The sequence below is a fragment of the Mustela nigripes genome, chromosome 3 (assembly GCF_022355385.1).
Source record: "Mustela nigripes isolate SB6536 chromosome 3, MUSNIG.SB6536, whole genome shotgun sequence".
Lineage (NCBI taxonomy): Eukaryota > Metazoa > Chordata > Mammalia > Carnivora > Mustelidae > Mustela > Mustela nigripes.
Window position 1 is genome coordinate 28,227,187 of NC_081559.1, and position 140,289 is coordinate 28,367,475.

Consider the following 140,289-nt stretch of genomic DNA (forward strand, 5'->3'; position numbering starts at 1 on the left):
AGGTTATGTATAAATAAGTGGCAGACTGGATTTGACCTGTGGGTGGTAGTCAAGCCCTGATTTAGAGTTAGATAATACAGTTTTATCTGTCTGGAATTGAATGACATTGTTTTGTGTCTGTTGTTTTATATCTTTGGAAGTACATGTGTGCGTGTATAAGGTGAAGGGCTGGAGAAGTGAGGGAGCAGATAGGAATGGCACTGGGGAGATGCCTCGGTGGCTCAATCAGTTAAGCACCTGCCTTTGGCTTGGGTCATGATCCTAGGGTCCTCGGATCGATTCCGGCATCAGGCTCCCTGCTCCATGGGGAGTCTGCTTTTCCCTCTGCCACTCCCCCCTGCTTGTTCTCTCTATGATAAGTAAAATAAATTAAAAAAAAAGAATGGCACTGGATCCCACAGAGATGGAGGGGAGGTCCCCTTTCCCTTGGTCGCTTCCCCTTTTTCTCTGTTCTCTTTCTCTGGGTTTTAGACCCAAAGAAAGGAGTGGGAACATCTGGTCTGCTTTGGCCTCTCCTTGGGGACACTGGTATCTGTGACTCTCCTTTTCCCTTTGATAATATCGATTCCTATGTGTTTCCCTGCTGTCACCCAGATCCTGAAGGACGTGCTGGAGGGTGCATCCCAGATCCTCCCAGTGCTCCGGGTCCTGAGCAGTCTTCTGTCTAGCTGCTGTGACTCGGTTCCCTTGTACTCCTTCTGCCGTGAGGCGGGGCTCCCCGGCCTCCTGTTCAGCCTGCTCAGACACAGCCAGGAGAGCAGCAGTATCCAGCAGGTAAGCCCTATGCCAGGAGCCTCAGAAGACTTCAAGGAGTTTTTTCACCTGGGATTTCTCTCCTGCAGATGTCCTCTTCTTCAGTTTCTCCATCTTGGATTTCTCTCCGGCCTACTGCCTTTTCTTTTCTTTCCTCCTGTCTATTTAGTAGAGATCTATCTGAGGCCAGACAGATCCTGTCACGCAGAGAAGTAGAGTCTGCGTGACCGTATAAGCAGTGGGGAATATGGTAAATTAGAGAGCCTGTGCCCAGTCTGAATGGGACATCCCCTCGGCTCCGGCTCACTGTTGCCACGTGAGAACATGGGCGCAGTGTTACCAGATCTTCCAGTTTTCTAAGAGAAGCTGAAAATCCAGGGGATTGCCTGGGTGGCTCAGTCAGAAAGCATCTGCTTTCAGAGCAGATTTTTTTATTTTTATTTTTTATTTTTTTAGCTGCGTGATAAAGCTTCTGGGATTGAGCCCGATGTCGGGCCCAGCGGAGAGCCTGCTTCTCCCTCTCCCTCTGCTGCTCCCCCTGCTTGAATGCTCACTCTCTCTCTCACTCTGTGTCAAATAAAGTCTTTTAAAAAGAAAGAAAGAAAAAAAAGGAGCTAGAAATCTGGATTTATATGCATAGTTTCCCACTCTGTAGAGCACTGTGTTTTGGAATGTTAAATCCTAGGCTTTCATTGCCCTGATTTTATAGAATCGATACTGAAATTCAGAGATTCACCAACTTATATGCAGGCACTAACTTATAAATGGTCACAGGGACGATGAGAGGAGGAGCTAGGACCGAGGCTCAGTGTGTCTGAGGTGGAATCCCTCCCTCCCCATGCTGTGTGCTGCTGTGGCCGGGCTGAGAGGAGAGAATATGGAAACGTTTAACAGGGCCTTGGCTCAGGCAGCTGAAAGTGGCCTTCTGTTCATGAGTACTAACCTCAAGCGTTTTTAAGGAATTTAGAGAACAATTTGAGCTATTTTGAAAAACAGAGCTTCCTAGACTCCTGAGTGCTATTCAGGCCAAACCAGACACATTTTCAGGCTTTTTACCGGCCACTGGCCGCCACTTTGTTACCTCTAGATTTCCCTTCTCTGTCCGGTGGCTCTCTTCCCTCTGCCCCTTCCTGTTTGGTCAGCCTGACTGGATATCGGACACCTTTTTTTTCTTTCTTTCTTTCTTTTCTTCTTCTTCTTCTTTTTTTTTACTGCTTTTTCTCTTTTTCGTCTTCCTCCTCTACATTGCCCTTACTCTCTGTCCTCTTCCCTGGCAGCAATGTTGGTATGGGACCTTCTTACGGGACCTGATGGCTGTGATTCAGGCCTACTTTGGCTGCACCTTCAATCTGGAGAGGAGCCAGACAGGTGACAGGTGGGACGAGAGCCAGCTCTACTCCATTGGCCACTTTGGCTTCGAGTTCTACCCCCGTTTCTTACCCCCTCTGTTAGGAGGAGGCTGAGTAAGGAGAAGCCAAAGGGTTAGGGATCGGCTGTCTGACTGGGAGTCAGCTGGGAGTCTAGCTAATCCCCCTAAGGACCCCGACACCCCTCTAAGTTCACCCCAAGACTTGCAGGCTCTAAGGGCCCCCCATACACTAAAGGGAAGGGTCACAATATGAATGACCTAGAGGAAATGGTAAAGAAGGAATGAAGAGGGTGTGTATAGCAGACCACATGTGTGTTCAGCAGGGGAAAGAGGAGGGAGTGTTTTGAGATGTTCCTTTGCAGGGACTCTCCTGTCTGCCCAGAACTGACCCATTTACCACATGCGGGCTTTTAGGGAGACGGGCTATTTTTTCCCAGCCTACAGGTGTTTCAGGAGGCCGCCAACCTCTTTCTGGACCTGTTGGGGAAACTACTGGCCCAACCGGATGACTCTGAGCAGACCTTGCGGAGGGATAGCCTTATGGTAACTCCTCCCTTGTCCAGATTCCTGCCTTGATGCTTCTCCCTTCCCCTTTCTTATAACTACATAGGGTTAGGTTAAGTTAATACAACAAACATTTCCCAACTGTGTGCCATATGGGTAAGAGAAATCCCCATTTTCAAAGGACTGGAAATAGTCTAGTAGAGGAGATGAAAAATGATCAAGGACAACAGTGTGAGAAGTACATTAGAACTTGTATAAAACTTGTATGAAGTACAGAAGCACCACTGAAGAAGGTATGATTAATCCTACTTGGGGAGTCCTAGAAGACGTCTTGAAAGAAATTATCTTTGCTAGGATTTGAAGAACTCATAAAAGTTTGTTGGGTGTGTGACGCAGGAAGTAGGGAGAACATTCCAGGCAGAAGGCGCAGCATATATAAAGATCTAGAGGCATTAAGCACTGTGGCCTTTTTCAGGGAACCACAAGTTGAAGTATTCCTTCTCGAAGAGCCTTGCAGATGGGCTAGTATTTCCCAAATTTATTTGTCCTGTGGACCAGTAAACTAATGGGTTCTCATCCCTGGATGGAGGTGAGGGACAGGAGAGTGGAGAATGGAGCAAGAAGATATCTGGGTTCTGACGGATCTCAGAGGAGTTAGAGAGGAACATCAGTGAGGAAGTAAGCAATTGCCTAGTCATTGTTCAAACAGGCCGGCCCCATGGGGTACACAGATCTGGGCTGCATTTCGGCCTCCAGCTAGCAGTCCAGTCCACCTCTTCTAGTCTGAAAGCCTAGTTTAACATCCCTTAACTCTTTTGAGTTAGGAAGCTATTTCAATGTCTAACCTAAATTTGGGGCATCAGCAACTCACGTTATCGGCTAGCATTTATCCTATAGGTCACGGTGCTGCGAGTGCATGGAGAGTTTGGAATAAATACCCTACCACCCAAAATTCTGAACCAGTAGCACTGGGTTGGGAGGTACCCAGGAATCCCCAGGAATTCATTTGCTCATGGTCCATAGCTAACACTTCAAGAGGTATCATCTGGGAGGCAGCTGATCAGAGAATAGAAGGCTTGCCATCTAAAATTGCCATCCTCGAAATGTGAAGGCAGTTATAATGTGAGGAATACTTCATCACTGCTGGTCCCTCTGGGTTTTCTCTTTTTTTCTCAGGTTCTCAGGGGGTTCTTGCTCCTTACCCTCAGCCCCATCACTTTTCTGCTGCCCTCATGTTGACCCCACCCTTGTCTCCCCTTAGTGCTTTACTGTTCTGTGTGAAGCCATGGATGGGAACAGCTGGACTGTCTCCAAAGCCTTTTACTCCAGCCTGCTGACGACTCAGCGGGCGGTGCTGAACGGGCTGCTCCACGGCTTGACGGTTCCTCAGCTGCCTTTCCACAGTCCCCCAGGTAACCGGAGTAGAGCACTGAGGTTCTGGTTACTCTGGGGCAGCTCTGGCTCTGCGTCCCTCTCCCTCCCCCCAACTGCCATTGCCTTGATTAGCACCTGGCATCTGGCAAGTGCTCAGTAACTAGCTGCGCACTGGAAGAATGAATGGAGAGCTGAGAGAAACAACCAGACCCAACCCTGCGTTCTTTGCCTTTCTCCTTAGGAGCCCCCCAAGTGAGCCAGCCGCTGCGGGAGCAGAGTGAGGATCTGCCGGGAGCCATGTCCTCTGCGTTGGCTGCCATCTGTACTGCTCCGGTGGGGCTGCCCAGCTGCTGGGAAGCCAAGGAGCAGGTCTGAGCTGCAGTGTCTGCTTCCTCTAATCCGGTTGCTAGAGATGAGGGAGCTGGCCTCAGCTCCTCAGAAAGGCAGAAAAACAAGCATTCATGCTTTCCCTTATTCTGTACTTCCAGAAACAGATGCTCCCACCCTGGGTCTGGGCCCCTTATAGAACACGATGTCCCCGGAATCCCAAAGCCCTTGGCCAGCCGGTTAGAGAGCTTGGTGATAAACTGCCCGTTTGGCAGGGTGGCTGATCCGAAGATGCCTGTGATGCTCCTTGAAGGGATCAGGGTTTAGATTTCCTGCCCCCTTTCAGCCAGCAGTGCTTTCCTCTGCACCTGCCTGCACTTGGGCTAAACTAGGCCATGACCTTTGGTTCTCCATCGGCCATGGGGACTGGGGGTGGGATGAGGTCTGAGGTTGCTGGTGAACCTGAGGGAGAGTGGCTAGCAAGGGGTTGAGAAACCTGACTCGTTGAAGATAGGAGAGGAATAGGATGGGAATCTTGGGAACGGGATGGGAATGGAGGCCTCAGGTGTGTCCCTACAGATCTCTCGGCATTTGGCGAATCAGCTAACTGAAGACAGCAGCCAGCTGAGGCCATCCTTGATCTCTGGTTTGCAGCATCCCATCCTGTGCCTCCACCTCCTCAAGGTATGCCTGTCCTCCAGATCTCTGTTCATTCATTCTTTTTTAGGGGGGCAAGGGACAGAGGGAGACGGAGAATCTTAAGCAGGTTCCATGCTGTGTATGGGATGTGGGGCTCGATCTCATGACCCTGAGATCATGACCTGAGCCAAAATCAAGAGGTGGACTCTTAACTGACTGAGCCACCCAGGTGCCCCAGATTTCTTTTCGGTCCCCAGGACTGAGAGAAAGAGACAGAGAAGGTCCCTTGCTGCTTTTAAATCTATTCCACTGAGATGGCCCCAGTGTTAGCCAGTGCTCACCAGAACAGAGAAGTAGCCCGATCTTGGTGTTTTGTGACAAGAGATAGAAGTGGCCTGGACTTCTCTACGATCCCCGGGGTGGACACAGGATCTGTTGAGAGGCTAACCTGCTTGTAAGCCCAGGGGCCGCTCAGCCTCACTGACCAACTGCTTCCTACTCCCTCAGGTTCTCTACTCCTGCTGCCACGTCAGTGAGCACCTGTGCCACCTTCTAGGGCAAGAGCCCCTGGCCTTGGAGTCACTGTTGTTGTTGGTCCAGGGCAAGGTACGTCGGCAACATAGGCGGGTGCATCCTGGTGGCCCCACTGTCTCAGTGGGAAGCTGCTCTGCTATCTGAGGCTTCCCTTGTAGGTAAAGGTCGTGGATTGGGAAGAGGCTACCGAAGTGGCACTCTATCTCCTGTCCCTTCTTGTCCTCCGGCTGCAAGATCTGCCTTCTGGGTAAGCCATGAAGTGGGGTCTTTCCGCTGGGACCTTCCATCCCCACAGCTCACCTTGACTTCAGATTGGGGGAATGGCACCCTGCAGCCTGTGCTGAGGAGGGATTGGCATGGAGAGAGTGAAGTCTTCTCTACAAACAACAGACATAGCGTCCCACCAACTTTGTGCTTTGGCGACAGTTGGACAGCCCCTGGGAGAGTGCCATCCAGCGGGGAGGGAGGTCCCTCACCAGTCTCCTTTCCCTCGGCAGCACCCTTTGACGTATCCCCTTTTTTCAGAATGGAGAAGCTAGGCAACGAGATTGCTACTCTGTTTACCCACTCACACATCGTCTCTCTCGTGGTGAGTTCTCAGCTTTCCTCTTCCTCTCCTTTCCCCCCTGCTATCCAGCCCTTCAGGGGGAGCATGGGCATCACTGTCTCAGCAGCAGCTGGTTCGGAGGCATTCCCTGGGGACTGGCGGAGACTGCATGTCCTTCCTGCTGTGCAGACTCAGACTTTCCTTCTCCTCTGACTTCTCCCAGACTGCAGCAGCCTGTCTGTTGGGACAACTTGGTCAGCAAGGGGTGACCTTTGACCTCCAGCCTGTGGAGTGGATTGCGGCAGCGTCCCATGCTCTGTCTGCCCCTGCGGAGGTGAGGTGGGCCAGGGAGGACATGACGCAGACCCAGGACTCCACTCTGGGAAGAGACTGAAGTGCCAGCCTGCCTGGGGCAAACCAAGGAGTGGGAAAGGAGCCAAAGAGTCTTTCTTTTCCTCTCTGCCGGCCCCCAGATTACAGCCCCCTCTGAGCCCAGATTGGCAGGCCAAGAAGGGGAGAGGGAGGGGGACCTGAATTACCAGAGGATGAGATTTCCTGCCTACTTTAGTTCTCTCCTCCAGCAGCTCCTGCAATCTTTTCAAAAGCTTAATCTGTTCTCTGCCTGCAGTTTGCACTCCTATCCCCTCTCCTTCTCTTTAACTGAGATAGGAAAGATGGCTAGGGTCCTGAGAATTCATCAGGAATTCGGTCCACCATGTAGCCTCCTTGTCGCTTTCTCCTTTTCAAGGCCTTCCCCGCCCTCGTTTTTAGATACCTGGGAGTCCGTATTTCTGTCATTTTGTAGAAGGAAGGATAGACTTCGTATTCAGATGATTGTCATCCCCATAGACACAGAATTCCTTATAACTTAGAAAGCACTTTGCATGTCTTCCCACAACGTGCTTGAAAGAGAGACACATGAAATGTAATGACACTCACCTGCTTTTTCTAGATGAAGTTGAACTTCAGAGAGGGAGTAGGGATGGCATTCCTATTCATCCAGGAGCCCCAGTCAGAGACCTGGGAGTCCTCATAGACTGTGCCCTCTGCTCCGTTATTCCCCCATCTAGATGGTTCCCCTAGGTCCCATGTGCTCTGCCTTCCTGTCATCACTCAGATCTTCTGCTGCCCACCACCGTCACTGCCCTGCCTTAGAATGTGTGCACAGCATTGATCTTAGACTGTGGCACTTGCCTGCCGAAGGATCTCTTTTCTAGACTCTCTCCTCCCCGGTCCACACTCTTCACTGCCACCAGGGTGAGCTTTCTTAAAAGTCTAATCATTTCTTCACCCAATAAGTATCCAGTACAGAAATATGTCTTGAGGACCAGACACTATTCTTGGCTCTGAGGATACAGCAGTAAATACAAGAGACGAAAATCTTGCCCATGTAGACTTTGCATAAGTCCTCAGTGGCTTCCCTTGTTTCTGGGATAAAGTTCAAACTCCTTTACCTTCTTCTCAAAGCTCACCTGTTTCCTCTGGGCTTTATAATCTTGCTGTGCCCAGATTTACCCCTTTCAAAATTCACCATCATCCCTCATGAGCTGCTTTACTTATGCTATGAGTTCTACTTGGAATGCTGTCCCTTCCTACCACCTCCTTCTCTTGACTGCCTTTGAAATTTTCACTTCACCAGTGTGCTACCTCTAGAAGGCAGAGTTAGGCCCTCTCCACTGCGTCTCCATCCCCACACCACCCTGGCTGCTTGTCCAGCAAGTATCTTCCTATCCTAACAGCTTATGTGTCTCTGGAGTAGAGGTAGTCATTGAATGAACAGTTGGGAACCCAAACTCCTGAATCCAGAAGGGCTATCCACACTGCCCCAGGCTGGGGAAGAGCTCTTTCTGCCTGACCAGGAGTTGCATGTGTGGGACCTGCATTCTTCCTGCCTCTCTCCAACAGGTCCGGCTGACCCCACCAGCTGGCTGTGGATTCTATGATGGCCTCCTCATCCTCCTGCTTCACCTCCTCACCCAGGTGCAGGTGCCTCCTAGGTTGATGAACCGCTAGACAATGAATGAAAGCAACCCACATTCATCTTTTCTGTCTAACTAGAATGCCACCTATGATAGCCCTCAGCACAGACCCTTTCTGGGGAATCACAGCTGCCCCCTCAGTGGGGGAGGAGAGCCATAATTCCCTGGTTTCCAGCAGTCACACACATGATTAAAATGTGGGAAGAAAGGGAACTCAGACAACAGGGAGATCCTTGGTCATTGGGAAAAACAGAGGAGTTATTTCTGGATGCTCTCCTTGTAGGTCAGGGATAAGAGTGGGGGGAAAAAAAAGGCACATTTGAGGTTTGACTTCGACCTCCCTAACCACCCTCCAATTTCTTCTCCAGCCAGGGAAGGGCAGCCTGATAAGGGATGTGGCTAGCTCAGAAATGTGGACCGTTCTATGGCACCGCTTCTCCATGGCCCTAAGGCTCCCCGAGGAGGTGTCTGCCCAGGAAGAGGAGCCGTCCCTGTCCAGGCCACAGAGCCCGGAGCCAGACTGGACGCTGATCTCCCCCCAAGGTATCTTTCCATCAGTGTGACTTCCATTGAGGGGCCAAAGTACTGAGGCTTCTTTTCAAGAGGAGGCCGCCCAGCCCTGGGTCAGTCCACAGAGATGACTATGACTTGTCGCTTGGGGAGAGGATGGCGCAGGCTATGCTTGGTGGGAAAGGAACTAAGAGTGGGGAGCCCTCGAGAAGCAGGAGCACCTGGGCCTCTTGCCTGCTCCACTGAATCTCCATTCTGGGTGTTTCCAGGCGTGGCCGCCCTGTTGAGCCTGGCCGTGGCCATCTTCACCCAGGAGCCCCAGTTATGCCTGAGCCACCTGTCGCAGCGTGGAAGTACCCTCATGTCCACCTTGAAGCATCTGCTGTCCCCCAGCTTCCTGCATCCTCTGGGCCAGGCGTGAGTCGGAGCTGGAGGAGGGAGACCGGGCAGGCTGGAGGGTCTGCGGGGCGGGGGAGCGGGTGGGGGGGCTGTAACTGACAGCTTGAGCTATGAGACGAGCAGTGGGATTGGTGAGATGGGGGAAGGGGAGCCGGGCTTGGGGATTTGAGCAGGGGGCAGAGAATGGTAAAGGGTGGGTGAGGAAGACCCAGCCAATCCTTCTGCACTGCCCTCCTTAGGCCTCACGGGTCTGAGTTTCTGCCCTTCGTGGTGCTCTCTGTCTGCCAGCTCCTCTGTTTTCCCTTCGCCCTGGACGTGGATGACGACCTCCTCGGAGGTGTATTGGCTGACTTTGTGGACTCAGAAATCGCAGCCCACCTGCTGCAGGTGCATGGGAAGCTCCTCAGGCACAAAAGTCGGGGGGGCGGTCGGGGAGGGGGAAAGATGGCCAGCCTCTTGTACTCGAATTATTCAGTTGTCGGCAGCTCCAGGGCTCTCCCATGCCCCTGGAAGAGTGGAGGCCCCGCTCCAGCTAAGGGCTGGGAGTGGAGAAAGCACTCAGGCCTGAGCAGAGGCACTGCTTGGAGCTGGGTTGGCCCCTCCTCTCTCCACCAGTCCCTCTTCTGGATCTGTCAGAGCTCCATGGGGCGGACATCCCAGTCTAGGCACTGGAGACCCAGCTCCTCAGCCAGGATTCACCTCTCTGGCGATTGCTGGCACTAAGCAGTGGGCCTCTGAAGGCAGAGCGAGCACATCCTTACAGAGCAAAGAATGCTCGTACACCCGTGCCCCTGGGCTCCACACTGCATCTCGTGTGGAGGGCTTGGCTCAGGTCTTCCCATTCCCTGTGGTATTTCTCAGCCTAGCTTGGCTGTTCTCTCCACCAGAGCTGGGGCTCCTTCGAGCTGGCTCGCTGCAGTGAGTGCTCCCTCTCCCTGACACCCTTCTGCCGGCTGCCCCTGCCCTTCTTTCCCCAGGTCTGCTGTCACCACCTTCCGTTGCCTCAAGCCGAGTTGCCTGTCAGTCTCCTCACACGCCTGGCCCTCACGGATCCCACCTCGCTCAACCAGTTCGTGAACGCGGTGGCTGCCTCCCCTCGAACTGTCATCTCTTTCCTCTCAGTTGCCCTCCTGGGTGACCAGCCAGTGCTCACCTCCGACCTTCTCTCGCTGCTGGCCCACACAGCCCGAGTGCTGTCTCCCAGCCACTTGTCCTTTATCCAGGAACTCCTGGCCGGCTCTGATGAATCCTATCGGCCACTGCGAAGTCTCCTGGGCCACCCAGAGAACTCCGTGCGGGCCCGCACTTATGGGCTCCTGGGACACTTGCTGCAGCACAGCATGGCCCTGCGGGGGGCGCTGCAGAGCCAGGCTGGGCTGCTCAACCTCCTGCTGCTGGGGCTTGGAGACAAGGACCCTGCCGTGCGGCGCAGTGCCAGCTTCGCTGTGGGCAACGCAGCCTACCAGGCGGGTCCCCTGGGCCCAGCCTTGGCCGCCGCGGTACCCGGTATGACCCAGCTCCTCGGAGATCCTCAGGCCGGCATCCGGCGCAACGCCGCGTCGGCTCTGGGCAACTTGGGGCCTGAGGGCCTGGGGGCAGAGCTGATACAGTGCCAAGTACCGCAGCGACTCCTGGAGATGGCTTGTGGGGACCCACAGCTGAATGTGAAGGAGGCTGCCCTCATTGCACTCCGGAGCCTCCGGCAGGAGCCCTGCATCCATCAGGTACACCCCTGGGGGACTCGTGGACCCCAATGGTGGGCTTATACTTCACGACATTTTTCCGAGGGAGTCTTTAAGGAATTGCGATACCCCCTGACCCCCTGTCCGGAAGTGGGAAATGAAGCACTCCTCTCCCACCTCCCACCCTGGAGAAGGGCAGGAGTGCAGGAGAGGGCTCTGAGGAGTGGGAAGTTCTGCGATCTCAAAGACCAGGGTTTCCGTCTTGAGGCTGGGTGGGTTGGAGGTGAAGACACACTAGGCCATCTTGAGGCATAGAGGCGTTTCATCCTAGGGGACATGAAGCAGGTAGCCAATCTTTTTTCAGCACTCACCACGTGACAAGCAGCATGCTAATCATTTTCCCTTTATCTTCTGGTGTAAGCTATTATAGTCCCCATTTTGCAGGTGAGGACCTTAAGGCACTAAGAATTTGAGAACTTGTCCCAAGTTACAAAGCTATTTGGGGGGACTGGACTTCTGAGCTCAAGAGTCGGAGTCCTGAGCCCCATACTGTAACCACAGCTTTATTCTGCTTTTTCCACCCTGTCTATAAAGTAGCCTAAAGGAAACCAAACATCTACCTATGGTAAAGCTAAATGTCCAAGTTATTACAGTGCAGTGAGGTAACCTTGGGTGGAACAGACATTTTGACGGGATGGTGCTGATATAAATGATAGGATTTTCTGGCAATCCCTGTAGGGAAATAATGAAAGGGATTCTCGGTAGCAACAAGGTTAAGGCCCACTGGTCAGGATCCATGGCTGGGAAGTGCACTTTTGACCCAATTGTCACCACGACATGTGTTACCCTTCCTGGGGACGAGCGCGTGGATCCCTCGGTGCCTCGCTTTCATGGTATGTAACCAGAGCAAACGGGAATAGATCTCTGGTCTTGGTAAGCCCCGTCTCATCAAGATGAGTCCCCAAGAGCCCATTTTCTTTTTCTTTTTCTTTCTTTTCTAGAGTGGGAATTGCTGGGCCATGTCATGTTCTGTCATCTCTTCTCTGTCCCACAGGTGCTGGTGTCCCTGGGGGCCAGTGAGCGGTTAGCCATGCTCTCTCTGGGGAACCAGTTACTGGCGCCCAGCAGCCCCCGGCCCGCCTCTGCCAGACACTGCAGGAAACTCATTCACCTCTTGAGGCCAACCCACAGCACGTGATCTCAGACTCCTGCGGTCTGTCCTCCAGCCTTTTTGGCCCCTTATTGCCAACCTCTCCTTTTTCTACTGTATGAGACACCAACTCAGCCAAGAGCTAAAGAGACTTAAAAAAAAAAAAAAAAAAAAAGATCGAGAGAGATAAGCTACAAGTGAACTGATTGAGAACGAGAAACTAGAAGAGATTTATGTATAAAGCGCCCTCCTTTCCCCAGATACTGATTTCAACCAGTAAACTTCATTGATGTTGGTGCCACAGAAGATTGCTTCCTTTTCTACATCGAAGGCTCTTTCTCTGATCATGTGCCTTTAATCCCAAGAACATGCCTCCCGGATGTCAGGGACGTATCTTCTATCTGGGAGCTCTCTTGCTTTCTGGAACTCCTACAATCCTTCCAGCAGGTTTTTACCTTAGCACACTGGCCCCAGGACAGTGATAAGGACAGAGCCTGTCTCACTGCTGTGGATGGTTCTCGGACCCATAGCCCACATTCCTGTCTGTGGGTTAGGGTGGAGGGGTCGTTCTTTTCTTTATTTATTTTTTCCTTTCCCTTCCTGCCTGCCTGTCTTCCTCTCTCTCTTTCTTTTTCTTTCTTGCCTTCTTGCCTTCCTGCCTTCCTTCTGCTTATCTTTCCTCTGTTTGTAAATTCTTGTCATAGAATGTATATCTTACCTTGCTTGGAGCTGCCAGGGTCAGAGGTCATGGGGCTCAGCACCTCTCTCAGCTGCTGTGGGGTGCCAGAAGCAATTGTGTCCTATTCACACGGGATCCTGGCTTCCATTCTGGTCGGAAAGACGATGAACTTACTAAAATCAGTGAATTCTGTATAGCACATAGAGAGGTGAGAAAAGCTCTGGAGAAGAATGAAGCACAGGAAGAGGATGAGTGCTGAGTTGGATGGCCCGGCTAGGCGTCACTGAGATGACCTTTGAGCAAAGACTTGAAGATGAGGGAATGAGTGCAGCTATCTGAGGGAAAATTTGAGGCAGAGACAATAATCATGCTTGAGGTGCTGTGAGGAAGGCCAGTTTGGATGGAATATATTTTGAACATAGAGAAAATACGATTTTTTTTTAACTGGCCGGATGTGGGGGTGTGAACAAAGGAAAGTAGGTAAGGATGACTCTCAGATTTTTGTCCTAAGTAATTGGGAGAATGGAATTGCCATTAACTAAAATGAGGAAAGCTATTAGTGGAGTGGTAATGGGTGGGAAAATTCAAGTTCAGTTTTGAATATGTGAAGTCTATTAGTTGGAAATTTTTAAACACCCAGAAGTGGAGACGTGGAACTCTGTGAACTCCATTATAGTTCCAACAGCTGCCATAGCTATTCTTCTTCTAGTCAAGAATTTTATTTATTTATTTATTTTTAAGTATTCTAAAACAAATCTTGGGAAACATGTGATGTTACCTAAGTACTTTAGTGTATCTCTTTAACAGACCAGAACTCCTGTTTTTTTATTTTATTTTATTTTATTTTATTTATTTATTTGACAGAGATCACAAGCAGGCAGAGAGGCAGGCAGAGGGAGAGGAGGAAGCAGGCTCCCCGCTGAGCAGAGAGCCTGATGCGGGACTCGATCCCAGGACTCTGAGATCATGACCTGAGCCGAAGGCAGCGGTTTAACCCACTGAGCCACCCAGGCGCCCCTCCTGTTTTTGTTTTTAGCAAAACCACAGTACTTCAATAAGTCTTGTCTGGATTCAGGCAAATACAGTATTGTATTTTTTAAAAGATTTTATTTATTTATTTGACACAGACAGAAATCACAAGTAGGCAGAGAGGCAGGCAGAGAGAGAGGGAGAAGCAGGCTCCCCGCCAAGCAGAGAGCCCGATGTGGGGCTCGGTCCTAGGACCCTGAGACTATGACCCGAGCCGAAGGCAGAGGCTTAACCCACTGAGCCACCCAGGTGCCCCGGTATTGTATTTTTAAATCTAGATTATTTTTTTCCCCCATAAAAAATGAACTAGAAAGAATTACTTTAGCAAAGAATTCTTTTTCCCCAAATAATTCATGAAATACTAGCTAGAAATACCATGCTTGTCTGGTACATAAAAAATTTGATGTAGAAAAATTAAATATACCAACTTTTTAGGTTTTCGCATAAAAAAAGAGTTAATCATATCATGAGGGAACATAATAAGGAAACAGGTTTCCATTCTTGGGAGCATAGAATCTAAGGGATTTGAAATATGTAAACAATGTCTCTTCCTTTTCTATCATTGCACAAAGTGTCGAGAGATATGATGTGAATGGTCTGAGTAGTGCCTAGAATTCAGAGAATGTCTGGAAGGTTCGAGGATTTGTGCCTGTGTTTGGTTTTGCATGTGTATGAGAGTATATTTGTTTTAACTCTTCTAGTGTGAGAGGCAGGTTCATGTTTTCAAACCTTAAAAGTGGAGAATGGCGTCATGAGCTCCCAAGCCCTGATCCCACAGATTTGGCCATTAAAAACATTTTGTCATTCTGGTTCTACCTATTCCTTCTTTTTTTTTTTTAAGATTTTATTTATTCATTTGACAGAGATCACAAGCAGGCAGAGAGAGAGAGAGAGAGAGGAAAGCAGGCTCCCCGCTGAGCAGAGAGCCTGATGTGGGACTTGATCCCAGGACCCTGAGATCATGACCTGAGCTGAAGACAGAGGCTTAACCCACTGAGCCACCCAGGCACCCCCTACCTATTCCTTCTTAAATTTTTTCATTGCTGTAGTTTAAAAAGCACTCTGTTTTGGAGTAATTTAAAATTTAAAGAAGAGTTGAAAGAACAGTTACAAAGAACTTGCATATACCTTTCACCCCATTTCACTGATTAACATTTTGCCACAATTGCTTTTACCAGATTTTTCTGAACCATTTATTAGTAAGTTGTAAATATCATGTCCTTTAACCTTTACATACTTGAGAATTTCTTTCTTTTCTTTTTTTTCTTTTTTAAGATTTTATGTGTTTATTCATCAGAGAGAGAGAGAGAGAGAAGCAGAGGGAGAAGCAGGCTCCCTGCTCCCCTGATATAGGATTCAATCCCAGGACCCTGGGTTCATGACCTGAGCTAAAGGCAGATGCTTTACCATCGGAGCCACCCACGTGCCCCATGTGGGAATTTCTTACGATCAAGGACGTTCACTTATATAATCACAACATGATTAACAAAATCAGGAAATTTAACACTGATGTAATTCTATTAACTCGTCTGCTGCCCATATTCAAATACTGAATACTGTCAATTGTTGTAATAATTTTTTTTCAAAATGGTTCTCTTTTTTTTTTTTTTCAAATTTTTATTTAAATTCTAGTTAACCTGTAGTGTAATATTTGTTTCAGGAGTAGAATTTAGTGATCCGTCACTTACATATAGCACCCAATACTCATCGTAACAAGTGCCCTTCTTAATACACATTACCCATTTAGCCTAACTCCTGCTCACCTCCTTCTGGTAATGTTCTTTATACCAATTTTTTTTCCTGGTCCAGGATCCAACCAAAGATCATGCTTTGTGTTAGTTGTGTTGTCTCTAATCTAGAACCATCCCTCATCTTTTCCTTTGCCTTTTTGGACATTGATGGACATTTTGAAGAATACAGGCCAATTTGGGTGTATCTGATGATTTCTGTGTCATTTGATTCAGTTTATACATTTTTATTATTTTTTTCAAGGTTTTCTTTATTTGAGAGAGAGTAAGAAAGAGAGATATCATGAGCAGTGTGGAGGAGCAGAGGGAGAAGCAGAGTCCTCACTGAGCAAGGAGCCCGACTTGGGACTCCATCCAGGACCCGGGATCAGGACCTGAGCCAAAGGCAGATGCTTAACCAATGAGCCACCTAGTGCCCCACAGGTTATACATCTTTAGCAGAAACACTACATAAGTAGTGATATGTCTTCTACTGTATCATATATCACATCTCAAGCTAATGATGTCACCTTTTCCCATTACTGGTGAAGTTCCCTTTGATCACATGGTTAAGGTGGTCTGGGCACATTTCTTTTGATGTAGGCTTTTTTAAAAAAATTTATATCTTAGAACAGTTTTAGATTTACAGAAAAGTTGAGCAGATAGTAGAGAGAATTCATATGCTATACCTCTCCTCTACACAGTTTTCCCTTATTATTAACATCTTACATTATTATGATATATTTGTTGTAATCAGTGAACGGATACTGATATCCTATTAACCAAAGCCTGTAATTTATTCAGATTTCCTTGTTTTTTTGTTTGTTTTGTTTTTTGTTTTTGTTTTTACGTGATTTCCTTTTCTGTGCCATGATCTCAGTACACGTTACATTTAGTTGTCTCCTTAGGCTCCCCTGACTACAATAATTTCTCAGAAGTTTCTTGTTTTGATGAATTTGTCAATTTTGAGAAGCATTGGTCAGGTATTTTGTAGGATGCCCTCTATTGGAATTTATTTGATGTTTCTCATGGCTAGACTGGATTATGGGTTTTGGGGAGGAAGATCACAAAAGTAAAGTGCCATTTTCATATCCTGTCCAAGCCGTGTGTTATGTATCTGATTTCTGACTGTTGATGTTGACCTTGATCACCTGGCTGAAGTAGTGTTTGTCAGATTTTTCTCTTATTAACTACTTTTGCCCTACTCTACCCTTTCTGCCTTTCCTTACTGTGCTCTTGGAAAGAAGTCACTTTTCACAGCCCCTACTTAAGGAATGGAGAGTTATGCTTCCCCTTCTTGAGGGCTGAGTATCTCTATACTTTATTTGGATTTATTCTGCACAGGAAATTTGTGTCTCTGCTACATCAATGACATATTGAACCATTTATTTATACTAGGGACTCATGGATATTTGTTTTATACTTTTGGTTATAAACCACTACTACTTTATTCAATTTTCTTGCTCAAATTTTTCCAGCTTTGGTCATTGGGAGTTCTTTCAGTTAGCTCCTGTGACACTCCCACTAATGTGATTTTTCTTTCTGGCACCACAAAATGCTTCAGACTCATCTTGTATATTTCTTACCCCCATCCTGGAATCAGCCATTTCTTCAAGGAGCCTCTGTACTTTTTAACGGAGAATGGTATTAGAAAGTAGGACCTGGGTGCTAGATGTGCTCATTGCCTCTATAGTGCTATCCGTATTTTAAAGCAAAAGCAAACCCCTCGCGTCATGTCTAATCGCTAAAAAATGTATGTGAAAAATAGTATTTTCTTTTTTAAAGAGATTTCATTTATTTGACAGAGAGAGCACAAGCACAGGGATCAACAGAGGAAGAGGGAGAAGCAGGCTCCCCACTGAGCAGGAAGCCCAATGTGGGTCCTGGGATCATGACATGAGCCAAAGGCAGAGGCTTAACCCACTGAGCCACCCAGGTGTCCCAATAAGGGTATTTTAAAAAAATAAGCAAAATGTCAAAGTATCCTGTAGCTGCCACAATAAATTACCTCAAATTTAATGGCTTAAAATAAGAGACATTTTTTCTTTCACAGTTCTGGAGGCCAAAAGTTTGAAATCAGGCTGTCTTAAGGACCTCCATTCCCTCAGAAGGCTCTACGGAAGAATCCACTTCTCACTTCTTCCACCTTCTGGTGGCTCCAGGCATTCCTTGGCTTGTGTCCACATCAGTCCAATCTCTGCCTCCTTGGTCACATTGCTGCCTCCTCTTTTCTTTTTTCTTTTCTTTTTTAAAAAGATTTTTATTTGAGAGAGAGGGAGAGAGCACAAACAGGGGGAATAGGAGGCAGGGGGAGAGGGAGAAGCAGGCTCCCTTTTGAGAAAGGAGCCTAATGTGGGGCTCCATCCCAGGACCCTGGGACCGTGACCTGAGCTGAAGGCAGGCACATAACTGACTGAGCCACCCCAGTGCCCCCTCCTCCTCTTTTCTGTGTCTTCTCTCTGTCACATCTCCCTTGGCCTCAGGAAGGATTCCTGCTTTGGGATTTAGGGCCCACTCAGAAAATCCAGGAAAATTCTCTAATCCTCTCAAAATCCTTTCACCATATAATATTTACAGGTTACTGGAATTAGGATATAGCTATATCTTGGGGGGGCACCATTCAGTCAAATGCATAACAAAATAAATAATGGTTTCTTAACATCTGTCTTTGTTCTTAATGTCCCCAGTCCACATTCAGATTTCTCCATTGTTTCAAAAAATATCTTTTACAGTTGCTTTGTTTGAATCAGGATCCAAACAAGGCCCACTCACTGAATTTGATAGTCTCTGGAGTCTCTCACAATCTAGAACACCTCACTTAAAAAAAAAACTCAAATTATTGAAGAAATGAGGTCATTCATCTGTACGTTGGCCCACATTCTGGATTCGTCAGTTGCTTCCTTGCAGTGTCATTATTTCTCTTTATTTTCTATAAACTGGAAGTTGGAGCCAAAGCTTGATTAGATTTATATTCAACTTTTTTTTTTTTAAGATTTTATTTATTTATTTGACAGAGAGATCAGAAGTAGGCAGAGAGGCAGGCAGAGAGAGAGGGGGAAGCAGGCTCCCTTCTGAGCAGAGAGCCCCATGTGGGGCTTGATCCCAGGACCCTGAGATCATGACCTGAGCGGAAGGCAGAGGCTTAACCCACTGTGCCACCAGGTGCCCCTGGATTCAACTATTTTTGACAAAAATACACTACTTCCTATTGTATAGTTCAAATTGCATCACATTAGGAAACATAATTTGTAGCTGTCCTGCATTTCATGATCTAAGATTGGTTAAAATCTAAAGGTGATCTTTCCAGTGTAAAATTCCCCCAATCGGTCCTTCAACGGTTTTAGCATCTGCCAATACTGTTGCGGGAATCAATTACTTATTAAGTAAGGTTCCTTGCTTTGGTCTAGATTGTTTTTACTAGGTTAGTTCCACCTTTTACTGTGCCCTTTATTTCTGTAGCCTACTGTTTAGAAAAGACCTTTTTACCCTTCAGCTCTCTTTCGATTTTCTTTTTCTCTTTTTTAAAGGTTATTTATTTGTGAGAGAGAGCAAGCGTGCGCGCACGTGATCAGGGGCGGGGCAGAGGGAGAAGTTCGAAGCAGTCTCCCTGCTCACCAGGGAGCCCGATTGTGAGTGGGGCTGGATTCAGGACCCCAATATCATGACCCCAGCCGAAGGCAGACGCTTAACTGACTAAGCCACCCAGACACCCCTCTCCTTTGATTTTCAAATCCATTTGAACATCGGGGGCACGGTCTACCTTGCCTAAGGAGAGGATGAATTGAGTTAGTGTTTCCTAAGTACATACCTGAAGCCCATTACTTCAGGTGGTTGTAATAGTACTCTATTGCATAGATTGGAGTTAGGGGAAAGTTTGTTGGAGGGAAATAGCGGATCTGGCGGTGTCTTCTTTTCTGGGGTCAAATTCGAAAGACTTCTGCTGAAAAGGACTACTAAGAAACTTCTTAAAGTCTGAACTCTTTGATTTTAGAGGAGCAAATTGAGACATGGCCAAAGAAAGAGTCCATTCAGGTGAGGTGGTATCAAGGCCCGGAGAAGGCGAGAATCCTGGAATCCCAGATTGTAGTCTTTTATGGTGGTGGTGGGGTGGGGGTGGGGGTGGGGATGAGTGGATGGGTGGATGGATGGGTGGCGGGGGTGCGTCTGGCTTTCTGTCTCGGGACTACATCTCCCAGAATTCCGCGCTCAAGGCTCACGCGCACTAAAGCGACTGCGCATGCGCGAGCGGGTGACGGCCTGCCTTCCCAGGCCCCACAACCCCCGAGATTACGCGCGCCTGCCTCCCGCGCGTTCGCCGCGATCGCCCCTTTCAGGCCCTCGGTCTGTCCGCTGGGGGCGCGCGCAGTGCCTGGCAGGCGGCCTCGGCGCCGGCGGCTGGGAGCGCGGGTCGCGTGGCGGTGCGTGGTTGCTAGGGGCGTCTGAGGCCGCCGGCTTGCCCAGCAGGCCGAGGGAGGAAGCAGCGCGGAGCCGGCGCCGAGCCGGAGCGAAGCTGGGTCCTCTAGGTGAGTGCGACGGCGAAGCCCTGGCAACGACCGTCCGCCCGCCGACTCTCCCGCCTCTCCCTCTTGCCCCGGTCCTTTCGCGCGGGTCCCCAGCCTTCCGGCGGCTCCCGCCTCAGCCCCGCTTCCTGCCCGCCACCTCTCCACATCCAGGGAGGCGAGGGGGCTGCGGCCTTCCACCGGGTCAGGTCCTCACGCGTCCCCGGGACCCCTCTCCCCTCTCCGCCACGCCCCGTGAATTTAGTCAGCCCTGCCTCTGGGTGCCCGAACCCTTGCAGCATCCCCTCACCCTGGGCCTCCGTGCCTCCTCTTTCCCGCCGCGCTGCGGTTTAAATTCTCGCCGGAGTGGGAGCCCAAGCTCCTCTCAATTCGTAGCTGAATCGGAACATGAATGCCCACTTTTTTCTTTCCCCATCTTTAGAAGCTATAGAGAAATACTTTCCTAAACTGTAGAGTTTCGAACAGAATTTGAGATCTTGTAAATTTAACCCCTCATTTATCCATCCCTTTATGTAAGCACTCACTCAACAATTTTTTACAAACATCGAGAAATATTTAGTGAACCAAGGCACTGTGGAAGGCGCTGGGGGTGGCAACAGTGAACAAGGCAGGCATGTCTTCACGGAGCTTATAGTCTAGGGGGGATTTTTAATCAAGTAAACATTTGCCATACTTTGTGGTGTGTGCTCTGAAAAAACATTAGAAACATTGTTAACCCAGACTTGCTTGGAAAAATACACAATCCCTATTCCTTGGTCTTCACATTCTTACTCTGGATCCAGAAAATGTTTTGATCTTTTATGGAGTCATCCTTGCTCCCTCAGATACTCTAGATCACATCTTTCTCAACTTCATCACCTGTTGATTTAGCCAATCATCAAGTAGCTGGGGGACTTTTTAAGACAGTATTCTGTCCACCCTTCATTTCTTGCAGTAAAAATATGAGACACTGTATGAGACCCACCGGCTTGATGCTGAGAAAGTTACCAACAGCTTATTGGTTGGCTAAATGGAACCTTGAAAAATTATCAAGTGTCTTCTGGGAATAAAGAAGTTGAGAGCACATTCCAGATACAAAGTAGCTTTAGAAAATATACAGCAAGGCCTTAAAAGAGAATTGAAACAATTTGACAGACCTGAGCTGGGTTTGGGGGTAGCCATCCAATGACAAATAGGAAGAGGAAAATTTATAGGGGTTAGATCACAAAGGGCTAAAGATGCTTTGTTGAAGAGAATGGTATCCTCAGGTTTTTCAGGCAGGGTGATTGGGGCCCAGGACTGCCAAGGAATATATCTGCACATACAGCTTTAGAAGAATCAGTGTCCAAATCCTCAGCTTCCAAATGAATGCTTCTGAAACTGACCTGGCAAGAAGAGGTGGGGCCGGAGGGATTGAATATCCCTCCCACCTCCCAAATTATAATGTTTTGTCCCAAGTGTAAAAATTTCAGGTGGGTGGCTCAGTTAAGCATCTGCCTTCAGCTCAGGTCATGATCTCAGGTCTGGCTCCCTGCTCAGTGGGGAGCCTGCTTCTCCCTCTCCCTCTGCCTGCTGTTCCCCCTGCTTGTGCTTGCTCACTCGCTTGCTCTCTCTGTGTCAAATAAATAAAATCTTAAAAAAAAAAAAAAGCAGTTTGCCAAGTGGAGTCTTAGGAAATACTGATTTCAGGAAGTCCTTCTTTGATGATTAAATTACTTTGGAAAACTCAGAAGGCTTCCTGTCTTCCACTTATACACATTGCTATTAGGGTGAGTCTTGATTGGTATTGTGGTATTCTGAATTCAGACGAACTCAGCAGTTAAATGTGGCTAGAATGTTTTTTGGGACCATGGGTTTTTCAAGCTATAGGATAAAACTTGCATAAAAAACTTTTAAAGAGGTTTCTTTTAATTTAGGTGTGTGTTTTTCAGTAAGGTAGCTAAAAATGATTTTACCAAATCATGAAATGCTTATTCAAATTATAGTTAATCCTTAACTTAGCTCTTTTTATAGAATGCTTAGTAGATTCGACCTCTTTTTAACAAAAGAATAAGCTTGTTTAAACTTGTGACGAGAAACTTTAGAATTAAACTTAAATGTGCAAGGAATACATGATTTAAATTCCTTTGGGGATACATGAATAAAACCATTTGAAGAGTATGTTGCAGGAAAACCATGGAAAAGATAATTAGCAGGAAGATGACATTAGATTTGTAATTTGGGGTTTTTGTAGCATCAGTGTGTGGGGTTGAATAGGAAGGATTTTAGACTGGAGGCAGGGAGCCAGTTAGAAAACTGAGACAAGTCTAGTGATGATGAGGGCTCTATGTTGGCTGCAGTGGGCATGGAGATGTTAAAGATGGTGGAATAGACAAGGCCTGGTGGCAAAATAGATATACAGAGAGTGGGACAAGAGCAGTTTGGAATGATCCTAAGTTCAGACTTTAGTGACGGGGTGGGTGGTGATGTAGGAGAAACTATTAGGAGGAAGGGCAGATTTGAGGAGAAAGATAAAGGGGCTCACTTTGGACATGACAAATTGAGGTCCCTGCAGCACATCTAGGTAGAGAGGCCCAGGAGGTTGTTCTGTAGGTCTGGAGCTCTCCTGACAGAAGTCTGGGGATGATAAAAAATTGAGAATGGAGGAGGTGGTTGCAGTCATGGGATGGAAGAGACTGCTCTAGGAGAGTTTATTGAATACTGACCGTGTGCCGGGCAGAGTGAGAAGACTGAACTCTTAGGAACACCAACACTGAGAGAGTAGGTGCAGGGAAAGGTATGCAAGTGAATTTATTACCAAATACAAAAATGAGCGTATAAGTGAAAGGTCACTTGCTAAGCAGCTATATCTGGATGAAGCCTTAACTTTAGGATCTGACACTCACACTCTGGAGTTGAGTTTACATTCCTTTGTGAACTTGAACTGTCTGATTATAGGCTTCCTGGATTCCAGCATGGGATCAGATGCTTTGGTTGGTCAGTGAAATGCAGAGAAAATTTTTCTTAAGTGCCCTGAACTTCTTACCCTCTCCTCTGGCAGAACTGGGAAACCAAACTGGGCATTTGGGAATAAATATGGAGAGTGCTCATTTCTCTTAGGCCCTGAAATAAGGAGAAATTTGTCCTTAGGTGCCCTCAGGGATATTCTGGACAGGCAATGGAGTTTTAAACCAGAGGTGCTCAGACTTATTGCTTTTAGGACTCCTTTATGCACTTCAGAACCTCTCCGGGACCATCAATATATTTTTTAATGTGGGATATATAATCTTGATGTTTATACCATATTAGAAATTTTGAAATAATTATTAGTTTTTTCACTTATCACTTATTAAAAATACTTCTTTTTCCATTTTTTAAAATTATGTTCAGTTAGCCCTCATATAGTACATCCTTCGTTTTTGATGTAGTGTTCAGTGATTCATTAGTTGCGTATAATAGCCAGTGCTCATCACAACACGTGCCCTCCTTAATACCCATCACCCTGTTACCCTACCCCCACCCTATTAATTCATTTAGAAGTACTAAATGCATTACAAGTTGACATAGGTAGAATTTTTATTTTATTTTTATTTTTTAAAAGATTTTATTTATTTATTTATTTACTTGAGCTAGAGCTCGGGAGCAGCGGGGAGGAACAGATAGAGAGGGACAAGCCCGATGAGTCCGGAGCCTAACATGGGGCTCGATCTCATGACCCGGATATATGACCCGAGCCAAAATCATGAGTCAGACCCCTGACCAACTGAGCCACCCAGGTACCCCCATAAGCAGAATTTTTAAAATGAAAAATGATATTGTTTCAAAAAGATTAGTGAGAAGAGTAGCACTGTCTTTGCAAATCTCTTTAACATCTGGCTGTATAGAAGATAGGTGGATTTTCATATCTCTTTCTGTGCTCTGTCAGTTGTGATGTGTTGCTTTGGTTGAATTACTAAGAAAACCCAGCCTCACAGCCATTCAGTTGGTAATTGTGAGTGTTCTTTGGTATTACACAAAAGTTAACAAGGGATGGTTTTATGGAGGTTATTACAGTGTGGAATGTGAAAATAACTTTTCATACTTCGTTACATTAAAATCCACTGGTCTGTCTGTCTGTCTCTCTCTCTCTCTCTTTTTTTTTTTTTTTTTTAAGATTTTATTTATTTATTTGACAGAGAGAGACAGCCAGAGAGGGAACACAAGCAGGGGGAGTGGGAGCTGGAGAAGCAGGCTCCCCGCTGAGCAGGGAGCCTGATGCAGGACTTGATTCTAGGACCCCGGGATCATGACCCAAGCCGAAGGCAGACACCCAATGACTGAGCCATTTTGACTGGGTCTTTTTTTCTTTTTTCTTCCTGTTTGTTTTTGCCGGGGGCCTTTTACCCAGACGTGATTCTGTAACATTGAGATAGGTATCTGGAAAAGGCTGTTTTCATTGAGTTACACAGCTCTTCCAAATGTTGCCACATTTTATTAACAGTATTCCCCCCCCCCAAAAAAAATCATTCTTATTATCACCACACTTTCATCAGAAAAATGCTTAACTTTTGGGAAGCTGTCAAACTGTCAAACCAAATTCTAATTTTTCTCTTGAAAACTGAAATTTTATCACTGGCAACAAATACTATCAGTTGTCTTTCTTGAATTGGTTGTCTCACTTTGTTTTGCTTTCTAGAAAACGTTTGCCAAATCCCAAAGTCTGAATAACCCATCACTTTCGTGTCATTTATTCTATGAAGTGAACATCGTGTCCCACAGAAAAATTTTGCAATTCGAACACACAGTGCTTGCCTTAGAGGCGGCCATCACCTTCTGTACGCCAAGGAAGTGTTTTACACATGCTCCTTGTGTTGTCACACAGAGCATTAAAAAGATGCACTCCCAGATTGAGATTTAAGATAATCTGTACTGTGTCATCAAGGACATCTTTGGGTAAAGCTGGCATTCCTCTACTGTGTGGTGAGGAAGCCTATGGAGGGTAAGGATCCGGCCCGGTGTGCCGCTGTGTCCAACCTTGCTGAGGCACCGACAGTCTGACCCATCACTGCTTTTGTACCATCATGGAAAGACCGGCACAATTAAAAAGGCAAATCACATCTTAGTTTTGTTGGGAAACTAGTTTCCCTAGCAGACCCTGTGGACAGTACCCTGAGGACCACACTCCACCCTTAGGAGGAGGATGGAGGTTCCTTTCTGAAGGTGGTAATAAGCCAAGGCTCTAGGAGAGCTCGTCACCTAATTATGTTAAGCCTTCAACAGTTTTCACTTTTCAGCAATTTGTAGATTGGCCCTCCTCTGCTCTAGGTGCTGAAAGCTCTGTTTCTCTCCGCTTCGCCACCTCCTTCTGCATTGCCGAACCGTGTTCTGCAAAAGCCATATGTCTTAACCTGTGGTCCTGACCCTCCCTTCTCAAAGGGCTGGGGTTTTGACCTTCCTTGCTCAGTAGGCCTTCGAGAAGTTCATTGCCCCTCCAACTTTGTTTAGGGAGATACAGCTAGGGATTTATCTCCTAAGAGAAAACGAGGATGATTCCTATAATCCTCCCCATTCTTCTTGGTTCCAGGTAAGTCAGTTCTGTCTTCTAAAAGAACTACTGAGCAGTTAAAGCAGTCTCATTGAAGATGTTTCAGGTGGTAGACACTGAACCATTTCTGATGTCCTGAGTTCCCCTGGTGACCGAGGGAAGCTCCTAGGCGGAGGAGAGTGAGGAAACTACAGGTCCCAAGAGCCACACACACACACTCCTGTAATACAGGAGAGCGATTTTAATCAGCAGGTAATGAATAATTGCTTTCTGTAGAAATAGATACCTCGTCCCAGCTGGTCTGGGCCCGGCCTCTAGAGACTTGGTGTCTTGAAACAACAGCCGTAGATTTTCCTGGCATAGGCTGTTCTTCGTTCACTCTTGACTAAAGAGCAAACTTGAGGCAAAACTACATCTCACAGAGTGGAAGGCACAATGAGATAGGCAGATTCCGAGTGCTGTATAAAGATGACGAAGCAGGTTGGTGTGATTCCTGAGGCTGGCCGCTGAGACTGCAGCCGGGGACGGCAGTCGGGATTCTACTGCAAGACACCTGTACTTGGTCAGCTGGGTGCTGGGAGGGGTGGGGATTGGGTTGAGTCTGGCCTGTAAATAGAAAGGGGTGTTTGAGGCCATTTTCTCTTTAGAATGCTCTGCGGTTCTTCATCCTCCTTTCTTACTCTTTAGTCGATATTTTTGGTTTGTTTTATTTTTAACAGCTTTGTGGTGGTGTAACTGATAAGGAGTGGGTCCATCACACCAAGTCAATTGTTTTTGAAACTTTGTTCCGGGGGCCAAGTGCCCTACTTGGTCCATAAGTTGTTTGGGGAGGAGACCTGGCCGGCATTGCTGAGAAGCAGGCCAAGCTGGGGCAGTGATCTTCCCCGCTCCTACCAGATGTGCTTTGTTCCTGTCTGTTATAGGTACCCAGGGATTCCCTAAAGAAGCCATCCGTGTGGGTTATGAGGCATCTCCATGTGAAAAGAGAAGAGTGGGGAGAGTAGCCTTTGGGTAAAGTATCAAGTTAGAGGGCTCGAGATGCAGGACATACTCATGGAGGGGGTGGGGCTTGAGCTGTGCCTGGAAAAGGTAAAGAAAATGTACTGATTCAGAAGGGAGAGGCTGAGTGGAGCAAAGGCCTGCAGACAAGTTTGAAAGGTTTATTCTAGGAGTTTAGTGTTTAAGACGAGCACAGTTCATAGGGCAGAGTTTACCGTGGAAGGAGGTGGAAACTCCTTCCAACCCAAACTAAGAAATCTAGATTATATTTGCTGATTCAGGTGAGAATCATTTGGAATGCAGACTCCCAGCCCTACTCCAGACTCACACTGAATCTACTCTGAAGATGGGACTTGGGAATCTGCAGCCCATGTTTGTTCTGTTTTGTTTTTTATTTTTATTTATTATTTATTTTTATTTTAAGTAGGCTCCCCGCCCGGCATGGGGCTTGAACTCACGACCGACCATGAGATCAAGAGTCACACACTATACTGACTGAGCCAGCCAGGTGTCCTGTACCCAATTTTGTTGCAGGTGATTGGTGGGTGGCTATGATATTTAGTGAGGACTCCTAGGAAATTTTTGAAAGGGGAGTAACCTGATCAAGTAAAATCAATTAGAGTTAATCTGGAGGTTGCCTATAGGGTGAACTTGGGAAGGGCGGACCCTGGAAACAGACCTCAGTCTGGGTGTTAACTGCAGTGGTCCGGCTCTGGGGAGGGGTGGGGGGATAAGTGGAAGAAGCATGCTAGGGAGAAAGAATCTCTCTCAAGTTTTATAACTAGCTTGGCTCTGGAGAATTAGGGAAAGGAAGAAGTCAGAAGTGGCTTAAGTGTTCCTCTTAGGCGACTGAGAGAAGCTTCCACTGAAAGAAATGGAAGGTCAAGTGTGCAAAGCTGGTGTGACAGGCTTGAAGAGGTCGGATATGCATGTGGAAAAGGTGGCGGAGACAGTTGGTGACGAGGACATGAAGCTTGAGAGAGGTCGGGTCTCAAGAGTGGAGTTTTTGCGGATAATGGTTGAAATAGCGAGAGCAGATTGGTTGGACCTGGGAGGGAAGATAAAACGGGAGCCATGGAGGACTCTGGAGGGGGCACCATGGGGAAGAAAAGGTCACCCTGAAGGAGCTGGTGTGGTTGTGGCTGAGTTCCTGCACTGAGGAGAGAAGTAGCAGCAAGGAGACGGTGGTGGGAAAAGAGAAGCTAATTCATCCGCAGGGGGCCCGCAGTGGCCGTGCTGGGTTTTACCTCTATAGATGCATGTGTGTATTCGGCAAATATTTCATGAGCCCTGATTACATTTCCAGGGCTGGGCATAGACTGTGTAAATAAGGTCCCAGTTCTCAAAGAGCTTTCATGCTGGAAGAGAAGATAAACACACAACAAAGGAATGCAGAAATAGGTGAAATTTCTACTTTGAAAATAATGAACAGGGTTTTTGACTCAGTGATTCATTTATATAGCCAGAAAATAAAATGATCAAAAAGGTATACACGCGGGCGCCTGGGTGGCTCAGTGGGTTAAGCCGCTGCCTTCGGCTCAGGTCATGATCTCAGAGTCCTGGGATCGAGTCCCGCATCGGGCTCTCTGCTCAGCAGAGAGCCTGCTTCCCTCTCTCTCTCTGCCTGCCTCTCCATCTACTTGTGATTTCTCTCTGTCAAATAAATAAATAAAAAATCTTTAAAAAAAAAAAAAAAGGTATACACGCTTAGCTCGCATACCCCATTGGTATCCTTTATTTAAAAAAAAAAAATCAGTTCCCATTTATTCTTCCACCATTTCTTTAGCAGTTATAAGGAAATATTAACAATGAGTAATTTCAACTAGTAGAAGAGTGAAACAGATTGAAATAAGGTAATGTGATAGGGACTGATCCGGGGGTGGGGCAGTATTGGTGTTGACAGGCTCTTTGGGCTGGTGGTGGTTGCCCATAGCTGAGTGAGGGAACTGAATGTTTCAGAGGGAACAACAAGGCCCCTGGAGCACAGGTGGGAACAGGCCTGCTGAGGAGGAAGAGTGACTTGCATAAGGTCGGGGAGAGAGAGAAAAGGAGTCAGATCACGTGGGCCGTGGAGCCATCGGATAGCTTTAAGTACATTCTAAGAAGAGCACCTCAACCACAGTCTGGAGAATTGATTATAAAGAAGGCGTTAGGAGTTAGAAGCAGGGGAAACCAGCAGGTGAGAGATGCGGACTAAGGGAATAATGGTGGAAGGGCAGTAGATGGCTCCAGGCACATATACTTGAGGCCGGAAAGACTTGTGGATGGAGTGGGTGAGTAGGAGTGAAGATCGGAGGTCGGGGTGAAATCATTACCCAGGGCATGTTGGGAGTTTGGGTGTTGTATCAGTGCCTGTTCCAGGGACTCAGACCCTTCTGCCTGCAAATGTTTTTTTTTTTTTAACTGAAGTCTTTTTGTGCAGTTGCAGCTTATTTACTGTCCCTGACTCTGTAAGGTTAATTGGCTTTAAAAGTGAGTCAATTAAGTGAGGGATGTGATTGATGCCTTCTTATCTCAGCCCTGCTCCCATTGTCCTTAGCATGACTTTATTAAAATCTGACATTCTCATCTAATTTCAAGGAGATTAAGAGGAAACATGTTATCTTCTTGAATCATAGAAAACCTTGAGTTTCCCATTTTGTCCCTGTGATCCCCTGAGTCTAGCCAGCCCCTTGTCTCAGCCTCTCGGTTTCTGTTTCCCAGATGATGGCAGCAGTAACTGCTTTCTAGGTTAAAGGCAAGACAAAGACTTGTGTTTTGTTGAGCAGTGAGATTTTTCACATAGAATCAGGTTTAAACAGCATGTCTCTCCTAAAAAACCAGATGTCCCTGACACTGTGCGTTGATGGGCCCCAGGGAAGTGCTGTTGAACATCAGCTGCCAGGCTCTGGTGTTTGCCTTCTCCCTCGAACTCCCCTTAAGCCAGGGTTTGTCAGTTCAGGGGCCGATTAGAGCAGAGTGTGCTGGGTCGCTGGCTCATAAGTAAGGTGACTACACTGGGAAGACTGATGTCCTGGGGATACCCTTCATAAGGCAGGTGGCCTTAGTTCTTGAACCTTAGTGATGGCAGGTGGATCCCTACTAAGCCGGCTTCAGGTTATGGAGCAGAGGAATGAGTCCTGCTTCATTGGCGGGAATCACTCCCTCATAAAATCCATTTCTGCCAGTCTTCTTTCAAAGAATTAAAGGTGATTGTGGACTGCCTGCCTCCTAGTCTGAGGAAAACCAAACTTCCCTTTAAAAGTTGTAATAAACTTTTTTTTTCCTTAACTTTTTAAATTTTGAAATGATTTCAGACTTGAAAAAAGCTGCAAAAATAGTACGAAGAATTCCTTTTTTTAAAAAAAAAATTTATTTATTTATTTATTTAACAGACAGAGAGAGAGGGAATACAAGCAGGGAAAGTAGGGGTGGAAGAAGCAGATTCCCTGCCGAGTAGGGCACCCAGTGCAGGACTCAATGCCAGGACCCCAGGACCATGACCTGAGCTGAAGGCAGACACTCAACGACTTAGTCACCCAGGTGCCCCCAATTTACTGTTTACCCAAGTTGATCAAATGCTACTATTTTATCACACTTGCTTTAGTGTTCATAAGTGAGCTACGAATTGTTTTTTAGCAGCACACACTGTGTTTGGTTGTCTTGTCTTTTTTGCCTCCTGTAAGTGGAATAGTTCCTCAGCCTTTGTCTTTCATGAGCTTGACACTGTTGGAGAGTACAGACTAGTTATTCTGTAGAATCACCTTCAACTTGGTCTTGTCTGATATTTCCCTTTGTATTCAGGTGATGCATTTAGGTCAGGAAATCACAGATGTGATGACGAGTCCTTCAGTGAGTCCCGTCATGAAGGGCCTTGTGCCAATTTGTGCTCTTCCTGATGATGGGAACTTTGATCACTTGATTATGGTTATGTCTGCCTGGTTTCTCCACTGTAAAGTTATGGGTTTGGGGTTTTTTTTTCAAGATGTATTTATTTATTTATGTGAGAGAGGGGGGTACACATGGCTGGGAGCGGGGAGAGGGAGAGAGAAACAAAGCAGACTTCATGCTGAATGTGGAGCTGCCGTGGAGCTTGATCTCATGACTCTGAGATCACCATCTGAAATGAAACCAACAGCCCAAGGCTCAACAGACTGGACCACCCACGCACCCCAAGTTGTTTCTTTTTTCCCTTTTGTAATTAATAAATATCTGTGGAGAGGTATTTTGAGACAATAGAATGATCCCATTTCCCAGTAATCTTTCACCCACCAATTTTAGGATCCATTGATGAGTTTTGCCTGAAGCAGTTATTTTCATGGAGGTTGTCAGTGGTGATTTTCTGTTCTTATCCATTGGAATTCTTTTGTGAGGGAGCGTTGTTCCTTCTCCCCCATTCATTCATTCATTCTTTTATTTATTTATATCACTGTGGATTCATGGATTCTTGCTTTACGTAGTCTGGTACTCATTTATTTTGCTGCTCGGGTTGTCCCAGATTTGGTTAGAGGGAGCCTCTTTAGGCCCTTTAAGTCCTTTTTTTCCTCTTCCACCTTTATTGACTTCATTGAGGTATAATTTACATACCATGCAATTGATTCCTTCACTGTAAAAGTAGAGCTCAATCACTTTTAGTAAGTTTGTACATTTGTGCAATCATCACCATCATCTGGTTTCAATTTTTTATTTTATTTATTTATTTATTTATTTATTTTTAAGATTTTACTTATTTATTTGAGAGAGAGAGATTGAGCAAGAGCACGCAGAGAGAGTGACAAGGAGAGGGAGATTACCCACTGAGTGGAGAGCCTGATGCGGGGCTTGATCCCAAGACCCTGAGATCATGACCTGAGCCAAAGGCAGACACTTAACCATCTGAGCCACCCAGGTGCCCCCACCATCTGCTTCTAGAACACTTTCATCACCCCATAAAATTCCCTCATTCCCAAATATAGTCATTCCTTGTTCCTACCCTCAGCCTCAGGCAACCACTGATCTACTTTCTATCTCTATAATTTTGTCTTTTTTAGAAATTTTATAAAAGTGGAATCCTACAATATATAGTCTTTTGTGTCTGGCTTTTTCTTAGCAGAATGTTTTTGAGGTTAATCTAGGTTGTTGTCTTTTATTGCTGAGTAACATTCCATTAAATAAATATATCATATTTTGTTTATTTACCAGTTGATGGACATCTGGATTATTTCTAGTCTTTGCCTATTAAGAAAAATGCTGCTATGCATATTAGTATTTAAGTGTTTGGACATAATGCTTTAATTTTTCTTTGGTAGATACTTGGGAGTGGAATCGCTGGGTCATTATGTATTAGTTTTTTACAAAACTCATGTTTTTTTTTTTTTAAGATTTTATTTATTTAACAGAGAGAGAGACAGATCACAAGCAGGCAGAGAGAGAGGGGGAAGCAGGCTCCCTGCTGAGCAGAGAGCCTGATGCGGGGCTCGATCCCAGGACCCTGAAATCATGACCTGAGCTGAAGGCAGAGGCTTAACCCACTGAGCCACCCAGGCACCCAAAGCTCATAATGGTTTTCAAAGTGGCTGTATCATTGTATCATTGTATGTTCCCATCAGCAATGTAGGAAGATTCCAATTTCTTCAGATTCTGGTCAACACTGTTATCAGTCCATGTTGGTTATAGCCAACATGGGTGATATATAGCCAACATGGGTTATATATATATATATATATATATATATATATATATATATAGTGGGTATCTTATTGTGGTTTTAATTGTCATTTTCCTAATGACTGAAGATATTGATCATCTTTTCTTATGCTTATTAGTCACCTATGTATTTATTTAGTGAAATATTTATTCAGATGTTTTGGCTATCTTCAAAATTGCCTACTTATATATTTTTTTAATTGGGTTGGTTTTCATCTTCTTGAGTTGTGAGAGTTCATAGCATATTTTGGATATAAGTCCATTATAATTGCAAATATTTTCTCCCAGTTTGTTGATTTTTCTTTTCATTCTCTCACTGGTGTTCTTCTAAATTCTTCATTGATATAATCCACTTAATAGCTGGACTTTTTATTTTAAGATTTTATTTATTTGACAGAGACAGCAAGAGAGGGAACACAAGCAGGGGGAGTGGGAGAGGGAGAAGCACGCTCCCTGCTCTAGTCCTGATGCGGGAATAGGTCCCAGGACCCTGGGATCATGACCTGAGCTGAAGGCAGATGCTACCCAGGCACCCCAGCAGCTGGACTGTTAGCATATTTTCTCTTAAAAATTTTCAGTTGCCCAAAGTCAGTAACTTTTCCTCCTATGTTTTCTGCCTGAAGTTTTATAGTTTTAGTTCTTATATTTAGCTCTCTGATCCAGTTTCAGTTAATTTATGGTATAAGGTAAGAGTCTGAGTTTGTTTTTTTATACGCAAATAGCCACTTATTCCAACATCATTTGTTAAAGGTTATCGTTTTCCTCATTAAGTTGCATAAGCAACCTTATTGTGAATTAATTCACCATAAATGGAAGGGTCTATTTCTAGACTCTGTTTGGTTCTGTTGATATATATGTCTATTCTTATGCAAATACCACATTATCTTGATTACTATAGCTTTATACTAAATTTTGAAATCAGGTAGTGTAAGTTCAATTTTATTTTATTTTATTTTATTTTTTTCAAAATTGTTTTGGCTGTTCTAGGTCTTTTCCATTTCCGTATAAATTTTAGGATTATCAGTTTCTCCAGAAAAGCCTGCTGGGATTTTGATAGGAATTGTGTTTACTCCATAGGTCAGTTTGGGAAGTATTTGCCATCTTAACAATATTGAGTCTTCTAATTCATGAACATGTTATATCTCTCCATTTATTTAACTTTTTAATTTCTCTTGGGAGTATTTTGTAGTTTTCAGTGTACTTTTTAAATTTCAGTTTTTACTTGTTAGTGTATGGAAATAAATCAGTTTTTGTATCTTGATCTTTTATCTATAATCTTGCTAAACTTGCTTATTTTGTAGGTTTTTTGTAGATTTCTTGGGATTTTCTGTGTACAAGGTGATGTCTCTGGCAAGTAAATATAGTTTCACTTCTTCCTTTATAATCTACATGCATTTAATTTCTTTTTCTTGCCGTGTTGCATTGGCTAGAATTGCCAGTGCAATGTTGAATAGAAATGAGAAGAGTAGGCATCCTTGCCTTGTTCTTAGTCTTAGAGGGAAAACATCCAGTGTTTTACTGTTAACTGTTACGTGAGCTATTTCTATGATCTTATGATATGTCTCTATCAAAATTTGAGAATTTCCTCAGTTTTTGCAACATAAGAGACAGTCAGGCTCATCTGATACTTTTCCTGCTCCAGCTGTTCTCCAAGGAGCTCTAGTTACTTGGTTTCTTGACAGATAGTATATTGGGATCAGGGTCCAGGCAGTAGGTGAGTAACAATCGCTTTTAAACTCTTCTCCCAGTGTTTTTGGAAATCCCAGCCATCTAGTTATATAAAAACTGTAAGAGCCAGAAGCAAGTGTTTTCTTTGAGGATATCCCAAAGCACTTTTCAGTTTTTTTTTTAGTGCCAAGTCAGACCTGCCACTGAAGAACCCAATTACTGATAATATAATAAATTTCACAGAAGTTTCCAGATGACACACTACTGTGTCTTTTGATTAAAAGAACACTATTTGTACTAGCTGAAATTTTGCAATGGAATACTTGTTGCCTTCTCCAGGTGCATCCTCCTCCCCACCCTTCTTCATGGTAGCTTGAGAAGAGGGCTAAGGGGAGAAAGATCATTTGATGCCAGTCGTAACGAGCATGATCACTGCCATCCCTTGACTGTTTAGTGTGGACCATGCGCTGTGCTTTATGTGAATTCTCTCATTTGATTTCACCACTACCCAGCAGAGGTTATACTACTTCCTTTTTTTTTTTTTTTTAAAGATTTTATTTATTTATTTGACAGAGAGAGATCACAAGTAGGCAGAGAGGCCGGCAGAGAGAGAGAGGAGGAAGCAGGCTCCCCGCTGAGCAGAGAGCCCGAAGCGGGACTCGATCCCAGGACCCTGAGATCATGACCTGAGCCGAAGGCAGAAGGCAGCAGCTTAACCCACTGAGCCACCCAGGCTCCCCATGCTTCTTCCTTTCTTGTCTCTTCCCAAACATTCCAGCTGTGTGGTTTTAGCACTGAATGAATTCACTGTTCATCAGAGCTCAGACTTGAGTTATGAAAGGGTGGTGACTGCTGGTCCCCAGCAGGGCCGAAAGGAGCAGTAGTGCCCTGGAGACTCTCGGACTACTGCACACAAGTGTCACGTGGTTGTTTGTTGTCCGTTTTGAAAGACGAAACAAGCAAACTAGAGAACTGTTCCCCCACCCCTGCCCCATCCTCATCTCACCTGTCTCCCCAAGGTCTCTGCCGTAATAGTTTGATGTAAATTCTTCCAGATCTTTGGTATTTTTAAAAATTATTCTGATTTTTTAATTAATTATTTATTTAAATTATTAATTATTTTAATTTTTAAAATTATTTTAGTTTGGGCTCCCAGCATGGAGCCCAACACAGAGTTTAAACTCATGACCCCAAGATCAAGACCTGAGCTGAAATCAAGAGTCAGATGCTTAACTGACAGAGTCACCCAGGCACCCCAAGATTTTGTTTTGGCATAAACATATTTGAATGTTCTGAGAGCTGTTTCAGAGAGACTCTCCTTTCCAAGAACCTGCTCCTCAGCTGCTCTGCCCTAAACTAACCTTTCTTCTCAGCTGGGCATTTTCCTGTTTGGACTTTGATTAAGGAACTTAACCAGAAACAGACTTCTTTTTTTTTTTTTTTTTTTTTTTAGATTTTATTTGTTTATTTGTCAGAGAGAGAGTGCACAAGCAGGGGGAGCAGCAGGCTTCCCGCCGAGCAGGGAGCCCGATGTGGAGCTTGATCCCAGGACCCTGGGATCATGACCCAAGCTGAGCTGAAGGCAGACACTTAACCGACTGAGCCACGCAGGCGCCCCCAGAAACAGGCTTCTAAACTCGCACTCTGTGGACAACAGAATAGTGTTTGTATCCCCTCTTCAGCCCTTAATTTCTCTTATTCCCCAGAGATAATGTGTAGGAGCAAGAAAGATAGAAGATTAATAGCTCTGTGAAATGTGTTAGATTGTTCAAAATCCTTTTTTCCAGATAAGGTCAGTGTGTTGACTCCTCAAATAAGTCCCTCACAAGCTGTCAATTGGAGGGTCGACTGATGGTCGACTGATCCTTTAGGTTTAGTCAGAGAATAAGTATGAGTGCCTTTGGTTATTTTTAAGTAGGGGATATATGTGGTTTAGAAGTGTATGAAAATTAAAAGAAAATAATGGGATCTATAAATCCTTTAATTTATATAATCACCAATTATTCTAAGTTTAGGTTTGCCTCAGTTGGGTATTTTTAAAACAAGGCTTCCATTAGTAGCCTGTGTGTGAGGCTTCCTATGTATATAAATGCCTTTCCTTCTTGTTTCTTGTCTTTGATGTCTCATCCTGAAATGTTTTCTGTGAGATGGGCAGGCCATCTGTGTCTGTGTAGGCACACACACAGACACATCAAGTGTGTGTCATCACAGTGCACTTAGAAACTTGAGGGAGATGAAGAGAAGGATCTCCCAGGCATTGTGTCAGGAGCCCAGGGTATGGCACAGAGGACAGGCTTTGTGGCCTCCAGGAAGAACAGCCTTCTGAGTGTATGCTCTCTGTGGGGACTGGCTGCCAGACAGTGTTTGCCCATCTAGACTCTGACTTTATGGTAGAAACCACAGTTCTCAAGGTGTTGTATTTTGCAACTATTTCTCACTTCTTCTACTTCTTATATCTTAGACCACCTAGGACTTTTCCAAGTTTGTCACTCCTCATTCCTATAGGAAGATGGGGTCCTTCCTTGGCACCTGAGTGGCAATGCTATTAAAGGCCATGTCTTGGAAAAGGTGGCCTGTGGCAGCAGTAAGAGAGTCCTGCCTGAATTTTCTGGCCAGGTCTGTGCTTCCCTTACACATGGGGTTTTGATTTCATCAAGAATCTCTGTAAAGAGAAGGAAGAAGGCTGCTTTTAGCAACCATTTCCTCATCTAAACCAGACAGTACTTCTGAGGCAGGAACTGTGATACCAGGTCAGAACATTTATTTGTATGTGGTACTGTTAGGAGTGATACTGTTTACCTCATGTTCTCGAATCTAGTCTGTGCAGATTATCTGACGTGACAGACTTGTTTTGCTTGGCAGTTCCTGACAGTCATCTTAGCCAACCCTGGCCATCGTTTCCTTTCAGTGGAGCCCTTTCCCGGAAAGAGACTTCTACAGAACCATCTTCTCATCTGCTTGGCCCCTGTGTCCAGATAATGCTTCTTTAGGAAGACAGGTGGCTCTTTTCTAAGCTGCCATCCTACACATCATGGGGACTGTGAGAGGAAACAAGGTGTGGACAGCAGCCACTGCAAAGACATAAGAGATCTGGAATTGCACTAGAGAGAGGAGAGTCCCCTGACTCTCTCTGGCGCTTGCCCAGCTGGCCAGCTTTGCACTCTGCCTGGGAGCGGGCCACTTGCAGCCTCTGAAGAGGGTGGGAGCATATTCTTGGCTTCCCTCTTCCTCATTTGGATTAGCAGTCAAGTTAGCCAGATGCCAGGCCACTCGCATTCAGTATTCCTGGCCCTAGAGATTCGTGTGCTATATAACGCAGAGAGGCAGATGCCGCCTGGTGTGTGCAGAAGGGAGGAGTGGAGGGTTCTGTTCACCCGGCCCTGGGGTGGTGTGCAGTGCTCACAGCAGGGGGTGGGGTGGGAGAACGCATGCTCTTCCAGGCTTCACCCCCCAGGGCCTCAGTATGAACTGGGAGAGTGGTTCCAACCTGAGCTTTGTCTTGTCCCTGAAACCGAAGGGTGATTTGAGGGGACAGGGACTGAGCGTGTGTTTCCTTCCTGTTTAAGAGGTGTGTGGAGTCAGACAAACTCGAGTTTTAGTCTTGGCAGCACTCATTATTGGTTGTTTAATTATAGAAGAGTTATTTGGCTTTTCTGATTCTCGGATTCATCGTCAGTAAATCGAGTGTAAGGTTTTTGTGAGGATTACATAAGAGAACAGAGGTAAAGTGCCTAGCACAGCACCCGGCATTTATTAGGTGCCCAGATCGGTGTTGATCACTGCCAGTTTGTGTCCCCTTCATTTACTGAACTTTTGCAGTTTATTCATTCAACAGAGTACTGAGCGCGTACTGTGTTCCAGACACTGCGGGGGACACGAGCTAGTGGAAAATGCACGTGTGGCTCCTGGTCAGACAAGTGGTGCATTATTCAAGTGCAGGGTAGTAGAAGCAGCGACAGTGGCCTGCATGCAGCTGAGGCACCCTCTTCAAAGTGGAGAGTCTGGGAAGTCTCCCTGGAGAAGGGGGTATTCAAGCTGAGTACTTTTTAAGTCTGGTCAAAGAGAAGGAAAGGACTCTAGGGAGGAGCACTTGTAAAGGCCTGAGGTCTGAGGTAGCGGGAAGCACATGAGGAACCACAAAGTGGGTATTTTTCAAGCCGACCAGTGCAGTTCCATTTCCTTGGCCCTTCTCTCCCGTCACTTTGGTGTGTCTGTTGGCCTGCACGGGGAGGGCAAGGCATGGATTCCTGAAAGAGGATGACGTGAGTTGGGACTGAATCTGTTGAGTATACACAGCACACAGACGCGCGGTCTGGTAAAGTCCCTGGCAGACTTTGACTCTTCCCTTGTGTCTGCTTCGCTGTCATAAATGCACGGAGTGTAATTAGCCCCTGCACCGTACTTCGTGGTTTAGACTCGGTGGAGGTCCATTTTCTGTCTCCTTAATTTGAGGTTACTGGCATCAACATCTAGTTTTAGAACTTGGGCTGTTTTTAGCCCACTGTGATATTGAATGTTGGCAGTCATGAGTCGTGGTTCTTCTCTCTCCTTGAGAAAGAATCCACATAAGTCAGCCTTTGCCCGATAAGAGAGTGACATCATGTGGCTTCTGTAGGCTTTGTGTTTGTAGACAGCACCAATGGTTCCTACAGGTGGAGGCAGGAGTCATGGATCTTCCTTGGCCGTTAGTCTCTTACCAGAATATGAGGTCCTCTCCCCGTTGAAGTTTGTATTTTAAAGTAACTTGAACAAAAAAATTCTCTGCTAATTCTTTCTCTCTAGCCACTGCAAAAACACTTCCTTGGAAAGGATGCCAGGATTCCATTCAGAATTATCCCAGATGAGTGACTTCTTATAGAAGAGTCTTGTTTTTCCCCCTCTGGATGCTGTCATTTGTGAAAACTGGAGATTATTTTGTGACTTTTATTTAGAAAGTAAGTGACCATGCCTAACGACTGTTTGGAACTCAGAATTAACTGGCTGGGTTTGCCGTAGAGGAAACATCAAATGACGGCCTGAGACAGGCCCTCCCTCCATGCTCTCTGCTGCCTACCCCCCTTCCCTCCCCTGCCCCGCCCCGCCCCCCACCAGCATCAGCCCAGCTGACCCCTGGGGCTTGGGATAAAGCAAGCTCTCCTCCTCCTTCCCCTGTTTTCTACCCCCTAAACTCCTGTCCAACCATGGCTGCTGTAAATAAGGTCACTTTAAGAAAAAATAATGTTGGTGTCCAGTTCCATTTTGTTTCTTCTTTTTCCCAACGACACATGGGATGGGCTCTAAGTCTGTATAGCTGGCGAGACGATTAAAGAGGTGAAGTCACTGTCTCAGCTTCCGAGTGAACTCCGGAGGTCAGCAGGGGGAATTATCTGCTTGTAGCTCATGTTGTCACACCTAGCTGTGAAAAGCAGACCACACTAGAGAGTTGGTCAGGGATGAGTAGATGTAAAATAGGTTTCTCAAGTGACCCCTGAGCTTTCAGAATTGGTTGGGGAGGAGGAAGATATTGGCTGGTTTCTCTGCCACCCCAGACTTGCCCTATTCCAAGCCCCGCCAGGCTTAGGAGAGGAAGGAAGCCACTCAGAGAAGTCACGGATGGTGAGACAGAGAGATGTAGTTTTCTCTGGAGAGAGAGCAGAGGGCTCTGAGGTAGTGGGAACACGTGAACAGACTGCTTGGTGGAGCTGTAAAGTCCCAGTCCTTGACAAAGCTGGCCCTGATTGCTCAAGGGCAGCCGGAAGACCCCTGCAGGCCCCGTAGGAGTCCAGTGTCCTTCTCTCCGGGTACTAAATGACAGCTACGGCTGGTTGCCCCAGGGAAACGGAGGTGGGGCTCTGTTGCTTCACCAAGGACCCCTGTAGCCCACACTCTGTCCTCACGGGACAATAACATCCCCAATGGATTCTCCTCCCTCCAGGTGGACAGATAGTGAGGATGCAGCTGCGACTACTGGAGGTGCGTGGCACCTGTTCTGAGTCTGGCCACGAGGCCGTGTGGCCATGATGGGTGCCCCTCATGGCCTCAGCAGGAACCGAGCACTACAGTATTGGCCTCCGCCGGGGAAACAGCTTCAAGCAGAGTGGCCCCTCGGGCTCCGTGCCTGCCCGGCCACCAGAGAGACCCTCTGAGGGCAGAAGCTGGGCGCAGGCCCATCAGCAGGTGAAGCCAATCTGGAAGCTGGAGAGGAAGCACGTGGGGACACTGTCAGCGGGCTTGGGCCCTGGCGTCTTGGGTGTTCCACCGCGGCCAGCCTATTTCTTCTGCCCCAGTGCTTTATGTAGCTCGGGGCGCTCACCCATCCTTGCGGGCCCCAGCAGCTCCTGTTACCTGCCCTCCCTCCCGGACGTGTTCAGCGGGACCCTGCTGTACCGCCGCGCCAGCTACCGGCACAAACCCTACCAGCAGCTGGAGTCCTTCTGCCTGCGCTCAGGCCTGCCGGAAAGAAGACCTCTCTCTCTCCCTCAGAAGAGCCTCCCCATCAGACTCACTGCCAATAAGGCCCCTTCTTTCACGTTCTCCCCCATGGCCAAGCCCATGGCATCCTCATCCACAGATCCATACCTCTCACTGGGAGCGGCCGGGGAAAACCCTTCGGGGAAGAGCCTGGCCTCTGCCATCTCAGGGAAGATCCCATCTCCGCTCGCCGCCCCCTCTGCCTACAAGCCCACACTGAATAACAACTCCTTCATGCGGCCAAATAGCACTAAAGTGCCTTTATCGAAGGCCCCAGAGGGCCTGAAGCCAGTATCCTCCCCCATGATCCATCTTGTCCCCTGGCATCATTCGGGAGGCACCGGGGACTGTGTCCTCCAGCCTGTGGAACATAAGGTGCCCAAGAGCGATGGCACTGTCCTTGGTGAGGCCCCCGCCTCTGGCACCCTGTCTGCCCCTAGCTCCTTAGACACTTTGACCACCAGCGTGGCCTCTGCCCCGTACACCCGGAGTCACTTAGTCACCAGAACAGAGCTGCCCCCTTGTGGCCTGGACGGCGGCTTTGTTTCTCAGGCTCTGGCTAAGGAAGTTCGGTTCACTGAGGCTGTGAGGAAGTTGACTGCAAGAGGCTTTGAGAAGACGCCAAGGCCAGGCGGCCAGTTTGAACAGGCTTGTTTCATGAGCCCCAGCTTGCAGTGTGATCTCCTCACCAGGAACCGGCAGTGGAAGTCTCCCGTGGTCGGCCAGCAGTTCCCTCAGGAGGATGCTGGAGCGAACAAGTGGGCCCTCCCTAGCACCTCGGAGACCTTGGAGTTGGACAGTACCGTCTTCTGCACCAAACGCATCAGCATTCACCTCCTTGCCTCACATGCCAGTACGGTCAGCCACAGCCCTGCCTGTGGATCTGCGATTGACTCCCCAGCACTTGGAGAAGACAAAACTCCCATCCTGCCTTCTCCCCCTCAGCCCGTTGGTGTAGCCGACGTGGCCACCCGCCTCTCTTCCATCCATCTGGGCCAGCTTGGGAAGGAGGGGCCCAAGGAAGCCAGGGGGCCAGACTCCCCTACTAGGGATAGCAGGTAAGTTAGAGAAAGTTTTCGATGCCTTTAGAGCAGTGGACTATGTACACCTTAATTTGGTGGCCCTAACCCTGCGTCTCTGAAGGTGGTTTTATTTTTTGGCTGCCCTGGCATTTTGGTTTCCAATTTAGGGCAGAGGTTGGCAAACTAGACCAGCATGTGGGCCAAATCTTACCTACTGCGGGCTTTTATAAATAAAGTTTTATTGAAATGCAGCCTCACCCATTCGTTTACTGCCGTCTGTGGCTGCTTTCATGTCCCAGTGGTAGGATTGAGTAGTTGGAGCAAACTGAATGGCCCACAAAACTGAAAAGATTGACTATCTAGTCCTTTAGAGAAAGAGTTTGGCAGCCCTGCTTCAGGTTATAATCAGGAAGAGATAATGCCAAATATTGGGGCCTGCGACTTTTCTACTTAATTCCATACCAAAGCAGACTCTCTGTCATTCCTTGTTTGATAGCCATTTCAGAGTTAGGGCATACACAAACTTGGCTCCTTCTCTTGTGCCTTGTTACTTCTCTGGAATCTTGGTCCACCAAGGCCTTGTGCAGAATTCCGAGGTCTAGGGGCCTTTGAAGTCAATTACCAGACACTCACTGATGGTGTTTTATATGCAGAATTTTGCACTGATGTGCTATGAGGGAGAAGATGGGAGATGGAGTGCCTCCCTGCACAACAGGGGCTGTAGGGTTGAGGAACTATGGCTAGACTGAAACTCTGAGGGCCAGAAAAATGAGTTGTGAGATCTGGACAAGAGACAGCAAGTCATCGAGTGGGGAGGAGACGAACACTGGGAGGTGATGGAGCAATGAGAATCTAGCTGTGACCTCTCTTACAGAGGTTGGGCTGGGGCATGATTCTTTCTTATAGTTCACCTGCAGACACGCAGCTAGACCTGGGTGAGGCTGAAGATCTAGAAGAAGAGCTAGTCGATGGTTTGGAGGACTGCTGCAGCCATGATGAGAATGAAGAGGAAGAGGGTAAGTAAGACCATGATGAGAATGAAGAGGAAGAGGGTAAGTAAGGAGCCTTCTCCCCTCCCAGCTGGGAAGTGGTCACCACCCCCGAGAGAAGGGGCTGACAGTTGTATGCTGGGTCCTTGACTCACTTTATCACCTGCAGTAATCGTTTGCCTTATGGGTCTGAGGGTAGCAGTGGCTTCTGGGAAATTGGTACACTAGCCCTGAGGTCCACCAGTCTTCTTTCCTCTGTGCTACTGCCAAGCTCACGGAAGGCCGTGTGAGGCTGCATGTTGGTGCTCGTGGCTCTGCGGGAAGGCTGAGCCTGGATGCCCAAGGAAGCGCAGCCTGGGCGTGGTGGGTTTGTGTAGCAGCCTCTGCCAGTGGAACTTCTCTGCTCTGTCCCCTCCAGGAGACTCAGAATGCTCCTCATTCAGTGCCGTGTCCACCAGCGAGTCGGTAGCGGTGATCTCCCGGTGAGTGTTGTCTCGATCGTTGGTACAGGCTTATTTGCTGTCCCTTTAAGGTTATAAAGAGAGGGGTGCTTGGGTGGCTCAGTCAGTTGAACATCCAACTCTGGGTTTCAACTCTGATTATGGTCTCTGCACTCAGCAGGGATCTGCTCGAAGATTCTTCCCCTCACCCTCACTTGCTCACCTGTGCACACACTCTCTCTCAAATAAAATAAATCTTTGAAAAATAGAAGATTATAAAGTCATTAATGGCCATGTTAACTGTAACTCATTTTTACCAGATTTTGACATTTGGGACTTTAGTTTTCAAATAAGGACCAATGGAGGGGACTAGAAGCATATTTTATCGTTCAGGCTTAAAAATAGTACCATGTTTCTTAGGCTGCAGTTGGTCGTTAGTTTCTAAGAAATTGTTCCAAGTAAAAAGAAAAGGATTTCAAGCAGTGCTTAGAAAATTAATCAGGCGTTAATGGAGAAACACAATATTTGGCCAACCCACAAGGGTCATTGCCACCTTACATCATAAGTGTGCCCCACTATCAGACACAGTTCTGAGATGTACATATTTTTGTGTGAACGTAATCTTTGTCCCTCTGAGGTCAGTGTCCAGGAGTGCAGTTGCTGGGTCGTATGGTAGTTGCATGTTTAATTGTTGTGTTTTTTAAAGATTTTATTTATTTATTTGAGAGAGTGAGCGTGAGGGATGAGCAGACGGGGAGGGAGGAGGAAAGAATCTAGTGCGGAGTTTGACTCGGGGCTGGATCTCACAGCCCTGAGCTCATGACCTAGTTCACTGACTGAGCCACCCAAGCGCCCCGCTTTAGTTTTTTTAAGAAACTGCCAAAACTTTTCCAGAGTGGCTTTACCATTTTACATTCCTGTCTTGTCTTATTTCTAAGCCTTAACTCCTTCTCCTTGATTTTCAGCAGTTTTAAATTCTAATACTCCATAAATTAAAAAACTTTGAAATAAAATATTTTGGAAACGAGGAATTGAGAGTTGAATTCATTGGAACTCCTTAGCTGAGAATTAGTATTTAACTGGACCCAGTAACATTTTTAAATAATCTTAACGATTTCAAACAACCAAAGTGTTTTCCATACTAGTGCCTATTTCTGTTGTGCTGCAAAATAACAGGTAGAATGGCTCTTTATAAGCTAAAGATTAATCTTAAATAGTAATCTTTGTGGGTCATGTCAGCTCAGCAGAGAGAGTGATAACTATTTTCTCCTTTCCCACTGCTATTTAAAGACGTGCTCTGGTTCTCTCCTCCTGTACCTGATAGCTGAGGTGTTCAGTTTTTAGAGATCCCTTGAGATCGCCTTGGCTGCGCCATGGTCAGAGCAACGGTTGGATCCCAGCGGCCCACTGCTCCAGATTCCCAGTCCTGCGTTACCACACGGATGTCCCAGATCCTTTCCAAAATGGAGAGCATCTGCACATCTTCAGATTAGCCTAAATATAAAATGAGTTAGAAGTATCCCTATTTCTTTCCTTTCTGTTGCTTTTTCCCCTTTTTCTTTTTAAAACTCTCTATACTTCTTCTTAGGTCTTTTCTGCTCTTCTTTCTTTTTCATTATCCATATCGTTTTCTCTCCTCATTTACTCCTCTTTGTTCAAGTGTTGCATACCTGCTCTCGGAACCACTTTTTCCAGGGCTTTCCCTGCCCATGGCTTGTCAGGGGAAATGTTGGAGCTGTGTCACAGAAGGGAGTATGGGAAAGTCTGGCCTTTATGTGTCATGTTCCGGTGTTAGCTCTGGCACCGTTGAGATTCGTAGTTGCAGAGTACTTACTGAGTACTTGTCTTTGTGGAATCCCAGTGCAAAAGACCGCACCCCTGAGGAAAGGACACAGTGACAGCACTTTGGGGGCGTGGCCTCCCCTTTCTCTACCACACGTCTGTTTTGCATCGTAGGAGCTGCGCAGAGATTCTGACCAAACCCCTCTCCAGTGAGAAAGTTGTCCGGCCAGCCCTCGTCTACAGCCTCTTTCCCAACGTTCCCCCTACCATCTATTTTGGCACCCGGGACGAGAGAGGTAACCCTGGCCAAGGGTCTGAGCCCCAAAGTGCCCCCAGGAGAAGGGTGCTAGCCAAGTTGGGAGCAGTGGGCAGGGGGGTGAAAGGGGCTTTTCAGAATGACCTTTCTGGCGCTCAGTTCCCCGCCTGGGTCACCAGACTGATAACTCGGAACTTTTCCGTGTCTTTCCCTCAGCTGACCCTTGTCAGCTGCATCGTCTCATGCTTCATTCCTGCCAACCTCCCTCCGATCTGTGTTCCTCAACCGCTTCGGGCCCCCTCTTCCTGCCAAGGGTGCTTCTTTGAAACTCTGGCCCAGAACACTTCTTAGTGACTGGTCTCCCTAGTGGAGGCTGGGCAGCGGCGCCACCTTTCCACTTCTAACCCTGACTCTCCTGCTCTCCTTCACCCTCGCCCCCCATTCCTTTCCCCAGTGGAGAAACTTCCCTGGGAGCAGAGGAAGCTGCTCCGGTGGAAGATGAGCACTGTGACCCCCAACATTGTCAAGCAGACCATTGGACGGTCCCACTTCAAAATCAGCAAGAGTGAGTCACCGGGCTTACTGCGAGCTTGTCCCCTGCCCCGTCAGATGGCCTCAGGGTGGTGGTGGTGGGGGAACCCTGCGTACCTCCTGCTCTGCAGGGACCCTGGCCTGGATTTCCCACCTCATAGGAAGACATAGCTCTGAAGTCTCTCCAGGCCGGAGCCTGGTCCTTGAAGTTAGAAGACAGAGAGCCATTGTTCTGTTCCTGACCCCAGGGTCTCACATAGGACAGCTCCACAGCAGCTCTTAGAAACCTGGGTCTGGGAGCTGTGCCTGGGCCCAGCGGTGTGTCTAGACGGGGCCTCTGAGCCTCTCGGCCCCAAGGACTGAGCTGCTAGCGGGACTGACTCCCTGGTATGCCTCCTGTAGGAAATGACGACTGGCTGGGCTGCTGGGGTCACCACATGAAGTCTCCTAGTTTCCGATCTATTCGGGAGCATCAGAAGGTAGGGGTCCTTTCTGGGGAGTCCCTCTCCTGAACTTCGGACCTGGCAGGAGGTGGTTGGTATGGGCAGGCGGGGAAGAGGAGGGTGACTGCAGAGAAGCCAGGACGGTGCAGAGAAGCCAGGAGCAGAGGCGGTGCGGGAGGAGCGGGCAGCGGGGCCCTCGCAGGTCACGGCCGTCCAGTGGCGCAGTGCACTGCACTGCAGTGCCCCGACAAGCTGCAGCCCCCCAAAACACTTCCTTCTCCTATGTGGCTTGAGCTGTGACATCTGTTTCTGTGAATTTTGTCTCTGCTGTGACTGCTGTGCATTGCCTCCAGTCCTCCAAGCTGGGTGTGCACAAAGAGGACTCTGGTCTCCTGTTGTGACAGAGGAGTCCCTTGCCCCAGATGTAATGAAGGCCAGATGCTTTCCTGTCTTTGCCATACAGGCTGTTATGGCAGTAGACACTAACAGGGAATATCTTGTCTGACTTAATCACTGTTCTCTGGTTGTTCATGAGCTATCTACCCCTTGAGGGCACTGCATTTTGGTGTTTTTTGTTTGTGTTTTAATCATCTTTTGGTGAGTGCTCTGCAGGGGAGTTCTTACCATCAGATGGTGACGGTAGAAGTGGATTGAGAGCTCAGAGTGCTGCTAAGGAGGTTGAAAGGACCCCGTGAGTCTTGCTGGCTTCCTCCTGCCTTACCCAGGCCCTCTCCCTGCTCTCCCACTTTGTCCCGTCTGTAGCTGAACCACTTCCCAGGTTCCTTCCAGATCGGGCGAAAGGACCGGCTGTGGCGTAACCTGTCTCGCATGCAGAGCCGCTTTGGCAAGAAGGAGTTCAGTTTCTTCCCCCAGTCCTTCATCCTGCCCCAGGATGCCAAGCTCCTGCGCAAAGCCTGGGAGAGCAGCAGCCGCCAGAAGTGGATTGTTAAACCGGTGAGTAGATGGTGGCAGGCAGCGGGCCGAGGTCCGAGAGCGGGAGCGGTGGCGTGTTGGGCCGGCGGCAAATCTCCTCTCCTTCCCACTTGCCTTCTAGCCAGCGTCAGCCCGAGGCATTGGCATCCAGGTCATTCACAAGTGGAGTCAGCTCCCCAAGCGAAGGCCCCTCCTGGTACAGAGGTGAGCTTGTCGCCAGCTCACGCCCTACTCCTCATTCCCACCTCCCCAGCCCAGAGGGTCCCTTTTTAGAGCGTTTGCCTGCCCTTTGTCCTCCCAGCCTTCGACCTTCAGCCAGTGGTTTTAAGGTCTTTACTTTGGGGACTGTTCGCTGGCTTCTGCTGTTTTACGTACTGAGCCCCATCTCAATCAGTCACGTCCCTGAGGCTGGCCATTCCCTGTTTAGGTATCTACACAAACCCTACCTCATCAGTGGCAGCAAGTTTGACCTGCGAATCTATGTTTACGTCACCTCCTACGATCCTCTGCGGATTTACCTCTTTTCCGACGGACTTGTCCGCTTTGCCAGTTGCAAGTACGTGGTCGTGCTGAGGCCTCACCCTGACAGCTCTGGGGACTTGTTTTCCTGAGAATGAGGGGAACTGGAGGATGCTGGGCTGAAAAACAACACATTGTGTGGGCAAAGGAGAAGTAGGTGTATCTGGAAAACCCAATCTTCCTTTCCTCTTGTGTGTCTCCTATCACACTGAACACTTCTGCCACTTCTGGTCACCAAATGCGTGGGACTTTTCCCCACAGGAGGCAGTTCTTTGCAACGCCAGCTGGGTATCCTGCATTTTAACTCCCGTCTGACACTGGCCACCCCCCCCCACACACACCCGCCACCAGAGTCTGAGCCCCCAACTTGGGGCTCCGTGTCATGAGGTTGCCCCTTCCTCCTGCTTCAGATGCCGGTCACCAGTCCAGGTGCCTATGCTTCTTATCGGTCAGCTGGAAGTCAGAGGTTCCCGGAACCTCCTTCTCAGCTTCCATTAATTTGTCAGAGCAGCTCATCATAGCAGATCGTAAAGTTTGGTTACAGGCTAACAGCCAGAGAGAAGAGCCCAGGTGAGATGTCAGAGGAGACAAGGCACAGGGCGGCGTGTGTGACAAGGGGTGCCCCGCACCCTGGCCCTCTCAGGGCCCCACTCCCAGCACATCCCACAGGATCCCCCACCCAGAACACGCACCTTGTATTTGGGGATTTTAGGGAGGCTTCATCACGTAGGCATGATTGATTCTGTTTTTAGCCCTTCTCCCTCTTAAGGGGGGAAAGGGGGCAGGGCCGAAAATTCCAAGCTTCTAATCATGGGTTGGTCTGTCTGGTGATCAGACCCTATCCAGGAGCCCACCCAAAGTTGCCTCATTAGAACACAAGACGCTCCTATTGCCCAGGAAATTACAAGGGTTTCAGGAGCTGTGTGTCAGGAACTGGGATCAAAGATCAAAAGATGGTCTGATAGTGCTCTTATCACTGGGGAATTTGTAAGGGATTTAGGAACTCTGTGCCAGGAACCAGGGACAGGGACATGGATGTAAGTTTCTTACTATAAATCGCATTGTCACATGGGGAAGAGGAAACGAGAAGGTTCTCTACCTCAGTGACTGTGGGCTGTGTCCTGCAGGACTGAGGTGGGCTGAAGGCGATCAATCCCACATGCCTTGCCCTGTGCTTCTCTTGAGCTTGGCTGTATCTTTCGTCATCTTATATAAGAAATGAGTAAACATAAGTAAACTTTTCCTGAGTTTTGTGAGCTGTTCATGATAAAGGAGCTGTGGTGTTCTAGAAACCTTGCCAACAGACGTACTTCTTAGGCTCTTATGCATCTGGAACGATCTGTTTACTTGTCCTTTACTGCCTTGAGATTTGGGGAAATGTTTGGATCTCTGTCCACCTGCTGTCTCCCTGTCTTACCTCTGCCTTTCTCCTCACTTCTAGGTATTCCCCTTCCATGAAGAGCCTTGGCAATAAGTTCATGCACCTGACCAACTACAGTGTCAATAAAAAGAATGCTGAGTACCAGGCCAATGCGGATGAAACAGCCTGCCAGGGCCACAAATGGTACCCGTCAGGCTGCGTCCCCGTCAGGCAGAGACCTAGGGGAACACAGGGTTCTGGGCTTTGGGGAGGTTCAGGGGCATGGTCAATGAGGATTGATGTAAAACCCAAAGGTCATATAAACACTGGGCAATTCAGATTTGGTCTGTTTTCATCCAAGCTCCTCTCTTTCTGAATTGAAAACATCAAAAGAGACATGGAGAGAGTGCCTTTGGATCTCTTACTCCTTTTTCTTTCTCTTTTCGTCATCACTGGTTCATAGAATATAACCCCACCCCACCCCCACTCCACCCCTGCCTTGCAGGGCACTGAAGGCTTTATGGAACTACCTGAGCCAGAAGGGAGTCAACAGTGATGCCATCTGGGAGAAGATAAAGGATGTTGTTGTCAAAACCATCATCTCGTGAGTCACGCTGCTACCCTGGGTGTGGGGCCTTCCGTGGCCTCCCCTTTTTTCACGGGCCTACACGGGGCTGTGCCCCAGACACTGACCACACCGGGCGTCAGTTTCTGAGGACCAGAAATAGGAAGGAGTGGCTAGAATTCTGCCTTTTTACTGAACTTCCTCTCCAGAATTTGGCTCCAGATCAGAGGCTTCCCTAGGGAACTGCTTTTCCTGGGGTTCTAATGTTCTCCCATCTCTGGGCAGCTATAACATGGGCCCTGCAGGAGGAGCTGGGCTTAAGATGTGGTCTTCTCTGTGACCAGGTCAGAGCCCTACGTGACCAGCCTGCTGAAGATGTATGTGCGACGGCCCTACAGCTGCCACGAGCTCTTCGGTTTTGACATCATGCTGGACGAAAACCTCAAGCCCTGGGTCCTGGAAGTCAACATCTCCCCGAGGTAAGTGGGTTCTTGGGGCACTCGGAGCACAGCCCTGCCTGTGTCCTCACGATCCTCTTTCCGCTCTGGTCTTGCTGACTTCGGGGAGACCTTTCCTGCAATAGATTTTGTGTTTTCCCTTCGTGATCTGTTTTTCATTCCTTTACTCATTCTAAGCCATTTTCTCAAGAAGTTGCTCTCTTCAACTTGATCCCTACCATGTGCTTTCCCCTGGCAAACAAAGGCAGTAGTCGGGAACCACCCCGAGTGAGGTGATCACTCTCTGTGGGGCAGCAAGTCCCTCGTGACGGTGCTTAGGGATCGGGAAGACAGGGTGTCCACGGATTAGCGCTGACTCGGGCGCGTGGCCAGAAGCTGTTCTACTGCCCCTTGTACCCTTTCCCTGAAGCCTCCACTCCAGCTCCCCACTGGACATCAGCATCAAAGGCCAGATGATCCGGGACCTTCTGAACCTGGCAGGCTTCGTCCTACCCAATGCAGAGGACATCGTGCCCAGCTCCAGCAGCCCCGGCAGCGCCAGCACCAGGTCAGCCTCTGTGCTCAGTCCTGTGGCTCACGAGCTGGCCCCTGGGGACTGTGGGAAGGAACAGAGCCCAAGCACCCCTTCCTGCTTGGTCTCCTGTGCTGCACACTCTGCCCCCAAAGTCTTCCTGCGCACCTCTTCCCACGTCAATGCCCCTGAAAAGTATGGCTGGTTTTATCACTCAGGGCTCAGGAATCTCCACAGGGCCTGGAGAATCAGCTTTAAACTCCTCACAGGGACACACGAGGCCGCGGCCTCCTTTTCCCAGGTGTCCCTCCCTCTCCTCCCCTTCCTGGCTCCTGTGCTCTGACCAGGCAGCTGCTCCCAGAAGCCCAGAGTTGAAGGATCGGTGAATGGCATCTCCTCTCTGAAATGGGCGTGGCTTCTCACTTGTCCTCCGTAATGTCCCCTCCTCCGCTCATGGGCTTTCTTCGTCCTGACACCCTCCCTCAGTCAGATCTCCCCGCTGGGATCACCCACCCACGAGAACCTAGCTGTGGGTGGCATCTGTGTGAAGCCAGCTCCACCATAGCCCCAGACCTCTTAGAACCACTCTTGAGGGGAGGGAGCTGATACTTGGTTGGGACCTTGCTGTGTGTCAGGAGAAACCTGTAACTCCTCTCCACTTCAGCCCACGAGGCTGGTATCCGTGTCCTCAGCTGACAGATGCAGAGACTGGAAATCCCTGGAATTAGGCAGCCCACCCATGGTTATTCCACTACAGAGTGGGAGAGCTGGGATTCCACTCCCAATTCGCTGGGAACAACATTTGCTTTCCCCACCGCATCTTGTGGATTCCAGTGTGGCTCTGGCTGGCTGTCACTTGACACCCACTGCCCCATGGGCTCTGTGGAGGCCATCTTTGTGTCTCTGCACAGTAGTGATGGTGCCGGGGCTGGGGAAGCAGGGCAGGGAGTCCTGGAGTGTGCCTGGTTTGCACAGCCAGTGCCGAGCTGGGTATCGAGGGGCTGCCCACCAAATGCAACTGAACTCATGCACACAGCAGTCCCTCCCTTTTCTTACCAGCCTGTGAGGGTGCCTTGAACTCTTATAGTTACCCCGTGCTACTTGCTCTTCGGTGCTCAGGCTACTGCATAGAGTGCATCGCTGTCCCATCTACGCAAGTAACGGGTGTCTGTCCCAGCGTCTTTGTCTTCTCTCGAGAAGGGGGTGACTCCCTCCAACAAACCACTTAAACTTGGTGCCCCAGTGAGTCCCCTGACCCCAACCAAGAGTTGTCTTCCTCCCCCAGCTACGCTAAGGGTCCTGAGAGGGATACTCTTTCCACGTGTCCTCAGGATGCGAAGCTGCTGACCTTACCCTTTGTTTCTCTTCCATCCACCGCGTTAGCCTGCCCAGCTCCCCCAGAGAGAAGTGTCGAGTGGCCCCGGAGCATTTCACTGCACAGAAGATGAAGAAAGCCTATTATCTGACCCAGAAAATTCCTGATCAGGTAGGAGATTACCCTCCACCCCCAAGTGCCAACAAAGTTTCCGTGGTGAGACATTTGGGAGCCCAAGGCAAGCAGTTTTCCCTCTCTCCAAGACAGGGTTTCCTAACCCAGCTTCGGGGTCCCTTGGCGTGAAGGGATCTGCTGGCCTGTGCGGGGTTCCAGGAGAGAATTGACGGCCTTTACCACGTGGCCAACCACTGCTCCTCGCCTGATGCTGTTATAGCCGTCCCCTGTTGTCTGAGCTGTCGACCTTTTGGGTTTCTTCCCTTGAGGTGCACTGAGCCCCAGGGGAGCTCTCTGTGTTCTTGGAGTAGATGAGAGTAGTAGTCCGAAGGCAGCTGCTGAGTCTCCGTTGCTAGATTCTGATCTTGACTCCATCCAGCAAACCTCTTAAAACTTCTGTGCTCTGGAGTATCTTCTCCAGACAGCAGAATGCCATAGGCCTGGGAACAGATGGGGTCCCAAGCTGACCCACAGTCAGCCTCGGTGTTGCCTTGGGAGTCCTGCAGCCTTAGGACCTCAGAGCGGTGCTCACTGCACCCTCCCACCCAACCACCCTCTTCCTCTCCGTTCCTTGGGCCTTAGGACTTCTATGCATCTGTGCTGGACGTCCTGACGCCAGATGACGTGCGGATTCTGGTTGAGATGGAAGATGAGTTTTCTCGCCGTGGGCAATTTGAACGAATTTTTCCTTCTCGAATCTCCTCTCGCTATCTCCGCTTTTTTGAGCAGCCACGATATTTCAACATTCTCACCACCCAGTGGGAACAGAAGTACCATGGCAACAAGCTCAAAGGTAATGGATCCTCCCTGCCCACAGGAGGCCGTGTGTAGTGAGTGATTAAATCCTAGTAGGCCAAGAAGTGGGCCTCCCTGACAAGAAGAGTCCACCAATTGATTGCACCCTCTTAAGTCCCACCCCTGCTCATCTTGTTCTAGGAGTAGATCTGCTTCGCAGTTGGTGCTACAAAGGGTTCCACACAGGGGCCGTCTCGGATTCTGCTCCAGTGGTGAGTGACGCCATTGCGGGGCCGGGGGGCACCTCCAGTCAGCAGCCTCGGCCGTGCAGCTTAAGAGCACAGCATAGGTTGGTTGTAGGTCCAGATCCTCTCACTTCTCCCCTGTGTCTCCAGACCCTTCCTTTTCAGAGGAATAATGGCCTCCAGGATTCCCTGGGTGCCTTTCTTTCAAGGGTCAGAGTGCTTTGTAGCTTCTGGTCCAAATCTGGAGAAAACGGAGATGTTTGTCCCACATGGGCCCATGCCTGAAGGGTAGGGAAGAGGCAAGTCCCCCAATCACTCAGGTGGAGTCGGGAGAGAGTCCCAGGACCCTGAGCACTCCTGGCCGACTAGCTCTTTTGGCCTCACTGCTCCCTTTGCTTTTAGTGGTCTCTCCCAACATCACTTCTGACCATCCCGAAGGGTGACATGGCGCTCAGTGCACTCTCCAAGTCTGAGACTGGCAAGCTGGGGTGAGTGCTGTCTGGGCGAGGCAAAGGGGCTGGCTGTGAGTTCAGGGAGTTTTCTTCTTACTCTCCTCCCAGATGATGATGAGCTCAGCGTTCTCCACTGGGGGTGGGGGTGGGAACGCAGCCACCATCTCTGCCTGGTGGCTCCCCGTGTGCCCGGTGCAGCTGAGCTGGAGTGTGGCTCACCTGCCCACGCAGCCCGTCTCAGCTGTGCCCGCCGCCTGCGGGCTCCTTGAGGCCTCCTCTCACGTGTTCACATTTGCACCAAGCTCTCCGCCTTCAGATAAAGAAGATGTGTTTTGTGGTTCTATCTCCATCTAGTCATGGTGTGTTAGTCCCGGAAGGCTGGAAATGCCTGTCCAGACTCTGAAGGCAGATTGCAGGCTAAAGTCCCAGCTACACAGCCATCTCAGCCATTTCTTTCCCCACCTGTTTCAGGAAACACAGCTTCTCCGAGGGAAGCATACCGCCCTCTGAAGACGGGACCATCCCTAAGCCCAAGAAGACCCAAGCTGGCCTTTCTCCTCTCCCCGGGAAACCCAGCTCTTCCAAGGACCTTGAGGACACCAGCAAAGAGCCCAGCCTCTCCAGCAAAGAGCCCAGCCTCTCCACCCAGATGTTACCTCTGATGAAGTACTCTGGGCAGACCTCGAGACTCTCTGCTTCCCCCACCTCCCAGTCAACCGGTGACTCACTCCTGGCTGCCGTGAGCTCGTGACTGGCCTCTCTCCACTAGCCCCCACCTAGGAGCACCGGTGTTAGCTACCTCATGGAAACTGGCCGGCCGGCTGGCTGGCTAGCCAGCCTGAGCCCCAGCCCCTTCCTCAAGTATTTTTTTTGAAGTGGTTGAATTGCAGAGATGGGTATCTGGAGGGATGGAGGGGTGGTGGGAATGGGGAGAAGGTGAGGAAGGTTCACTGGCTGGTACCTCTTATCTCTGCAGAAAAGCCACTGATGGCCACTCAGCCTTATAAAGCAGGGTTTGGTTTCTAACTTCAGAGAGCCGTGTGTGGTTTGTTTTCGACCTTGGTATGGTGAGAAGTTACAGCTCTAGAGGGGAAAACGCACCAAACATATTTGAGCCTAAAGTCCTTTGCCTGTAACTGAGGCAGTCCCTCCAAAGGTCCTCACCCTCTCAGGTCCCCGCACCCCATACCCTGTCCGAAGGAGCCACTTTGAGTACCCTTCAGACTTCTTCAGTAGATAGGCAAGGCGAGGCCACCTGTGATAAACCCATTTCCTGTCGTCCTGGTCCTGGGGCCTTCACTTCTTTCATGTACCCAGGAGCTAGCGTTCCTGAGCCTTCCTGTTCTGACCTCAAGTTGCTACCTGTTCAGCCTTCTGGACTTCTCTTTCATGGATGGTAGTTCTTAGCGCTCTGTGAGGTGAGAGGTCTTGTGAGCTTTGCAAACCTCCTGCAGCCCCAGTGAAGGAGCCCAGATAATCAGTGGCTGTGGTCTGTGTCCATGCATCGAAGGGCACAATCCAGGGGAAGGCGGCAGGAGCTGTGATTTCCCCGCAACACAGAGGGGTTCTGCTTACCCCTTTTGCAGTCTCTGATCAGCAGGGTCTGGCTCACAGGTCACAAGGACACACAGAGTCTGGTGGCACAGCAGGTGGATTTCAGGAGCAGTCACCCCTGTAGGATGGCCTTCTGGTAGGACCGCTGACGAAATTCTTGTAGTCTTACCTGAATCTGCCTCCCTCCCCAGGAGTCAGTAAAATGGCAATGTGGGGTGAGTGTTGACTGGGTAAACCGTGCCTACGAGGAACACGGGCATCCAAATTAGGAGGTATGCTCCTCCGGAAGCAGAGTGGCGTCCGGGAGAAGCATGCGGTGTGATAGTGCAGATCAGAAAGGTGCTTTTCCCCCCAGATTGTGCCCTTCCTCGGCCCCGCACCTCCTGGTAGCTACTGGCTCCCTCCCCAGCCCTGTGGTCTCTGGTTTCCTAGTAGCCGTGCCCAGTGAGCAGCCACCTGGCCCTGGGCTCTCTACCTTTGTTCTCTCCAAGTTTTGGAAGGACAGTTACCCTGCTTTGTGGCTCCTGGAGTTCTACATGGCAAGTTGGGATGGAGCCATGGAAAAGCCACCTAGAGGCCTGCCTGAGTTCAAGGCCACCCAGTAGATTGCTATGCTGGCAATGTGAAGGCCATGTTGACAATTGTGAAGAAAGCTTGGTGGCAATGTCCTGGGGTAGCACCTGCCACTCAGCAGGAAGGGGACATCAGAGTTGGGCCCAGCAGAGAGGTCCTGGCAGGCCAGCTAAACCCTCATGACAGGATTGGAGCCAGCTCCCTTGTCCGACCCACACGCACCGTGCCAGACCCGGGGATGAGGGAAGGATGTGTGGCCTTCCTCACAAAGCGAGCGCCCTGCTCCAGTATTTTTGGGGTGGCTGGTCCGGCAAGCCGTGCTGGTTTACTCCTTGGAAAGCCACTGCAGGTCTTCGGCCCGACATCTGAGGGTCCCCAGACGACATCCCTGTAACGAGAGGGGACCGGCATTGCGAGAGCGTGGGCATGGGGGATAGGGGGAGGGCTGAGTTAAGTAAGTAATGAAAATAAGTGTCCTTGGTGGTTTAGAGCATGTTTGTGCAGACATTATTTTTCATTTCCATCCCATCACAGCATCTGAAGGTGTGCGTGTTTTACTGGGTGGGAAAAAGGAATGGGGCTTATGTTCCCCCTTCACCCTTGAGAGAAAATTGGATCTTGCTAGAGCATTCAGCGCACATGTTTAGCAGTGAATACCCATGGTATAAGGTATTCAGCTAAATAAGGACTTTGGGGGAAGTCATGAAATTTTTCCAAAGTTTAACTTTGGAACTATAGTAGGGTAAATGTCAGAACGTGTCTGCTGTTTTTCTAAGTTGATAACTCACACCCACTCCCTGCTTGGAGACCAGGGAGAAATACGGGGTATTTCTGGATTAATGGAGTGAGGATCTGGGGTGGGGGCACAGAGGGTGGTCCCTATTCCCGTTCACTTCAGGTTCACTCAGGATTGATCAGAAGCTACTTTAGAATGAATACTAATGAAGAGGTGGCCTTGTGATAGGAAGAGAACAGGGACCTTGTAGTCTGACCTTGGATTCTAATCCCAGTTCTGCTTTGTGACCTTGCACAGGTGATCTAACTTTTTTAAGTCAGGTGTTTAAGATTTAATTTATTTATTATAGAGAGAGCACATGAGTTGGGGGGAGAGGCAGGAGGCAGAGGGAGAGAGAGAATCTCAAGCGGACTCCGCAACGAGCGTAGAGCCCGATGCAGGGCTCATTCCCACTACTCTGAGGTCACCACCCAAGCCGAAGCCAAGAGTTGGATGCCCAAGCGACTGAGCTACCCAGGCACCCCTTAAGTCGGGTATTTTAAATAACATGAATATAATACCTACATTGCAGGGCTGTGAAAATTAAGCAAGGCATGGTAAAAGTATGTAGTACGTAAAGGGAACTTAATACATGGTTACTGCTTTCTCCATTTGCTGTCAAGCTCTGTTCTTTGGCTAGGAGATGAGGCATGAAATGGAAAACCCTTTCCACAAGGGAAGTGAAGCAGCTGAGACATTTTAGAGGGGAGGAAAGCCAAGACGGACTCCATATTACCTCATCATCCTCCACACAAACACTGCCAGCATTATTCAGTCTACTGTTTTACTCTTCATTGGGGGTTTCTTTGGTTAATATTTTACAGAATACTTGGGGCGTCTGGGTGACTCAGTTGGTTAAATGTCTGCCTTCAGCTCAGGTCACGATCCCAGGGTTTGGGGATTGAGCCCAGCATTGGGCTTCCTGCTCCGCAAGAAGCTTGCTTCTCCCTCTCCCTCTGGCTGCTCCCCGGCTTGTGCTCTCTCTCACTCTCTCTCCATCAAATAAATAAAATTTAAAATATACATATTTTACAAAACACAAATTCCGTTGGACAGGAAACACATTAAGCATTGCAAGTATGTGAATTGAGTGCAATTATTCCATCCTATCCCAAGAGAAATCCCCTTTTTGATAGAAAAGGGAGGGCAAGGGAGCACTGGGGACCTGGTGGCTGGGAGGGGAAAGAGCGGGGTCCAGAAAGTGGGAGACCTTGAACTGGAACCGGAGCCAAAGAACATGCACAACATGTGCCAAGCGACAATTGTTACAGGTGCATTCCTAAGCTTTTGGGCTATTAAGGGCAACTATCCCTAAAACCAAGAGCAAACAGCACATGGTTTGCCCCTAGGCCAGCGAAGGATGTGGATAACCCAGCCCATGGTAAGTACTTCCACATCCCTGTCAGCTGAATTAGTTGAATAAGGGAGTCACCAAAGGCAGCGGGGGGGACCTCCCCTTCTCCTTTCCTCTGCATTTGCCCTTTAAGACAAGATTAGGGATGCCTGGGTGGCTCAGTTGGTTAAGCAACTGCCTTTGGCTCAGGTCATGATCCTGGAGTCCTGGGATCCGTCCACATCAGGCTCCCTGCTCTGCTTCTCCCTCTGACCTTCCCCCTCTTACACACACTCTCTCTCTCTTTCAAATAAATAAATAAAATCTTAAAAAAAGAAAAAGACTTAAGATTAAGCTGTGTACTTACTGGTTGAATCCCCCAACTGCTTTGAGACTTTTCAGAGATGTGTAGCTGAGGGACCTCTGTTTCAGGCCTTTTGGGACTCTGACCCAGCCTCTCAGACCTTCCAGGCCTTTGGACCCTGCCCCTGCCCCCACCTGAGCTGAGTTTGCCATCCTTGTTAATGTCCAAGGATCGATAGATGCTCTTCTGACATGACCTTTCATTAGCTTCGGAGCACTGAAAGCTGGAAGCAATCTTAACGTTGCTCTTGGCAGGTTGCCTACATAGATGAAAGCACACAAGAAAGATCGATAGTTACTTTCTAAAACCAGTTGGTGCTTTTGTTATAACGGACACAGCGCTAGGGACCGTCACTGGAAAAGCTAACACATTTGAAAACCTCTTTTCTCTCTGAGCTTCAGTTAGTGAAATGGGGAGACCAAAGCATACTTCATAGGGTAGTTACAAGGGTTCAATGGGAGGCAGGGGATGGATGTAAAGCACAAGGCAAAGTGATTAACATTTAGTGCAGATTTAAAATAGGTTCTAGGGGTGCCTGGCTGGCTCAGAAGAACATGTGACTCTTGATCTTGGGGTCATGAATTCAAGCCCCACATGGGGTATAGACATTATTTAAATAATACTTTAAAAAAAAATAGGGGTGCCTGGGTGGCTCAGTGGGTTAGAGCCTCTGCCTTCAGCCTAGGTCATGGTCTCAGGGTCCTGGGATCGAGCCCCACATCGGGCTCTCTGCTTAGCAGGGAGCCTGCTTTCCCCCACCCCCCCGCCTGCCTCTCTGCCTACTTGTGATCTCTGTCTGTCAAATAAATGAATAAAATCTTTAAAAAATAGATTCTAAAATAAGATATCACCGCCCAAAACACTTCTTCCATGAAGTAACAGTAACCTAGCATGTTACTGTTTCAACAGTTATACGATACTGTTACAATAGCACAATGCTATTATAAAACAAATCAAATGTACTCTAATACTATTCATGAGATACTAAACCTGATGATTTCATCAAGATAATTAGCTCAGAAAGATGCAACCCTTTAACATTAGCTGTCAGGAAAGTGCATTTAAACCATAATGAGGCAGGTTCAGTGATTTGTTATATATACCTCAGGAAGAGCCAATGGGATGAAGCTACCATTTAGGATTATAACTGAACCTCTAAGTCAGAATGTTATTGAAGCCAAATGAGAGGGCATCTTGCAGGGGCACCCTGAGCAGCATCCTGAGTGGAGAGCCACTCCTCCAGAGACGCAGGTGTGGCTGCACGCCGGGCAAGGCACGTTCAAGGAGAACCTCGGGTTAAGCTATTTGTAGAGGACCTGCTTCTGGGTCTAGGTTGCTGTGTAGCTGAACAGTTCCCTCCTTGGGATCTATTGAAAGTTAGCCCTTGACATAAGGGAGTGGGGGTAGGAAGGAGGCAAAACAAAAGAAAACCAAAATACAGGAAAAACTACAAGAAGACACCATTTATGTAGTAGGGTGGGTCACATGAAAAAGACTGAAAATACAGAGCAACCGGAATGCATACATTGCTGGTGGAAATGCAAAATGGTACATCAGGAAACAGTTTCATAGTTTCCTGTAAAGTGAAACATACTCTTGGAGTGAATTTCTGGGTCATATGCTAATATGCTATATTAGTATATGACCATGCTATATTAGCATATGACCCAGCAGCCCATTCCTGCACGCAAATGTTCATAGCAGCTGTATTTGTAGTAGCAAACACTTGGAAATGACCCAAATATCCAACAACTACTGAGTAAACAAACTGTGACATATCTGTTCAATACTACTTAGGTATAAAAAATAAGTAAACTGGGTGGCCTGGGAGGCTCAATCAGTTAAGCGCCTGACTCTTGACTTTGGCTCAGGTCATGATCTCAGGCGCCTGAGATCAAGCCCCACATAGGCTCTGTGCCCGGTGTCGAGCCTACTTAGGATTCTCTCTCTCCCTCTCCCTCTGCCTCTCCCTGCCCCCTGTCCTGGCATACACACTTACATTCTTTCTCTCTCGCTCTTTCTCAAAATAAAATAAAATAAAATAAAATAAACTGATGCATGCAACAATATGGAGGAATCTTAAGAGCACTGTGCTAAGTCAAAGAAGCCAGAAACAAAGAACTATGTATTTTTTAAAAGATTTTATTTATTTATTCATTTATTTGAGAGAGAGAGCGAGAGAGCTCAAGAAGGAAGAAGGTTAGAGGGAGAAGCAGACTCTTCTCTGAGTGGGGAGCCTGACACGGGGCTCGATTCCAGGACTCCAGGATCATGACCTGAGCTGAAGGCAGCCCCCCAACCAACTGAGCCACCTAGGTGCCCCAGAACTCTATATGTTATGATTCCACTTATATAACATTATAGAAAAGACAAACTGCCTTGTAGCAGTTACAGACTTTGGAAATCGATGGGAAGTGCTGGCCCGAAGGAAGGATGGATGGTGAAGCCAAAAAGAGTAAAATATATTAGAAGATTGACAAATGTGACAGTGAATTCATCGTATGGTCAAAGGTACCCTAACAGTTATAAAGTAATAATTAAATGATTTAGAAACGATTTTTAGTGGTTTTTTCCCCATATAAGGGGAGATGTGTTTTTCCTACACATTTCCTAAAAAATGTGTTTTTCCTACACATTGTCCCTCACTGAAAACAATGAAATAGATAGTACATGGCCAAACAAAAATTTTTGCCAGTTGTCAAAAGAAATTCCCAACACCATTATTTGGTGATTTGTGGCACATCTCCAGATTTCTGGGTTTTCCTTTTCTTTCTTTTGTCTCAATATATATTTCAGGAGCACTTGAGTAGTGCAGTCCATTAATCAGCTGACTCTTGGTTTCGGCTTAGGTCATGATCTCATGGTCGTGGGATCAAGCCCTACATCAGGCTCTACTCTGAGCATGGAGTCCGCTAAAGATTCTTTCCCTCTCTCTCCCCTTCTGTTTCTCCTCCTGTTCTCGTGTGTGTGCTCTCTCTCTCCAAAATAAAATCTTTTTAAAATAAAGATCTATTTTATTCATACCACTCTAAATAAAACTGCTTCCTTTTACTCTAGAATAAAATGGCCTACATTTATACTTACAGATTTCCTACGGATTACATAGCCACGATATATCCCAGAGATGCAGCTGTAAAAAAAAAAAAAAAAAAAAAAAGGAGAGACTTCATAAAATGGAGTCTAGAAGTTCAAACTGCAAATTAGATTTTATTTTATTTATATGAGAAGCCAAATTCAAGACTAGGGTTATCCATCATAGCAATCAACCCGTAGCTAATTAATCCTTCAGAGATATCTGTAATATCTTAAATTCTACGGAGATACCTGTAATATCTCCTTAAAGAGAGTTGTCAACTCCCATCTAACATCTATCTTGACAACTCTCTCTCCTAATACTGGAGATGGTAAACCAACTCCTCAGTATAAAAGATAACATATGTTGGGAGTCAAGAGCAATTTTTAAGGGAGACAGCAATCAAGAATGTTTGCTAATTTAAAATCAATGTGATTGGGGCGCCTGGGTGGCTCAGCGGGTTAAAGCCCCTGCCTTCAGCTCAAGTAATGATCTCAGGGTCCTGGGATTGAGCCCCACATTGGGCTCTCTGCTCAGCAGAGAGCTTGCTTCCCCCTCTCTCTGCCTGCCTCTCTGCCTACTTGTGATCTCTCTCTGTCACATAAATAAAATCTTTTTTAAAAAGTTATTAAAAAAAATCAATGTGATTATTTCAGCCAAGATAAAGTAACATGGACTAGATTTGCCCTCCCCCATGAAACAACGAAAAAATGGACAAAATATGAAATAATGATTTTCAGACACTGGACATCAGGCAGCATATGACAGTGACCTGAGAGATGGGAAACAAAAAATATGATTCTTGTGGTTGCCCAGCTTACTACCTGGAGAGAGTTTCTAGACCAAGGCTCGAGGAACTGGACCCCAGGTGGAGCTTGGCAGAGCCCCTGAGCTAAAGAAGGGGAACTAGGAGCTGGGAGGCCAGGAATTCACAGGTGAATTCCCAAAGAAGAGTACTCCACACAAGAGAGGGACAGGGAGAGGGCTCAGGAGAACTACAGCAGGTCCCTTTTGAGCCTTTGGCTGAATTCTGATCAGCACATGCATGAGAAAAGCCTGGGGGTGACTAAGGGAACAATCCTCAGAACTCATATAGGGACAGGAATAGATTGTGTTCCCCCTAAAGTAGAAAAATGTATAATTCATGGGACTTCAGATGGAACATTCAGAGGGTTTTACCTTGATAGCGGAGAAAAATTAGTCTTAAAGTCTGTTCTAATCCCACCTAACAGAATTTAAAATCTACATGGTTGAAATCATTTATTTCCCTTCTTTGGAGATGGTTAACTTTCCATCTGGTCCCTCAATAAATATTCATTAAGTAACTGTGAAGTTGACTAGAAATGTTTACTTTGTCTAGATTTCGGCATCCAACTCCCCAGTTATACAGATGCAAGGGAAGACATGGATGAGACCATCACAGAAGTGGACTAAGGTGTATCATTTGTTGGGGAGCCAGAATATCCCATCCCCTTCAAGATCCTTCCAGCTGAACTAAGAATCAAGTTGTCATCAGACACAGAAGATCAAACCTAACAGTGTTCATACCGGGAATCCAAACCGTCATGGAAATTCCAAAGACAAGCAGAACGAGATATATACGTCATCCTGAACTAAGGAGAAGGGGGTTGGGGTCTGGGGTTTCAGAGGGAAGAAATGCAGTTCACAGGGCAGTGAGCAGGACAAATGTTGGTAATTGGATATTTTCACTGCCATACAGATGGGTCACTTAGATAAAACTTATCTTGGGTAATAACCATTATTTTGGGAAAGACCCCCAATTTAAATTCTTCTAAGTAGTTCAGGGAAGAGCCAAAGTCCCTGTAGAGCCTGCAGGGTCTTAATTGCCTTCAGCTCCAAATAATCATCATGCCAGAGTGACCCATCTCAGGGGCCCCTGCCCTGGGGCCCTCCACACTCGATTTCTATTTTCTCCTCTATCTTGCCTGTGTTCCATTTAGCAGCAGATGAATCCAGGATAAAACTAAAAAATCAAATGTCCCCCGTAAGTGTTTAGAGCATGCGATGGTGACTCTCATGGCACCTCGGAGGCGGGAGGCTGCTTTAGGATGAAATGGAACATCTCTTTCCCAGTTACTGGCTGTCAGAGACTCATTGAAATGGATGAGGAATGCAAACTTCCTACCTTTTATGAGATGTGTACAGCCACGTAAGTCACTGCCGATGATCTGGGTGATGAATGGAAGGTTTTGTGGTTTGGAGCAACGGCGGCAATGGCAAACAAGTCTTCCCCACAAAGCAGGCGCTCTTGACCCATGGCCGTGTCCACCTGCTGCTGGGTAAGGAGCATTCCTGCTACAGACCAGGGAAGACTGGAGAAAGAAACACAAATCTGTTCAGAGTTGCATTCAGGCTTCTCAACTTGGTCATTGCAAAAAAAAAAAAAAAAAAAAAAGCAGAGAAAGATATTCCTGAACTCGCTGATGGTAATACTGTGCCTTGTCACCGGGGACTCGGAAGAGCCAGCAGAAGCCACAAACCTCTCTGAAGAAACAGTGTACTGAGGAACATAGGAAGAGGTTGCAGAATGTGCTCAACTTTTGGCAAAGAGAATGAAGGAGGACACAGAAAAGCACCAGAACAGGTTGCCGAGAGACGGCGGCTGTCCTCCCTGACGGCTTCTACCTCCAAGTCTGAGTTCAGTCAAAAATGAGATTTTTTTTAAAAAGCATGATTTTATTTATTTATTTGAGAGAGAGAGAGAGAATGAGAAGGGGGAGGGTCAGAGGGAGAACCAGACTCCCCACTGAGCTGGGAGCCCGATGCGGGACTCAATTCCGGGACTCCAGGATCACGACCTGAGCCAAAGCCGAAGCCAAAACGAGCCACCCAGACACCCAAGATTTTTCTTTTTTTTTTTTTAGATTTTATTTATTTATTTGACAGAGAGAAATCACAAGTAGATGGAGAGGCAGGCAGAGAGAGAGGGAAGCAGGCTCCCTGCTGAGCAGAGAGCCCGATGCGGGACTCGATCCCAGGACCCTGAGATCATGACCTGAGCTGAAGGCAGCGGCTTAACCCACTGAGCCACCCAGGTGCCCCAAGATTTTTCTAAAAGTAACAAATAAATAAGATCAGACATCAGATCTCAAAAAAAAAAAAAACCCAAAACAAAACAAATAAAAGTAAACAAAACAACGCCCCAAAACCAAAAAGCATGTATGTGAGGACAGCACCGGAAACTGTTCCCTTCCTCATTTTGAACAGTGTGCCCATTGTTTGGTAGCATCACTGCACTCTTGTTATACAATGATCCACAAAACGTCATTCAGGCATTGCTCCTCCCAGAGACTATGCTGGTGATCTTTCCACCCATGGCATTTGCTCCCCACTCATTGTTGCTGTTCATTAACTGTGAATTTTGAGAAATTCAGTCATATCGGGGCGCCTGGGTGGCTCAGTGGGTTAAATAAAGCCTCTGCCTTCGGCTCAGGTCATGATTCCAGGGTCCTGGGATAGAGCCCCACATCGGGCTCTCTGCTTGGCAGGAGCCTGCTTCCCCGTCTTTCTCTCTGCCTGCCTTTCTGCCTCCTTGTGATCTCTATCTGTCAAATAAATAAATAAAATCTTAAAAAAAAAAAAAAGGAATTCAGTCATATTGTTGGAATTATAAGTTAGTCCTCCAAGGTTGGTCTCATAAAACTTCTGTTGAAATTGTGGGTTTGGAAATGGAAGCTGGTTCTTTGGTTTTATTCTTAACCTCCCATTTATTCTAGTGCATACCCTCTGTCATGGGTCTAGCCAAACCCTCTACCATCCTTCCAATCATCTGCAAATGCTCTAACAAGCTTCTAGACTGAGGAGTTTTGGGGGTACAGATTATATGCACAGGTAGGGGCACAGGCATAGAATCTAGTTTCTCTGTGGAGTGTCACGCCTAATGTCCCACTTAGCTCCTATCTGACTTCAGTACTGGGCTGGGCTGGGTCTCTTTCTCTCTCTCTTTCCTTCCCTTCTTTCCCTTCTTTCTCCCCTCCCTTCCTCCCTCCATAATTATTTTATGGTGGGGAAATTTATGTAACATCAAATTGGCCCCTTTCACCATTTGAAATGTACAACTCCATAGCATTAGACTTTGTTATTAATTTTGTTACATAATTTTGATCGCTACCACTTTGTTACATAATTATGATCACTACCTCCTGCCAAATATTTCATCACCCCCAACAGATGGCTAATGTGGGAGGTTGTTTTTTCCAGAGGGGACTTGCCGCAATTTCTTTGGGAACACATGTAATTAATTAATTCCACAACTGGGCTTGCCATTCTTCCATTAGGAATTGGAGTCTGATTTCCCCCACCAGGAATCTGGGAGAGCATGTCACCCTTCTGACTAAAGAGCAAGGCAAACATCTGAAGCAGGGTAATAAAAGATCAGGCAACTTTTGCCTTATTCTTTGGAACCTTCCTGGTTGCAGCCCTGAGCGGCCAAGGGGTAAGTCCTACTACCCCAAAGCTGCTTTGCTACAAGGAAGCCAAGCCACGCAGAAAAGCCATGTGAGGACAGTCTGCAAGATAATCCTTGCCCCTGAATCATCGGGCAATTCCAGATTCTTCCAGCCCTCGGCCTTTGAATCTCTGACTGAGGTCTCAGACACCATTAAAGAGAAACAAGCCATTCCTGCTGTGCCCACTCCGGACTCCCCTGTCTCACAGGATCCGTGCCCATAACACAGCCGTTGTCAGTTTAAGTCGCTGAGTGTTTGGACAGCTTGTTACACAACGGTAGTGGAAGTCTAATATAAATTGGTTTTAATGCCTAATGCTAGCTATGCTAGGACACGTGAGCTCCATTTACCCTTTCCTGCCTCTTGCATTATTATTGCCATACTGTGACTTACGGGATATACCTAGTCTTGCAGATGACCAAAATATATTTCTCATATACATTTGGTCTTTATCCATGGTTCCTGGCTCACAGTGCTCAAGGCCCGAGGAATTTCCTGAGCAGTAAGAACAATGGGAGAATCTTTTGCTATAATATTTGCTCTCTGGTCCTCAGTTCCTGAAACCACTCCAGAGCTGTAAAGGTGCAATGTGCACCGTGTGGTTGCTTTCGTTCTTTTTAAAAAGATTTTATTTATTTGTTTGACAGAGAGGGAGAGAGTACAAGTAGGGAAAGCAGCAGGCAGAGAGAGAGGGGGAAGCAGCGTCTCCACTAAGCAGGGAGCATGAAGCGGGGCTCCATCCCAGGACACTGCAATCATGACCTGAGCCGAGCGCAGCCAATTAATGACTGAGCCACACAGGTGCCCACGTCTTATGTTTCTAATGAGCCCCTTTCCACCCCAGCTGGGTTTACATTCATAAGGTAACTTTGGAAACACCTAAGAATGGAGGCTAGTTGCTAGGGGAACCAACCATGAATAGAGGATTGGAATTTTCAGTCCCCACCCCTGATTTCCAGGGAGGTTGACTCAATCACCAGCGGCCAATGACTTAATCAACATGCCTCTGTAATGAAGCCTCCAGAAAAACCCCAAAGGATGGAGTTCAGAGAGCTTTCAGTTTAGGGAACCAGAAGGCTTCTGAAACATGCCACCATCCTGGGCCCAAAGTCCATGGGGACTCCTTTGTTCTGGACATTGTCCTATGTTTCTCTTCATCTGGCGGTTGGTTTATCTCCTTTAAACTTCTTTGTAATAAACTAGCATCCTAGTGAATAATTGGGTTTCTTGAGTTCTGGGAACTGCTCCAGCAAATTAATCAAAGCCCAAAACCTGGGACCCTCTGATTTAGAGCAGAGATAACAACCTGCTCTTGGGACAGGCATCTGAAGTCTAAGGATGGGGTCACGGGAACCTCCAAACTGCTGCTGGGTGGTCAGAAGCCCAGATCACCTGGGCTCGAGTTCAGCATCTGCAGGGGTAGGCGGCAGTCTTGTGGGACTGAGCCCCTCACATCTGAAATCTGATGCTGTCCCCCCAGGCCATAGATAGTGTCAGAATCTAGCTGAGCTGTAGGACACCCTGCTGGTGTCCAAGCACTACGTGATGGTGGTCCCTCCCAACTCCCCACCCCACTGACTCATTGGAATTAGGTGAGCAGAACATCTTGTTTAAAATTACATTTTAGGGGCGCCTGCTAGCTCAGATGGTTACGCGTCTGCCTTCGGCTCAGGTCATGATCCTAGTGATCCCAGGGTCCTGGGATAGAGCCCCGCTTCATGCTCCCTGCTCAGCAGGGAGTCTGCTTCTCCCTCTTCATCGGCCTCTCCCCTGCTTGTGCTCTCTCACACTTTCTATCATATAAATAACAATTTAAAAATAAAATAAAATTACATTTTAATTCTATATATATCATAAGACTGCTGAAAGCAATACTCTGCTTTTTGGAGGCTTTTCTTCTTTGTTTTTCAATCTCTCACTTTGCCACCTTAGAATCTGGCAAATATCCCCAGAGAGAAACTAGCTGTGTGCTGGGAGTCCCCTCTAAGTTCTGCCAACATTCTTTCTAGTTTCTCTGTCCCGCCTAAGTGGCTCTCCTTGAAATTAAAGCCTGGACTTTCAACCTCCAGCCTGTTTCGAGAATTTCCAAATGCTCCCAGCATGAAAATACCTATAGGGATCAGCTAGACATTCTTTCCCTCAGTGGCTTCATCCCTCTGGACCTGCTACCCGAAATGTGGTCTGCAGGCCAGAGGTCTTGTGGTGACCTGGGAGCTTGTTAGAGTTGGAGAATTCTGGCCCTCCTCCAGACCTCCTGAATCAAAACTTCCTATCCATGGTGAACAGAGCCCTGGCTTTAGATTAAACACAACACCCTGATAAATTACAATAATGGTAATCATTACTCGAGTGATGAACTTTACTTATATTATCTTTCATCCTCACAACAGCCCTGTAAATTTGGTATGCACTATTCTTATTTAATTCTTGAGAACTGAGGCTCATTCGAGGGGTTATGTAACTTGCCCAGAGTGTCCTAGCTTGTAAGTAACAAAGCCAGGACTGTGTGTCCATTACAACCCACAGGCTTTACTGCCCTGAATATTTTTATCTTATGACAAAAAATTCATTTAAAAAATTAAGACAGCATCCAGAAAAGTATAAAGAATAAAAGTCACATAAAATTTACCACCATTATTAATTTTGGCATGTATATCTCCAATTGTGTGTGTGTGAGAGAGAGAGAGGGAGGGAGAGTAGAATTGTTGAAATGGTTTTGTAACTTGTTTTTGTTTCTTCTTCATGAAACATTGTGAGCATTTTAATACAACCCTTGCTCTTTTCGCCATATCATGCTACCTCTTGTTTCAATAAACTCTTTTGTGTCAGGGTTGGGAGCCCCATTCAAGTGTCAGAATATAACACTCCCAGTGGCTCCCTTTTGCGTGGGGGGCCCTCCCCCAAGAAGGGAGCAGAGGCTGGAGTGTTTCATCTCCTTCCTTTTTGGGAAAGACCTGCCACCAGAGAAGAAAATAGTCATTTATTTGTTGCAAAAAATTTCAAGTTTAGATGTGTGATGAAATATTTAGAAAAAAACATATTTGGCTCCTGAGAGCCAGAATGTCCTGCTCTGAAGAGCCGACAAGTTCCTTGAGGTGGCAGAAAGGGAGGCACTGGCAAGGAGGTCTGGTGGAAGGAAGTCAGTACAGAGCATTGTAGAAAGTAAGATGGAGTCGCTCGCGTCAAGCAGAGGCCTGAGTCCAGCAGTGGTGCGGCAGCTGAGGGCACTGTGGTTCAGACCAGCTCTGGCGGAGAGCCGTCCCTGCTGACAACACACCCACAACTGAGAAGGGGCCGAAACAGAGCAGGTCTGCAAAGGCCAGACGCTGACTAAATCTATGTCTGACCACATCAGGAAGGCATCTGCAGCCAAAGGCTGTGCCCCACTGAACTCTGAACAGAACCGAGATCCTCCACGGCTTGGACACAATAAGCAGCAAGTGAGAGCGGACCTGCTGCACCTTGGCCTTGTATCAGGCCTTATCTCAGGGGCGGCTCAGACCCGCTGCACTTCTGATTCATTAACTTCCTACACCTAATCTATCTTGTTTGTTGTGTGAGTTGCTTGGTACCTTGCACGACTTTTTTTTTTTTTTTAAAGGAGGCTCCACACCCATGGTGGGGCTTGAACTCGTGATCCTGAGATCAAGAACTGAGCTAAGATCAAGAGTCAAGCACTTGGGGTGCATGGGTGGCTCAGGAAGTTGAGCATCTGCTTTGGGCTCAGGTCATGATCTCAGGCGGGGGAGGGGGTTAGTCCTGGTATCAAGCCCCGGATCTGGCTCCCTGCTCAGCACGGAGTCTGCTTCTCCCTCTTCCTCTGCCCCCACCCCCCACCCCCCAGGCTTGAGATCTTCCTTTCTCTCTCTCTCTCAGGTGAATAAATGAATAAGTAAAATCCTTAAGAAAAAAAAAAAAAAGAAGTCAGGCACTTAACCAGCTGAGCCACCCAGGTGCCCCTCTTTGTGTAACTTCCTAGAAATCAAATTAAGCACGTGGTGAGATGCCATTGGTTTGGAATCCTGAACGTGCTAATCATGTTACCCTTCCTTTGTGACTGAATGACACTGACATAGTGGAAAGACACAGCTCATGTGCAGGTCTACACAGCGTGCTCACAATCGTTCACAAGCGTTCATAATCACTGCAACTCCACTTTTGGAATTCTGGGCTCTGATTTTATTAGCTATATGACTCGGGAAGATTCTTTTTAATCTCTACCCCTCTGCTTTCTAAAATATTAGGATAAGACTACAAACTGTAGTGTTGATGGGGGAATCAAATGAATTTAGAATACAGCCCAGACTGAACAGAAAAGTATCAGAACAGTGCCTGGCATGTAGCAAGCCCTTGAATGTTAATTCTTCCTCCTTCTCCCTTCTCTTTCTTCCTCCTCCTTCTAGGCTGATGTGTATCTTGAAATCAGGGCCCGTGTCCTGTACTCTTCCTCTGCCAGTGATTTTGAGAATCAGAGAACAGAAAAGACCTGTATCAGCTTCTTGGAAATGAAGTCCCCGAGATTCGCTCATGCCCCATTCAAGGCCCCCTGAGATATGTAGGCAGGGGGCCTGAGACAACCTCAAGGTTCTCCTGGCCCTGAGTTTAGGAAGAGCCAGATGCTCCCAGGAGACCATGAAGGATGTGGAAGTAGGAGAGAGGGGTGTGTGTGTGTGTGTGTGTGTGTGTGTGTGCGCGCGCGCGCGCGCGTGTGTGTTGGGTGGGGAAAGAGCGAGTGGGAGCCACATCTAGGAGCCCTTCAGTCAGGAATAGGGGCCAGGTTTGTGGCCAGGCAGAAGTGAGGGTATTTTAGGAAATGGCAGCAGGAGCCAAGAGCAGCTGAAGACCAAGTCCGGATCCTCACAGGCACTGGGCACAATGTCATTCCTTAAAATTAGACCCAGCCGCAGGGTACATACTGCAATTCTGACACGAACTCCTGACGTTAACCCAGACTGTATCGGTTAAGGTACTCATCCCCAGTGAGACAGTCCTCACTTCTCATGCCAGCTGTTAGTTTGGGGCTCCCCAAGCTACCTATGCTTCTGACCAATGGGCTATCATTCAGGGGTTCCCACAACTTTATGAGGCTTGATGATTCACCAGGATGATTCACAGAACTTGGGAAAGATCTATACATAAAATTAGAGTTTTACTGGGGGACCTGGGTGGCTGACTCTTGATTTTGGTTCAAGTCACGATCTCAGGGTCCTGGAATTGAGCACCAGGTTGGGCTCCACGCTCAACAGGGAATCTGCTTGAGGATTCTCTCTTTCCCTCTCCTCCTGTCCCTCCCTCCCCGAGACCACAACTATCTCCCCAGGGGTCCCACCTTCTTACTGACCATTACCCAGCTCTGATTATCAGTAGAAATGTTCATACAACTTAGTCCTTCTCCTCTTACTGCAAACCTGGCGGAAAGAACATGAAGTTCAGTGCCTGAGTTCTGGGGTTTGTTCCAAGTCTGTAGTTACCTCTCTGAACTTCAAGTGTAATGACCTCTAACTATTCCAGGAGGCTGTGGTATTCACATACATTGTCGTGAGTAGGAAGTCTTTTTTTTTTTTTTAAAGATTTTATTTATTCATTTTACAGAGATCACAAGTAGGCAGAGAGGCAGGCAGAGAGAGAGAGAGAGAGAGGAGGAAGCAGGCTCCCTGCCAAGCAGAGAGCTCGATGTGGGGCTCGATCTCAGGACTCTGGGATCATGACCTGAGCGGAAGGCAGAGGCTTTAACCTACTGAGCCACCCAGGCGCCCCATGAGTAGGAAGTCTTTTAAAAAAGAGGCAACAGGGCACCTGGCTGGTCAGATGGTTAAGCAGTTGCCTTCGACTCAGGTCATGATCCCAGGGTCCTGGGATCGAGTCCTTCATCCGGCTCCCTGTTCAGTAGGAAGCCTGCTTCTCCCTCTCCCACTCCCCCTTCATGTATTCCCTCTTTCACTCTCTCTCTCTCTGTGTTAAATAAATAAATATAATCTAAAAAAAAAAATGCGGTTTAGACTGCACCATCTCTAAGGGGAAGAAAAGTAATTTGTCTCAGGTGAGATGCTCTGTCTTAGAGGTCAGCCAGTAGAGAAACCATCCCAGTAGCGCTGTGCCATGCTCATGGGCAGGAATATTGTGAATAAGACAGGAACTGGAGGTTCTTCCTTCACGCTCCCCCAGGAGCTGGGTGCCCACCCCCTCCTGCACCTGGTGTGGCCACTGACTGCATCTCAGAGTTGAATGAAACCACCAAACCAGGACTCAGAACTTTATCCGAAGAAAAGAATCCAGGCTCCTTGGGAAAGAAGTGGGGAAGTAGAGGGAAGTAGAGTCTCTCTACTTTGAGACTTGAAGAGCATGCAGGCAGGACAAGCAACAAACCCAGTTCTGGAGAAGCCAGTTAGAAAGCTGTTCGAGGGTGCCTGGGTGGCTCAGTGGGTTAAGCCTCTGCCTTCCGCTCAGGTCATGACCTCAAGTTCCTGGGATCAAGCCCAGCATGAGGCTCTCTGCTCAGCGGGGAGCCTGCTTCTCCCCACCTCTCTCTGCCTGCCTCTCTGCCTACTTGTGATCTCTGTCTGTCAAATAAATAAATAAATAATCTTTTTTTTTTTTTTTTAAAGATTTTATTTATTTATTTGACAGACAGAGATGACAAGTAGGCAGAGAGGCAGGCAGGCAGAGAGAGAGGAGGAAGCAGGCTCCTTGCTGAGCAGAAAGCCCGATGCGGGACCCGATCCCAGGAACCTGGGATCATGACCTGAGCTGAAGGCAGAGGCTTTAACCCACTGAGCCACCCAGGCGCCCTAAATAATCTTTAAAAAAAAAAAAAAGGAAGAAAGAAAGAAAGCTGCTCTAGAAGCATCTGAATCACAGGGTCCTGAATGTCTAGGCTACCAGCTGCCCACCCTTGGGCAACTTGAGGGAGAACATTTGCTTCTGTGTAGAAATGTGTAGTTCTGTGAACTGCGTAGCAGTTCCCTTCTGGAAATGTCCTTTTGCTCAAGGAACATAGACTGCCTGCTCTGTTGGGCTTGTGAACGCTGAAGAGACGGAGCGGCACAACATGGAAGGGTGTGTCCCTTCCCACCTCCTCCCGGGCTCCAGTGAAGATGAAGGGTCACCCCTGGGCGAACTGTAACCCTGAGCTGCAGGTGGTCATTGCGATCTCAGAGGACGACCCGGGGACAGCGCCTGAAAGCTACAAGGCACCGAAGCCCTGTTCTGCTGTGAAATGGAAGATCAAATCTGCTGAGTCTTATAAGTTAAAGGCTCCTGCTGCCAGATGCAAGATGGGGGCACTCGGCATACTCCCGAGCTATTGTATAAAAAAAAGATGTTGGAAATAATTAGACGTTATTTAATTTAATGATGCTGGAATAATTAGATATGTTAACACCTTAGTTCGCACCACAAATGAAAACTAATTCCAGATGGATTGGATTGCTCATTGTGAGAAAAAAATAATATGGCATATAAAAAACAAAACTATTAAATATAGAGTAAAATATATGAACTTTTTTTCTGCTAACACTCTTGGGGTAGTCCCAAGCAAGATATGAAACCAAGAGGTCATAAAAGGAAAAAAAAAATGCCAGGCTGGACCACACAGAAATGAACAAAAGATACCTTACATGCAACCAAGATAGAAGGAACAGATGACCAGGAGGAAACACTTATAATATATAACAGAAAAAGGTTAATCTCCCTAAATAGGAAAAGAACACCACACTAATAAGAAAGACAACAACAACAACAACAACAAACACAACAAAAACCAAAAACAAAACAAAACAAAAACCCAACAGGAAAAAGATCAAAGGATATAATTAAGGACTTCAGAGAAAAATAGAAATGGTCAATAAGAATATATATTTTAGAAACCCTGAGACCTTATAATATTTAAAGGAATTCACATTAAAGAATCAATATGACTCTTTTCACCTATAGGTGAAAAAGATTTGTAAATCCAGAATAAGGTCTAGAAGAATATGTGCTAAACCCTGAGCAGTGCTTCATTCTGAGGGAATATAATTGACCAAGCAGAGCAGGGATCTTTTATTTTGTTACTTTCTATTCACTGTTCATGTGGTGAGATTATGGGTGATTTTTACCGTGGGGATGTTTTGCTGTACAATTTAATTTCTTTGCAAGCTGTGCAAACATAAATATACTACTTTCGGGGTTTTGGAAAGTTTCTGTTTATTTTAGTTTTCAAAATCACACAAAAAAAGTGTGAGTATATTAGAAGAATCAGGCCAGTTTTTACCTACTCTCATAGCTCATTTTTTTTTTTAGTGCGGGAGGGGCAGGAAGAGAGGGAAAGAGAATCTTAAACAGACTCCAAGACCTTGAGTTCATGACCTGAGCTGAAATGAGGAGTCGGACCTGAGCCTCCCAGGTACCCCTCAGACCATATATTTTTTTTTTAAGATTTTATTTATTTATTTGACAGACAGAGATCACAAGTGGGCAGAGAGGCAGGCAGAGAGAGAGGGAGGAAGCAGGCTCCCTGCTGAGCAGAGAGCCCGATGTGGGGCTTGATCCCAGGACTGTAAAATCACGACCTAAGCCAAAGGCAGAGGCTTTAACCCACTGAGCCACCCAGGCGCCCTGCCTCTCATACCAATTTTTATTCACTCTTTGTCCTTGTACTTAATTCATGGATATCTTTAATTATACATTTTCCCCAACATACTTCTTTCTAGATATCCCCCCCCACAACTGAAAATAGAAAAGAAAAAAAAAAAAACAAAATAATGAAGAAAGGAAAAAAAGAAAAAAGATGGCACCATGTACATACGGATTTAATTATTTTAATATATTATCATTGCTATCAGTAAAGTTTTGGCACTGGTGAGGACCAAAGTCACCAAGATAATAGATAACCAGACAATACTTTGGGAAACAAGTTTTCAGAAAGGTCAAAAAGAAATGTCCTTGCTATGTAACTTTTGAATAAGCCACTTGAAAAGAAGTCAGTATTACATGCACATATTACATAACTTAAAGAATCCAAAAGTGCATGTTGGAAAGTTGTGTCCCTGACACCTTTGCTCCTAAGGCATGTACTATTACAAATAGTGATATCTTGTATATCCTTCCAGAGATGGTCTACCCACGGGCAAACGTTGGCATAATTATAGGGTAGCCCTCCGTAACATGGGTTTGCCTCTTGCTTATTTTACTTGAAAAAATATCTTAGAAATTGTTGTATATCAGTATCTATAACGCTGTATCATGGTTTTCAGTGATATGTAAATGCAAATGATTTCAGTCTGTGGATTAACTATAATTTAGCTCATCATTCCCCTACTGATAGGTGCTTATGTTGTTTTTAATATTTTATCGGTTCAAGAAATGTTGTAATATCCTCCTGTATTTGTAATTTTGCAAATGTGCATGTATATTTGTAGAAGAAATCCCTGCCAGTAGGGTTACTCCTTCATAATGTAGGTGTGTTTTAAATTTTAACTGCTCTGTAGTAATTTCTATTCCTTTGAGTCACAATTAAGAGTCTGTTTCCCTGTATCTTCAGCTACACAGTGATATAAAGCTTTTGACTTTTGCCAAGCTTCTAGGTGAAAAGTGGTCTCTTAGGTAGTTTTGATTTGTCTCTCTTTCATTGCAAGTGAAGTTGAATATTTTTGTATATGTTTAAGGCCACTTATATTTCCTCTCTTCTGAATTGTCCATTTATTATCTCTTAATTTTACTCAATTTCATTTATTTTGTTTTTATAAAAATAATTTTTGCTATTTAAAGATTCTCTTGCTGGGTAAGGGAAAAAAACCCCAGCTACATGGTATTTATGAGAGATACTTCTAAATCAAAATAACTTAGAGTAACTGAAAATAGAGGGATGAATAAAGATATATTGAACACCTGGATAAAAAAATGAAGTAGGAATAACTATATTAAAACAAAACAAACTAAATCCAAAGCAATTTAATATTTCAGATTTATGAGGTGCTATGTATCAAGAATATATAAAAATCATGAATAGTTCATGAATCTAACAACAGATTTCAAAATATAAAACAAAAATGGTTAGAAATATAAGAAAATTTGACAAACTCACAAATATATACTATTTTGGGGATACTTAAATGTACCTCTCAGAAGTTAACAAATCAAGTAGACAAAAGTAAATAAGGTTATAGAAGATCTAAATAATAAAATTAAGTTAATAAACAGAGAATATATCTTTTTAAAAAAACATATGAAATGTTCAGAAAAAGAAACAATTATGAGACTATAAAAGCATTTAGATAATTCAAAAAAGCAGAACATATACACTCTGACCACAATGTAATAGCTATAAATCAATAATAAAAGAATGGGAACTTTCAAAACAGAAAACAGAACTGCAACTATTTATAAGAAAATAAAATCACCTTTCTGTAGGACTCTTCAAGTAAAAAGAGAATCTAAATGGAAATTACAAACATGAATGACAATAAGAGAGAATGTGTACTGAATCTTAATGGAATGGCCTACACAGTAATGTAAAAATGTACAGCATTAAAAGTATTTATCGGAAAATCAGAAAATTTTACTAAGTAGTCAGTTTTTAAAAGGTTTTAAAAAATACAAAATATCAAGAAAATTAATTCAGGGGGAAAGAATAAAGATAAAAGTATACATCAGATTTCTACTTTTTTAAAAAGATTTTATTTGTTTATTTTTATAAGATTTTATTTATTTATTTGACAGATCACAAGTAGGCAGAGAGGCAGGCAGAGAGAGGAGGAAGCAGGCTCCCCGCTGAGCAGAGAGCCTGATGTGGGGCTGGATCCCAGGACCCTGAGGTCATGACCTGAGCCGAAGACAGAGGCTTAACCCACTGAGCCACCCAGGCTCCCTCTACTTCTGTTAATACTGGACTTTCCTTCTAAGGAAAGACAGAAAAGCTGTATGACTACAAATACATCACGCATCTACTTGAAGCATAAGCATCCATAAACACACAAGGTAATAGACAATAGAACCAGAAGACCCAGAGGCAAGTTAGGCATTAGGTACTGCATTCCTATTAATGGTATTTCCCATTTTCTTTTCTTGTTCTTGTTCTTCTTCTTTTTTTTTTTTTTTAACTTTTGTGGGGTTTTTGGTTTGTTTTTCTTTTAAAGATTTTTTTTTTACTTAGAATGTGAGAGAGAGAGAAATCATGAGGGTGGGGGGCGGAGGAGCAGGCTCTCCACTGAGCAGGGAGCCTGATGTGGGACTCAATCCCAGCACCCTGGCATCATAACCTGAGCCAAAGGCAGACTCTTAACCACCTGAGCCACCCAGGTGCCCTCCTGGTTTTGCTAGAGGAAGCTGAGTGGTTTAGCCTCACAGGGCTGAGTGAAGAAATGCTGGCATCTGTCATCTCTTAACCCAACTCTGGGTTGGGATGCCAAAGGCTTAAGAACTGGACTAGACTTGCTTTCTTTCTTTCTTTTTTTCTTTAATTATTTTTTATTTTTTGATGGAGAGAGAGAGATTACAAGTAGGCAGAGAGAAAGGGAGGGAAACAGGCTCCCCAGTGAGCAGGGAGCCTGATGTGGGGGCTCAATTCCATGACCCCAAGACCATGACCTGAGCTGAAGGCAGAGGCTTTAACCCACTGAGCCACCCAGCTGCACCTAGACTTGCTTTCTAAAGAATTGCAGCTTGACTTCAAAGACTCCTACTCTGGGACACCTGGGTGGCTCAGTTGGTTAAGCAGCTGCCTTCAGCTCAGGTCATGATCCCAGCGTCCTGGGATCAGAGTCCCACATCAGGCTCCTTGCTCAGCGGGGAGCCTGCTTCTCCCTCTGCCTCTGCCTACCGTTCTGCCTGCCTGTGCTTGCTCTCTCCCCGCTTCTCTCTCTGATAAATAAATAAAATCTTAAAAAAAAAAAAAAAAAAAAGACTCCCACTCTGGAAATTGAATTAGGCTGATCCTAGATTGCTTGTGCCTTCAGGCAACTATCAGAAACAAAAGTAAATTTTGCCTGAGGCAAATGAAATCATCCTATAGATGAGATCCACCAGAAGCTTAAAGAATGAGTTTTTCTGGCACACAATCAAAAGCAACCAGCCCTGGGGGAAAAAAAAACCCAGCAATACAGCCAAAACCCACTAGAAATAATAGACAATAGAAATAATTTCATGTACAACCCAGATATTGGAGTTATAGCTATAATTCTTAAAACAACTATGTTTACAAAATGTAAGGGGATAATTAAAGATGAAACTAAGAATTCTGACATAAAATAAGAAATATAAAAAGGACATAGATCTGAAAAAAAATCTAATCAAAATTAAAAACTGAAAAATACAGTTGCTAAAATTAAGAATTCAGTGGACAGATTTAATAGAGTTAGACACAACTGAATGTAGAATTAACGAGCTAGAAAAGACAAGAGGATTTTTAAAAATGCAGAAAAGAGGGTAAGAGACAGGAAGGATCTCTTGGAAGGTCTAACACATGTATAATCTGAAGAAGGGGGGTGGAGAAAGAAGAATGGTATAGAAGAAATATTTGAACAGGTATGTCTGAAGAACTCCCAAACTGATGAAAGATTTCCAGTCACAGATTTAAGAAACCCCATGGCCAGGGCACCTGAATGGCTCAGTGGGTTAAAGCCTCTACTTTTGGCTCAGGTCATGACCCCAGGGTCCTGGGATCAAGCCCCGCATTGGGCTCTCTGTTTGGCAGGGAGCCTGCTTCCCTTCCTCTCTCTCTGCGTGTTTCTGCCTACTTGTGACTCTGTCAAATAAATAAAATCTTTAAAAAGAAACCCCATAGCCCCAAATGGCATAAATAAAAACATAAATTCACACCTAGCCTCGTTAACCGACCCTCTCATTGTTGCCCCTTTGAACCTAATACCCCGTGTCTCCCTCTGGCTCCTTATAATTAACCAATTCTTCCAATGTTCTTAGAACAAGATTTACCATCTGTTGTACCCGAGTTTTTGGGTCCAAGAAACCACCAAGGAGCCAACACCGATGCAATCACATGAGGGTTTATTTGACAAGCTTAAGCTTGGGCCCAAGTATACCCGACACAGCAGAGTAGGGACTTGGACCTCAAGCTTAGTTAAGGCAGGGGTATTTATGGGTTCCTGTTACTAAAGCAGGGTGGGGGTTTCTGGAACCAAAGCAGGGTGGGGGTCTCTGGAACTAAAGTAGGGTGGGGGTCTTTAGAACTAAAGTAGGGTGGGGCTTCCTGAAACTAAAGTAAAGTTGGGGAAAGTTCAGCCCTTGGGCACAGGGGTCTGAGATGACTGTACTTATGCTAAGGCTAAACCTGAGGTGGGATGGCCTTAGTTTTTCTCAGCCTCCACATTTCCCCCTCTCAGAGGAACCTAAGGAAGGACCCAATCAGGGGTCCAGGCTGGTTACAGGAACAAGGTGTGGTGGCTGGTATTGCCGTCTGAGTACCATGAGCTTAACTGTACTGACTCTGTCTTTGACAAAAGTAAGCAACATTAGTGGCATACGTGAAAGTGGTGCAGTCTTAGCTTTAGGGTATTGTCCTTGTCGGGCTGACTTTTCCATTCTGGGACGAAGTCCTTGGGAACGGTGTGTGGGTCAGCTGGTTGGACATGGGTGTAGTGGACCCAGGGAGTAATCCCATTGACCTTGGGAGCAGTGGGAGTGGTCAGGATCACGATGTAGGGTCCCTTCCAGTGAGGATCCAAGTTTTCCACTTGGGGGCAGAGCATCCAAACCAAGTCCCTGGGTTGGTAAGGATGTGGTTCTAGCTCCATCTCTGTCTCAGTGTGGGCAGTCCGGATCCCTGCGTGGGCTCTTTTGAACATTATTTCAAATGGGGTCACCTTGTTTAAACAGGGTGTACATGGCGCCCTGAGGAGGGCAAAAGGAAGTAGGTCCACCCATCCACCACCAGTCTCCAGAATTAGCTTTGCCAAGGTCTGTCTCCTTGCCCAGAGCTCTGGGCCCGGTAGGCACAATGTAGCCCCCAACTAGTGTCCATGGCTTGGCCAATGCCTGCGAGACTGAACTCACAAATGCAGGGCTGTTGTTTGATCCAATTGCGAGAAGTAACCCAAACCTCTAGTAGTTTTTTGGCTACCACTCCTGCCATCTCATGTTTTGCAGAAAAAAAGCCTCTACCCAGCCTATGGTCCGTATAGATGTTGGCGATCTTACCCTTGGCCATCTGAAGTGCCTTGGTGAGTGCAATCAGCTCCACTTTTCCCGCCGAGGTTCCATGTGGCAGGGCTGTTGTCCAGAGTTCCTGCTCAGGAGAAACCACCACAGCCCCCGCACAACTCTTTCCATCGACCATGTAGCTACTCCCGTCTGTGAACAGAGTCATCTCCACATCCGGGAGGGGAGTGTCTCTGAGATCCGGCCTTATTCCTGTGACCTGGGTTAGGACCTCTCCGCAGTCATGTGGGTGGTCAGTCAGCTCCTCTGGCAGCAACGTGGCTGGATTTACGCTGGGGGCCAGAAAATCACTTTTGGTTCATTGAGGAGGAGGGCCTGATACCCTGTCACTCGGGCGTTTGTCATCCACTGGTCTGGGTAGAGTCTGGAGAAGGGCCTTGATTGTGTGGGGGGTGTGGTCAAAATGAGATTTTGACCCAAAGTCAATTTACTTATATCCTTAACCAGAAGGGCCATGGCAGCAATTATGTGGAGGCAAGGGGGAACCCAGCTGCTACTGGATCTAGTTTCTTGTTAAGATAGGCTATTGGCCTTTGCCGAGGCCCCAGAGTCTGAGTCACAACTCCTTTGGCCACCTCTGCCTCTTTACCCACATACAAGTGGGAGGGCTCGGTAACATCTGGGATGGCCAATGCTGGGACACTCAGTAAGGCTGTTTGTAATTCCCAAAATGCTTCATATATGTGGGGCTGACTGACTGGCAAAGGCAAGATCATCTAAACGAGTTATCCGGCAACTTCTCTGAAGTTTACCTCAAGTTGTCTAGTTTAGGTAAACAAGCATTTTAAAAACAATTAAATCTAGAATTTAACATCCATTAAGGTGTGTTATTAAAACAATTTTTCTCTCTAGAATAACCCTCATTTCCAGAGATAGTCAAATCAAGACTGATTTATTTGAAAAACAAGTCCAGTTTTAACAAACTTGGCCTAATTATTTACATAAGCTCAGCAAGAACAGTAAGTGTGATCATATAGATCTTTTAGAATCTGCTCTGCTGGAACTTCTTATAAGGAATCTCTAGGTTGAACTTTTAGTAGCCTCTCCAGGCCAGAAGCCAAGCCATGTAGTTGCCATCAGACATGACTGTTTATTTGGGTGAATTCCTCTTCCTGAGGTCCTGCCTCTACCAGGAAGTGATATTCTTTACTCACCTGGGGAGGCTGCTGGGAACTCTGTTAGCAAGGTATCAGGCCAACAGTTCCAAAGGGCTTTATAGCTCCATGTATAAAATCAACCTTAGTTCCTTTAAGCTGTCTGGTCATACCTAAGCCTTTTCAAATATGACATTCCAGTCAAAGCCTTGGTAAAATAACCAGTGTTTCCAATGGTGTCCTGTTACAAGGAGAAAAGATTCTTATTGAACTCATGTAAATGATTGATTGCCATGGAAGAATACTTGCTGAGATCTTTTGGTTTCAGAGATAGAGAGAAAAATTGAATACCTTGATTCGTTTACAAATGAATACTTTTAAATCTCTGTATGTTACAGATAACTAAAGAAAAAGTTTCCCTAGTCTGGAGGAACAAACATTACAGAACCAGTCATGTTTAAAATAAGACAAAACATTAAGTGACACAACATTACAATCTTTCAGTTCCCATGTTACTAATTCTGGTTTAGTCTGAAGGCAGCTTTTACTTCTGTCAATTCTTATCCATTTCAGTTCCAGGATTTTAACATATCAAAGACCTGCATTTGTCCTGAAAGTCTTCCCATATGAATTTCCTTTAAGGTGAGGTCATCTTTCAAGAGAATTAAAACAATTACAAATGACAAAAACTCAGAGTAGATATGGTTAAATATCAAGTGATGACCCTTATCAAAACATTAAAATTTTAGGAAATGTATAGAACCTCTAGAGTAGTTACAGCATTTACCCAAATGTAACCCAAGGTTTATCATTGGTTTAGCAATACTCCCTGAGTAATTCAGCATATCAAGGAAAAGTCAAAGAGATCTCATTTACAATTTTGGGCAGGCAAAGAGAAAACCATTTACATTTTCTTAACAGCAGATCAATTAATCTAAGAAAACTTTGTCCTTTTATTTTTTTTATTTATTTGACAGACAGAGATCACAAGTGGGCAGAGAGGGAGGCAGAGAGGAGAAAGCAGGCTCCCTGCTGAGCAGAGAGCCTGATGTGGGGCTCGATCCCAGGACCCTGAGATCATGACCCGAGCTGAAGGCAGAGGCTTAACCCACTGAGCCACCCAGGTGCCCCTATTTCCATCCGTCTTAGTTACACTTAGCATTTTGTACTTTTAGAAACACCTTAAAAACCTCTAGTTAGTTATTAATCTGTTTTGAATGGTTATAACAGAATTCTTTAGATGTCAATTTATGAATCAGTTAAGCACAAAGCACATTTACTAACAGATTTAAGTATTATTTTCTTTGCTGTAAGAAGTCAAAAGCACAAACCTATGTTCAGTAATCAATGACTTAGCATTTTATCCTCTTTGGAAAAGACGTAAATGTCCAACAAATTTAATTCCATTTGTTATCCAAGCAAAACTTTAAACTTTCAGGTTACCAAAGACTTTGAAAGCGATCTCAGCAATTACCCTTTAAAACTTTGAGACAGACAGTTAACCATCAGTTTGGTCATTTCTTTGCTAACAGATTTTAACAAATAACACGAGCTTATTTGACCTTCAGTAAACTTTGAAGTTTCACATTTACTGCTAGTAACTTAAAAGACGTGTATATCTTAATTAAACCAACAAACTTAACTTAGTTCACATACTGATTTACGTTCCACCTGGGCCCACTCCACTTTGAATTTTTACCTGAGACACGGGTGGGAAGATCTGGATTGGGGAGTGTTTGGTCCAGGGGGTGCTCTTCTTGCTCCTTGACAGTGAAGAACAGAACAAAGTACCACCAGAGTGCAGAGAAACGGTTCCCAGTTCTAGAACTCATCAGCTCCAAGAGAGGAGGAGACGCCATGCTTTCCACCAGCAAGGTTGGGGTGGGGGGTGGCTAGGCAGTCACCGTCCGGCCAGAGAGGGCAAGGAATGTCCCCAAAACCAAAGGTAGTTTCAGCAGCTGCTTGGGCATATTCCTTAAAGTCTCTGTCTTGAGTTAGACTAACCCCAGTTGGCTCCAGTTATAGCCATTAACACACAAAATGAGTGAAGGAGAAGCCCCACATCTATTAGGAGGAACGGAGAGGCGAAAGTCAGTCCCCTTACTCTCTGCTTGCCTCATTTCTCCAAACACAACAACAATGCAACAGACAACAAAAAGACAGGACAAAAACAACCGCAGATCCAGCAGCCCTCCCGGGGCCATCCAGCATTAAAGGATGGCCATTCAGACATGCGGAAAGTCTGAAACTTTCCCTTTCATATGTCCGTGCCCAGGTTATGAGCTCTATCCCTAACATCCGAGAAGTGGTCAATCATCAGAGTCAGAGGAGTTGTCTGCGTCTGTCCCATCACGTCCTCAGTCCACAACAAGACAAATACACTTACGACAATTAACAAGAACACACTCACAAAGACAAACGATCGGGCGCGACCGCGAAGACAAAACTGGAAGGAAGTTAAGGGAGAATCCGGCTGTAATGGCAGCGGGCTCTCTTCACAGATGAGGACCTCGTCCTCTGGGCCCGACCACAACAGCAGCCGAGCCTCCAGACATGGGTCCGACCGCCAACAGCAGCCGAGCCTCCAGATGAGGACCCCGTCCTCCACAGATGAGGACCTCATCCTCCAGGCAGGAGCAAGGGACGTCTCCACAAGTCCCCCGGGTCGACGACCTGCCACGGGTCCGCTTGAGCCAATGTTGACTTCAGATACTCAGATACTTAGACTCGGCCCAACCACGACAGCAGCCGAGCCTCCAGATTGGAATTCCTACAGGTAAAAATGCAGATTGGAGCTCCCTAAAAGTTTGCGTGCAAATAGATTAAAAAAAAAAACAAAAACAAAAACAAAAATGAGTGCACTCACCAGCCGGGGCAGGACCCTCTGGGTCGGAGTCCTGGGGTCTCTCAAATCTGGGTGGAACCTCCAAATGTTGTACCCAAGTTTTTGCATCTGAGAGACCACCCAGGAGCCAACACCAATGCAATCACACGAGGGTTTATTCGACAGGCTTAAGCTTGGGCCCAAGTATACCCGATGCAGCAGAGTAGGGACTCGGACCAGAGCTTAGTTAAGGCAGGGGTATTTGTGGGTTCCTGCTACTAAAGCAGGGTGGGGGTCTTTAGAACTAAAGTAGGGTGGGGCTTCCTGAAACTAAAGTAAAGTAGGGGAAAGTTCAGCCCTAGGGCACAGGGGTCTGAGATGGCTGTACTTATGCTAAGGCTAAACCTGAGGTGGGATGGCCTTAATTTTTCTCAGCCTCCACACCATCCTGCTTTTACCTTTCTGAAATAGAAATAACTTTTTAATATACTTTGAATATATAGGAGGCAAAAGATTCATGAAACGCTACTCTTTCTTCTTGGCATTGTTTTCTGGACCATTTTACTCTTTTCCATCTTATTAAAAAATAATTCTGGTCACAGTCCCTAAATCCGGGCTCAATCTACAGCTGGAAAAACTCTGCCTTAGCTGATTTAGGAATGTGGAGGGAATAGAATTGCACTAACGGACACCTAATACTTAAATTTGTTTGCTTGTCTTTCACCGGCCAGGAATCAGATGACCTTGGACAAGGGGCTGTTTTTCTTGCTGTGCTCTGCTTTGTTTCCTTTTTTTCTTTTCTTTTCTCTCCTTGCTGGGAGCTCAGACTCCTGGATCAACTCCCGGGGCTTGGGACGGGGTTGGGGGGGTAGGGTGGGTGCGCATTAGGAAAAGCCAGCGGCCAGTTAAATCCCAGCAGCCGGTTCCTGCTCTCTGGGAAGTGAGGAGCACCAGGGCGAGGGCGCTGTGCGGTGGCGAACCTGTAGGTCAGGCAAGGGCCGGGCTCGCTGGCTGGGGCTTCCTGGCCTTGGAAGGGCCCCGGGCTTCCAGAACTTTGCTGGACTGCGAGACAAAGTACAGACCAAAGAACTTGACGTTCTCGCTGTGAGTGCGCGGAAATGCAAGGTGGGGAGTCGGAGCAGCGGCGGGCGCCGTGGGCGCTCGGGGCGGGGGGGGGGGGGCGGTCTGGGTTAATCCCGGGGCGCATCCTCTGCAGTGGCGTTGGCCGGCGCCTCCCCTGGGCCGCAGTCCTACCGCTGGAGAAGGCTGCCTTTGTGTGTTCTTCGTTAGGTTACGTTGGAGAGACCGACGACCGCAAGGGAAAGTGAGCAGTAAGGGGCCTGGCCGGCTTTCGCCCGGCCCACTCCCGGCCTCTGGCGCCCTTGAACCCGCCCCTCCGGGTAGATCTCTGAGCGGTCTCCAGGCACTCTTCACTCGCGGTCCAAAGGCTCGGCGGCGCGGGCAATGGATCTCGTGGCTGCTCTGCGGGGCGCGAGACTGCGGCGGGCGCTGCTGGGGCCGCGGGTGGCCCTCCCAGGCCTCTGCCCACACGGGGCCAGAGCCAAGGCCGCCATCCCCGCCGCGGTCCCGGTTACCGCCGAGACTCCTGGAAACGGGCCTGGCGACCAGAGGCTGCGGACCCTGGAGGAGCTTACTGGGCCCGGACCGCTGCGCTTCCTCTTCCAGCTGTTAGTGCAAGGCTACGTTCTGCGGTTACACAAGCTCCAGGTACCAGAACTGGCCTCGCGACCGGGGAAGGGGGAAGTGGGGGGAGTGAGCACCAGGACGGAAGAGCAGGAGATGGGGAGATGTTGGACAAAAAAGTGAAGGACGCGAAAATTTAGCTCAGGACCGACTGGAGCTATGGTCCTAGGCTGGACGTCGGTAGGGATCACGTGTAAAGGGTAGACAGAACTCTGTGAGCTGAAATGAGTAGGTGCAGAGCGGTAGGCACCAGGGAGGAGGTGACTTGGGAAGCCAAGTTCAAAATGCACGGAGGTTGAGAGAGGCGGAAACTGTCTTGGTAACGGAATGGCAGGTCCCAGTGTCTACCCTGTCAGATGTGGTAGAACCACTATTTAATTCTGGGGTGGTGTTGACTACCACAGACTTCTTCCAAAGGAAATGGCTTTGGGGAGGGTTATGGACATCTAGCAATTTGCAAGATAAGTTTTCCCATAGGGAGAAAAATGTCACTTCTGGGGGATTGAAAGCAAAATCATAGACGTTCAGGAAAAGATGCATTTTGTTGCGTTGTTATTATTAAGGAATCAATGTCCAGTAAGGAGAGTTTATTCAGGGGAACACTGAGGCAGGGATGGATGGATAGCCCACTGCGAATGGACAGAGACTGGAAAACCCAATGTGGGTTAAGGTGGAGAGGTTTTAGGAGATGAACTGAAGAGATTCAGCTGGGATCTGTCTTCCCAATGACTATTACAAAGTACGGACGTACCAACTCTGCCCCAGGCATTTTTTTCAAAGGGCTGGGATTCACTGGTCGGTGGCCAGTGTCTTCATGGTTTATAGGCCCCCTTGCAGGAGAAGGAGGACAAGGGTCTTGAACGAGTCAATAAACTGCTAATTTCACAAAGGGAACTTGAGTGCAGTAGGACTGACTAGACAGACTAGACGGGAGAGGTGGAGAGGGCCTCAGGGAAGGAAGGCTGGGGAGTGGCCTGTCTGAGCCGCCCTCCGGACAAAGCTGGACCAGAATTGAGGATGAAGTGACTCTGGGGTGTTGAAGCACTAACCGGACTAATTTCAGAGCTTCTGCTCCCACCGGGCTGCTGTCCTCTCCTGGGGTCTTCCCTGTTAGCTCCTGCTCCTGAAACTGGGTGGGCAGCTCCCAAGGTACTCAGAGATGGTTAAAAAAGCATTCCTTCCAGGCTCAGCATCAAAAAACCAAGTAAGCCAAGAAACCAGAATCCTGTAAACTTTCCCTATGTGATTTAACCTCTGGAAATGTGAGAGGCCCAGTGAATGCCCCAGGGGTGGGGACGAAGGATTTCTCACCACTTCTTAGGGAGAGTTTACTGCAAGGTTTTGCTTAGGATTTTCTCTGGAGCAGTAACTACCAAAGAAATTCTAGACCATCCGAAGAGGTGTAGGAGGAAGCAGGAGAAACCGGGAATGCATAGCCTTTTATTTTATCTTATTTTACTTTATTTAAAATTTATTTATTTATTTGAGGGAGAGAGAGAGAGCACGAGAGCCAAGGGAGAGGCAGAGGGAGAGGGAGAAAGAGAATCTCAAGCAGACTCCACTCCGAGCGTGGAGTCCTGAGATCATGACATCAACTGAAATCAAGAGTCGTCTGCTTAACTGACTGTGCCACCCAAGAGCCCCAGGCATGTGTAGACTTTTAAAGGAGTGGCCAGGACTAGGATCCAGGAGAGCCCCCTGGCCTCCAGCCCCTAGATCCCAGAGATCTGGAGTCACATGAACCTTCCCAGGGCATCGATGGAAAATACATTAGCCCTTCTCAACCTGCTGCAGCTGGTGTGAATTCATGAAGAGTGGAGGGTTGCACATCTATGAAACCCAGTTAGTACCCCTACTGAGAAGGAGGATACATTTCAGGGACACACACTGTATCAGTTCAAATTTATTTGGTTGCCACTCCCACTGGCTTCAGGTAGGCTTATTGGCTCCTATAACCAAAAAGTGTAATAGTTGGTTCCCTTAGCTATGTAGTGTGCTCTGGACATTCATGAGATGATCAAAGCTATAGTTTTTGTTTTTTGGCATGTGCCTTGGCTCTGCTGTCTTGCAGAAGTTAGATGACTGACCTGGGCTACCTACCCATCTCTGAACCCATCACAGTGGCCAGAGACATACTCTAATTAGCTTAGACACGTACAGGCTCACCCCTAAAGCTGGGATTGGGGTCCCTCCCACCTAAACCACGTGAGTACTGCACAAGGCATACGAGTAGAGTTGCTCTAAGGGCAGCTGACCGTAATACCCCCTGTACCCTCAGTTGTCAAAAACCGTGTATCACATGCAAAAATCATAAAATCAGCTCAGGGAAGCATTGTAGGGCTTAAGGGATAGAGTGGGGATTGGAACATATGAAAATCGTGCTAGCCCATAAATGCAGTTCCGTTCTCTAGCTAACTAAGATAATACCAAGTACTGGAAAAATGAAATGTGAACGTACATTAAATTTATATGTAGATTTAAATTAATTTCTTTCAAAGATGTCAGCTGAGAGAATGATGAGACCGGTTACATATTCCATTGCTCTAATTGGGGACTGTCTTGGCTGGGGACCCTTCATGTGCCCCACAGTGCCCTGTGCACATAATTGTCATTTCATATGCATGTTTCTCTCTCTCTCTCTCTCTCTCTCTCTTTTCTTTTTAACAGTTACACATTTTTTTTTCTTATGGTGCGAACTCTAAGATCTACTCTCTTAGAAACGTTCAAATGGGGTGCCTGGGTGGCTCAGTGGGTTAAGCTGCTGCCTTTGGCTCAGGTCATGATCTCGGGGTCCTGGGATCGAGTCCCACATCGGGCTCTCTGCTCAGCAGGGAGTCTGCTTCCCCCTCTCTCTCTGCCTGCCTGTCTATTTGTGATCTCTCTCTGTCAAATAAATAAATAGAATTAAAAAAAAAAAAAAAGAAACGTTCAAATGTGTCATAAGTATTAATAATTATAGTCACCAGGCTGAGCATTACATCCCCAGGATGTAATTTATGTTGTATTTATTTTGTATCTGGAAATTTGTATCTTTTGACCCCCTTCACCCATTCCGTCCCCTCCCACCTGTGGCTTCTGGCAGCCACCAGTCTGTTCTGTGTCTCTATGAATTTGGTTTTGTTTGCTTTGTTTTTAGATCCCGCATGGAAGAGAGATCAGCCAATATTTGTCTTTCTCTGACTTATTTCACTTAGCACGATGCCCTCAAAGTCCATCCATTTGTCATAAATGTTGAGATGATCTTCTCTTGTGTGGCCAAATAATACTTCATTGTATATATACCATAACTTCTCTACCAGTTCATCCCTTAATGGACACTTAGATTGCTTTCAGGTCTTGGCTCTTGTAAATAATGCAGCCATGAGAACAGGTGCCTACATCTTTTTGGTTAGTATTTTTTTTTCTTTAGATAAATACCCAGAGTGGAATTGCTGGATTACAGGGCAGTTCTATTTTTGATTTTTTGAAGAACCTCCCTAGGGACTGTACCAGTAGCTATCCTCACTGAGAGGATGCGAGGGTTCTCTTTTCTCCACGTCCTCACCAACCCTTATAATCTTTCATCCTTTGGAGGTTCATGCTTCTTTTTTTTTTTTTTAATAATTTTTATAAAGATTTTATTTATCTATTTAAGAGAGAGTGAGTGAGAGCTTGAGCAGGAAGGAGGGAGGAAATGCAGAGGGAGAGGGAGAAGCAAACTCCCCACGGAGCAGGGAGCCCAACGTGGGGCTCGATCCCAGGACCCTGGGATTGTGACCTGAGCCAAAGGCAGATGCTTAACCAACTGAGTCCTCCAAGTGCCCCCTTTTGAGGTTCATTCTAACAGGTGTGAGATGCTATCTCATTGTGGTTCTGATTTGCATTTCCCTGATGATGAGTGATGTTGAGAGTCTTTTCCTGTCCCTGTTGGCCATCTGTATGTCTTGGGGAATATGTTTACTTGGATCTTCTGCTCATTTGTGAGGCTGATGATATTTTCTATTGTCTTTTTAGTCTTTATTTTATTTCTTTTCATCCTGATCTTTGTTGTTTTCTTCCAGAAACTAACTTTGAGATTAGTTGAGGTTCTTTTTCTAGTTCTTTAAAGTGTAAAGTTAGGTTGTTTATTTGAGATCTTTCTTATTTCTTTCTTTTCTTTTATTTTTTTAAGATTTTATTTATTTGAGAATAAGAGAGAGAGCATGAGAAGGGGAAGGTCAGAGGGTCAGCAGACTTCCCACTGAGCAGGGAGCCCCATGTAGGACTCGATCCCAGGACTCCAGGATTGTAACCTGAGCCAAAGGGAGTCGCTCAAGCAGCTGAACCACCTAGACACCCATGAGATTGTTCTTGTATCTTTTTTTTTTTTTAAGATTAAAAAAATTTTTTTTTATTTGACAAAGAGAGAGATTACAAGTAGGTAGAGCAGCAGGTGGGGGAGGGAGCAGGCTCCCCGCTGAGCAGAGAGCCCGATGCGGGGCTCAATCCCAGGACTCTGGGATCATGACCCGAGCCAAAGGCAGAGGCTTAACCCACTGAGCCACCCAGGCGCCCCTCGTTCTTGTTTCTTGATGTGGCATCTATCACTGTGAACTTCTCTCTTAGGATTGCTTTTGCTGTATCCATAAATTCTGGCTTTTACCACTCTTACCATCCTTTCCTTAAGCCTGAATTCCTGTTCTCCACTGGACATGAGCATCAAAGCCAGATGATCCGGGACCTTCTGAACCTAACAGGCATCATTCTGCGCAATGCAGAGGGTGTCATGTCCAGCTCCAGCAGCCCCAGTGCCAGGTCAGCAGCAGGAGCAACCTCCTAAAGACTGTGGGAAGGAACGGGGCCTGGGCGCCCCCTCCTGCTCAGTCTCCCATGCTGCGCACTCTGCCCCTGTAATTTACGTAAGCACCATGGCTGTGTCTGTGTCCCTAAAAGCATGTTTGATTCCCCAGCTCAGGAATCTCCACAGGGCCTGGGAATCAGCTTTTAACTTTTCACAGGGACATTTGAGGCCCTGGCCTCCCTTTCCCAGGTGCCCCCTTAACTCTTTGAGGGTTTAGGATGCTCTATTACCTTTTTCATATGTCTTTAGGTATTTTCTGATTTTTTGCTTCTAGGTTTCTTCTTGGTTATTCAGTAGTCTGTTGTTTAATTGCCACATTTTTATGAATTTTCCAGTTTTGGGTTTTTTTTTTTTTGTAATCAGTTTCTAGTTTCATACCTTGTCAGGACAAAAGATGCTTGATAAGATTTTAATCTTCTTAAATTTGTTAAGACTTGTGTTGTGGCCTGTCATGTGATCTCTCCTGGAGAATGTTCCATGTGTGCTTGGAGAAGAATGCATCTTCTGTCATGTTTGGATGGAATGTTCTGGAATGTTCAGTGTGAGTCTGCTAAGTCCCTCTGGTCTGCTGTGTCATTTGAGGCCAGTGTTTCCTTATTGATTTTCTGTCTCGATGATCTGTCCGGGGGATATCAAATTCCCCTACTATTATTGTATTGCTGCTATTTCTTCCTGTAAGTCTGTTAGTATTTGTTTGACATACTCAGGTGCCCATGTTTTATACCATCGCCTGTTTATGGCTTAGAGGCTGATAAGTTCTGAGGGCTGGGCTTGTGTCCTTCCCACCTCTGTATCCCCCAGTGCCAGACACAGTCCCAGGTAGAGGGAAGGTTCTCAGTAATGTTTAATAAAAAACAAATTTCAGGGGCACCTGGGTGGCTCAGTCAGTCAAGCGTCCAATTCTTGACTTCAGCTGATGTCATGATCACAGGGTGGTGAGACGGAGTCCCGCGTTGGGCTCCGTGCTGGGCGTGGAGCCTGCTTGAGATTCTTTCTCTCCCTCTGTCCCTCCCTGCTCTCTCTAAAAAGAGAAAAAATATTAAAAAAATATAAAAACCAATAAATTTCATGGAGCAGCCAGAGGCCTGTGACGGATACTGAGCAGTGGCTCCCTCTGGTGGCAAACTTGGTGAGACTCTCGTCTGCTCTGTGGTCTGGCTTGTGCAACATGAGCTGGGGTGAAGACGAGACAGCGAGGGCGGTGGGCAGAACGAGTAAGCCTGACCCTTCAGGTCTCAGCTTTTCAAGTTCAGAAACTAAATCGGCAAATTCAGCACGGGCAGACTATTAGGGACTGACCGACGTTGGCCAAACCCACAGAAACAAATTGTGGATAGGGGTGGCCGTGTATTTATTTACTAAGGACGCCAATCCTCTGGGGGATCCTAATATACTGAATCACATAGAAACTCTGTATCCCAGTTATCTATTGCTGTGTAACAACATAATGGCCTAAACCAACGTTTTGTTACATTCCTGATTCTGTGGGTCAGGAATTTGAGCAGCGTGCATCAGAACGGACTTAACTCCGCTTCACAGCGTAGTGGGGCTTCCCTTTGAATGGCTGGTGATGGCTGGGATGGCTCGAGCGGGGTCGTATTTCTGGGCTTTGCGCCTGGCTTTTGGCTGGCTTCCTCAGTTTTTCCCCATGTCACGACTCCTGGGCCTGGAATTTCCAAGATAGTTCCTTCAGTTGCATGTTCGGTGCCTGGGCTAATTTGGCCACATCAGCAGAGTTTCTCTCTCTCTCTCTCTCTCCATGTGGCTAGCCTGGGCTTCCACACATCATGGTGGTCTCCGGATAGTCAGAGTTCTTGCAAGGTACTGGCTTCCCCCAAAGTGAGTTTCCAAGAGCTGGAAGGTGGACGTGCCAGTTTCTTAAGACCTGGGCCTGAAAACCAGCACAGTGTCATTCCGACTGTATTCTACCCATTGAAGCAGTTACAGAGCCCCCCCAGATTCCAGAGGAGAAGACATAGACCTCACCTCTCAATGGGAAGGGTGTCAACGAATCCGTGGCCATCTTTAATCCACCACATCCTCTTCCAGGATCCAAGTACCTAGGGAGAGAAAATAGTCATTACATTAGTGGTGCTTGGTGTCCAGAGGCCCCAGAATGAAAGGAGCAGAACTGCACAAAAGGAAATTTCATCTAGGCTTTGGAGAAACCTGGTTGAATGGGCCTCTCTGGTGCCTGTCCGTTAGATTAAGTCTCTCTCTCTTGAGAGATGAAAGCTGCCAAATTCTTGCTGCTTGGCTCCCGTCTTCTGGGTTCTGTAATGGCCACTCTCATTCTGTTAACACATTCTTTCTTCGGTTTGGCTAATACCATTGATTAGATGGATTTTCTGCTCCAGGACTCCTGTTACCATCCAGCCTTTCAGAGATTATCCTCTAGTTACCTTTAGTTGGCTCTCAGATGGATCTGGCAGACATGAGAGGTTGTCCTTGAGACTATGGCCAAACTGGGTGGATGACTTTTAAGCCACAGGGATGGGAAATTCGAAACCAGGTATTAAGGTCGAAGGTGTGAATCATACCAACTTAACAATGGCTGTTAGAATTTTTATCTTACAGATAAAGTTCTGTGGTCAAAAGAATACCGAATAGTCAAGGTAGCCATATTTCCGATTGGGAGAGCGTAGAATGATGTACGTGTCCTGGTAAGGGACTAATTAATTATAGTATCTTCATATGATGGAATTTTATGCAACCATTAAAACATACCTTAGCTCTGTATATTAATATGAATTGCCTGCTAAGAGGTGGGAAGAAAGTAAGGCACAAAACTAAATATATGCATGTATATGTTTAGTAGGTGCCTAAAGTCTTTCTAGGAGGACGCACAAGAACTTGGTAATGAATGGTTGCCTCTGTGTGGGAGTCTTGGCATTGGAGAGGGGAGTTAGGATGAGGTCTTATCTTTTATTGCAGGACTGCTCTGGACCTCCACCAGGCTTTCTGAGAGGACCTATTACCATAAAAACAACAACATCCCTGGGCGCCTGGGTGGCTCAGTGGGTTAAAGCCTCTGCCTTCAGCTCAGGTCATGATCCCAGGGTCCTGGGATTGAGCCCCGCATCAGGCTCTCTGCTTAGCAGGGAGCCTGCTTCCTCCTCTCTCTCTCTCTCTCTCTCTCTGTCTGTCTACTTGTGATCTATGTCAAATAAATTAAAAAAAAAATCTTTAAAAACAACAACAACAACAGCCGAAGAACAGAAAGCAGGAGATAAGCGCATGGCTGACTGCGTGCTTCCTAGTGTAACATAGTATTTTGAGGTCCTCTGATAGCCCTTCCCCTGGCACCCTTGTTTGGCGCTGGGTCTTTTCGATTTCCACCTTTGTGCTACACCCTCTTTCCACTTCTGCGTCCGCTGCTGATGGCACATTCCTTGTTCTTGGGGTGCTCTCACGGTTCCACCCATGACCAGCTCCGCGTGTAGGCAAAGTGCGCTCAGCTCAGCACACCGTGGATTTGCTTTGGGGTGGGTGAAGGCTACAGGTTTGGAGCGGGGGTAGTTGAGCGGTGCTTCTGTCTCCATCCCACAGCCCCTCAGAGGGCGCCCCAGGTGCCTTGTCTTGGATCACCCACTCCCCTCAACCCGTTGTTTGTCTAGAGTGCTAAGTCCCAGGGAAATTCTCTTTTTTTAATGTATATTTTTCTTTTTTTTTAACATCTTAATTTTATTTTTTTCCGTGTTCCAAGATTCATTGTTTATGCACCACACCCAGTGCTCCATGCAGTACATGCCCTCCTTAATACCTGCCACCAGGCTCACCCAATCCCCCATTCCCCTCCCATCCAAAATCCTCAGTTTCTCGGAGTCCACAGTCTCTCATGGTTCGTCTCCTTCTCCGATTTCCCCCAATTCATCATCACTAGCCGTCAGGGAAATTCAAATCAAAACCACATTGAGATACCACCTTACACCAGTTAGAACGGCCAAAATCAACAGGACAGTCCCAGGGAAATTCTTACTGGCCTACGGTGCGTGTCTTTGTAACTTAACAACACTTCTGTCTTCTTGCATAAAAACAGACATTTTTATGATTATTGAAGTAATGGATACACACGTGCATCACATTTTTTTTTTGCAAACTTATTTGTAAAGTAAAAAAAAATCAGAACCATGTTAAATGCCCATGAGCAGGATAAAGAAATTGTGATATAGTCCTACAATGGAACAATATAGGACAGTCATAACAAATGCACAAGCTTTTAATGTACCCATATATAACTCAAAACAAGGTTGACTAGAATGATAGGTACAATAGAATACTATTTCTGTAAATTAAAAACCGTACAAAAGTACCATAGGCTGTCGCTGAACACATATATATGTAGTAAAATTTAAACATTGATGAAAAGAATACATTTCAAATTCAAAATAGTGGTTGTTCTGGGAAGGGAGGGCAAAGGGAATGATAAGAAGGAGACTTGGAAATGTTTTCTTCTCTTTTTTTCTTTTTTTTTTTGATGTTTTTGTTTTTTAAAAAGATTTGAGGGGGCGCCTGGGTGGGTCAGTGGGTTAAGCCTCTGCCTTCAGCTCAGGTCATGATCTCAGGGTCCTGGGAGAGCCCCACATCCGGCTCTCTGCTCAGCGGGGAGCCTGCTTCCCCCTCTCTCTCTGCCTACCTCTCTGCCTACTTGTGATCTCTGTCTGTCAAATAAATAAATAAAATCTTAAAAAAAAAGGTTTGAAACAATTATGACACATAATAACGGTTCTTAATTTTGGTGGGTGGGTGCGTATGTATTTATAATGGTATTTTCTTGAACTATCCAGTAAAATATCCAGTAAATATTCATAATAAAAAATACAAGCAGTCCTGCTCATCCTAAGTCCACTTGGAGCCACTGGCTTGGTCTGATCTCGGAGACCATTCAAGGCCAGGTTGAGAGCAAGGAGGACCCGGGAATGCTGTTAATTATTTAGCACCTTCTGTCTCCTGGAAATGTGAATTCCACTTGTGGGAGGGGGTTGGGGCTAAATTCCTGACGACACTTTGACAGTCCTGAGACAGGACTATCCCAGTGGGGCTCCTCTTCACCTCTGACCCAGAGTGGGCCTTCTTTCGGCCACACCTGTCAGTGGAAGCAGAGTGGCTCGTGCTGACCGTTCCCTCTCTCCTTCTGTCTATCCAGCTGATGGCTGCCAACTTTTAGGGGCAAGCTTGTTGCTACCCGCAAAATAGTACGTGGAGTCTGTGAGTTTACTTTTGTAAAGGAAAAGCTATTTCCTTGCTGTTTTCATGTTTTGTTTTGTTTTGTTTTGCTGTACCGAGAGCCTCCCTGAGGAGTCCACTAGTCAGTACACGGAACAGGCCCTTAAGTAGGAGAACAGAACATTGCCATGTGGTATCAGTTTTTCCTAGTGGAGATTTTAGATAATTTTAATGTTATTTTTTTTTCCTCTTGTGACAGCTTTATGGAGGTAGAATCACGTGCCCTATCATCTATCCCACTGAACGGTTACAAGGCTTTTCGGAGATTCCCAGACTTATGTGACCATCACCACATTAATTTTAGAATATTTTCATTGCCCTGGAAAGAAACCCGAGGCTTTCTAGCGTCACCCGGGCTCCATTCCCTCATCAGTCCCTGGCAACCACTCATCCATTTTCCCTCTCTGTGGATTTGCCTATTCTGGGTATTTCATATAAACGGGCTCACTGGCTATGTGGTGGATTGTGAAAGGTGCCTTTCACATAGCAAGCTGTTTTCCAGATTCATCCTCGCTGGGGCCTCTATCAGTCCTTTGTTCCTTTTTATGGCTGAGTAATATTCCCTCCCAGGCTATGCCCCAATGTAGTCTTTTACCTGTCTGTTAATGGAGATTCATGGGGTTTCCACTTTGGGGGTTGGTATTATTTTTTGAGTTTTCAAGGTACACATAACTGTCAAAGAGAAGCACAGGAGACATTCGTGAAAGTGGTGAAAACAGATTTTCCTCAGTAATGCGTGACAGGAGGGGAAAGAGATAAATTCCCTCTGCTTTGTGAGGCGGTGGGGGGTATGACGGGGCATTTTAAGAGGAGAGGGAGGGAGTGGGGAGCATGACAGTGCCGGCCTGAGCAGAATCAGGGAAATGAAAAATCACAAAAAGCAGGAAACAGGTGTTTGGTCCATGTGAGACTCATCTGGTTTGTTAGCCGGGGCTTATCAGAGTTAGAGGTCTACGTGTCCTCAGGGACTGGACACAGGGGCCTTATTTTTGGGTGTCGGCTGGAACAAACAGGAAATTCTTTTGGCAGCCTTGGGTTTTCTTAGGCAGGCCTTTCTCAGAGGGATGAAGGTCATCCTAGGGTTGCTACTCCGAGCTGTTAGAAAGCATGTTGGTGTGCTCGAGCCTTTCTCGGCCACAGCTGAGGCCTAGCGGAGAAGAGGGCTGGGAAGAACCTGACCAGAATCCTGTTAAGGAGCAAATCTCTATCCCAACCCAAAGCTGAGTTTCCTAATTCTGTTTGGGTCCCCAACCTAACAAGATTAAAAATCTGGGGACGCCTGGGTGGCTCAGTTGGTTAAGCAGCTGCCTTCGGCTCAGGTCATGATCCCAGCATCCTGGGATCGAGTCCCACATCGGGCTCCTTGCTCAGCGGGGAGTCTGCTTCTCCCTCTGCCTCTGCCTGCCATTCTGTCTGCCTGTGCTCGCTCTCTCCCCCTCTCTCTCTCTGATAAATAAATAAAATCTTAAAAAAAAAAAGATTAAAAATCTGAAAGCTATGGCCCTTTACAACAGCAAAAAATGAGTCTGTATACAACATATTACATAGAATTTCAACTTTCCCTCCCCACCCCCAGCCTGTTTGCACACCCCAGGTAACCATCCCCTGCCTAGAGGCAGATTAGTGCATCCTAGGCACCATGCCTAAAATGTGCGCAGTGGCCATTATGACCTGCCTTGAGTTATTGACCTTAACATATGGCTAGCCACAGTGTACCTTGGGGATCAACTAATAGTATAGTTCTCTTATTTAACTGATGAAATGTCAAGAAGAAAAGGCAAAGCTAAGCCCCGACTGATTTAATCAATAAAGATAGGACAAGCCACTTTCAGGTTTGGACATATGACGGCTTACGAAGTGAAAGGAAAAAGAGGCAAAGGTCCCAGTTCCCCGTGAAGCCTGTCCCACACATTCAAAAGGACGACACTGAAACTTGCCCACCAGATGAGAGCAATGTGAGTTACAGGGTACCCCGTGGCTGACGCGTTCCTTCTAGACGGCAGCCAGAGGCATTTCTACTCTGTGACTCTTGTCGGGGTGGTGGTAACCAAAAGCCAGCACTTCATCAGAACCTAGGAGGTGAAGAGAAACTGTTTCATGACAACCTCCCAAGGGAGATTAGGAAGGCGAATGGGAGATCCCTTATAGCGGCTCCTTACGGAACATTCTCTCATATTCCAGGAAGATGGCAGAGTGTTCTGCCAAAACTCCTAAGCTATGGCTCGAGTCATCAAGGGTATGGATGTGTACGGGGCTGCTCCGCGATTCTCCGCTGACCTTTACATATCCAGATATGAGAGAGAATTCTCGGGGCTGGGACCACCCCACCAGATAAACAGTCCAGTTCTACTGATAGGAGCTCATCCCAAATTTCTCCCTTATTTACCAACTACCATTCTAGAACCTTCCTGAACCCTGACAGCAGGACCCTGAGGAGTTGTCACCTCATAGTCATAACCGTTATCGGCAACATCTGTTAATGCCCAAGAGTGGCAAACATAGCTGAAGGCAAGGGAAGCACCAGGTTAGAGTCGTTCACCCCGACTCTCCTTGCTGTGTCCATATTCCAATAGGCTTGGTTTTCTAAGAGGCGGGTGTGGGAAGAAAAATGGTAGAATGAGAAGAGTTACTTATATGGCTGGGGTCCCCCACAGCTTATCCAGGCCTCTGGAGAGGATGGAAGGGGATCTGTACAGGCTGTGTGCCAGGCCGGGCCAGCACTGGTACCCCTCGCTCTGTGCCCCCACATTTCCTTTACCACTGGATTGTCTAGCGGGTGGTCCAGACATATTTGTCAGGCTTCTTTGGCTTTGCGTGCCAGAGTCACTAGGCCTTGTTTGGGGGCCCAGTCTTGAATGGTAGATGGATTACTGTGCCCTGGTGCAATGGTGTACCCAGGTGTCTATAGGGTCCCTTCAGGGGCATCACAGGTCCCCTCTGTTTGCTGATTCCACCAATGTCCATCCAAGGAAACCTTCAGCCACGGGCATCCACTGGGGTCTTGGACAGAGGCTATGGGTCTTGTGTGATCTTCCGCCATATTGTTTCTTCCCAGAGAGTCTGAGATGTGTTCATTCAGGCATTCCACTGCTAAGCATCAGCGCGCACTGTCAGGAATCAAGGGAAAATGTAGCAAGATGCATTTGGGGAAGGCTTTTCCAGAATAAGTAGCACAGCTCACAGCTCTGCATGTTGAACAGTGAGGGTTCTCTTTTCCATGGATGGTTGTAAGCAGTTTTCTTTGGGACCACATAGCAGCAACAGCCCAGTATCCCCCATAGCTCTCAACTTAGCTCATCTGTCCGTGAACCATGCTCAGTCTTTGTCAAGGATCTCAGTGTGGTGAGGCCCCCAGGAAGTCTTAGGGGCTGGCCTAGACCCTGCAAGTGAATCAACACATCTGGAGGACAACTGACCACTGAATGGCTGGTAGATGACTTCCCCAGAGGAACTGCTGCCATCCGTCTATTAGGGGATGCTTGTTAGGCCATGGCCACCTCGTTGGGGTTCTCATTTCTGACCCATCTCATGAGAGGGACACCAGATCGAGCCACACTTTGCTGTGTGGAACTCCATGTGCACTAGCTCTTGGCAACAAGCCAGTGACAGTCTCTCATGTGGGGTATTCCTGGAGCTGATGTCAGGCGAGGGCCAGGTTCCAAACCCTAGAGAACCAGCTTCCCATGGCCACATCATTTTGCTGCAGAACTCAGTAGTCACTGACCTGTGTGACTTGAATGGTGCATGAGGATTGACCCAAGTAGAATGGTAGTCTGTACTGTTGCATTATTTTGTGTTAAAAAAAAAATCAGTTCATTCATTCATTCATTCATTTTAATGACCTCTACATCCAATGCAGGGCTCAAACTCATGACCCTGAGATCAAGCGTCACAGGCTTTTCCCACTGAGCCAGCTAGGCACCCCCAGATTGTTTTCTTAAGCATCATGTTTGTCTGTACCAGTTCTTTGATCGAGACAGTGATCTTTCCTTCTACCCCTTCCCTTTCCCTGGAATCCTGTACTACTTTATTGATAACACATGACTGAGCTGAGTCCACTGGGTCCACTCAACCCACTAACACACACTAATGTGTGTTAGTGTGGGGAAGCACACTAACACTGTGCTTCCCCATTGGGAACATCCATTACAGTGCAGAGAAGTGTTAAATGTCCTGAACACATCTATTCCCATGACACATTCAGTAGTATCCATTACAACCCCCCGAGTGTATATTGGCTCAAAAAAGGCTCACCCATGATGATTGTTGATTTTCTGTGTCATCTTGGCTAGGTTATGATATTTGGGGAGTCTAGTCTAGGTATTTCCATGAAGGTGATTACCATTTAAATCAGTACCCCTTGAGTAGAGCAGTTACCCTCTCTAATGTGGGTTGGTGGGCCTCATCAAATCGGTGGATGGCCTTAAGTGAAAAGACTTAATGTCCCTAGAAGAAGGAGATCTGCCTCCAGGCTGCCTTCAGACTCAAGACTACAACATCAGCTCCTGCTGGAATCTCCAGCCTTCTGGCCTGCCCTATAAATTTGAGACTTGCTACCCCCCCACAACTGCATGAGCCAATTCCTTAAAATAAATCTCCCTCTAGATATACATATACCCCTGTGGTTTTGTTTCTCTAAAGAGGCCTGATTAACATACCCACAAAATTACACCAGTCTGTCGTCCCATCTGAGAGTCACTTCCAAATCCAGCTGAAGTAATTTTTCAGCCATGCCCTTGGGTATTTCTCAGCATCCTAATGACTTGTGCCCAGAGGCCAAAAACTGAAAAATTCTGACAACCTTGGTTGCCATCAAGTCCCGAACACATTTTAGCCAGTGAGTGCATAAGGACCCTGGTCCTCCTCAGGGAAGGAGGGACTTGGGCCTCTGCCCTAGTTGTGTTTGTTCTTGAAGGGCCTAAGGTCTGGGAAGAGGGGCAGAGTGGAGGGGCAGAGGCCCCAGTCTGCACCGCTCCAAACCACACAGACCTCAGCAAAGGTGCAGACCACACAGACCTCTTGACCCTCCTTCTGTTGGTCCACAGTCAGTGCCGATGGTGACTGGCGATTCTCCCCTCCTACAACCTGGGTCTTTCAGTTCTGGTAGTGAGAGAGAATTTCCTTCCTGGGCAAACTGTCAGTCTCCAGTTTGGCGACGTAGGTCAGATGGTCCAGATGGTCCTACATCCTGGATGCCTGTATTCCTCTGTTGTCCCCATGAGTTCATTGTGCGAGGGTCACCATAACAAAGGACAACAAGCCGAGCAGCTTAACAGAGATGTACTGTCTCGTGGTTTCTGGAGGCCAGAAGCCCCGAACCAAGGTATTGGCAGGTTAGGTTCCTTCTGAGGGCTGTGCAGGGAGGAGCTTTTCCAGATCTTTTCTCTTGCCTGGTAGAATGCCTGTCTTCACGTTCGCTTGCCGGTCTCCCTGTATGCATGTGCGTCTGCATCCAAATATCCTTTTCTTAGAACATCACTTATATTCGATTGGGCCCACCCTACTATTCGCTGGATTACTTCTTTATTCTATTTTAAAATAAGGTCACATTCTGAGGTACTGGGTGAATTTGCAGGGAGGGCACATTTCAATTCACAACACGCCCCTCTCCCTGCTTAGCCTGAGGGGGTTAACCTTACTCTCAATCTAGGCTTCCATTCTGGGAAGTTGGTTGCCCAGAGACGAATAGTTTCCCAGCATCTGTCTTTGGGGTGCAGGAGCAGATTTAACTGTCCCCTAAAGCCCGATGGTGCCCATTGAACAAACAGTTGGATCTCAGCATAACTGACTAGCTCTGATCATCTGGGCACTCATGTTTTCCACTATAAATCCAGCTGTGGTTACAACGTCCCTACGAGAAGTTATGGCTTCCTCCCTTGTCATCCCTGGGTGCTTATCAGATGGTGGTTTCGTTACGGATGGAAGGACCCAGTGCAACAAGCCATGATCCGTCCTCCTCTGTCTTTCCCTCAACAGCTGAGGCATTTGTGCTCGTGGCTGGAGTGTCTAAGGAGCATGGGGTCCATTATTAAGTGACATGTTGATTTCCATTCCTTCTCATCTGGTGGAACTGGTGTGGTTTTCTTTTCTTTTCTTTTCTTTTTTTTTTTTTTTTAAGATTTTATTTATTTGTCAGAGAGAGAAAGAGAGGACAAGCAGTAGGAGCAGCAGGTAGAGGGAGAAGCTGTCTCCCTGCTGAGCAAGGAGCCCGATGTGGGACTATATTCCAGGATCCTGGGATCATGATTAGACCTGAGCCAAAGGCAGATGCTTAACGGACTGAGCCACCCACGTGTCGCTGGTGTGGTTTTCTCATCTGCTGTCTGAAGTGACCAGACTTCAGGGTCTCATTAGGCTTTTGCCCAAATCTTTCCAGAATTTTCCTTTCCTGTTCATTGTAAGAGGGGACTTCAGTGTATCTCTGAGCAACTGAGTACCCTTGATAACAAGGCACATTTTACCTGTAGCCACAGCCAGCTGTCCCACGGAAACAGTGTTGCTTTCCTTGGTGATCCAGAAGAGTAAGGAACAACTGTGGAGTGCTTTTTAACCATTTTTTGAGGCCCTTTCCCCTTTTGCTCTAAAAACCAGCACAACTCACCAGGGCTCTCAGAGACCATGGTCAAAGACCCTTGTCACCTTGTCACCTTGTCACTAAACAAGTCCACTGGGTCTGTGGCTGTCTACCAGGATCCTCTTACAGACTTTGCTAGCTGGCCTGTGGGTTCTCACTGTCTTTCTCCTAAAAGGATTCTGTGACTTCATCAGCTTTGACGAGGAGGGTTTAAAAACCCCACGTAAGTCAACCTGTCAGAAGCAATGGGCTGACACCCCCCCCCCCCCCAGTGCTATGTGGTTCTTTTTTACAGGGGCAACTTTTTTTTTTTTTTTTAAAGATTTTTATTTATTTATTTGACACCAGAGAGAGAGAGAGAGAAAGCACAAGCAGGGGGAGTGGCAGGCGGAGGGAGAAAGAGAAGCAGGCTCCCTGATGAGCAAGGATCCAGGTTCCTGGCCTGAGCCTAAGGCAGATGCCTAACCAACTGAGCCACCTAGGCGTCGTGCAGGTGCAACTTTTCTATCAGGAATATACTGCTTTTTAGTTGGCAAAAGACGGCCGTTTTTCTCTGGCTGCCAGAGAGATTCCATGCTACCCTACCAACATTGTTTCCAAAAGTACTTGGCAAATGGACTCTGAATCTTACCGGTCATTCCTTCTGAGACCTACAGCTTGCCAACCAAGCAAGCTTGGTTATACAATGAGAAGTTGAGACATCAGGGGAATGTTCCTGACACTTGAGGAACACTGTCAGGGAGACGTCTCAATACCGGCCGCTCATTTTACAACAGTTTGTAGGAGGAGTCGACTCATGGACCTCTCCCGGAATCACTTTCCCTTTTGTTCTTGTTTGGCTGCCATTCGTGTTCCAAACCATCAGTCGCTTTGTTGTTGTTTTTGATTATTTATTTATTTATTTGACAGAGATCACAAGTAGGCAGAGAGGCGGGGAGGGGGGTGGGTGTGGGGAGCAGGCTCCCTGCTGAGCAGAGAGCCCAACGTGGGGCTCAATCCCAGGACTCTGGGATCATGATCTGAGTCGAAGGCAGAGGCTTAACCCACTGAGCCACTCAGTCCCCCCCCCACCCTGCCCTGCCGAATCAGTAGCTTTTTATAGAGATTCAGACCAAAGGGTTTAGCTCTGGTGCTTCAGGAAGTGGGCAGGGGCTGGAAGGTCAGGGGAAAAGGAGCAGTGCAGGGGGACAGCTCCAACGGAAGGACAGCTTTGGAGTTAATTTCAATTTTCAGTGGCCTATTTATTTATTTATTTGCGAGAGCCCGAGAATGAGCGAGAACGAGTGGGAGGGGGGTGCGAAGGGAGACAGAGGTAGAGAACTCAAGCAAACTCCCTGTTGAGCCTGGACCCCACCCTGGGGCTCCATCCCATGACCCGTGAGATCATGACCTGAGCCGCAAGGTCAGCTGACTGAGCCACCACAGCACCTTTTCAGTGGCCTTTTATTTACAGGATGGAGAGGGTGGTGGGAAGACCCATGCTGCTCTGCCTTCTCTCTCCTGTTCTGGCCCATGCCATCCGCCAGTGGGAGGACACTTCCCCGCCCGCCCCCCAAATGCACTTATGTTCCTAGATCTTGGGTTTTGCTTTATCTCCATACCTGACCTTGTGGTCCCTATTCTCTAAAAGGGTATTGTAATTTTACCAGTCCTATGTTGGGCACCAGCTGTGTCCAGTTCACACATTAGACTAGGCAAGGCCAAGACGTAACCAATTTTTCCAGTAAAGATTTCGACAGTTCATTACTTACAGTAGGAGTGAAAAGAATAAGCCAAAGGTGGCAGCTCCCCAATGTCGTCATCCCACGCACGCAAAAGGATGGCCCAGAAACAAAAGGGATGGATGACGGAGTGTGAATTGCAGCGTACCCTATGGTGGGGGGGCCCCTTTCTCCATTGCAGCTTGGGGGGTGTATACTCTGTGGCTCATTCCTGAGGGGGGCGGGGCAGAAAATACACCGCTCAGCAGAGCCCAGAGAAGAAGCTGTCCGTCTCCTGACAGCCTTCCAGGGGACATGGGGGAGCAGGTGCTGGGTGGCCTCGTGGTGGCTCCTGGTTGGCCTCCTGTCCTCCGGTGTCCCGGGAGGGTCACAGCTTGTTCAGCCCCGAAGACCCAGAGAAGGCTGACTTCTAGCCTTTGTGTGTATGGGTACACACAAGGTCAGGAGGGTGCCACAGTGAAGCTGTCATCCAACAAATTGACAAAGCCTGTTAGTGTTGGGGCTGGAACTGGAACAAAGCCTCCCACCAGGCGGTCCCTGATCCCGGCACTGATCTTGCCAGCTGTGAATGAGGGAAAAACACATGACAGCAACAGGCACTTTTTGCTGTAAAAATTACTCTTGTTTTTTGGGAGAAAAAATCACATGAATGCGAGTTGTGTGCTAATTATTTATGAGTGCATACCACCTGTAGGAGAAAATGTCATTTCGATGTGGCTGATGTAATTTGTAGGCTACTCAACAATATTCTGCACATATATATATGTGTTTATTGTAGAGAAATCAGAAGATATAAAGACACAGAAAGAAGAAAATCCAAAGCGTCCATGATCCCCAAACCCTGCACAGGTCACAGTGCCTTGCACACGTAGGTGCTGGATAAACATTTGTGAAATGAACACATAAATACACACCTGATCTTAGTGATAAGTAAGCATTACCCCGTTTGCTTATCCTTGGTGAATAGATTTCCACACCTTCCCCGACGTGTCATCAAATATATATATACATATGTGTGTGTTAAATATATATATATATATATTTAAAGATTTTACTTACTTATTTGACAGAGAGAGATCACAAGTAGACAGAGAGGCAGGCAGAGAGAGAAGGGGAAGCAGGCTTCCTGCTGAGCAGAGAGCCTGATGTGGGGCTCGATCCCAGGACCCTGAGATCATGACCTGAGCGGAAGGCAGAGGCTTAACCCACTGAGCCACCCAGGTGCCCATATATATATATATACACATATATAAACAACATATGGTAAGCCTTCATTTTATATATGTATATATGTATATATATAAAATGAAGGCTTACCATATGTTGTTTTTTGCAACCTGCCCTTTATTAGAAATAAATATGGGGGCTCCTGGGTGGCTCAGTTGGTTAAGCGACTGCCTTCGGCTCAGGTAATGATCTCAGTCAGGGTCTTGGGATCGAGCCCCGTGTGGTGGGGCTTCCGGCTCAGTGAAGGGTCTACTTCTCTCTCTCCCTCTGCTCCTCCTCCATGCTCATGCTGTCTCAAATAAGTTTTTTTGTTTAATCTAAAAGTAAATAAATATGCATACCTTTCTATATCAACAAACACTTCTACAATAATTTTTAATGGCTAAATAGTGTTCTGTTGTATGGCTTCACCAGAATTTGCCGAACCTTACCGTTATATATTTATATATGTAAAGCTTTCACAAATATACCTATCACTAAATATCATGCCTGTCCTGATTTCATTCCACAGAATAAAGCCCTAAAATGGAATGGTTGTGCAAAAGATTTTGTTCAGAGGTTTGATATGTATGGCCTGCCAAATTATCACAGGAAAGTTGCAAACACAGGGGTTTTGCACAACAAAGGGCCCTCTCAGAGACTCTGTTGCTGTGTTCTTTCTGGAACAAACCAACCCACAAATACCCATCAAAGCTTAATCCTTTGTTCTGGGTTAGGAGCTGACAGCAGAAAGGAAAAGGTTGGTCTGGTTCTCTTTCCTCCTTGATCTACAAGAGAGAAAACCTTGGACCCAAAGAAGAACCAACTCAAGCGAACATTCCTTAGCCTCTTTTCTGTTCTCTCTTTTCTGAGGGGCTACTCTTTTTAAAAAAAAATTTTTTTTTTTTTTAATTTATTTGACAGAGAGACAGAGAGAGAAGGAACACAAGCAGGGGGAGTGAGCGAGGGAGAAGCAGGCTGTGCACCAAGTAGGGAGCCCGATGTGGGGCTCAATTCCAGGACCCTGGGATCATGAGCCAAGCTGAAGTCAGACGCTTAACAACTGAGCCACCCCATCAGGGGCTGTTTTTTTGTTCACAACAAGTTCTTGCTGAGGCTCTGGAAGCTTTGGGCGACCTAGGGCTTGAGTTCATGACCCTGAGCTCAAGACCCGAGCTGAAATCAAGGCAGTGACTTCACCTGCTGAGCCATCCAGGTGCCCTTGGAGGTTTTAAATATCACCAACTTCTAGGCTTTTTGTTTTGTTTTGTTTTAGGGGACATTCACATAATACAATTAATCATCTGAGAGTGTCTATTAAGTGGCATTTAGTGTATTCTCAATGTTATGAAACCACTACCTCGCCCTAATGTCAAAACTTTTTCAGTTCCCCCGAAAAACACCCGTCCCAGTTCATCTCACCTCATTCCTCTCTCCTACTACCCCCTTGATAATTATTAATCTCCTTTCTGTCTCTATGGATTTGCTTATCCAGATAAGTCATATAAAAAGGATCATGCAGGAGCAACTGTGTGGCTTTGTTGGTTAAGTGACTGACTCTTGATCTCAGCTCAGGTCTTGGTTGATCACAGGGTCCTGAGTTCAAGCCCTGCACTGGGCTCCATGCCAGTGTGGCACTTACTTGAAAAAAAAAAAAAGGATCATACAGTAAATGGCCGATTGTGTCTAACTTCTTCCATTTAACACGTTTTTAAGATTCACCCAAGTTGTGGCATGTATCCTACTTTATTCCTTTTTATGTGACATAGTATTCCATTGTATGTGTGGACCACAGTTTGCTTATCCACTCATCAACTGATGACATTCGGGTTGTTTCCACCTTTCAACTATTACGAATAATGCCGCTATAAACGTTCGTGTCCAAGTCTTTGTGTAGCATGTTTTCATCTCTCTTGGGCATATACTGAACAGTTGAATTGCTGGATCATATGGTAATTCAATGTTTACGTTTTTGGAGACCTGCCAAATGATTTTCCATAGCATCTGCACCATTTTTACAATTCCAGTGTACAAGGGTTTTACTTGCTCCATATCCTCACCAAAAACTCATTATTTTCTGGGTTTTTTTGGATTAAGGCCATCCTAGTGAGTGTGAAATGGTATCTTATTGTGGCATTGATTGGTATTTCCTTAATGACCAATGGTGCTGATGTGCTTTTTGGCCCTTTGTATGTCTTCTTTGGAGAAATGTCAAGTCCTTTGATCATTTTTAAATCACTGTCTTTAAAGACTTCTTTGTATATTCTGGATATCAAATGCCCATCATATGATCTGCAAATATTTCCTCCCATTCTGTTTATTGTCTTTTCACATTCTTGATAATATCTGTGGATGTGCAAATATTTTAAATTTTTATGAAGTCCTATTCATCTTTTTTTTTCTTTTATTGCTCATGCTTTTAGTGTCAAATTAAATAATCTGTCGCCAGATCCAAGGTCATGAAGATTTGCCTCTATGCTTTGTTCTAAGACTTTTATAATTTTAGCTCTTATATTTAGGTTGTTGACCCATTTTAAGTTAATTTCTTTATAGCAAGTGAAATAGGAGACCCACTTCATTTTTTAGGACTTGGTTTTCTAGTTGTTCCAGCATCATTTGTTGAGGAAGCTTTTTTTTCTCTCTACTGAATGGTTTTGGCAAGCTTCACAAAAATCCATTCACCATAGATGTGGACTGTCAGTTCTTGTCCATTAGTGTATATGTGTATTCTTGTGCTACTACCACACTGTTTTGATTATTGTAGCTTTGTAGTAAGTTTTAAAATTAGGAAGTGTAGTGCTCGCTTCGGCAGCACATATACTAAAATTGGAAAGATAAAATTAGGAAGTGTAACTCTTCCAACTTTTTTTCTCTTTCTCAATATTTTATTGGCTAGTCAGGGTCTTTTGCAGTTCCATGTGAATTTTAGGATTGATTTTTTTTTTTAAAGATTTTATTTATTTATTTGCCAGAGAGAGAGAAAGCACAACTGGGTGGTGGGGGGGAGCAGCAGGCAGAGGGGGAGGCAAGCTGAGGGAGAATCAGGCTCCCTGCTGACCAAGATGTGGGACTGGATCCCAGGACCCTGGGATCATGACCTGAGCCGAAGGCAGATGCTTAACCGATTGAGCCACTCAGGTGACCCAGGATTGATTTTTCCATTTCTACAGAAAGGGTCATTGGCATTTTGGTGAAGATTGAATTGCATCTGTAGACTTTGGGGAGTATGCCATCTTAACAATATTAAGTCTCCCTATCCATGAACATGGGCTATCTTTCCATTTTATTTAGTTCTTTAATTTATTCCAGCAATGTTTTGTAGTTTTCAGTGTACAAGTGTTTCATCTCCTTGGCTAAATTTATTCCTACATATTTTATTCTTTTGGATGCTCTGTATTAGTCTTCTCTGGCTGCTATAACAAAATATGACAGATAATAATAAGACACCAAAACATGAGCGTCTTTTTTTTTTTTTTTTTTTTTTTTTAAAACATGAGCGTCTTAAACAATATAAATTTATTTTCTCACAGTTCTGGAGGCTGGAAGTCTGAGATCAGGGTGCCAGCATCATTGGTTTCTGGCTCTCTTTCTGGCTTGTAGACAGCCACCTTTTCCCTGTGTCCTCACATGGCCTTTCTTGGTGTCTACGTGCAGAGAGAGAGAGAGAATGCTCTCTGATGTCTCTTCTTATGTTGTCTCTTCTAATCCTATTGGATCAGGGACTCACTCTTATTTAATCTTAATTACTTGTTTAATCTTACTTCCTTAGAGGCTCCATCTCTAAATTCAGCTAGGTCTTCACCATATAAACTCCCCCAAACATAAATGTTCAGTCCAGAATGGACCCAATTGTAAAGGGAATCATTTTCTTAATTTCCTTTCAAATTACTCTTCCAGGCTTTTACCGCTAGTGACCACTCCTTTGGAGCCACTGGTATCAGTTTCCTGTGAATCTCCTTCCCCACCTCCTTTCTGTCTGTCTTTGTTTCTGTCTGCAGCCTGCATTGTCTGCAACTTTTCTCCACCTGATTCACTGACAACTATTAAATATTAAGTGTCTAAAATGGGTCTAGTGATAATGTCAGACAGTACGGGAAGCAATAACAAAGTATGACATGGTTCCTACCCTTGAAGATTTTCAATCTAGTTGAGGAGACAAGATGTAACTAGGGAGCAATTTATAAGCAACTCCAGTGTGTGGCTCATGCACTAAGATGTAAACTCTCTAAGGGGAGATGGCCTGCTGTGCTCACAGTTGTATCCTCAGTGCCGAGATCAGTATAGGAGAACAGGATATGAGCTCAGTAAATGAATGTTGAGTGAATTCATCGTTCTCCCCCTTCAGAATCTCACTTGGTGGAAACTACCCCTCCCATTCATCTTGGAAGATGATCCCTAGGGGACTGTGTTCTGCAAAGTGGCACTTGGACAGGATCTATCTGAGAACCTTGGGGCTTTATAACTGGCTCAGGTTACAGCCTAATGGTAGGTTCACAGATAGTGCACACTCTTTGAGCAAGTATTCTGGTGTCTTTCTAAAATAAGTGCTTACAGAAATAGATCCTGGTTAAGTTCCACTGAGTAAACTGAGAAGAGGAATACGAAGGAAGAGGGAAGAAAGCATAGCCTGTGGAAAGGGGAGATGTCTCAGAAATCTGCAAACTCAAAGCCAGGAAGAGGTGCTGGAGGCTTTGGATTCCAGAGAAGAAGCCAGTCCCCAAGGAAATGGTTATAGCTCTAATCTTTTAAAACATGACCCCCTCCATTCCAAGATCATGGTTTAAAATCTGAAAAACAAATTACAGTATAAAGAAGGAAGCAACCTATCTATAAACCATGGCTCAGAGATAACCACTATGTGCATTTTTATACAACTGTTGCATGTGATTGAATTTGAACTTACCACAAGGAAAAGAAACCGAACTCCAGATAAGTATTTTTTTTTTCAAAATGAGGTTTTGTTTCTTAAAAAGAGTCCTCTAAAATTAAAGAATTAGAAATTAAAAATTTTAAATTTTAAGAATTAAAAATAAAAATAAAAGGTTGGGGTTACAAAACAACAACAAATAAACAAACCAACAATAACAATGATAAAAAGTTGGGGGGTTTTGTGGATGATTTTGCCCCCCTGGGGACATTTTGGCCATGTCCGGAAATGTTTTTGATTGTCACAGGTGGAGGGCAGAGAGATGCTCATGGGCAAAGGCCAAGGATACTGCTAAACCTCGTACAATACACACGACAATTTTAACTCAACCAAGAATCATTCAGCCCCAAATGTCAGTGGTTCAGTGAGGACCCCTGATTTATTGTGTAGTTATGTTGGTTTTAAATAGTACCTATTTTTAAAGGCTCTAAGTTTGTTTCTGGTCAGTAAGTCACAGTCACTTTCCTCAGGGGTCAGTTTTCTCAAGTGGTGGAGAGCATGACCTCCATCTAAGTGGTCTGAGTTTGAATTCTGACTCTTCTACTTCCCAGTAATGTGACCTTGGTCAACCTCCTTGGGCCTAAGTTCCCTCATCTACAAAACTGTGGTAATGTTGGGGCGCCTGGGTGGCTCAGTGGGTTGGGCCTCTGCCTTCGGTTCAGGTCATGATCTCAGGGTTCTGGGATCGAGTCCCACATTGGGCTCTCTGCTCAGCAGGGGGCCTGCTTCCCTTCCTCTCTCTCTCTGCCTGCCTCTCTGCCTACTTGTGATTTCTCTCTGTCAAATAAATAAATAAAAATCTTAAAAAAAAAAAAAAAACTATGGTAATGTTACACCCCTCTCCTACAGTTGTAGTGAAGACGGAATTTTTTTTTTTAAGATTTTATTTATTTATTTGACAAAGAGAGACACAGAGATAGAGGGAACACAAGCAGGGGGAAAGGGAGAGGAAGAGGCAAGCTTCCCGCTGAGCAGGGAGCCCAATGCAGGGCTCGATCCCAGGATCCTGGGATCATTACCTTAGTCTAAGGCAGATGCTCAATGACTGAGCCACCCAGGCGCCCAGGACTGAATTTCTAAAATAAGTCAAGTGCTTGGAATAGTGTCTGGTTTATGCTAAGCTCCATGGAAATATTTATTATGATTATCATTATTATTATGCCATTAGTATCTTAAATAAACCAACTGGAAATGAATTAAAATTTACATTTAGGATAATTCTCCTAAGGAATTCAGTACAGAAAAACAGACATATAAGGACTTACAACTTACTTTTTAGAGACAGAGAAGGGGTGAGAGTGCAGAGGGAGAAAAGAGAAAGAATCCTAAGCGGGATCCACACCCATTGCAGAGCCCGGCATGGGCCTTGATCCCATAACCCTGAGATTATGACCTGAGTCAAATCAAGAGTTGGAACTTAACCAACTGGGCCACCCAGGTGCCCCCATAAAAGTACTGCTTAAAAAAATGGAACCTTTATGAGAAATAAACCAAGCGAACAAAGCTAGGGCCCGCTTAAAAATCTAAGGAGTGTATTCATGAATCGAGAGGTTTAGTAAGTCTTTCCTGCTTTCTGGAATTACCTGATGAACAGCAGGTGACTCATTATTTCACAAAACACTTTCTTTTTTTTCCCTTTAGATTAAAAATAATTTGAATTCATTCTCGTAGTTCAAAACCCAAAACAATATGACAAGATATACTTTGTGCCGTCTTGCCTCCCACTACCATCCCCTCCACCAGCCCATAGCTAATCACTTCCGTTAGTTTCTTTCTAAAAGCGAATGTAAATGCTGTGTATTCTTATTTGGCCCACCTTTCTTAGACAGAAGATACCATACTTTTCCATTTAACTGCCTGCTTCGGTTATCTATCAGTCTTCCCACATTATAGTCTATCTTTCCATATTACTACACAAGGAGCTGCTCATCCTCTTTTAAGGTGACATAGTATTCTGTTATGTAGACATCCCATACTTTGTTTATAAATATTAGTGTATTGTCCTCAATGTAGATTTGTGTCATTTTAGACTCCCACCAGCAATGTATGGATATGCCTGTTTTTCTCCAAGAATCACTGTAGTTTCCAGACAGTCATCTGTTCCAAACCAGACCAGCAGGCATTACTGGGACGTAGAAGTAGGAAACAAAACTAAAAAGGTGTTGGGGGTTTGTCAAGATTGTTCTCCTAGGAACTGACAGAATCAGCTGTTAGTTCAGGGTGGATTCTGGGTAACTGAGTAATATATTGAAGGCAATCGAGTCACATGGGTCCTGGGAGAATCTGGTTTTCAACGTCAATAGTAGAACCCAGGAAGATGGCTGTTTTTCTGAACCACGAGTTGGGCGAAGTTTCCTTCTATAATTTGAAGGAAAGATCACCTCTCTATAATTTTAACACATCTTCTACAGAAATGCTTTGGTCTACTTTTTGTACCAGGGAGATTCTGATCCTCTTAACATCTTTTCAGTAACAGACTATGAAGGATGAAGTACCTGGGAAAACTCTATGTTTCATATTCTTTAAGTCTGTAAGTGTAACTTTGCCAGTAAATTTAGCCTCAGTATTTGTGGATTCTTCTTAAGTTTTACCCCCTACACCCAAAATATATTTATTTCCCCCCTCATTTTCAGCGACTATAAAAACATTATACTCATGTCAATTTCATACATGCTATGGGTATCAATTGTCAAGTGCTTTAGAAATTCTAAGATAAAATATTTGAAAATTATGTTACCTAACACAGCTAATAAATTTTTTTATTTAAAAAAAATTCATGGGGCACCTGGGTGGCTTAGTCATTGAGCGTCTGCCTTCAGCTTAGGTCATGATTCCAGGGTCCTGTTATCTAGCCCTGCTTTGGGCTCTCTGCTTGGCAGGAAACCTGCGTCTCCCTCTCTCACTCCTCCTACTTGTGTTCCCTCTCTCACTGTGTCTCTCTCTGTCAAATAAATAAATAATAAAAATCTCGTTAAAAATTTTTAAAAACTAAAAAAAGAAATAAAAATAAAAACAATTCATACCAGAGTGCCTGGGTGGCATAGTCGGTTAAGCATCTGACCGTTGGTTTTGGCTCAGGTCATGATCTCGGGGTGCTGGGATCGAGCCCCCTCATGGAGCTCTGAGCCCAGCATGGAGTCTGCCTGAGATTCTCTCTCTCTCCCTTTCTCCATCGGCCCCTCCCACTTGTATTGTCCCTCTCTTTCTCTAAATAAATAAATAAATTCCTTAAAAATAAATAAAAATAAATTTAAAAATTTATACTACATAGTGTATTTCCTATTTGAATCTTGGTTTTCTCATTCAGCTTCTTGTTTTTCCTGGAGTTTCTATTGTGGGTTTTTTTTTCTTATTGATTATATGAGATATTTATCTTTATCTCATTGACAGCAAGCTGCATTCTATTTAAATGCTTAGGCATTCCACTGTACCTCACTAAAGGGTTCAATTTTTCTAAAACCTCAGACCCCAAATATCTGTACCTCAAAACAGACCCCAGTTTGCCACATATCCCATTTTTCTAAAATTTCATTTCTCCAAGGACTTCGACTGCCCCAGTTCTGCCAGCTACTCATTGCTCTCAGTATTCTAACTCCTGTGTACCCATGTTTTCAGTGTTCTTTGAGAACCACAGGCCATCCTAGTGTCTGCCTCCTATACAATGCGCTTTTGCCCAGCCCACTTACCCTGGTGTGACTATCAGATACTCCCTGATCCCATCTCCTCTCTAGTAAATGCCTGCCTGGATAGGCCATGGTTATTCAGCTTTGGTTGAACCCCACAGGTGCTGAACAAGGCCAAGTATGGTCCAATGTGGGTAACCCGCGTAGGGCCTCAGACCCATGTGAACCTGGCCAGTGCCCCCCTCCTGGAGCGAGTGATGCGGCAAGAGGGCAAGTACCCAGTACGGAACGACATGGAACTATGGAAGGAGCACCGAGACCAGCAGGGCCTGGCCTATGGGCCCTTCACCACGTGAGCTGGGGCCTGAAGGGACTGGTACAAGGCCTCAGAGGGCCAGGCCCAAGGACAGTGGCATTGGGAAGCCAGTGGATAACGGGTAGAGTGGGCTCTCCCTGCATCCTCTGAGCCTGATACTCAGTCTAAAAAGTTGTGGTTGGGATGGCTGAAGCCCAGGGACCGTTCGTTATCTTTTCCACTAGTATATTGTGGACAAAGGAATAATTTCACCTTCCTTGGCCTTCTGTTTCTCTTATGTAAAATGGGAAGTTTGGAGTGGAATATCTCCAAGCTATCTCTAGGACATTTCAGGCTCCATTATTCCACATTATGATTGAAAATATACCAACTTCATCATAATAGGACATTTCTGTATATAGTTGAAAAAAACACCATCACCATACTAGTTAGGAAGGCTGAATTTAACTTTAAAAATATTTCCCAAATTATGTACTATAGGTTTGTTATTGGATATAACTTTCACAGATGCTCTCCATACACAGAGACAGATGTAAGTTTCGGCCTTGAAGTTACACCCAAAAGAGTTAAGGTTATTTTGGCAGTGACAAATTCAAGGATGGGCTGAATATGCCATATACGCAAATGCCAATTGAGATAAAGCATTGAGAATCATTGGTGATGAACCATTCCCAGTGCCACAGGTTGTAACTGGGTATATACAGGGCTTTTTAGAAATTGTTTTTTATTTTAATTCCAGTATAGTTAACATCCAGGGTTCTATTTGTTTCAGATGTACCCTGTAATGATTGAACAATTCTGATTCTACTCAGTGCTCATCAGCATAAGTGTACTCCCCATCACTTCTTTCACCCTAGTTCAGGTTTCTTTTTGCTGTAATATGTAAACAGAGCTTCAGAAATAATGAAAGACTTTTATTTTCCCTAGTTGCTTGACATCTCATGCTTTCGTTATTTCTTAAGGGATTAAAGTCGGTCCTGGTCGTGGTTGCAGTAGCCGCACCAGTAATAATAATAGCTAAGCAGGTGTTTAGAACATGCCTGGCATCAGGCTAGTCTCTTTACATGTATTATTTCATTTTATTCTCACCAGCCCAAGAGAGTGTGATTATCTCCATTTACAAATGGAGAAACTGAAGCCTAGAGAGACTTTTGCATCACTTGCCACTAGTGAGTGGTGGAATCGATCTCTCTGATTCTGGGATTTAAGAACTTAATGCCTTGATACTTTTGGAAAGGAAGCAAACCAGTTGGTGGGTGCATTTCATCTGTCTTTGATGCCTGGATGTTCATTCTCACATTGCATGTTTATTTCTTTTTTGTGGTTCATTCACAGGTGGACAGTTTCAGAACTGCAACAGTTCATGAGCCTTTTATTCAAAGTTATGAAAAGAGAATCGAATGTCTGTCCTTCCAGAGCTCTTTAACTTGATGTCCGGCTTTGAGGGAAGGACTTGGGTCTTGGGTTTTCACCAGGTCAGGTCTTCACTAGAGTTGATGGCTCAGGATTTAGAATTGGAGCTGGACATTATGCATATCCCTATTTATCTATTTATAAGTTTTTCACTCTACAGCCAGTTTCCTAATTATATTATATCATTTATATGTATTTTAAAGTTATTTTGCTAACCAATGAGAAGTTCTTTTTGTTTTAAAATGTATATGTGTGTGTATATATGTGTATGTGTATATATATATATATATATATATATATATATATATACACACACACACATTTTTTAAAAATCTCATTTTATGAAACATTGTTCTCCCAGGAAATATTTTAACAACCACTGAAATGTTCTCATTTAAATTCTGCAAATCTGATTGCTACTATTGGGAGAATTATTTTACTCTTGGAGAAGCACCCACACCCTGAAGTTCCAGTAAATGAGTCTATTCTGGTTTTCATTTCTTTTTCAGCAGCATTTCAGTTGACCTTTCTGCAGCTTTTCCCAACATAATAAAGAAAGCTCCTGGGGTTTGAGGCTCATTTAAATAAATAGCTTTCCAAATTAGAAAAAACCACAATTCTTTCTGTAAGCCTTTTTTAATATCTTTCTTTTCTTTTTAAAAAGATTTTGTTTATTTATTAGACAGAAAGAAAGAGGGAGAGAGAGCAGAAGCAGGGGGAACAGCAGGCAGAGGAGAAGGAGGCTCCCCGCTGAGCAGAGAGCCTGATGTGGGGCTTGAACCCAGGACCCTGGGATCATGACCTGAGCTGAAGGCAGATGCTTAACCCACTGAGCCACCCAGGCACCCATAATATCTCTCTTTTTAAAATACCTTATTGGCTTTTTAATAATTCAAAAGTAGTGCTTATTGTAAAAAGTCCAATAATAAAACATTGTCTTCCTACTGCCCACTCCCATCCCAATCCTTCTAAGTAATCCTGACAGTTTGGTGGGTATTCTCCCCTACTTTATGTGGAAACATGTGAATATACATATGGATCTATAGGGTTTCTTTTCTTCCTCCTAAAATTGGGCCATATTGTACTTACCACTCTGCATCGAGCTTTTAAGCTTTTAAAAAATTGACCCATGCCCAGCTTGCTTAGGAAAGGTAGTAGTTTTGGGGGACAGTTGTGGGTGGGGACAGCCCCTAGACCTGAAGCCCCCCTGTGGGAGGCAGGTTCCCACCCTGATGAGCATCCCTGTCTAATCCGGGTGGGGACCCAACCCCCTACTGGGTGATTGTAGCAAGAAGATTCTGGGGTATCTCCCAGGTGGGTCTCTCTGTCCCTTTGGCTCCACTGAGCCAAGAAGAACATGAAGGTCCAGAATCTGAGCTTCCCAAAACCCTAATTTGCTCCTTCTTTATTCTTCATCCTCCACGCAGAAGGACTGGAGCCATTGCACTTCTTCCTTAATTTCACATACAGAAGATTCTGGAATTATATCATCCTAAGATAATCACAGTCAACATTCATTAAGCATTCTCCATGTGCCAGGCTCTGATCGAAGCCCTGTAATTGACCCTACTAAGATAGGCATGTTTATTATTCTCATTTTACTGAAGGGGAAACTGAGGCACAGAAGTCACCTGCGTAAGGTCACTCAGCCAGTAGTCATCAGACCTGTAATCATCATTTGGCCCCGGGTAGTCTGACTCCAGATGCCCACCTTGACTACTTCCTCGATGCTGTCATGAGACTGCGAAGTTTTGTGATTTGAAGATTCTGGTCTTTGAAGTTCAGTGATTCTATAATTCTAAATCGAGGAGCCCGAGGTCTTCCCAGACTCTGTTGGGGTCACAGGGCGGGGGGAGACGCCCCTGAATCCAGCCTCCATCAGCTACTCACAAGTGTGCGCTTCCTCCATTCCCCACAGGGAAGGACAGCACTGGTACCAGCTGCGCCAGGCTCTGAACCAGCGGATGCTGAAGCCCGGTGAGGCTGCACTCTACGCTGGTGTCGTGAATGAGGTGATCGACGACTTCATGGCCCACCTGAACCGGCTGTTGGCAGAGAGCCCCTCGGGCGACCAGGTGTCTGACATGGCTCACAATTTCTACTACTTTGCTTTGGAAGGTACCCATGTTGGGAGAGGGTCCTGGGAGGAGTCGGAGTCAGGGGTCAGGGGCGGGGCCGCTGGCTAGCGGGCGCCATGACACCGCCTCCCTTCACGTCCTTTGTGCACCACCAGCTATTTGCTACATCCTGTTTGAGAAACGTATTGGCTGCCTGGAGCGCCCCATCCCCCAGGACACGGTGGCCTTTGTCAGATCTGTCGGGCTCATGTTCCAGAACTCAGTCTATGTCACCTTCCTCCCCAAGTGGACCCGTTCCCTGCTCCCTTTCTGGAAGCGCTATCTGGATGGCTGGAACACCATCTTCTCTTTTGGTAAGGAGGCCCGGGAAGGAAGTGGCAGGTGTAGGGGTGAGGAGGAGGAGAGTGAGTTCCAAGGTCTGTGCCAGGACGTTCTGCCTCCTGCTACCAGCTGTCAGAGTGGCTCTTGGTCCTTGGAGATCCTGACTTTTGACCTTGATCGCCTTTGTTCTCCATTGTCCCTGCAGGGAAGAGGCTGATTGATGAGAAACTCAAGGAGATAGAGACTCAGCTGCAGACAAGGGGGCCAGATGAGGTCCAGATATCTGGCTACCTGCACTTTCTGCTGACCAGAGGACAGCTCAGTACTCATGACGCCATGGGCAGCCTGCCTGAGCTGCTCCTGGCTGGCGTAGACACGGTGCGTGAGGGGGGCCAGCGAGGAGACCAGGGGCTCCCAGCTCCTATCCTGAACCAATTCCCCATTACCCTCACCTGAGCCTGACCTTCGTCCCTCCAGGTACCTGCTTCTCTTTCTGTATGCTAGATGTAGAGCTAGATGGAAAACAGGGGGGAGGTCATTCAACCTGGAGGAGGTGGGCAGGGAACTGTCCTTTTGTAAGAGGGACCCCATCGCCTCCTGGAGCCTCTCTTGGCCACCTAGAAGTTTTGTCTCACATCTATTTAAGGTGTAACTTAAGTAGAGAGCTCAACCACAAGCATCTTCTTGGTTGGTCTCTGCTTTCCTTTTGTTGCATGGGGTTGCTGTCTGTTCCAAACTCCTTGTTAGAGCTCGATTCTCCGTCTCATGGGTCCTCACGTGCTGTGGAGTCACGCTCGGCAGGGAGCGTCCTCATGAGCCCCTGTGTCTATTTCCACCATGCTTCTGGCACATTCATTTTACGGTGCATGCCCACTCAGCCTCCTACTACCCTCCTCTCTAGCCTTTTGCCTAGAAATCCCTCCTCACTTCCCCTCTCCCTCTGCCTTCCAGACATCCAACACGATGACGTGGGCCCTGTACCATCTTTCAAAGAACCCAGAGATCCAGGCTGCATTGCATAAGGAAGTGGTGGGCGTGGTGCCAGCCGGACAGGTGCCCCAGCCCAAGGACTTTGCCCACATGCCCTTGCTCAAAGCTGTGCTTAAGGAGACCCTGCGGTAGGCGGTAGTTCCTGGGAGTGCGGGGTCTGCACGAAGGAGGACTCGAGGACAGGAGTCGGGAGCGGGGGCTAGGGGTTGGAACTAGGACCAGGGGCGAGGTGAAAAGAAGGACTTGGGGGACCAGAGGCAAACGTGCACCTTTTTTCCCTGCAGCCTCTACCCTGTGGTCCCCATGAACTCCCGGGTCATCACAGAAAAGGAAATTGAAGTCAATGGCTTCCTCTTCCCCAAGAATGTGAGTGGAGCTGAAGAGCTGGGATTCCCAGGGCTGCCCTGGAGCCCTAAGCTGACGTGCTGCCCGTTCTTGCCCTGCAGACCCAGTTTGTGTTCTGTCACTACGTGGTGTCCCGGGACCCTGACATCTTCCCTGAGCCGGAGAGCTTCCAGCCTTACCGCTGGCTGAGGAAGAGCCAGCCTGCTGCCCTTGGAGTCCAACATCCGTTTGGCTCTGTGCCCTTTGGCTATGGGGTCCGGGCCTGCCTGGGCCGCAGGATTGCAGAGCTGGAGATGCAGCTGCTGCTGTCAAGGGTGAGTGGGGAGAGGCTGGAAGGCCATGTGGGGCCAGGGAGGGCTGGTGGAGACCAGGGCAGGGAGTGGAAGGTTGGCACAGGGAAGGAGCAGGGGAGGGAGGGGAGCGGCTGGAGATCGCAGATTCTCACGCCCAGGCGTGTTCCCTCCCAGCTGATCCAGAAGTACGAGGTGGTCGTGGCCCCTGAGACAGGGGAGGTGAGGAGCATGGCACGCATTGTCCTGGTTCCCAATAAGAAGGTGAGCCTGCGCTTCCAGGAGAGACAGTACTGAGCTGGGCCCATGCCTCCTGGGAGCAGTCCCTTTCTCGATCCCTGGAGCACTTATTCCTAGCCATGGCTGTGTCTCAGGTCAGAAGGTGGAGAAGGTGGAGAAGGTGGCTTCCAGGCACCAGAGGTCGAAGGAACTTAGAGTACTTTCTGTAGGACCCTGAGCTTTTGCCACTTTTATCATTCTGAATGTCTGTCTCTCCGATAAAGAGCCACCCCTGTGTCACATTGCTGTCTTTGGAGAAAATATAGAATAAAGGGACTTTTATTGGTAATTGGAGACCTTTGTCATTCTTTTTGATGACCCAGTGTCTGAGCCCCTTGCTGTGTTGAGGGAACAGCCTCTTCCCACTTAGGGATCTTGTGGGAGGCAGAGCCCTCTCGTGAGAACACCAGTGCTTTCCTGGACCTCATGGAGAGAGCTTTGCTTCACCTGGTGCTGGCTGAAGCCCAGCCTGAGCAGAACTTGCAAAGCGGTCCTCCAGGCCCCAAGAGGGGCACCCTCTTTTGAACAGAAAGTGCTGGGACATAAGCATCGAAGTGCTGTAGGAATGGGTGGAGGCGTTCTGCGCTGGGTCTCCAGGGATGGCTCCCCAGGGGGCTCCGATCAGCCTGGGAAGCACCTGGTTGGCCTCCCTCAGGAGCATGAGTGTGGGGACGCTCTCGCCACAGCTGCTGGTCCCAGTGCATCTCCATATCTCTGGGCAGTGCTGCCTGTGGGGGAGAAAACGTCCTCTCTGCCCCCACACCTGGCCTGTGACTCCCCTCCCCAAAGGCGATAGCAACAGCGACAGAGGGAGGAACAGGAGCAGCAGAAGCATGGCCTCTGTCCTGCGCCCACCTTCCACACATCTCCCATGCAACCCAGAGCTGGAAGCTGGGCTGCCTTGGAACCTGAGCTGCAAGGCAGTATGGGGATTATAGTTTTTAGCTCTCCAACCTCTTCAATACAGGAAGCCAACCAGAAGGAAAGCGGGCTGGTGCAGACAGAGTGTACCCCAGATTTGAGGAGGGCAAGGAGTCCCATCCTCACAGAGTCCTAGCCCCAGGGGTAAATTTCTACTGGGTCGTAGAAAACTAAAGTCAAATTTCTTATGTTGGTGAGATTAAAATTTGCATATGTATATATATATATATATATGTTATTGTCCTTATTAAAATCCTCCAATGGCTTCTCTCAGCCCTGAATCAAAGTCCTAAGTCCTTATTCCGGTTCAGAAAACTCTTGAACACCCTGCCCTCCACCCCTACACCCTGCCCAGATGCCCATTCCACAGCCTACCCCAATTCCTTGTATTGCCCTGAGCACATTCCTCTCTTTCTGGCCTCAATACTTGGTTCTTCATGTCCCCTCTCCTTGGAACACTCTCTTCACCAGTGATGCCATTCCAGAGAATGGGCTCTTCCTTAGGGCTCAAATGTCACTGCCTTTGAATAAGCCTCCCCTGACCTCGCTGGGGGAGCAAAAGCACTTGCTTTGTGCTCCCCGCCTCCCCCTGCAAATGTTACAGAACAGCGCACTTAGCCTGTTCCCCTTGTCGCCAACCCAACTGTCTCCCCAGCCACCTGTGTACCCCCTGGAGAGCACAAACAAAACTCCTTTTGGTTTGGATCCCAGTGGCCACCTCTGTGTCTGGCACCTGTGTCTGACATCGGTTTGTCGGATGAGAAGAGCCTGGAAGAGTAGGCAGGGGAAGGAAGAAGAGGGGATGATGCAGAGCTTTTCCTACTGACTACGGGGAAGAACTCACAAGAGAATTGGGAGGAATTCCTGATGATAAGGGCATAGCTCTTGACCACCCCCTCCCAACCTGTGCTGGGATTCCGCTGGGAGAGCACCTGATACATCAGAGCGTGGGGGCTGGGCTCGGAGGGGGGCAGGGATTTCTACCAACCAGAGCCACTTCTGCCTTTCCGGTGGGCTGTTCCTTCGGACCACCGGACCACCAGGGGTCTGCTGTCTCAGGGAGTGCCCACCTAAGTCACAGACTCAGGTCATGATTCCAGGATCCTGGGATGGAGCCCTGCATCAGGCGCCCTGCTCAGCGGAGAGCCTGCTTCCCCTGCCTGCTGCTCCCTCTACTTGTACTTGCCCTCTACCTCTCTGTGTGTGTCAAAGAAATACCTAAAATCTTAAAAAAAAAAAAAGAAAAGAAAAGAAAAGAAATCAGCTTTCCCTTTTGAAAAACATTCAGGCAGCACTCCCAGGAGTAAAAATAAATCAAGTACCTCATGTTTCCTGGCTGTCTACCTGCTCCTGATCTTAGATGTTTTAGCTCTGGATGCGGTTTGACTTGTTAATACTAGCTTGGTTCTAGTTCCTTATTTCTGATTCCAGTTTTAGGATGCATGTCAAATAAAAATTATGATAACTGCCTTCACAGGATGGGTATACAGGACATCGTACTGAATTCTTCTGTATTTGTGGGTGTTTGGAAGGCCAGCAAGATTGCCAGCAAATTGTATCTCTCCTACGCTGTGTTCCTGCCCTTAGCCAGCTCTTCTTGTAGATCTCAGTCCTGACAAATAATACAGATGCAATAACGTGATGAGTGATTTTCCTAATTATGGAAACGAGGCATCCTTATCTCTCGGCAAGCCATCATGCTCATCACGTGTTATGCATCATAAATCTCTACTGTCTACAGAAAATAAATACAGTTGCCCAGGTCCCACCCCCAAGTCAGGATATTAGCATCTCTAGGCATGGGCCCTGGAATTTCCATCTTATAAAGCTCCCCCACTCACCCCCTGCTCCGGGGTGGGGGTGGGGGGATCCTGGTACACTGCCAAGGTTGACATGACAGTAGAGATGGTGTGAGAGAAGAGAGGGCTGAGAACCCAAGAGGAGTCCAGGCTGGAGGCCCCGGAAACTTGGAGGCGCTTCGGAGGTTGGGGCAGGAGTCAGGGGGTTGGAGCCAATGATGCCTGAAGAGTGTAGCCAGCCCCAGGCTCAGAAGTATGAACAGAAGGTCAAGCAGGGTGGGTTTCAACACTTTTTTTTTTTTTTTTTTAGATTTTATTTATTTATTTGACAGAGATAGATTACAAGTAGGCAGAGAGGCAGGCAGAGAGAGAGGAAGGGAAGCAGGCCCCTGCTGAGCAGAGAGCCCGATGTGGGACCTGATCCCAGGACCCTGAGATCATGACCTGAGCCAAAGGCAGCGGCTTAACCCTTTGAGCCAGCCAGGCGCCCGGTTTCAACACTTTTATTCAGGAATAGTCCCTATGGCAACCCTTAGACTCTGTTCTAGAAGCCATGGTGCTGGAGACTATTGGGAACTGAGGGCTGGCTGTCATCCAAGAAGGACGGCTGAAGCAGGGGGCTGGCAGGGCTGGCGTGGTCCCTCACAGAAGGGCCCAGGGGGGAATGGCTGGGTCCTCAGCACGGTGGAGGCTGGAGACCTATCTGCTCTCAGGGGGAGCAGGAAGGGGAAGGAGTGACTTCCTCAGGATGCCTTTTCTGTCGGTGCTATGACTCCTGAAGGTCTGCTTATGGGGCGCCATCTTGGGCAACCACTCAGAGACTGACCCACTATACTTACCCTCCAGTTAGCTGCAGCTGGAGGCAGCCTGCCCCAGGCTCTCTGAGGACAGTGTCCCTTGACACAGGCCCAGAGAAGCACCCGCATCCCATCATTCCACTTGAGCCCAAGGCCCGGGGCCTTCCTAGGGAGGGCCAGAGCAGAGCTGGCACTGAACCGTGGTTTTGGCAAAATTGGAAACAGAGGCTGGGCGTCTATGAAAAAAGGCCTTCATTTGCTGTCCGACTCATCAGACACAAGTGTCTCCACTCTGTTGCTCTGTGAGGGGAATGAGATGGGATCATATTTTAGGAATATTAGCCTATCCTCTCCCCACTGGAAGGCAGACCTACAGTGTCCATTGCCTCAGGGGAGGGATGAAACAACAGAAATTGGGTCTTGGTTTTGGAATTTGACCCTCAAGATAGGTGGCAAGAAACACAAGACACGTACAGTGGGTTTGGAAGAATGCATAGTGGGTTAGAGAAAAGGCCCCACTCATAAAGATTCCCTAGGTTGATGAGGGTTGGGGAAGCAAAGAGAATGTGGAGATCTCTGAGGTCCACATTTCAGGGGCCCCTGAGAAGAGGGCCCCGAGAAGGGAGCTGTATCTGAAGGGAAGGGGGGAGTGTGACAAATACCCCCAGAGAGATCTGTAGATGACAAGGGTAGAAGAGCCCTGTGCCCTATGTTTCAGGGTAGAGGCTGAAGTAAAGCAAAATGCAGAATAAAGCAGACCACTTGCTGTCGGTCTGAGCCGATGGGCTTGGAACTGCTCTGCAGAGCTTCTGAAAGCCCAGACGAGTGCAGGTCTGGAAACTAAAACGTCCTCACATCCCAGGAGCAGGCAGGCCCAGGGAGGCTTTGTGACAGGGACTGAGAGAGCACCTAGCAGGTGCCAGGTCCACCCATGACCAACCCAGTGACAACCAGATGGGAACAGGTTTTTTTAGCTGGTGTGGCCATGCGCGGATGATGATGACAGAGGAACAAAGGCTCACACTACTTAAAGCATTCCCCTCCCATCCCCACCAGATTCAGCCCAGGAAAAGGTGGGGGGGATGAGCCCCAAACTGACTGAGACTCATTTCTCCCACCTGGTGAAGTGGGGTTCATCACAGAAACTCCATTCTGTGTTAGAAAAATAAAGTTATGTTTCCTGCACATGAGTTCGTAGACTGAGTTGTATTTACTGCATAATTAACTAATTCGTATCTTCTTCATTGTTTTGTTATAAATAAAAGATGAAAAAAGGAATTTCAGTGGGCTAACACCCTATGCGCCAATGAAATGCCAGTCGTGGTGTTTGTCCATCACAGACCTTCCCTCGTGTCTTTGAATTCAGAAAGCACAGGGGTCGGGCCATAGGTTCGGGTCAAATGACTGGCATTCTCTGAGGGAAACTTCTACAATTCAAGTTCATGGGCTGTTCTTTTTCCATTTATGCTTCCTCAAGGGTTCATCCTCAGTGATCCAAACACAGAGGCCTGAGAACAGCACTTGCTGGTGCTCAGGATGAGGACGAGGGAGGACCCCCCCCCAACCCCGGGCTGCTGTTCCATGGCGACCACCAACAGCCCTGAAATGACAATTCTGGGAAGAGCTGGGGGGCAGGGGCACAGCGGTGGGGAACCACGTTAGTAGTTGTAGGAGAACAGCTGGGACTCCCAGGCAGTCCAGAAGCTGAGGAAGCCAGAGCCCCGCAGTGAACCCCAACAGCTGAGGGCTTGCTGCCCTGCTGGGCCCGGTCACGCCCCAGGTAGGGGGGGAAAGTGACACGGATGGCCCCAGGGCAGCTGGCCCTGGGGTAATCCCAGTGCTTCTGGCTCATGGATCTCCAGGCTTGACTCAGCCGTTCTCCTTCATTTCATCGTTCCATGGTGCACTGGGCATTCGTGAGGGCTTCTGGGAGCATAGGCAGGGCAGGGGCAAAGGCTGGAGAAGCCTGTGGGGAAAAGAGAAGGGAAGACAGTGAGTACACGGTGGGAGGGGAGGTTGCCTTTCCAATAGGGGAACCTCGTGTCGCCATCCACGGCCAAGCACGTGGAGTCTGTTTGAGTCCCTAGCAAGCATGCTACCAGCCAAGAGTCTGAGAGGATTTACTGAGATGAGTACTTAGAAGCTCCCTCCTGTCACGGTAGCTCCTACTGAGCATGGAAATTCCACTCAACAAAGATTTATTGACTTGCTTCCTTCCAGTGGAATTCCAAGCAGGTGAAAATTGAGTTGGGAGAGGGCGAGTCAGTCTCCCCAGAGCATCTGAAATCACAGCATTGTCCTTGCCTTTACCCCAGCCTTTGCCTATCCCTCTTAGGAGGACCTCTGTGACTTCAGCTGAGATGGGGACAAAGTGGGATCTCCATGGGGAGTCCCGACCCTTGGAGTTTTCACGGGGCTCCTCAGCCATGAGCTGAGCCACTCCCATCATTGAGGTGCCCCGGTCTGAGATCTGAGAGCGCCCCGAAAAATCGATTGTCAGGTGCTGAGGCCATTGGCCCAGAGTAGAGCCTACCTGAACCAGGGCCAAACCAGCAAATGGGGGTGGGGGAAGACAGAGGCCGGATCGCCTGGCTCCCTTCATCCTCTTCGGCATGTGAGAGGTGGCCTTGGAGGAAGGACTCAGATACTCTCAGGCCCCAAGGGCGTCGATACCAGCAGGACTGAGCACCAGTGCCTGAAGGATGTCAGAGAGTGACACGATGCCCAGGAGATGCTGGCTCTCGTCCACTAGCACCAGCCGGTGCACCTGTGGGTGCACAGAGGGTCAGTGAGGGCTCGGGCATTGTCGTGAGGCGACAGCAGCCAGCAAGGTTGGCACCAAGAATCAGGGGCATGAATGCAACGTAATGGGGAGGAAAAGCGTGTCTCATAGAAATCAGTTGGGGGGGGGGGCTCTGACCACTCTGGGCAACGCAAAGTGTCCCTTTTGCATGGGGGCCCCAGGAACAAGAGCAGTGGCAGACCAGTGTGGACACTGAGAGCTCGGAATGGCCATGAAATGGGAGGACAGGGCAGGTGCCCGGTGTGTAGGGACAGCTGGAGCTGCTCAGGGGAATGGGCCGTATGTCTTGGGGGCACATAGGCAGAGGCATGGGGTACCTGCTCCCGGACGATGCGGTCGATGACATCCCCCAAGCTCTCATGGGGCTGGCAGGAAAGGACCCCCTCCAGACACAGTGTCCTCTGCTTCAATGCTTCTCTCACACTAATGTCTAGGTGGTTGTAGGTTTGCTGGGCGGCCAAGTGCTGGGGCAGGGAGGAAGTGCCATGGGAGTCAGCCCCTCAGCCAGACCCCAGACCCCAGACCCCCAGACGCTGCCCCCTTTACACCCATAAAGGTCCACAGACATCCCTCCACCAATCCTCGCACCCACAGCCTCTCCCCATGGCACCCTCAGTTCCCCATCCCCCCACACACTTACAATCACATCAAAGCGGGAGTAGAGGCCCACAACCTGTCCTGCAGCGGTGAGGGTGGGGAGAGAAAGAGAAGAGGTTCACATCAGGACCAGGACACCATGCAAAGGCCAGGGGTAGGCTTTCAGAAGGAATTACTGGACACCCCTTCCAGGCTACTGGCTTCAAAATGACGCCTGAGACACAGAGAGGCTAAGTCATGGGTCCAAGACTCAAAGCAGGCAGACCTATAGCCCCGGCTCCATCCTGGGTCCTGAGCGGATCGATGCCAGACCCCTGCCTGCTGCCACCCCAGCCCAGCCAGCTCCACTGCCGGGTTCAAGTACCAGCTTCATTGATCACAGGCAGCGCAGACACGCGCCGGTCCACAAAGATGTCCAGTGCTGTCAGGATGGGTGCCGTGTCCAGCACCACGGCCAAGTCCCGGAATGTCCCGATGCCCAGATCTTGGATGGTGCGGGAGAGGAAGGAGGGCTGGGGCAGCAGGGCGCCCTGGTGGGTCAGGGACAGGTGGGGGGTCAGTGGGGGGCAGGTCCCTGAGGGCTCCCAGTGGCCCCCTCCCCAGTCCGTTGGGCCAAGGGCTGTGTGACCCCCTCGGGGCCCCCCGGAGGCTGTGCTCCAGCTCACAAAGATATGCAAGAACTTGAGCAGCCGCTTGTGTGTGAGGATGTGGAGCACGGCGCCCGAGACTGGGTCCAGGACCGGCAGACGGTGGATCCGGTTCTTAATGAGGATGTAGACAGCTTCAAACAGGCTGCAGAGGTGGGAGCAGTGGGTCTGGGGGAGAGACACCCTCCACCCCAGCCCATGTAAAAGGAAGAAAGGGTGTGCAGGCTGCCTTGTCCCAAGCAGGATGAGCCCATGAGTTCGGAATCGCGGAGCTGGGGAAGGGGACTGTGGGAAGGTGCAGGTGGGTGGCTGAGGAATCTTACCTGCTGTTGGGAGAGATGGAGACCAGAGGCTTGAAGCAGCCTTGAAGGTAGATTTCTATAGGCAAAGCCAGAGTCAGGCCCAGGGATCTGGATGCCTTGCCCATCACCAGGTGACTCCCAGATGGTCTTCTGCCCTCCGGTCCCTGGGCTCCATCTCACCCCTCCCTTGCTCCTTCCAGGAAATCCCCACTGCCCAGCCTCAACCTCAGGTGCTTGGCCCCACCCTCATCCACACACCCTCAGTTCCTTCCAGTTCCCCCCATCAGGCCCCCCAACAGCAGCTCACCTCTCCAGGTCTCAATCTTGTGTTCTTCAATCTCATGGATCTGGACCTAGAGACATGGACAGACTCCAGAAGTCAGAACACGGGCCCCTCAGGACACCAGGCTCCCTAAGCCAACCTCTGCCCCAGCCCAAATGGGAGCCCCCGGGACCCCCAGCCCACTCCTCACCAGCGGGGACCTATAATAGCGGTGCAGCACCAAGATGAAATCCGTGATGGTCAGCATCCCTGTGGGGTCGTGGGGGGGCGGGGGTCAGCCTGGGGCTTTGTGGTGAGAGGCAGGCTGAAGGGTCAGACCCCTGTCCCTGCTCTGCCAGAGGCCGAGGACTGAGACAGCTGTGGGAGCTGTGGACAGAGGGAAGCAGGCCAGCCCCCTCCCACGCCTGAGAAATGAGGTTGTCCCTTTTACGCTTCCCCTGTCATCTCTCTCCTCCCCCACCTTCTGTGCTCCTAATTTCTCCCTCTTCCTCTCCTCTCTTCCCATCTAGCACCTGTAACGTGGGACCATGGAGGAGTAGAGCTGGACCGGTCAGCCAGTCACACCTACTCCACATGTAGGGTCTCCCGCCTGGAGGCCACAAGACTGGGATCTGGGTTCCCCATGCCAACCCCCAGCTGGGCTCGGCCCGAGGGTCTGCTCAAGCCCGCGCGGCGCGTCAGAGCTCAACCCCAGAATCACCACAAAGGATCTTTTTTCCCTTCCCCACCACCTCTGCCTCCCTGCCCCTCCTCACCCACAAAGCTTTGCTTCTTGCTGTCCCACAGAGGTGCCGCCCGGATGCCGTTGGCCACAAGGGCAAAGAAGGCCTTCTTGATCTGAGGTCCAGAGAGAACGGTGAGGGGTGAGGCTCTCCCTGCCCCTCAGTGGTACCCTGTCCCAACCAGGAACCTTCCCTGGGGCCTTCTGCCGGGGTCTCCAGTACATGAGCTCTACAGCCTTTCCTGTGCTACGGCGCCCCCTAGACATGGTCCTCCGCAGAGACACTTGCTTAGAGATGAGGCTGCTGGTGGCCGGAGGCGGTGATCCCTTCCCCTGGCTCCCCGGGATGTGGAACGTAAGCCAGCGTTTCCACTCGGAAGCCGTATGTGGGCAGTCACACACCATCTAGTTTTTCCTAATCTAAGCCCTGGAGGTATACTTAATTACATAATACGTACAGAATACCCTTCTCTAAATAAATTTTGATTTCGATTCATGTGGCCTCATCTGAACATCTACACGGGTGGCATTTATTCTGGGTGTATTTTTCTAACGCATATAAAAATAAATACAAAGCTACTAAAATAAACAAATTTGTTCGTCTACCACGAGACTCAGGGCTCTGTGAGTGGTTCTCATGCCATGCTTCTGGAGACATCGGCCCATGCTCTGTGACGGGGAGAATGGAGTCAGGCATTCGGGAGCTTAGCCTAGTGGAAGAGAAGGGACTGGAGCGCATCTTAATTTTCTGTTACCAAGATTTCTCTGCTGTTTGTCCTGGACCACCCTGCTGTGTCTTCCACATACTCTGGGGTTTTCAAGTGCTCCTATTTATCCTGGGTTGTCCCAGGAGTTCTCTGAAGCATATTATAGGGTAAAGCAGGCATTCCTGTCCCCATTTTATTTTCTTATTTATTTATGACTATCATTATTTTTAGTACTCTCTCCACCCAATGTGGGGCTCGAACTCATGATGCCAAGATCAAGAGTGGCATGCCCTTCTGACCAATCCCTATCTTAGAGACGAGAGAGGTAAACTGACTGACCCAAGACCCTACGGATACTAAATGGCAGATGGCAGTTAGGTTAGGGAAGTCCTCCCCAGCCCTAGCCTCCGGGGTGTTCTAAAGGCATCCTGGGAGGGGACTCTTCAGGGGGTGCCTGGCAGAGTGTCCTGGAGGCTGTGAGCGGGGACTGCAGCCCCAGCGGAGGGTAGCGGGGCAGAGCCACGGCCTCACCTCCAGCGTGGTGTCGAAGATGACCAGCTTGGAGCTGGTTGCCATGGCATCGTAGCAGGTGTGTTCCTGCATAAAATGCATGTAGACCTGGGCCCCCGGCTTCTGCAACTCATCGTCCCAGCCCGGCTTGGGTAGCAGGGCCCGCGGGGAGGGGCACAAGGCAGGCCTCTCTTCCACCATGCCCAGTTCGTACCCCCAGGCCCCAGTGGCCGGGAATTCTAGGTCTAGCTCCAGACAATCTGTGCTGGAGCCCGCGGTGGAGGCTACGTCGTCGGAGGGGAAGATGTCCCACTCTGTGGGTGAGGAGCCCAACCGGGCCAAGGGAGCAGCTTGGGACAAGTGCGTCGCCTCTGGGAATGTGGCCTCCAGCCCGGCATACTCAGCAGGTGGCCTGGCCTGGGGATCGGTTGGATCTGTTGGAGGGGCAGAGAACAGTAAGCCTGTCTTGTGGAGCACTTTCGTATGTGCTGGCTCAGGTCAACTTCACAGCAGCCTTGGAAAGCGTGGCAGCTGCAGTCCTATTTTGCGGGTGAGAAAGCGGAGTCTCAGAGTCACACAGGACAGTGGGTCTGTCCTGAGTTGGCTGTGCTGGGCCCCTGGGTCTGCAATGCAGCTAACCGTTCTCATCTGGAAAGACTGAGGCTACGAGATGAGGCTTCGTTCGGTCCCTCTCTGTGCTATGGAAGGATCCAGAGCAGAGCTCCAGCCCCAGGCTCTGGCACAGCCCATTGCCCTCCACTCCCGACCCCCCAGAACTGGCCTTGGCCTCACCTTCTCCCAGACCCAGCAGCTCTCTTTCCTCCACAGCCTCCTGCCTTGTCCATCGCAAGGCCTTGGCGCCCTGTTTCCCATGGCTTCTCTCTGAGCCAGTGCTCGTGGCCGGTGATGGCCATGAAGTGTTCTCTCCTTGTTCTAGGAAGCTCATCTCTGGAAGGGGGAATGGGGCCTGTTTGATTAATAGGGAGTAACACAACAAAATCAATTAAAATGTTATCAATAATAATATTTAATATTTGCAAGCTCCCTTAGGGTTTTCCTTCTACATATTTGTCACTCAAACCTCACAGCAATCTTATAACAGAGGTATTAATGATCATCCTTATTTTACTAAAGAAGGACCTGAGATCAGAGAGGCTAAGCAACTTGCCACAGTTCACACAGCTAGTAAGTGATAAAGTCAGAACCGGGATCAGTCTTCAGACTCTAGATCTGTCCCCCTTCTTCTGAAAGATGGAGGAGGAGGTGAGGTACAAAGGGAAAAGAGACAGGATAAAGCAGGAAAAGGAGAGAGAGATAAAAGCCGGGCTATGAGAGCAGAGGAGATTGGGGGCCCAGAAAGGGGGGGAGACAAAAGAAGTGGGAGAAGAGGCCCCACTTACCTTGATGCTCCAGTCCCCCAAGGCGGCTCCAGGATGGGTTCTGTGGGGAGAAGAAGGCCTGAAGAGGTGGGAACATGTCCCACATTCCCAAACAACAAAAGAGCTTTTTTTCCCAACACATGTGTGTGCACGTCCACACACACACACACACACACACGTACACCCCCCCACAGCGCACGTGCACACGCACGCACGCACGCACGCACACACACTTACTTCTACACATCCAGAAAACCACACACTCAACCATTCCCAGACGCACACAGAACCACAGACGTCCCTTACACGAAGAATAACCATACACACAGACACCCACATGCACACACACGCACACGTGCGCACACACACACAGCGGTGTGCTCGCAGTCCCCTGGCCTCTGCTGCCCCAGCGCCCGTCCCCCGGGACCCCTACCCCGCACAGCGTGTGCTCCATGCGGCCAACCCCGACCAAGTGGGGAGCGAGTGCGCAACACAGGGCGCACAGCACTATTCTGGGCCCCGCGGTTGGCGCTTTGCCCTCCCCGGATCAGTTTCGCTCTGATTGGGTGTCAGGCGGCGGGAGGGAGGGCCCCACAGGCTCCCGGGCTTCTGCCCGGAGCCTGTGGCGGGGTGGGGAGGGCAGGGGCGCACCTGGAATCTGGAGGCTTCCTCCTAGGCTCCCTCCTGGGTCTTCAAGGACAAGCTTGAAGGACGTTGCTATGGGGGGAGGTGGCTTGGAGCCCTGGGTGGGGAGTAGGGGTGGGGGCACCGGTAGGAGGAGGTGGGCTCCTGGGAGTCCTGGGTTTCTTCTCATCTTTGTCAGGTGGCAAAGGAGGGAAAAATGGAGGCAAGTTGAGCTCAACCGTTGTTACTCGTACAAACTTCAGTCGTGGGTGATGCTGGAGTTAAAAAGGGCAAGTTGGAGTCGGCTGGGAGGCTGGGGCCAAGGGGTTTGTGGGCGGTCCCAGGAGAGGGCCATTGTGTGTCCCAATGTCCCCATTGGAGTCCCAGGAGCCTGTCCCTTCCCCTGCTGGAAGAGTTGGGGTGGGATGGCCGGGAAGGTGGGGAACTGGGAGAAGTCATGAAGCTGTGCGGTAGCCCTGAGGGCCCAGGGTGGCAGACATCTGTTTCTACCGGTGGTTTGGTGGTGGGTCCCAGTGTGTGGGAGCCCCGGTCCCAACGTCCCTCTGTGCGTGCTGTCCCTACATCTTCTTGTGCCAAGGGATCCCAGCCTGGCTCTGGTGGCTGCCCACCCGCCCTTCCTGGGCATTCCTGGGGCCTGAGTCAGCGTCCAAATCGGGAATGCTGTCACAGCTGCTCTAGCTCCCCTCTCTCTGCCTGCCCCTCCTCTCCCCCTTCCAGGCTCTTCCATCCCAATCTCGGGCCCTGGAGTGGACACTAAGTAATGGATTACTGGATTTCTTGCTGAATGTACCAAACACACTTCTCATCACCCCTCAAAGCCCCTGTCCTGCCTCCAGGGAGGGTGGAGAACAGAAAAGGGAGGGACTTTGCCTTTCTGTGTGTGTCTTGGGTAGTACCAGGGCTGAGTGCAGCTCTCATTCTGTGGGATTCCTGTAGCCTGTTCCCGGCTTGTCCCAGATGATGGAATGTCTAAGGCACCGCTAAGAGGACGCCTCAACTGGTGGAAGGATCAAGTGGACCATCCTTGGAGAGATGGGATGAATTGGGCCTGGAAAGCTTCTACCCATCCCCCCATCCTTAAGCTCCAGGACACCTTCACTATCAAACCAGATACAGAACAGGTGCAGATCATACCACTGCCTTCTCCAGCGGTGATCCCACCCCCTTCTACCTTAGGCCTGTTTCCTCTACAGCGCCAGTAGGAGGGTTCTTCTTTAAGATGGTCTTGCCTGATGGTATCACTCTCACTGCACTGGTCTTCCTATAGCACAGGTTCTATGTGCCTATCTCAGGGTACACAAAGCTGACATTTACATAACTATCCACGTGCGAAGGTTCTGTATCTTCAAGTAAACAGTGGGCACCTTGATGACCAAAATATGTTGGCTGGATGTGATGGAAAACCTGTTTTACGGTCAGATGGACCTGATTAAAATTCATGTTCTGCCGTTTGTTTGCCATCTGACCTTAAAAAGCATTGCTTGTTTGCTCTGAGCCTGTTTCTACCCATGAAAAATGAGGATAAAACATTCTGTGGCAGACTGCCAGTTGCCTCCCACTATCTATTTTTCTCTTCTTCTTTTAGTAGTAGAACTACTTGAATGTTAGCTGGAGAGTGAGCGGCTGCCTGTAATAAAGACTCAGATTCCCAATCTTCCTTGCAGCTAAATGAGACCTTGTGACTAATCTTGGCCAAAGTGATGTGACTAGAAGGGATGTGAGCAAGTTCCAGATCAGTCCTTAAAAGAAAGAGGTGTGGGTTCCTTCTCTTCCTTTACCCCTTCTGCTGGCTGGAAGGTTGCTGTGATGGCAGGATCTGGGGCAGCTCTTTTGTACCTAAAATGGAAGATGCTTGTTAAAGGCTTCAAAGTCACCTTACCAGCTTTAGACTGTCTGTGGACTATTTTATATGAGGAAGAAATACATTTTCTTGTTTAAATCATTCTTAAGTTGGGTCTTTGGTACAGCAACCAAACGTGCATCCTAATGAATACAGAATTAATATCTGTAAGTGGCACTGCTCTAAAAAGCCCAAAACAAGTGACATTGGTTTAGATATTAGGCAGCAGATAGCCAAGAAAAGTACTGTCCGCTGGTAAGGCGGTGACCCTTGTTATATTACAGCGAGACATTTGGTGTGACCGTTATCTGTAATGCCATAATAGAGCCTATAAGTCACAGAAACTGGATGGAAACACTCAGACTGTTAATGTGCATTGGCCGTTGCTTGTAACTACTAGCAAAGACCTACAGGAGAGATGCTCTCAGGCTGGATATAAGAGGTGGTTTAGAAGAGGAAGCCTTAGCCAGGGTTGTACCAGTAGTTCCAAACCTTTCTCAAGCACACTCTGTTCAGCAGCCATGGGAGCTGGCCCAGTGGGCAGAATAAGGGAGGCTCCCTTCACAGCCAAGCATATTTTTTCATTTGGCCTCAAGGCAGCCACCAGCAGTTTGAGAGAGAACAGAAGGTACACCACGTCCAGAGTATCAGGCACAGAAATCATGGCTCTGTGAGACCACTGGCTGTGGTTACTCAAATATGGAACCAGTCAGTAGCCTTTTAGGGTTTGGAGGGTGATGATGTCTGCATGGCTCAGTCCGTTAAGTGTCTGCCTTCAGCTCAGGTCATGATCTCAGGGTCCTGAAAGGAGCTCAATGGGGGTCTGCTCGTCCCTCTCCCTCTCCCTCAGCCCCTCCCCCAGCTCATACTCTCTGTCCCTCTCTTAAATAAACAAATAAAATCTTTTAAAAAGATTTTGAGGGTGTCGTATCGGCAAAGAAACAACAAATGTGGTCACCAAAAGCTGATTCGATCGGCCTCCCAGATGTGCACTGGCAGGAAGAGGTCTATAGAAGCTACATGGTCTGCAAGGACATGGTCTCTGGTACAGCTGTAGAGGACCTTGAGTAAGGGATCACTTACCAAGAGGCAACACCAGATGCCACATAGGCTAATAGAAAGGGGAGGTCCTTCCAGAGAGCAGAACCAGTGGCTGCCAGAGGCATCACCCAAGAACTTACCCCTCTGTGGGGGAGCAGGGCTGCAATGCCTCCCCAGATGAATTTGGTAATTGACAAGACCCGGTGACTGCTGGGTGTTTGCCTGTCTTTCTTGTTCCAAGAAAGAAATTTTTATTTAAATTTTTAAAAAAATTTTGTGTGTGTGAATTCAATTTAGTTAACATACACTGTATTGTTAATTTCAGTGGCAGAATTCAGTGATTTATCAGTTGCATACCACACCTGGTGATCATTACATCAGGTGCCCTCCCTAACGCCCATCAGGGGTGGATGCATAAAGCCAGCAGCAGACCTGTCCAGAGAGACCTGGCAGGCCAGAAAGGTCTGGCATGATGTCATTCAACATGCTAAATAGGGAAAAGATGTAGCCAAGAATACTTTATCCAGCAAGGCTGTCATTCAGAATGAGATAGAGTTTCCAGACAAATAAAAACTAAATGAATTTGTGAACACTAAACAAGCCCCATAAGAAATATTAAAGGGAACCCTTTGAGCAGAGAGAGAGAGAGCCCAAAAGTAACAGAAAGCAGAAAGGAACAGAGACAATCTTCAGAAACCGTGACTCTACAGATAATAATTCAATGGCACTAAATTCATATCTTTCAATAATTATCTGAATGTAAATGGACTAAATGCTCCAATCAAAACACATGGTATCAGAAAGGATTAAAAAACAAAGACCCATCGGGCGCCTGGGTGGCTCAGTGGGTTAAAGCCTCTGCCTTTGGCTCAGATCATGATCCCAGTATCCTGGGATCAAGCTCTGCATCAGGCTCTCTGCTCACTAGGGAACCTGCTCAGCACCTCCTCTCTCTCTGCCTTCCTCTCTGACTGCTTGTGATCTCTGTCTGTGAAACAAACAAACAAACAAATAAATAAATAAATAAAACACATCGATACTCTGCTTACAAGGGTTTCATTTGAGACTCAAAGACACTTCCAGATTGAAAGTAAGGAACTAGAGAACCACTGACCGTGATAACGGACACCAAGAGGAAGCTGGAGTAGTCATTCTCATATCAGACAACCAAGACTTTAGACCACAGACTATAGTAAGAAATGAAGAGAGACGCTATAACATAATAAAAGGGTCTATCCAAGTAAGTGTTTTCACTGAGCTTATCTTGTTCCTCCTCCACTGTTGTCTATGGAGAGTAGGAGAAGTGGATTATCTGCCTTTTATTTATTATCTGTCACTAGACTGTAGGATACCATCCACACCTCGTCCTTTGGAGATCTGGGGCTCCGAGCTGGCGTGGGGCCCAGATGCCTCCCTTCCAGGGCTGCTAACCATGTCCTTCGCTTGTGGGCTCTGGCACAGCAGTACCTACTCTCTCCTTCTTCACCTTCTATGAGTAATCCCCACAATTTTTGCTTAAGTGCAAGATTCTATTTCCCAGCTTCCTCTGCAGATGGTATGGCCATGTGACTCAGCTTGGCTCCTGGGATCTGAGCATCAGCGTTATATGCAGACTCCAAGAATGACCCAGAAGGAAGCGGCAGATTGTCTCCTTTCTATTGACTTATGATGCAATGGCTGGAGCTGGAGCACCCTTTGAACTGCTGAGGGACGATGTGGGTTGGAAATGACAGACCCTCTCCCTCCTCCTTGCTGGCCTGCCTACCTCTGAGCTGTCACATTATAAGGAGAAATAAATTCCCATTTTGCTTAAACCACTGGCAGATTGCTACAGAAACCAAGCCCCTGTCTAGCTAATGCATTTACACTATAGGATTGGGGTAGGGTTAGAAATGACAAGTGTATATAATGAAACTTCAACTTTTTTTTTTAAGATTTTATTTATTTATTTGACAGACAGAGAGAGAGAGATCACAAGTAGGCAGAGAGGCAGCCAGAGAGACGGGGGAAGTAGGCTCCCCACTAAGCAGAAAGCCTAATGCAGGGATCAGTCCCAGGACCCTGAGATCATGACCTGAGCGGAAGGCAGAGGCTTAACCCACTGAGCCACACAGGTACCCCTCCTTCAACGTAGCACTTAAAACCTACCAGAAACTGCAAAACACGTTGTGTGCATCTTTTGTAATCCCTCCCCACCCTGGGTGGTAAATATGATTATATGTTTGTTATTTAGGCTTGAAATATTTAATATGTATTAATATTATTATACACGTATGGCTAAAATTTTACAGATGAGAAAATTGAGGCCTAAAGAGATTAACTTGATCAGAACCTCAAAGCAAGTGAGATGGAGAGCTCAGATTCAAAACCAGTGTTTCTGGACACCAGCACCACACTCTTAAGCCCGAAGCTTACTGTAAATAAAGCACAGGCCCATCATGTAAGAGATGCTCAGTAAATGGTTACTATAATTATGCCACCTGCTTTCCATCCCCGTAGACCTCCAGCTACAAGGCTCCGAAGGTGGGCAGGTGCAAAGCGTGCTGACCGTCACCACGGGATAGTGGTGTCGAGGATGGGGAAGGAGGAGGGCTTCCGCTGGGGCAGACCCCAGCCCTGCTCAACACTATGCCCATAGTGATTTCCCAGTTGTAAAATAAATAAATAAATAAATAAGGAGCTCTCTGCCCTGCCCCTGCCCTTTGCCTCTCAGATCTCCCATACCTGCTCTCACTGCCAGAGGAGCCTGAGCCATTATCTCTGGCAGGACAAATCAGCAGAAGGTATTGGCTTTGGCTTGGGAAATAAATACTCCTTGGGTGTTTGCTTTTCATCTCTGGTCATGGTATCATATTTCTTGAGGTCCTATTTCTTGGCTCGCTCTCAAAACTGGGTGTAATAAGGACTTGCACCCTGACCCTAGGGTGAATCTGGCTGCCATCTCTAGATAGCTGATTTGCTTGGGACATGGGGTCAGGATCCTGTTTAAGCGTTATTTTTATATCAGAGGGAGAAAAACAGCTCGACAAGGCCAAGGGGAGTAGCCTGATAAATTACAAATGGGCTCCACTGTGCCAGGGTGGTTGGGAGGCCGTGAGAGCAGCCCTCAGGTCAGTCACCCAAACACTCCAGCTCTCGTCCTTTCTGCGTGTGCTGAAATCTATGTCAGTGTCCCAAAGACCTGGAAAGAACCACCACCTCGTTAAGGCAATTTATTCTGCCCCAAGGGCCCCGTTCCTGAGTTTTTTTCTGTGAGCTGTTGGAGACTGAAGAGGACAGATGGTGTTTGTGTCTGCCCAGTATCCACTTACCCTTCTTTTGGCAAGCCCCCAGGTTTTCCTTCAGGAAACCACAATTCCTCCAATCTCAAAATTCATGGGTTTCAGAGGGGCTTAACTGTGGGTTCTGGGAAATATACCTCCGATTCAGACTTGGTTAATCAGCACCTCACATTCCCCAAGCTATGGGGAAAGGGACATTGACCGAATTAGTCCAATAAGGGTGAATCTTGGAACTTTTGTTGGAGTGAACAGGAGCATTTTTCCACTGGATTTGGAGCTAAGCATGTGAGTGTGGATGTCCTGCTACCATGCAGAATGGAACTGCCTGAAAATGAAGGAAAAATAATGGGCAAAAGAACCATGAGATGATGAGCAAGACCAGGTCCTCCTGATATATCCTAAACCCCTGGATCAAACTGTACCTGAAGACCTACCACTGGGTTTTTCAGTTACATTAACCAATATAATCTTTTTTTTTTTTTTTAAGAGAGAGAGAGGACATTTGGGTGCCTCGGTGGATTAAGTGTCACCTTTGGCTCAGGTCATGATCCCAGTGTCCTGGGATTGAGCCCCACATGGGGGTCCCTGCTCAGTGGGGAATCTGCTTCTCCCTCTCCCTCTGGCTGCCACTTCCCCGGCTTGTGTGCTCTCTCTCTCTCTCTGTCAAATAAATAAAATCTTTAAAAAGAGAAAGAAAGAGTGTGAGTGGGGAGGGAAACAGGGAGGGGGGAAAGGGAAAGAGAATCCCAAGCAGGTTCCATGCACATCGAGGAGCCAATGCAGGACCTAATCTCATGACCCTGAGATCATGACCTGAATGAACCAAAATCAGGAGTCAGATGTTCAACCAACTGAGACACCCGGGAGCCCCGAATCTTTTTTTTTTTTTTTAAATGCAGTTTGAGTTGAGTCGTCTGTCACCTGTAACTGAAAGAGTTCTGATACCAGTTAATAAAGAAACAAGATCTCAACACCTTCAAAGGCTTCTGGGAATGATGTTCCGTCACTGCACTTTCCCAAGAAAAAGTGCATGTTTGAAAAAGCAATTAGAGTAAATCAACAGGCTGAAAAGACACTTGGAGAGAGTACAATAAAGAATTGGAATGGGACGAGATTAATGAAGTTTTCCTAAAGAAGGCGAGTTTGGATATTAGGATAATAATGATGACATTATGATAATAATGATGACATTATGACTGAACCCTAACTGTGTGCTTGGTACCAGGCTCAACCGTTGAGATGTGTGACAGAAAAATATGTTGAAATAATAGCCAAACTGAAGGGTCCTTTCTTCTGCTCGACAGAAACCTTTTCTTACTCAGGCTTGGTGTGTCCTTGATTCTTGCCTCAGGGAATAAATGATTCAGTGCAACGAAAAACATCTTCTGACTTTTCAGTTTTGAATGAGGTCTTCTGGGAAGAAAGGGAATACCTCTGGCTGAAACAAAAGATTTAGGAATTTTGACAGGCGAGGTGATTCAGAAAACATATCCCACCAAAAACAACCCAAAATGCCGGATAAAATATAAGCAGCAGGTTCTTAAAAGCTCTGAAAAGACAAGATAGTAAAGAACACCTAGTAAAGTGCTAGGTGCCACTGAAAGGAAAATGAGGGTACATGGCAAAGTCCGTGAAAAGAGAGGGGCTCCATTCTAGGGCATCTGCCGATTTTAGCAAGAGCTCTGTGTGACGATGGGGGCCCAGGACCCCCACAAGCTGAGAGGATGAGAGGAGATCCTGTCTATAAAATACTTAAGATGTTGAAGGACCAAACTGTCTAGAGGAAATGTAATCCAGAAGCAAGTTGGCTCTTACTTAGATTTACAGACAAGGCTTTCCTCAACTGAGTGGTTCAGAGAGTGTCAAACCTTGAACTTGGCTTAAGGTGTTACTGAATCAGTAATGACCCTAGATGCTTGGCAGGAGCAAACACAGATGTTCTCTGGATAAAGCTCCTTCAAAGTGATGGATTATTCCAATAAAATCCAGCACATAGTTGAAAATAATGAGATACACCAAGAATTATAAGAATCAGCAGAAAAGACAGAGAGGGGGGATAAATCCATAAAAACTTCAGAAACCTGGGGCACCTGGCTGGCTCAGTCACTGAGCCTAACCCAGGATCCTGGGATTGAGTCCCGCATCCGGCTCCCTGCTCAACAAGAAGCCTGCTTCTCCCTCTCCCACTCCCTGTGCTTGTGTTCCCTCTCTCGCTGTGTTTCTCTCTGTCAAATAAATAAAATCTAAACAAACAAACAAACAAACAAACAAAAACCCCACAAAAACAAAACAAAACAAAACCAAAAACAAAAAAGTTCAGAAACCAGAATTATCAGACACTTCACATGCAACAATATGCTCATTTTATTTAATGAAACATGAGCAGTTTGAAAAAGTTGGAGCAAATAGAAAACTAAGAAAAGCAGCATAACAGATTCTTTCAAAAAGCAGACAGAACTTCTAGGGACGCCTGGGTGGTGCAGTCGCTGAAGTGGCTGACTCTTGATTTTAGCTCAAGTCATAATTGCGGGGTCATGGGATTCAGCTCCAAGCTCCACACTCAGCATGGAGTCTGCTTGGGACTCTCTCTCCCTCTGCCCCTCCCTGTCCTCAAATAAATAAATATATATATATTTTAAAGCAGACAGAACTGGGGTGCCTGGGTAGCTCAGTCCTTAAGCAGCTGCCTTTGGCTCAGGTCATGATCTCAGGTCCTGGGATTGAGCCCCTCATCGGGCTCCCTGCTCAGCAGGAAGCCTGCTTCTCCCTCTCCCACTCCCCCTGCTTGTGTTCTCTTTCTTACTGTGTCTCTCTCTGTCAAATAAATAAATGACATCTTAAAAAAAAAAAAAAAAGGCAGACCGAACTTCTAGAAATGAAAGACACTAAGTGAAAATAAGAACTTAATAAATGTTACTACACAACAGATTAAGTACAGCTGAAGAGAAAACTGAATGTCAGGTCAGAAGAAGTTCCCTATGATATCTATAAGGCAGAGAGTTTAAAAATATGTAAAATAGATATGAAAGAGAATAAAAGACATAGAGCTTAAAGCAGAAACGTCTAAAGCATATTTATTTATTTTAAAGATTTTCTTTATTCATTTGACAGAGACAGAGATCACAAGTAGGCAAAGAGGCTGGCAGAGAGAGAGGAGGAAGCAGGCTCCCCTCTGAGCAGAGAGCCCGATGCTAGGCTCTATCCCAGGACCCTGAGATCATAACCTGAGCTGAAGGCAGAGGCTTAACCCACTGAGCCA

General features: G+C 47.2%; 4 protein-coding genes and 1 long non-coding RNA gene across 15 annotated transcripts in view; 3 read left to right on the plus strand and 2 right to left on the minus strand.

Moving 5' to 3' along the window:
- Positions 1-12,073, plus strand: part of STK36 (serine/threonine kinase 36) — a 24,050-nt gene extending 11,977 nt beyond the window's left edge. For 3 of the 5 annotated variants that reach the window (XM_059393482.1, XM_059393484.1, XM_059393485.1), the window contains 16 exons: positions 595-774; positions 2,031-2,128; positions 2,560-2,665; positions 3,888-4,038; positions 4,242-4,369; positions 4,907-5,011; positions 5,474-5,572; positions 5,659-5,747; positions 6,026-6,089; positions 6,271-6,381; positions 7,953-8,033; positions 8,395-8,569; positions 8,806-8,953; positions 9,175-9,322; positions 9,913-10,659; positions 11,672-12,073. In XM_059393482.1, coding sequence (XP_059249465.1) covers positions 595-774; positions 2,031-2,128; positions 2,560-2,665; positions 3,888-4,038; positions 4,242-4,369; positions 4,907-5,011; positions 5,474-5,572; positions 5,659-5,747; positions 6,026-6,089; positions 6,271-6,381; positions 7,953-8,033; positions 8,395-8,569; positions 8,806-8,953; positions 9,175-9,322; positions 9,913-10,659; positions 11,672-11,815 — 2,574 coding nt within the window. In that variant the 3' untranslated portion in view covers positions 11,816-12,073. Of the gene's footprint in view, positions 1-594; positions 775-2,030; positions 2,129-2,559; positions 2,666-3,887; positions 4,039-4,241; positions 4,370-4,906; positions 5,012-5,473; positions 5,573-5,658; positions 5,748-6,025; positions 6,090-6,270; positions 6,382-7,952; positions 8,034-8,394; positions 8,570-8,805; positions 8,954-9,174; positions 9,323-9,912; positions 10,660-11,355; positions 11,511-11,671 lie in introns of all 5 variants that reach the window. The other 2 variants (XR_009403031.1, XM_059393483.1) reach the window with 2 other exon arrangements.
- Positions 12,074-19,518: 7,445 nt separating this feature from the next.
- Positions 19,519-53,741, plus strand: TTLL4 (tubulin tyrosine ligase like 4). Of its 2 annotated transcripts, XM_059393490.1 has the most exons (20): positions 19,519-19,725; positions 38,318-38,469; positions 39,450-41,043; positions 41,914-42,023; positions 42,415-42,478; positions 44,393-44,514; positions 44,929-45,039; positions 45,408-45,484; positions 46,211-46,402; positions 46,503-46,585; positions 46,809-46,937; positions 48,342-48,464; positions 48,766-48,864; positions 49,170-49,304; positions 49,693-49,830; positions 51,178-51,280; positions 51,866-52,076; positions 52,220-52,290; positions 52,666-52,751; positions 53,187-53,741. In XM_059393490.1, exons 3-20 carry the CDS (start codon positions 39,548-39,550, stop codon positions 53,464-53,466), a joined length of 3,630 nt encoding a protein of 1,209 aa, XP_059249473.1. In that variant the 5' UTR covers positions 19,519-19,725; positions 38,318-38,469; positions 39,450-39,547; the 3' UTR covers positions 53,467-53,741. The 2 variants fall into 2 exon arrangements, with proteins under 2 accessions (XP_059249473.1, XP_059249472.1); XM_059393489.1 differs by lacking the exon at positions 38,318-38,469.
- On the minus strand, positions 42,434-57,390 carry LOC132013555 (uncharacterized). 3 transcript variants are annotated; one of them, XR_009403033.1, is made up of 6 exons: positions 57,318-57,390; positions 55,065-55,230; positions 54,439-54,510; positions 51,148-51,227; positions 46,900-47,019; positions 42,434-42,521 (listed from the first exon to the last, which is right to left on the minus strand). It is a non-coding gene; the product is annotated as an uncharacterized LOC132013555 (long non-coding RNA). The 3 variants fall into 3 exon arrangements; XR_009403032.1 differs by lacking the exon at positions 54,439-54,510; XR_009403034.1 differs by lacking the exons at positions 42,434-42,521; positions 46,900-47,019; positions 54,439-54,510 and adding an exon at positions 49,317-49,399.
- A 26,435-nt stretch (positions 57,391-83,825) lies between these two features.
- LOC132013556 (sterol 26-hydroxylase, mitochondrial) lies at positions 83,826-119,046 on the plus strand. Of its 2 annotated transcripts, none has more exons than XM_059393491.1 (10): positions 83,826-84,050; positions 84,216-84,653; positions 112,887-113,077; positions 116,373-116,572; positions 116,688-116,885; positions 117,059-117,231; positions 117,805-117,971; positions 118,128-118,209; positions 118,290-118,502; positions 118,656-119,046. In XM_059393491.1, the coding sequence occupies exons 2-10, from the start codon at positions 84,390-84,392 to the stop codon at positions 118,773-118,775; spliced, it is 1,608 nt and encodes a 535-aa protein (XP_059249474.1). In that variant the 5' UTR covers positions 83,826-84,050; positions 84,216-84,389; the 3' UTR covers positions 118,776-119,046. The 2 variants fall into 2 exon arrangements, with proteins under 2 accessions (XP_059249474.1, XP_059249475.1); XM_059393492.1 differs by having other exon boundaries at positions 83,826-84,029.
- Positions 119,047-124,816: 5,770 nt separating this feature from the next.
- PRKAG3 (protein kinase AMP-activated non-catalytic subunit gamma 3) lies at positions 124,817-129,792 on the minus strand. 3 transcript variants are annotated; one of them, XM_059392678.1, is made up of 11 exons: positions 129,649-129,792; positions 128,866-129,305; positions 127,662-127,743; positions 127,097-127,155; positions 126,931-126,976; positions 126,645-126,699; positions 126,340-126,466; positions 126,039-126,204; positions 125,718-125,755; positions 125,395-125,541; positions 124,817-125,041 (listed from the first exon to the last, which is right to left on the minus strand). In XM_059392678.1, exons 1-11 carry the CDS (start codon positions 129,788-129,790, stop codon positions 124,925-124,927), a joined length of 1,419 nt encoding a protein of 472 aa, XP_059248661.1. In that variant the 5' UTR covers positions 129,791-129,792; the 3' UTR covers positions 124,817-124,924. The 3 variants fall into 3 exon arrangements, with proteins under 3 accessions (XP_059248661.1, XP_059248660.1, XP_059248659.1); XM_059392677.1 differs by having other exon boundaries at positions 128,866-129,278; positions 129,622-129,792; XM_059392676.1 differs by having other exon boundaries at positions 128,866-129,278; positions 129,649-129,790.
- Positions 129,793-140,289: the final 10,497 nt, after the last annotated feature.

Excerpts from the sequence above, each read along its gene's own strand:
- TTLL4 (XM_059393490.1), top strand. The coding sequence starts at position 39,548 with ATGGCCTCAGCAGGAACCGAGCACTACAGTATTGGCCTCCGCCGGGGA. Across the intron at positions 42,024-42,414 it reads TGAGAATGAAGAGGAAGAGG|GAGACTCAGAATGCTCCTCA; the intron begins GTAAGTAAGACC and ends TGTCCCCTCCAG. Across the intron at positions 48,865-49,169 it reads GTTGTCAAAACCATCATCTC|GTCAGAGCCCTACGTGACCA; the intron begins GTGAGTCACGCT and ends CTCTGTGACCAG.
- LOC132013556 (XM_059393491.1), top strand. The coding sequence starts at position 84,390 with ATGGATCTCGTGGCTGCTCTGCGGGGCGCGAGACTGCGGCGGGCGCTG. Across the intron at positions 113,078-116,372 it reads GCCTATGGGCCCTTCACCAC|GGAAGGACAGCACTGGTACC; the intron begins GTGAGCTGGGGC and ends CATTCCCCACAG. Across the intron at positions 116,573-116,687 it reads CTACTACTTTGCTTTGGAAG|CTATTTGCTACATCCTGTTT; the intron begins GTACCCATGTTG and ends GTGCACCACCAG.
- PRKAG3 (XM_059392678.1), bottom strand. The coding sequence starts at position 129,790 with ATGAGCTTCCTAGAACAAGGAGAGAACACTTCATGGCCATCACCGGCC. Across the intron at positions 126,205-126,339 it reads TCAAGTTCTTGCATATCTTT|GGCGCCCTGCTGCCCCAGCC; the intron begins GTGAGCTGGAGC and ends CTGACCCACCAG. Across the intron at positions 125,542-125,717 it reads ACTCCCGCTTTGATGTGATT|CACTTGGCCGCCCAGCAAAC; the intron begins GTAAGTGTGTGG and ends TCCCTGCCCCAG.